The following is a 141,601-nucleotide window of genomic DNA, read 5'->3' as shown; positions in this document are numbered from 1 at the left end:
GGCTGTCATGGCGGCCTGAGATGTCAAGATGGCCGCCCCACGTGTTGTTGTGGCCAGCGACGGAGATGTTCGGCGTGTCGCTGGCCCCGCTGCGGTGACAGCCGCATATGAGGGGGACTCTCCGGATGTTCCTGCTGGTCGGGATGTTCCTGCCGATGGTGTAGTTGTTGCAGGTGCTGTGCTGGTGGACGTCGTGGCCGCGGAGCGTGACGTGGGTGGCCGCGAGGAAGTGAGGCTTCGCGACGATGGTCCAGCCGACGCCGACGCAGATGGGGCCGATGCAGAGGCCCGGGTCCGCACACCTGAAACTCCACCAACATTTGTTATTGTTCTTTGTGCTCCGCGTACTGTGCGACACGCAGCTTCCGTCCGGGGGACGTGCTCCTTCTCAAAATGTTCTTTAACGCGTCGGTAGGGGACCGCGCCTGTCCCCCTATAGTCGCATATGGAGCACACATACGCTATTGTGTCCCCCGGATGAAATTTACGAATGTGACGCGATAAATGCTGCGTGTCGCAGAAGTCGCCCCTCGACCTGACATTTCGGTCTGTACTCCCCCAGCATCGCGGACAACACACCCGCTCCGCCAGGGGGTACGTCAAAACAACTTCGCGCGGGCTCTGCGCCATAACAATAACTTAATAATAAATAAATATAACAATTAATAAAATTACGACGCGCGGCAAGCACGGAACCCCGCGCGCGGAACGCGGAGGCGGCACGTGGCGGGATAACCTACACACGTGTGTATGCAGGCACCCCGCGGCGGCGGATCGCGATGCGGCGCCCCGCCGTCACAACAACAGGTGCAACGATGCACCGCCGCACCGCGATGCACCACACGCACGCACCACACCCGCGCACCGCACACTCACCGCACTGCCGCACGTCACTCTCGGCGCAGAGCCCCAGGTCGAGGGAGCCCTAACCAAAAACTCGCGGAGCACACGCGTCGCGGCACTTCACTTTTTCGCACGCGAACACGAGAACACAAGTCGCTTCCCGGTGAACGGAAAATCGCGGACACTCACTCGCGGATTTAAAATAAACAATAAATAAAACTGCTTCTCTGAGCTAAGTCGTAATACTTTAAAAATATGACTAGAAGCCCACGCGCGAGAGAGAGGTTAGGTGCACGTGGGCACCCCAGGGATCCAGCGTACCGCGCTGATCTTCGGAAACCTGGTGCAAGCAGGTTATCCGCCACGGGGTTGATACCTAATAACCTGATGGGGTTGTGCTTTACCAGATTATTAGGCCGTTCCTGACGGTACTGCAATGCCAGGCCGACCCGCGGCAGAGTCGGAGCAAGCTCCGGTCACCCGCCAGGTTCCAAAAATCAGTTTAATATTCTGAATCCCCTATGGGGATTGTATCAGATATTAAGCTGATAAGAACAGATACATTGCCGTTTATTTTGAATTAATGTTCCCCGGGGGGACAGCACCCCCCCGGGGTGCGAATACAATAAAAAGCGGCAATTAGCCGCGCGCTATATAATTAAAACTATGGGCGGGAGACAATGGCCCCTCCCGCCAGTGGGCACTACAACTAACGCTCTGGGGGAGCACTAGCCTCCCCCAGGTCGAAGAAATAAAAATGTGATAATAGATTGCCCCGGCTGACTGACCGGGGCAATGTACATCAATATCACAGCATTTCGCCCCCGGGCCAATCACAGATAAGCGGTCAGAGATAAAAGGACCCGGGGGCGCGCACGCGGCAAAAGTATAATTAAAATTAATAATGTAAAACGCGGCACACACATACTCGACTAAAAAATAATATTAGGTACGCGGCATTCACACTCGAGACAGACAGGCCCACACAACATGCAATAAAATAAATAAACATAACAGGGTAAATGATAAAAATAGAGCAGGGTAGAGACCCTGCCCCCTCGCCGCCGCGAGCAAATAAATAAATAAAAGTGGGCAAGACAACGCACTTAATAAATTACGCGACATGTACACCCGGAACGCAAAATACAATAAATAAATAATAGACGAGGACGCTGGAAGTGCCGCACCTACGCATTGGTGGGCCAACGCCGGCGAATCGCGCGGGGGGGTGTCGCGAGCACCCCCTCAGCCGAGGGGCGGGAGGGAGCGGCGTACTGGCGCACGCCAGACACGTGCTCCACGTAAATGTCCCTAGACCAGCGAATGGTATCCGAGACCATGAGGCGGCGCATCATCGAGGCGTAGGCGTTGCCAATCCTCAGCACCCTCAGTACCGCCTCATTCCTCGGGTCCCAAGAGCCAAGGGCACCGACGACGAAGGCCGTCACTACGACGCGATATCCCCGCCGCTGGAGCTCCTCAGCCAAGGGCGAGTACTTGGCAACTTTCCTCGCCCTAGCCTCATCGAAGGACACCCAGCGGTTTTCGAAGGGGATCGTCACGTCGCAGATGACGACACACTTGGAGCGCTCGTGCCAGACCACAAGATCGGGCCGTAGCTCCCCAAGTTCGCCCTCCATGCCCTCAACCCGCCGGTTTACCCGCTTCTCCCCAGGCATACGGCAAGCCTTCCAGAGGCGGTGCAAGACGGTGTCATGTCTCAGCTGGATGGCAGCGGAATGCACCCCGCAGTGCCCTAAGACATGGGGAAGGGTCTCAGCTGCTGCCCCGCAACGCCGACACCTTCTGTCCGCCTCCCCCCAACGGCGTGCACCGTTGAGAGGGAGGACGTCCAATCTGGCGCGATGGATGAAGCGCCAGTCGGCGAAGCGAGTGAAGCTGCCGCCGCGGACATAGTGATTGCTCACACCCGCCCGCGACGACACCTCGAACACCTTCCCCTGATCGGGTTTACGCAACAGCGTACCCGCGTAGAATGCCGCCACCGCTGAGCGCAGACGAGTGACCACCTGGTTACGGGCTCCAGGTGGCACCTTTACCGCGTCGCCTCCGGGACGTCGGCACCCGACAATGAGCTCCTCGGTCGCCTCACACCATACCCACCGAAGGGACAACCTCTCGGACTGCCTCCGCGCAGCATTCCGAGCCGTCGACCACAGGGAGCGCTCCCCTCCCTCGCGTAACCTCCCCTCCTGCGAACCAGAAAGGAAGGCCGCGATGTCCTCGTTGGTCGGAGGACCGCCAATCCGTCTGGCCACAACTCCCCGCAGAGACGCCCACGCGAGCGCCCTGACCGTCGCGTCGCCAGCCGTAAGCATACGGAAGACGTGCGCGACGGACAGGACGTCCGCGAGGTCAGCTAGCGGAAGTAGCCCACAACCCCCTCGTTTCGGGGGGAGGTAGACCACTTCCGCGCTGGCTCTCTGCGGGAGGTTGAGCCAGGCCTTGGCCTTGCGGCGGATCTCCAAGTCCGCCGCCTTCAGGGGACGCTTCTCCACTGTGGCCCCCCGCAGCAGAAAGTCCATACGCGGCAGGATGTTGGTTGCCACTACCTCCAGCTTCTGCCACGGAGCAAGGAGGGATCGGTCAACCGCGCGAAGATCCTCAAGGAGGCCCCCGATAGTAGCGAATGGCGTTTGGTCGACCGAGCAACCCGTCGGGATACCGAGATGGTGATACGGCTCACCGGACGCAAGGGGATGGACGGGCTCTCCCTGGATTTCGAAGGTCGTCGGTAGGACCCTGCTGCCTGCTCCTGCACCGATGTGCAGGGTGGCACATTTAGCAGGGTTGAACCGCAACCCCACCGACGATGCTCCGTCCTCTGCAGCAGCCAGAAGCCGCTGCATTCCCTCGGGCGTATCGGCAACGAGTGCAATGTCGTCCGCATACGCTAAAACGCTAAAGCGCGAGCCCAATAGATCGAACCCCGCATCGACATCGGTAATCGCACGTAATACCGAGTCGATAGCGAGGTCAAATACTATCGGGCTCAGCGGACAACCTTGCCGAACCCCCGAGCGAACAGGGATGGGGTCGGTGAACCCGTCGGCCGCGCGCACCCGCGTGGTGCATCCCTCATACATGGACTGCCATGTACGAACGATGCCCCCCGGCACCCCGGAGCGAACGAGAGCGCGGCGGATCACCGCGTGCGGGACCGAACCAAACGCGTTGGAAAGGTCCAGCCACGCGACGACCGCCTGCCGCCTAGTCCTCCGCGCATCAGTCAGGATCTCCTGCAGGACAAAGTTGTGCTCAAAGCACCCCTCGTCCCGCAGGAATCCCTTCTGTGCCGGACTAAGCTTATTATTATTGACCGCCCAGTCGGTCAGACGATCGGCAACGAGCGCCGCGAAAAGTTTGGGGGCAGTGTCCCCCAGCGCGAGAGGGCGCCAGTTCTCTAACATGTCCCGGTCGCCTTTCTTATACACCAATACGGTGTTGGAGGTCTTCCAAGACGCTGGGACTGCCTCGAGCCGATAACACGCGTTAAACAACGCGGTGAGGAGCCGCACTCCCGGATCCGCTCCACGGAGGTCACGGTAAGTGATACCGTCGGGACCCGGCGCAGAGTTAGTCATACGCCGGAGCCGACGGTCCACCTCTAACTCCGTGAAGGGATCCAGGAGCGCGGACTCCCCCTCATCGGCCAAGGGGTCAGCACGCTCCACCTCCGCGCCCAGGCCGTCCAGGTGTTCCCCGCCGCGGTACAGCCCTTCGAAGTACGCCTGAACCCGCTGTCTCGGTACTTGGCACGATTCAGCGGGCCCCTGCAGCACTTCTCGGACTGCCTTGCGACGGTTCGCCCTGTACAGAGCCTGTATGCGCGTAGCTTCGCGCACCCAGCCCCCGCGCCCTTCTCCCTGCTGCTGGGGACCGGCCGGTGCCGGTCCCCTCCTGGCGCCGTCTCTCGCCGGCACTCCCCCCTCACCCCGACGCGCCCGCGCCTCACGCGACCGATCCGGACGGTCGCGGGCGCCGGGTGCACCCCCGCCAACCGCTCTCGCTGCATCCTCCCCGAAGAAGGTGGCGACAGCAGCCGCCACCTCCTCCAGGTCCGCAATCGAGGCGACGGCCTCCACCCGCCCGACCAGCGCGTCACGGGCAGCCACACGTTGCCGCCTGTGCTGTCTTGCGACAGCCGCAGGGGTCGGTTGGCCACCGGACGGCAAGCCGGGCGGGGGGTTAGCACGCCGCGGGTTTCGGTGGTGCCCCCCGCCCCCGCTCCTAGAGACCGGCGGTGCCTCGCCGCTCGCTCCGGAGCCGCCGGCTACGGGAACGCCCCGCCGACGGCCCATCACCCCAGGGACACTTACTTGGGCACTCGGATGTCCCGCGATGCCTTCTTCAGCACGCTCTCCCGGTGCCCTCTCCACGCTGGTCCCCGGCTGTGGGATGCCCGCAGCAACCCCCCGAACAGAGCGGACCATTGTCCGCTGAAGAACGACCGCGCAAGGTCGTATGTTGTGCGTCGTTGTTATATTCGCCGGCGTTTGTGGCGGATGACCGGGCGTCCGCCTCAGCCCCACCGGCGTCGGATCGTCGCTCCCGCTGGAGTCGCCGCTCCACCTCCTCCTCGCTCTTCGCCCCACGTGCCTCCTCCACGGCCCACCCGAGTCCCCCTCGTCCTCCGATGGTGATGAGGGGGGCGCCGCTCCTGGTAGCCGCCGCTCCTCCTGCCCGGGTGTTGTGGGTGTTGAGGGAAGGCGCATCCCGCCGACCACCTCCAACGGTGACCCCTCCAAGATGGTCGGGAGGGGGGAGGGTCGTGATGGTGTGACCCTCCCCGCGGTGTACCCCGTGGCCATCACGGGGGACCCGCATGTCGATGTGGTCACCGTCTGGGTGGTCAGCGTGGCGGATCCCGACGCTGCAGGCAAAGCTGGAGGTGTAATGACCCCCGCGCACACGCCGCAGATGGAAGGCGGCGTGGTGGGGGTCATTCGGGGGGGCGGGGTCCCACGTTGCGGGGTGGGCGTCCTCGCTCCACCCCTCGCCCCCCCGGATGCCTGCAGCGTCAGCGCGGCACTGAGATTGCGTACCGCGGTGCCGGCTGGGGATGTCATCACCGGCTGGGCCCCCCTGGTGTTCCTCCCTGAAGAAGGGGGCCCCCGCGGTACGCCCCTGGCCGATGGTCGGGCCAGGGGGCCCGTCCGTGGCGCGCACTTCTCGACCGGCACGCTGGACGCCCGAGATCTACTCCGTGTAGTTGGACCCCCACAGGATGTCGTCGGGGGGGTCCTCTCGGGCGTCCTCCTCCAAGCGCCCCCCATGCCGCCGAAGGATGGTGAATCGGCGGCAGGGGACCTCCTGGGGGGCGCGCGTGCCGGTCTGGATGCGCCGCTCTTCACGAGAGGCGCGCTCGTGGAACGCCGCAAATTCCTGTTAAATGAGGGCCCCGCCTGGCTGGTGGTGGACGGCGGGGCCCCTGCGGCACTCCCTGTAGATGATTTGCCCCCGCTGGATGGTCTGCGGGGGCTTTTGCGCGCCTCTCTTGCCGCTTGTCCGGACGGGCATCTCCTATTGGCCGCGCCATCTTGCCCTGTGGATCCGCCATAAGACTGTGGATGCGCCTTACCTGTAGTTGCGGCGGCCGACGTCCTCCTCGTGGCGGCGCCCGAAATGGCGGCTGTCATGGCGGCCGATGATCCCAAGATGGCCGCCCCGCGTGTTGTTGTTGTGGCCAGCGACGGAGATGTTCTTCTTGTCGCTGGCCCCGCTGCAGTGACAGCCGCGTATGAGGGGGACTCTCCTGCTGCTCCCGGTGTTGTGCGAGCTCCTGGGGATGATGTGGATGTTGCAGGTGGTGATGTTCGTGACGTCGTGGCCGTGGAGCGTGACGTGGGTGGCCGCGAGGAAGTGAGGCTTCGCGACGATGGTCCAGCCGACGCCGACGCAGATGGGGCCGATGCAGAGGCCCGGGTCCGCACACCTGAAACTCCACCAACATTTGTTATTGTTCTTTGTGCTCCGCGTACTGTGCGACACGCAGCTTCCGTCCGGGGGACGTGCTCCTTCTCAAAATGTTCTTTAACGCGTCGGTAGGGGACCGCGCCTGTCCCCCTATAGTCGCATATGGAGCACACATACGCTATTGTGTCCCCCGGATGAAATTTACGAATGTGACGCGATAAATGCTGCGTGTCGCAGAAGTCGCCCCTCGACCTGACATTTCGGTCTGTACTCCCCCAGCATCGCGGACAACACACCCGCTCCGCCAGGGGGTACGTCAAAACAACTTCGCGCGGGCTCTGCGCCATAACAATAACTTAATAATAAATAAATATAACAATTAATAAAATTACGACGCGCGGCAAGCACGGAACCCCGCGCGCGGAACGCGGAGGCGGCACGTGGCGGGATAACCTACACACGTGTGTATGCAGGCACCCCGCGGCGGCGGATCGCGATGCGGCGCCCCGCCGTCACAACAACAGGTGCAACGATGCACCGCCGCACCGCGATGCACCACACGCACGCACCACACCCGCGCACCGCACACTCACCGCACTGCCGCACGTCACTCTCGGCGCAGAGCCCCAGGTCGAGGGAGCCCTAACCAAAAACTCGCGGAGCACACGCGTCGCGGCACTTCACTTTTTCGCACGCGAACACGAGAACACAAGTCGCTTCCCGGTGAACGGAAAATCGCGGACACTCACTCGCGGATTTAAAATAAACAATAAATAAAACTGCTTCTCTGAGCTAAGTCGTAATACTTTAAAAATATGACTAGAAGCCCACGCGCGAGAGAGAGGTTAGGTGCACGTGGGCACCCCAGGGATCCAGCGTACCGCGCTGATCTTCGGAAACCTGGTGCAAGCAGGTTATCCGCCACGGGGTTGATACCTAATAACCTGATGGGGTTGTGCTTTACCAGATTATTAGGCCGTTCCTGACGGTACTGCAATGCCAGGCCGACCCGCGGCAGAGTCGGAGCAAGCTCCGGTCACCCGCCAGGTTCCAAAAATCAGTTTAATATTCTGAATCCCCTATGGGGATTGTATCAGATATTAAGCTGATAAGAACAGATAAATTGCCGTTTATTTTCACAATTAATGTTCCCCGGGGGGACAGCACCCCCCCGGGGTGCGAAATACAATAAAAAGCGGCAATTAGCCGCGCGCAATATAATTAAGACTATGGGCGGGAGACAATAGCCCCTCCCGCCAGTGGGCACTAAAACTATCGCTCTGGGGGGGCACTAGCCTCCCCCAGGTCGGAGAAATAAAAATGTTGATAATAGATTGCCCCGGCTGACAGACCGGGGCAATGTACATCAGAATCACAGCATTTCGCCCCCGGGCCAATCACAGATAAGCGGTCAGAAATAAAAGGACCCGGGGGCGCGCACGCGGCAAAAATATAAATAAAATTAATTATGTAAAACGCGACGCATTCATACTCGACTAAAATACAATAATAGGTACGCGGCATTCATACTCGGAACAGACAGGCCCACACAACATGCAATAAAATATAAAAACAAAACAGAGTAAAATAATAAAATTAGAGCAGGGCAGAACCCTGCTCCCTCGCCGCTGCGAGCAAATAGATAAATAAGAGTGGGCAAGACAACGCACTTAATAAATTACGCGGCACATATACTCGGAACGCAAAATAATAAATAGGACGAAGACGTTGGAAGTGCCGCACCTACGGATTGGTGGGCCAACGCCGGCGAATCGCGCGGGGGGGTGTCGCGAGCACCCCCTCAACCGAGGGGCGGGAGGGAGCGGCGTACTGGCGCACGCCAGACACGTGCTCCACGTAGATGTCCCTAGACCAGCGAATGGTATCCGAGACCATGAGGCGGCGCATCATCGAGGCGTAGGCGTTGCCAATCCTCAGCACCCTCAGTACCGCCTCATTCCTCGGATCCCACGAGCCAAGGGCACCGACGACGAAGGCCGTCACTACGACGCGATATCCCCGCCGCTGGAGCTCCTCAGCCAAGGGCGAGTACTTGGCAACTTTCCTCGCCCTAGCCTCATCGAAGGACACCCAGCGGTTTTCGAAGGGGATCGTCACGTCGCAGATGACGACACACTTGGAGCGCTCGTGCCAGACCACAAGATCGGGCCGTAGCTCCCCAAGTTCGCCCTCCATGCCCTCAACCCGCCGGTTTACCCGCTTCTCCCCAGGCATACGGCAAGCCTTCCAGAGGCGGTGCAAGACGGTGTCATGTCTCAGCTGGATGGCGGCGGAATGCACCCCGCAGTGCCCTAAGACATGGGGAAGGGTCTCAGCTGCTGCCCCGCAACGCCGACACCTTCTGTCCGCCTCCCCCCAACGGCGTGCACCGTTGAGAGGGAGGACGTCCAATCTGGCGCGATGGATGAAGCGCCAGTCGGCGAAGCGAGTGAAGCTGCCGCCGCGGACATAGTGATTGCTCACACCCGCCCGCGACGACACCTCGAACACCTTCCCCTGATCGGGTTTACGCAACAGCGTACCCGCGTAGAATGCCGCCACCGCTGAGCGCAGACGAGTGACCACCTGGTTACGGGCTCCAGGTGGCACCTTTACCGCGTCGCCTCCGGGACGTCGGCACCCGACAATGAGCTCCTCGGTCGCCTCACACCATTCCCACCGAAGGGACAACCTCTCGGACTGCCTCCGCGCAGCATTCCGAGCCGTCGACCACAGGGAGCGCTCCCCTCCCTCGCGTAACCTCCCCTCCTGCGAACCAGAAAGGAAGGCCGCGATGTCCTCGTTGGTCGGAGGACCGCCAATCCGTCTGGCCACAACTCCCCGCAGAGACGCCCACGCGAGCGCCCTGACCGTCGCGTCGCCAGCCGTAAGCATACGGAAGACGTGCGCGACGGACAGGACGTCCGCGAGGTCAGCTAGCGGAAGTAGCCCACAACCCCCTCGTTTCGGGGGGAGGTAGACCACTTCCGCGCTGGCTCTCTGCGGGAGGTTGAGCCAGGCCTTGGCCTTGCGGCGGATCTCCAAGTCCGCCGCCTTCAGGGGACGCTTCTCCACTGTGGCCCCCCGCAGCAGAAAGTCCATACGCGGCAGGATGTTGGTTGCCACTACCTCCAGTTTCTGCCACGGAGCAAGGAGGGATCGGTCAACCGCGCGAAGATCCTCAAGGAGGCCCCCGATAGTAGCGAATGGCGTTTGGTCGACCGAGCAACCCGTCGGGATACCGAGATGGTGATACGGCTCACCGGACGCAAGGGGATGGACGGGCTCTCCCTGGATTTCGAAGGTCGTCGGTAGGACCCTGCTGCCTGCTCCTGCACCGATGTGCAGGGTGGCACATTTAGCAGGGTTGAACCGCAACCCCACCGACGATGCTCCGTCCTCTGCAGCAGCCAGAAGCCGCTGCATTCCCTCGGGCGTATCGGCAACGAGTGCAATGTCGTCCGCATACGCTAAAACGCTAAAGCGCGAGCCCAATAGATCGAACCCCGCATCGACATCGGTAATCGCACGTAATACCGAGTCGATAGCGAGGTCAAATACTATCGGGCTCAGCGGACAACCTTGCCGAACCCCCGAGCGAACAGGGATGGGGTCGGTGAACCCGTCGGCCGCGCGCACCCGCGTGGTGCATCCCTCATACATGGACTGCCATGTACGAACGATGCCCCCCGGCACCCCGGAGCGAACGAGAGCGCGGCGGATCACCGCGTGCGGGACCGAACCAAACGCGTTGGAAAGGTCCAGCCACGCGACGACCGCCTGCCGCCTAGTCCTCCGCGCATCAGTCAGGATCTCCTGCAGGACAAAGTTGTGCTCAAAGCACCCCTCGTCCCGCAGGAATCCCTTCTGTGCCGGACTAAGCTTATTATTATTGACCGCCCAGTCGGTCAGACGATCGGCAACGAGCGCCGCGAAAAGTTTGGGGGCAGTGTCCCCCAGCGCGAGAGGGCGCCAGTTCTCTAACATGTCCCGGTCGCCTTTCTTATACACCAATACGGTGTTGGAGGTCTTCCAAGACGCTGGGACTGCCTCGAGCCGATAACACGCGTTAAACAACGCGGTGAGGAGCCGCACTCCCGGATCCGCTCCACGGAGGTCACGGTAAGTGATACCGTCGGGACCCGGCGCAGAGTTCGTCATACGCCGGAGCCGACGGTCCACCTCCAACTCCGTGAAGGGATCCAGGAGCGCGGACTCCCCCTCATCGGCCAAGGGGTCAGCACGCTCCACCTCCGCGCCCAGGCCGTCCAGGTGTTCGCCGCCGCGGTACAGCCCTTCAAAGTATGCCTGGATCCGCTGTCTCGGCACTTGGCACGATTCAGCGGGCCCCTGCAGCACTTCTCGGACTGCCTTGCGACGGTTCGCCCTGTACAGTGCCTGGATGCGCGTAGCTTCGCGCACCCAGCCCCCGCGCCCTTCTCCCTGCTGCTGGGGACCGGCCGGTGCCGGCCCCCTCCTGACGCCGTCTCGCGCCGGCACTCCCCCCTCACCCCGACGCGCCCGCGCCTCACGCGACCGATCCGGACGGTCGCGGGCGCCGGGTGCACCCCCGCCAACCGCTCTCGCTGCATCCTCCCCGAAGAAGGCGGCGACAGCAGCCGCCACCTCCTCCAGGTCCGCAATCGAGGCGACGGCCTCCACCCGCCCGACCAGCGCGTCACGGGCAGCCACACGTTGCCGCCTGTGCTGTCTTGCGACAGCCGCAGGGGCCGGTTGGCCACCGGACGGCAAGCCAGGCGGGGGGTTAGCACGCCGCGGGTTTCGGCGGTGCCCCCCGCCCCCGCTCCTAGAGACCGGCGGTGCCTCGCCGCTCGCTCCGGAGCCGCCGGCCACGGGAACGCCCCGCCGACGGCCCATCACCCCAGGGACACTTACTTGGGCACTCGGATGTCCCGCGATGCCTTCTTCAGCACGCTCTCCCGGTGCCCTCTCCACGCTAGTCCCCGGCTGTGGGATGCCCGCAGCAACCCCTCGAACGGAGCGGACCATCGTCCGCTGAAGAACGACCGCGCAAGGTCGTATGTTGTGCGATGATGTTGAATTCGCCGGCGTTTGTGGCGGATGACCGGGCGTCCGCCTCAGCCCCACCGGCGTCGGATCGTCGCTCCCGCTGGAGTCGCCGCTCCACCTCCTCCTCGCTCTTCGCCCCACGTGCCTCCTCCACGGCCCACCTGAGTCCCCCTCGTCCTCCGATGGTGATGAGGGGGGCGCCGCTCCTTGATGCCGCCGCTCCTCCTGCCCTGGTGTTGAGGGTGTTAAAGGAAGGCGCATCCCGCCGACCACCTCCAACGGTGACCCCTCCAAGATGGTAGGGAGGGGGGAGGGTCTCGATGGGGTGACCCTCCCCGCGGTGTACCCCGTGGCCATCACGGGGGACCCGCACGTTGACGTGGTCACCGTCTGGGTGGTCAGCGTGGCGGATCCCGACGCCGCAGGCACAAACGGTGGTGTAATGACCCCCGCGCACACGCCGCAGATGGAAGGCGGCGTGGTGGGGGTCATTCGGGGGGGCGGGGTCCCTCGTTGCGGGGTGGGCGTCCTCGCCGCACCCCTCGCCCCCCCGGATGCCTGCAGCGTCAGCGCGGCACTAAGATTTCGTACCGCGGTGCCGGCTGGGGATGTCATCGCCGGCTGGGCCCCTCTGGTGTTCCTCCCTGAAGAAGGGGGCCCCCGCGGTACGCCCCTGGCCGATGGTCGGGCCAGGGGGCCCGTCCGTGGCGCGCACTTCTCGGCCGGCACGCTTGACGCCCGAGATCTACTCCTTGTGGTTGGACCCCCACAGGATGTCGTCGGGGGGGTCCTCTCGGGCGTCCTCCTCCATGCGCCCCCCATGCCGCCGAAGGATGGTGAATCGGCGGCAGGGGACCTCCTGGGGGGCGCGCGTGCCGGTCTGGATGCGCCGCTCTTCACGAGAGGCGCGCTCGTGGAACGCCGCAAATTCCTATTAAATTGGGGCCCCGCCTGGCTGGTGGTTGACGGCGGGGCCCCTGCGGCACTCCCTGTAGATGATTTGCCCCCGCTGGATGGTCTGCGGGGGCTTTTGCGCGCCTCTCTTGCCGCTTGTCCGGACGGGCATCTCCTATTGGCCGCGCCATCTTGGGCTGTGGATCCGCCATTATCCTGTGGATGCGCCTTACCTTTAGTTGCGGCGGCCGACGTCCTCCTCGTGGCGGCGCCCAATATGGCGGCTGTCATGGCGGCCTGTGATGTCAAGATGGCCGCCCCACGTGTTGATGTTGTGGCCAGCGACGGAGATGTTCTTCGTGTCGCTGGCCCCGCTGCGGTGACAGCCGCATATGAGGGGGACTCTCCTGCTGCTCCGGGTGTTGTGTGAGCCTCCGTGGATGATGTTGTTGCAGGTGGTGTTGTTCCTCTTGACGTCGTGGCCGCGGAGCGTGACGTGGGTGGCCGCGAGGAAGTGTGGCTTCGCGACGATGCTCCAGCCGACGCCGATGCAGATGGGGCCGATGCAGAGGCCCGGGTCCGCACACCTGAAACTCCACCAACATTTGTTATTGTTCTTTGTGCTCCGCGTACTGTGCGACACGCAGCTTCCGTCCGGGGGACGTGCTCCTTCTCAAAATGTTCTTTAACGCGTCGGTAGGGGACCGCGCCTGTCCCCCTATAGTCGCATATGGAGCACACATACGCTATTGTGTCCCCCGGATGAAATTTACGAATGTGACGCGATAAATGCTGCGTGTCGCAGAAGTCGCCCCTCGACCTGACATTTCGGTCTGTACTCCCCCAGCATCGCGGACAACACACCCGCTCCGCCAGGGGGTACGTCAAAACAACTTCGCGCGGGCTCTGCGCCATAACAATAACTTAATAATAAATAAATATAACAATTAATAAAATTACGACGCGCGGCAAGCACGGAACCCCGCGCGCGGAACGCGGAGGCGGCACGTGGCGGGATAACCTACACACGTGTGTATGCAGGCACCCCGCGGCGGCGGATCGCGATGCGGCGCCCCGCCGTCACAACAACAGGTGCAACGATGCACCGCCGCACCGCGATGCACCACACGCACGCACCACACCCGCGCACCGCACACTCACCGCACTGCCGCACGTCACTCTCGGCGCAGAGCCCCAGGTCGAGGGAGCCCTAACCAAAAACTCGCGGAGCACACGCGTCGCGGCACTTCACTTTTTCGCACGCGAACACGAGAACACAAGTCGCTTCCCGGTGAACGGAAAATCGCGGACACTCACTCGCGGATTTAAAATAAACAATAAATAAAACTGCTTCTCTGAGCTAAGTCGTAATACTTTAAAAATATGACTAGAAGCCCACGCGCGAGAGAGAGGTTAGGTGCACGTGGGCACCCCAGGGATCCAGCGTACCGCGCTGATCTTCGGAAACCTGGTGCAAGCAGGTTATCCGCCACGGGGTTGATACCTAATAACCTGATGGGGTTGTGCTTTACCAGATTATTAGGCCGTTCCTGACGGTACTGCAATGCCAGGCCGACCCGCGGCAGAGTCGGAGCAAGCTCCGGTCACCCGCCAGGTTCCAAAAATCAGTTTAATATTCTGAATCCCCTATGGGGATTGTATCAGATATTAAGCTGATAAGAACAGATACATTGCCGTTTATTTTGAATTAATGTTCCCCGGGGGGACAGCACCCCCCCGGGGTGCGAATACAATAAAAAGCGGCAATTAGCCGCGCGCTATATAATTAAAACTATGGGCGGGAGACAATGGCCCCTCCCGCCAGTGGGCACTACAACTAACGCTCTGGGGGAGCACTAGCCTCCCCCAGGTCGAAGAAATAAAAATGTGATAATAGATTGCCCCGGCTGACTGACCGGGGCAATGTACATCAATATCACAGCATTTCGCCCCCGGGCCAATCACAGATAAGCGGTCAGAGATAAAAGGACCCGGGGGCGCGCACGCGGCAAAAGTATAATTAAAATTAATAATGTAAAACGCGGCACACACATACTCGACTAAAAAATAATATTAGGTACGCGGCATTCACACTCGAGACAGACAGGCCCACACAACATGCAATAAAATAAATAAACATAACAGGGTAAATGATAAAAATAGAGCAGGGTAGAGACCCTGCCCCCTCGCCGCCGCGAGCAAATAAATAAATAAAAGTGGGCAAGACAACGCACTTAATAAATTACGCGACATGTACACCCGGAACGCAAAATACAATAAATAAATAATAGACGAGGACGCTGGAAGTGCCGCACCTACGCATTGGTGGGCCAACGCCGGCGAATCGCGCGGGGGGGTGTCGCGAGCACCCCCTCAGCCGAGGGGCGGGAGGGAGCGGCGTACTGGCGCACGCCAGACACGTGCTCCACGTAAATGTCCCTAGACCAGCGAATGGTATCCGAGACCATGAGGCGGCGCATCATCGAGGCGTAGGCGTTGCCAATCCTAAGCACTCTCAACACCGCCTCATTCCTCGGATCCCACGAGCCAAGGGCACCGACGACGAAGGCCGTCACTACGACGCGATATCCCCGCCGCTGGAGCTCCTCAGCCAAGGGCGAGTATTTGGCGACTTTCCTCGCCCTAGCCTCATCGAAAGACACCCAGCGGTTTTCGAAGGGGATCGTCACGTCGCAGATGACGACACACTTGGAGCGCTCGTGCCAGACCACAAGATCGGGCCGTAGCTCCCCAAGTTCGCCCTCCATGCCCTCAACCCGCCGGTTTACCCGCTTCTCCCCAGGCATACGGCAAGCCTTCCAGAGGCGGTGCAAGACGGTGTCATGTCTCAGCTGGATGGCAGCGGAATGCACCCCGCAGTGCCCTAAGACATGGGGAAGGGTCTCGGCTGCTGCCCCGCAACGCCGACACCTTCGGTCTGCCTCCCCCCAACGGCGTGCACCGTTGAGAGGGAGGACATCCAACTTGGCACGGTGGATAAAGCGCCAGTCGGCGAAGCGAGTGAAGCTGCCGCCGCGGACATAGTGATTGCTCACGCCCGCCCGCGACGACACCTCAAACACCTTCCCCTGATCGGGTTTACGCAACAGCGTACCCGCGTAAAATGCCGCCACCGCTGAGCGCAGACGAGTGACCACCTGGTTACGGGCTCCAGGTGGCACCTTTACCGCGTCGCCTCCGGGACGTCGGCACCCGACAATGAGCTCCTCGGTCGCCTCACACCATTCCCACCGAAGGGACAACCTCTCGGACTGCCTCCGCGCGGCATTCCGAGCCGTCGACCACAGGGAGCGCTCCCCCCCCTCGCGCAACCTCCCCTCCTGCGAACCGGAGAGGAAGGCCGCGATGTCCTCGTTGTTCGGAGGACCGCCAATCCGCCTGGCCACAACTCCCCGCAGAGACGCCCACGCGAGCGTCCTGACCGTCGCGTCGCCAGCCGTAAGCATACGGAAGACGTGCGCGACGGACAGGACGTCCGCGAGGTCAGCTAGCGGAAGTAGCCCACAACCCCCGCGTTTCGGGGGGAGGTAGACCACTTCCGCGCTGGCTCTCTGCGGGAGGTTGAGCCAGGCCTTGGCTTTGCGGCGGATCTCCAAGTCCGCCGCCTTCAGGGGACGCTTCTCCACTGTGGCCCCCCGCAGCAGAAAGTCCATCCGTGGCAGGATGTTCGTTGCCACGACCTCCAGTTTCTGCCACGGAGCAAGGAGGGATCGGTCAACCGCGCGAAGATCCTCAAGGAGGCCCCCGATAGTCGCGAATGGAGTTTGGTCGACCGAGCAACCCGTCGGGATACCGAGATGGTGATACGGCTCACCGGACGCAAGGGGATGGACGGGCTCTCCCTGGATTTCGAAGGTCGTCGGTAGGACCCTGCTGCCTGCTCCTGCACCGATGTGCAGGGTGGCACATTTAGCAGGGTTGAACCGCAACCCCACCGACGATGCTCCGTCCTCTGCAGCAGCCAGAAGCCGCTGCATTCCCTCGGGCGTATCGGCAACGAGTGCAATGTCGTCCGCATACGCCAAAACGCTAAAGCGCGAGCCCAATAGATCGAACCCCGCATCGACATCGGTAATTGCACGCAGTACCGAGTCGATAGCGAGGTCAAATACTATGGGGCTCAGCGGACAACCTTGCCGAACCCCCGAACGAACAGGGATGGGGTCGGTGAACCCGTCGGCCGCGCGCACCCGCGTGGTGCATCCCTCATACATGGACTGCCATGTACGAACGATGCCCCCCGGCACCCCGGAGCGAACGAGAGCGCGGCGGATCACCGCGTGCGGGACCGAACCAAACGCGTTGGAGAGGTCCAGCCACGCGACGACCGCCTGCCGCCTAGTCCTCCGCGCATCAGTTAGGATCTCCTGCAGGACAAAATTATGCTCAAAGCAACCTTCGTCCCGCAGGAATCCCTTCTGTGCCGGACTAAGCTTGTTATTGTTGACCGCCCAGTCGGTCAGACGATCGGCAACGAGCGCCGCGAAAAGTTTGGGGGCAGTGTCGCCCAGCGCGAGAGGGCGCCAGTTTTCCAACATGTCCCGGTCGCCTTTCTTATACACCAGTACGGTGTTGGAGGTCTTCCAGGACGCTGGGACTGCCTCGAGCCGATAACACGCGTTAAACAACGCGGTGAGGAGCCGCACTCCCGGATCCGCTCCACGGAGGTCACGGTAGGTGATACCGTCGGGACCCGGCGCAGAGTTGGTCATGCGCCGGAGCCGACGGTCCACCTCCAACTCCGTGAAGGGATCCAGGAGCGCGGACTCCCCCTCATCGGCCAAGGGGTCAGCGCGCTCCATCTCCGCGCCCAGGTTGTCCAGGAGTTCGCCGCCGCGGTACAGCCCTTCGAAGTACGCCTGAACCCGCTGTCTCGGCACTTGGCACGATTCAGCGGGCCCCTGCAGCACTTCTCGGACTGCCTTGCGACGGTTCGCCCTGTACAGTGCCTGAATGCGCGTAGCTTCGCGCACCCAGCCCCCGCGACCTTCTCCCTGCTGCTGGGGACCGGCCGGTGCCGGCCCCCTCCTGACGCCGTCTCGCGCCGGCACTCCCCCCTCACCCCGACGCGCCCGCGCCTCACGCGACCGATCCGGACGGTCGCGGGCGCCGGGTGCACCCCCGCCAACCGCTCTCGCTGCATCCTCCCCGAAGAAGGTGGCGACAGCAGCCGCCACCTCCTCCAGGTCCGCAATCGAGGCGACGGCCTCCACCCGCCCGACCAGCGCGTCACGAGCAGCCACACGTTGCCGCCTGTGCTGTCTTGCGACAGCCGCAGGGGCCGGTTGGCCACCGGACGGCAAGCCGGGCGGGGGGTTAGCACGCCGCGGGTTTCGGCGGTGCCCCCCGCCCCCGCTCCTAGAGACCGGCGGTGCCACACCGCTCGCTCCGGAGCCGCCGGCTACGGGAACGCCCCGCCGACGGCCCATCACCCCAGGGACACTTACTTGGGCACTCGGATGTCCCGCGATGCCTTCTTCAGCACGCTCTCCCGGTGCCCTCTCCACGCTGGTCCCCGGCTGTGGGACGCCCGCAGCAACCCCTCGAACGGAGCGGACCATTGTCCGCTGAAGCACGACCGAACATGGTCGTATGTTTTGCGGCGTTGTAGAATTCGCCGGCGTTTGCGGCGGATGACCGGGCGTCCGCCTCAGCCCCACCGGCGTCGGATCGTCGCTCCCGCTGGAGTCGCCGCTCCACCTCCTCCTCGCTCTTCGCCCCACGTGCCTCCTCCACGGCCCACCTGAGTCCCCCTCGTCCTCCGATGGTGATGAGGGGGGCGCCGCTCCTGGTTGCCGCCGCTCCTCCTGCCCTGGTGTTGAGGGTGTTGAAGGAAGGCGCATCCCGCCGACCACCTCCAACGGTGACCCCTCCAAGATGGTCGGGAGGGGGGAGGGTCTCGATGGGGTGACCCTCCCCGCGGTGTACCCCGTGGCCATCACGGGGGACCCGCATGTCGATGTGGTCACCGTCTGGGTGGTCAGCGTGGCGGATCCGGACGCTGCAGGCAAAAGCGGTGGTGTGATGACCCCCGCACACACGCCGCAGATGGAAGGCGGCGTGTTGGGGGTCATTCGGGGGGGCGGGGTCCCTCGTTGCGGGGTGGGCGTCCTCGCCCCACCCCTCGCCCCCCCGGATGCCTGCAGCGTCAGCGCGGCACTGAGATTACGTACCGCGGTGCCAGCTGGGGATGTCATCGCTGGCTGGGCCCCCCTGGTGTTCCTTCCTGAAGAAGGGGGCCCCCGTGGTACGCCCCTGGCCGATGGTCGGGCCAGGGGGCCCGTCTGTGGCGCGCGCTTCTCGGCCGGCACGCTTGACGCCCGAGATCTACTCCGTGTAGTTGGACCCCCACAGGATGTCGTCGGGGGGGTCCTCTCGGGCGTCCTCCTCCATGCGCCCCCCATGCCGCCGAAGGATGGAGATTCGGCGGCAGGGGACCTCCTGGGGGGCGCGCGTGCCGGTCTGGATGCGCCGCTCTTCACGAGAGGCGCGCTCGTGGAACGCCGCAAATTCCTATTAAATTGGGGCCCCGCCTGGCTGGTGGATGACGGCGGGGCCCCTGCGGCACTCCTCGTTGCAGTTTTGCCCCCGCTGGATGGTCTGCGGGGGCTTTTGCGCGCCTCTCTGGCCGCTTGTCCCGACGGGCATCTCCTATTGGCCGCGCCATCTTGCCCTGTGGATCCGCCATTATCCTGTGGATGCGCCTTACCTCTAGTTGCGGCGGCCGACGTCCTCCTCGTGGCGGCGCCCGAAATGGCGGCTGTCATGGCGGCCGATGATCCCAAGATGGCCGCCCCGCGTGTTGTTGTTGTGGCCAGCGACGGGGATGATCTTCTTGTCGCTGGCCCCGCTGCGGTGACAGCCGCGTAGGAGGGGGACTCTCCTGCTGCTCCTGGTGTTGTGCGAGCTCCTGGGGATGATGTGGATGTTGCAGGTGGTGATGTTCGTGACGTCGTGGCCGCGGAGTGTGACGTAGGTGGCCGCGAGGAAGTGTGGCTTCGCGACGAAGCTCCAGCCGACGCCGATGCAGATGGGGCCGATGCAGAGGCCCGGGTCCGCACACCTGAAAGCCCACCATTATTAGATAATGTTCTCTGTGCTCCGCGTACTGTGCGACACGCAGCTTCCGTCCGGGGGACGTGCTCCTTCTCAAAATGTTCTTTGACGCGTCTGTACGGGACCGCGCCTGTCCCCCTATAATTACAAATGGAGCACACGTATGCTATAGTGTCCCCCGGGTGGAATTTACGGATATGTCTAGATAAATGCTGCGTGTCGCAGAAATCGCCCCTCGACCTGACATTTCTGTCCGTACTCCCCCAGCATCGCGGACAACACACCCGCTCCGCCAGGGGGTACGACAGGACGACTTCGAGCGGGCTCTGCGCCATAATAATAATAAATAAATAAATAAATAAACAAATAATAAAATAAAGACGCGCGGCAAGCGCGGAACCCCGCGCGCGGAACGCGGAGGCGGCACGTGGCGGGATAACCTATGCAGGCACCCCGCGGCGGCGGATCGCGATGCGGCGCCCCGCCGTCACAACAACAGGTGCAACGATGCACCGCCGCACCGCGATGCACCACACGCACGCACCACACCCGCGCACCGCACACTCACCGCACTGCCGCACGTCACTCTCGGCGCAGAGCCCCAGGTCGAGGGAGCCCTAACCAACAAACTCGCGGAGCACACGCGTCGCGGCACTTCACTTATACGCGCGGAAAACACGATATCACAAGTCGCTTCTCGGCAAAACGAAAATCGCGGACACACACTCGCGGATTAAAATATACAATAAATAATGCTTCTCTGAGCTAAGTCAAATACTTAATTAAGGCTAGAAGCCCACGCGCGAGAGAGAGGTTAGGTGCACGTGGGCACCCCAGGGATCCAGCGTATCGCACCGATCTTCGGAAACCTGGTGCAAGCAGGTTATCTGCCACGGGGTTTATACCTAATAACCTGATGGGGTTGTGCTTTACCAGATTATTAGGCCGTTCCTGACGGTACTGCAATGCCAGGCCGACCCGCGGCAGAGTCGGAGCAAGCTCCGGTCACCCGCCAGGTTCCAAAAATCAGTTTAATATTCTGAATCCCCTATGGGGATTGTATCAGATATTAAGCTGATAAGAACAGATAAATTGCCGTTTATTTTCAATAAATGTTCCCCGGGGGGACAGCACCCCCCCGGGGTGCGAATACAATTAAAAGCGGCAATTAGCCGCGCGCAAATAACTTAAAATATGGGCGGGAGACAATAGCCCCTCCCGCCAGTGGGCACTATAGCTAAGTACGCTGGGGGGGGCACTAGCCTCCCCCAGGTCGACGGAATAAAATCGGTGATAAATATATTGCCCCGGCTGACTGACCGGGGCAATGTATATCAACATCACAGCATTTCGCCCCCGGGCCAATCACAGATAAGAGGTCAAAGATAAAAAGGACCCGGGGGCGCGCACGCGGCAAAATTATAATTAAAAATAACTATGTAAGACGCGATTCATTCATACTCGACTAAAAAACAATATTAGGTACGCGGCATTCACACTCGAAACAGACAGGCCCACACAACATGCAATAAAATATAAAAAAAAAAAAAAAAAAAAAAAAAAAAAAAAAAATACAACAGGGTTAAATAATAATGGAGCAGGGCAAGGACCCTGCCCCCTCGCCGCCGCGAGCAAATAAATAAATATAAGTGGGCAAGACAACGCACTTAATAAATTACGCGACACACATGCTCGGAACGCAAAATAAATAAGACGAGGACGTTGGAAGTGCCGCACCTACGCATTGGTGGGCCAACGCCGGCGAATCGCGCGGGGGGGTGTCGCGAGCACCCCCTCAGCCGAGGGGCGGGAGGGAGCGGCGTACTGGCGCACGCCAGACACGTGCTCCACGTAGATGTCCCTAGACCAGCGAATGGTGTCCGAGACCATGAGGCGGCGCATCATCGAGGCGTAGGCGTTGCCAATCCTCAGCACCCTCAGTACCGCCTCATTCCTCGGGTCCCACGAGCCAAGGGCACCGACGACGAAGGCCGTCACTACGACGCGATATCCCCGCCGCTGGAGCTCCTCAGCCAAGGGCGAGTATTTGGCGACTTTCCTCGCCCTAGCCTCATCGAAGGACACCCAGCGGTTTTCAAAGGGGATCGTCACGTCACAGATGACGACACACTTGGAGCGCTCGTGCCAGACCACAAGATCGGGCCGTAGCTACCCAAGTTCGCCCTCCATGCCCTCCACCCGCCGGTTTACCCGCTTCTCCCCAGGCATACGGCAAGCCTTCCAGAGGCGGTGCAAGACGGTGTCATGTCTCAGCTGGATGGCGGCGGAATGCACCCCGCAGTGCCCTAAAACGTGGGGAAGGGTCTCGGCTGCTGCCCCGCAACGCCGACACCTTCTGTCCGCCTCCCCCCAACGGCGTGCACCGTTGAGCGGGAGGACGTCCAATTTGGCGCGGTGTATAAAACGCCAGTCGGCGAAGCGAGTGAAGCTGCCGCCGCGGACATAGTGATTGCTCACACCCGCCCGCGACGACACCTCGAACACCTTCCCCTGATCGGGTTTACGCAACAGCGTACCCGCGTAAAATGCCGCCACCGCTGAGCGCAGACGAGTGACCACCTGGTTACGGGCTCCAGGTGGCACCTTTACCGCGTCGCCTCCGGGACGTCGGCACCCGACAATGAGCTCCCCGGTCGCCTCACACCATTCCCACCGAAGGGACAACCTCTCAGACTGCCTCCGCGCGGCATTCCGAGCCGTCGACCACAGGGAGCGCTCCCCTCCCTCGCGTAACCTCCCCTCCTGCGAACCAGAAAGGAAGGCCGCGATGTCCTCGTTGGTCGGAGGACCGCCAATCCGTCTGGCCACAACTCCCCGCAGAGACGCCCACGCGAGCGTCCTGACCGTCGCGTCGCCAGCCGTAAGCATACGGAAGACGTGCGCGACGGACAGGACGTCCGCGAGGTCAGCTAGCGGAAGTAGCCCACAACCCCCTCGTTTCGGGGGGAGGTAGACCACTTCCGCGCTGGCTCTCTGCGGGAGGTTGAGCCAGGCCTTGGCCTTGCGGCGGATCTCCAAGTCCGCCGCCTTCAGGGGACGCTTCTCCACTGTGGCCCCCCGCAGCAGAAAGTCCATACGCGGCAGGATGTTGGCTGCCACTACCTCCAGTTTCTGCCACGGAGCAAGGAGGGATCGGTCAACCGCGCGAAGATCCTCGAGGAGGCCCCCGATTGTGGCAAATGGCGTTTGGTCGACCGAGCAACCCGCCGGGATACCGAGATGGTGATACGGCTCACCGGACGCAAGGGGATGGACGGGCTCTCCCTGGATTTCGAAGGTCGTCGGTAGGACCCTGCTGCCTGCTCCTGCACCGATGTGCAGGGTGGCGCATTTAGCCGGGTTGAACCGCAACCCCACCGACGATGCTCCGTCCTCTGCAGCAGCCAGAAGCCGCTGCATTCCCTCGGGCGTATCGGCAACGAGTGCAATGTCGTCCGCATACGCTAAAACGCTAAAGCGCGAGCCCAATAGATCGAACCCCGCATCGACATCGGTAATTGCACGCAGTACCGAGTCGATAGCGAGGTCAAATACTATGGGGCTCAGCGGACAACCTTGCCGAACCCCCGAACGAACAGGGATGGGGTCGGTGAACCCGTCGGCCGCGCGCACCCGCGTGGTGCATCCCTCATACATGGACTGCCATGTACGAACGATGCCCCCCGGCACCCCGGAGCGAACGAGAGCGCGGCGGATCACCGCGTGCGGGACCGAACCAAACGCGTTGGAAAGGTCCAGCCACGCGACGACCGCCTGCCGCCTAGTCCTCCGCGCATCAGTTAGGATCTCCTGCAGGACAAAGTTGTGCTCAAAGCACCCCTCGCCCCGCAGGAATCCCTTCTGTGCCGGACTAAGCTTGTTGTTGTTGACCGCCCAGTCGGTCAAACGATCGGCAACGAGCGCCGCGAAAAGTTTGGGGGCAGTGTCCCCCAGCGCGAGAGGGCGCCAGTTCTCTAACATGTCCCGGTCGCCTTTTTTGTACACCAATACGGTGTTGGAGGTCTTCCAGGACGCTGGGACTGCCTCGAGCCGATAACACGCGTTAAATAACGCGGTGAGGAGCCGCACTCCCGGATCCGCTCCACGAAGGTCACGGTAAGTGACACCGTCGGGACCCGGCGCAGAGTTCGTCATACGCCGGAGCCGACGGTCCACCTCCAACTCCGTGAAGGGATCCAGGAGCGCGGACTCCCCCTCATCGGCCAAGGGGTCAGCACGCTCCACCTCCGCGCCCAGGCCGTCCAGGTGTTCCCCGCCGCGGTACAGCCCTTCGAAGTACGCCTGAACCCGCTGTCTCGGCACTTGGCACGATTCAGCGGGCCCCTGCAGCACTTCTCGGACCGCCTTGCGACGGTTCGCCCTGTACAGAGCCTGTATGCGCGTAGCTTCGCGCACCCAGCCCCCGCGCCCTTCTCCCTGCTGCTGGGGACCGGCCGGTGCCGGCCCCCTCCTAACGCCGTCTCGCGCCGGCACTCCCCCCTCACCCCGACGCGCCCGCGCCTCACGCGACCGATCCGGACGGTCGCGGGCGCCGGGTGCACCCCCGCCAACCGCTCTCGCTGCATCCTCCCCGAAGAAGGTGGCGACAGCAGCCGCCACCTCCTCCAGGTCCGCAATCGAGGCGACGGCCTCCACCCGCCCGACCAGCGCGTCACGAGCAGCCACACGTTGCCGCCTGTGCTGTCTTGCGACAGCCGCAGGGGCCGGTTGGCCACCGGACGGCAAGCCGGGCGGGGGGTTAGCACGTCGCGGGTTTCGGGGGTGCCCCCCGCCCCCGCTCCTAGAGACCGGCGGTGCCTCGCCGCTCGCTCCGGGGCCGCCGGCTACGGGAACGCCCCGCCGACGGCCCATCACCCCAAGGACACCAACCTGGGCACTCGGATGTCCCGCGATGCTTTCTTCGGCACGCTCTCCCGGTGCCCTCTCCACGCTTGTCCCCGGCTGTGGGACGCCCGCAGTAACCCCTCGAACGGAGCGGACCATCGTCCGCTGCAAGACGACCGAGCAAGGTCGCGTGTTATGCGACGTTGTGGTATTCGCCGGCGTTTGTGGCGGATGACCGGGCGTCCGCCTCAGCCCCACCGGCGTCGGATCGTCGCTCCCGCTGGAGTCGCCGCTCCACCTCCTCCTCGCTCTTCTTCCCACGTGCCTCCTCCACGGCCCACCCGAGTCCCCCTCGTCCTCCGATGGTGTTGAGGGGGGCGCCGCTCCTGGTTGCCGCCGCTCCTCCTGCCCTGGTGTTGAGGGTGTTGAAGGAAGGCGCATCCCGCCGACCACCTCCAACGGTGACCCCTCCAAGATGGTCGGGAGGGGGGAGGGTCTCGATGGTGTGACCCTCCCCGCGGTGTACCCCGTGGCCATCACAGGGGACCCGCATGTCGATGTGGTCACCGTCTGGGTGGTCAGCGTGGCGGATCCGGACGCCGCAGGCAAAGCTGGAGGTGTAATGACCCCCGCGCACACGCCGCAGATGGAAGGCGGCGTGGTGGGGGTCATTCGGGGGGGCGGGGTCCCTCGTTGCGGGGTGGGCGTCCTCGCCCCACCCCTCGCCCCCCCGGATGCCTGCAGCGTCAGCGCGGCACTGAGATTGCGTACCGCGGTGCCGGCTGGGGATGTCATCACCGGCTGGGCCCCCCTGGTGTTCCTCCCTGAAGAAGGGGGCCCCCGCGGTACACCCCTGGCCGATGGTCGGGCCAGGGGGCCCGTCTGTAAAGCGCGCTTCTCGACCGGCACGCTTGACGCCCGAGATCTACTCCGTGTAGTTGGACCCCCACAGGATGTCGTCGGGGGGGTCCTCTCGGGCGTCCTCCTCCATGCGCCCCCCATGCCGCCGAAGGATGGAGATTCGGCGGCAGGGGACCTCCTGGGGGGCGCGCGTGCCGGTCTGGATGCGCCGCTCTTCACGAGAGGCGCGCTCGTGGAACGCCGCAAATTCCTATTAAATTGGGGCCCCGCCTGGCTGGTGGTTGACGGCGGGGCCCCTGCGGCACTCCTCGTCGTTGATTTGCCCCCGCTGGATGGTCTGCGGGGGCTTTTGCGCGCCTCTCTTGCCGCTTGTCCGGACGGGCATCTCCTATTGGCCGCGCCATCTTGTCCTGTGGATCCGCCATTATCCTGTGGATGCGCCTTACCTCTAGTTGCGGCGGCCGACGTCCTCCTCATGGCGGCGCCCAATATGGCGGCTGTCATGGCGGCCGATGATCCCAAGATGGCCGCCCCGCGTGTTGTTGTTGTGGCCAGCGACGGGGATGATCTTCGTGTCGCTGGCCCCGCTGCGGTGACAGCCGCGTAGGAGGGGGACTCTCCTGCTGCTCCGGATGATGTTCGAGCTCCTGTGGATGTTGTTGTTGCAGGTGGTGCGTGTGCTGTTGACGTCGTGGCCGCGGAGTGCGACGTGGGTGGCCGCGAGGAAGTGAGGCTTCGCGACGATGCTCCAGCCGACGCCGATGCAGATGGGGCCGATGCAGAGGCCCGGGTCCGCACACCTGAAAGCCCACCATTATTAGATAATGTTCTCTGTGCTCCGCGTACTGTGCGACACGCAGCTTCCGTCCGGGGGACGTGCTCCTTCTCAAAATGTTCTTTAACCCTTCTATAGGGGACCGCGCCTGTCCCCCTATAATTGCATATGGAGCACACATATGCAATTGTGTCCCCCGGGTGAAACTTTCTAATATGGCGCGATAGATGCTGCGTGTCGCAAAAGTCGCCCCTCGACCTGACATTTCTGTCAGTACTCCCCCAGCATCGCGGACAACATACCCGCTCCGCCAGGGGGTACGTCAGCACTACTTCAAGCGGGCTCTGCGCCATAACAACAATTAATAAATAAATATATAAACAATAAATAGAATAACGACGCGCGGCAAGCACGGAACCCCGCGCGCGGAACGCGGAGGCGGCACGTGGCGGGATAACCTACACACGTGTGTATGCAGGCACCCCGCGGCGGCGGATCGCGATGCGGCGCCCCGCCGTCACAACAAGGTGCAACGATGCACCGCCGCACCGCGATGCACCGCACGCACGCACCACACCCGCGCACCGCACACTCACCGCACTGCCGCACGTCACTCTCGGCGCAGAGCCCCAGGTCGAGGGAGCCCTAACCACAAAACTCGCGGAGCACACGCGTCGCGGCACTTCACTTATACGCGCGCACGAACACGATATCACAAAGTCGCTTCCCGGTGAACGAAAAATCGCGGACACTCACTCGCGGATTAAATAAAACAATAAATAAAACACTTCTCCGAGCTAAGTCAAATACTTGAGAGGCTAAAAGCCTACGCGCGAAGGAGAGGTTAGGTGCGCGTAGGCACCCCAGGGATCCAGCGTATCGCACCGATCTTCGGAAAACCTGGTGCAAGCGGATTATCTGCCACGGGGTTGATACCCAATAATCTGACGGGGTTGTGCTTTTATCAGATTATTAGGCCGTTCCTGACGATACTGCAATGCCAGGCCGACCCGCGGCAGAGTCGGAGCAAGCTCCGGTCACCCGCCAGGTTCCAAAAATCAGTTTAATATTCTGAATCCCCTATGGGGATTGTATCAGATATTAAGCTGATAAGAACAGATACTTTGCCGTTTATTCTCACAATTAATGTTCCCCGGGGGGACAGCACCCCCCCGGGGTGCGAATACAATAAAAAGCGGCAATTAGCCGCGCGCTATATAATTAAAACTATGGGCGGGAGACAATGGCCCCTCCCGCCAGTGGGCACTACAACTAACGCTCTGGGGGAGCACTAGCCTCCCCCAGGTCGAAGAAATAAAAATGTGATAATAGATTGCCCCGGCTGACTGACCGGGGCAATGTACATCAATATCACAGCATTTCGCCCCCGGGCCAATCACAGATAAGCGGTCAGAGATAAAAGGACCCGGGGGCGCGCACGCGGCAAAAGTATAATTAAAATTAATAATGTAAAACGCGGCACACACATACTCGACTAAAAAATAATATTAGGTACGCGGCATTCACACTCGAGACAGACAGGCCCACACAACATGCAATAAAATAAATAAACATAACAGGGTAAATGATAAAAATAGAGCAGGGTAGAGACCCTGCCCCCTCGCCGCCGCGAGCAAATAAATAAATAAAAGTGGGCAAGACAACGCACTTAATAAATTACGCGACATGTACACCCGGAACGCAGAATACAATAAATAAATAATAGACGAGGACGCTGGAAGTGCCGCACCTACGCATTGGTGGGCCAACGCCGGCGAATCGCGCGGGGGGGTGTCGCGAGCACCCCCTCAGCCGAGGGGCGGGAGGGAGCGGCGTACTGGCGCACGCCAGACACGTGCTCCACGTAAATGTCCCTAGACCAGCGAATGGTATCCGAGACCATGAGGCGGCGCATCATCGAGGCGTAGGCGTTGCCAATCCTCAGCACCCTCAGTACCGCCTCATTCCTCGGGTCCCAAGAGCCAAGGGCACCGACGACGAAGGCCGTCACTACGACGCGATATCCCCGCCGCTGGAGCTCCTCAGCCAAGGGCGAGTACTTGGCAACTTTCCTCGCCCTAGCCTCATCGAAGGACACCCAGCGGTTTTCGAAGGGGATCGTCACGTCGCAGATGACGACACACTTGGAGCGCTCGTGCCAGACCACAAGATCGGGCCGTAGCTCCCCAAGTTCGCCCTCCATGCCCTCAACCCGCCGGTTTACCCGCTTCTCCCCAGGCATACGGCAAGCCTTCCAGAGGCGGTGCAAGACGGTGTCATGTCTCAGCTGGATGGCAGCGGAATGCACCCCGCAGTGCCCTAAGACATGGGGAAGGGTCTCGGCTGCTGCCCCGCAACGCCGACACCTTCTGTCCGCCTCCCCCCAACGGCGTGCACCGTTGAGAGGGAGGACGTCCAATCTGGCGCGATGGATGAAACGCCAGTCGGCGAAGCGAGTGAAGCTGCCGCCGCGGACATAGTGATTGCTCACACCCGCCCGCGACGACACCTCGAACACCTTCCCCTGATCGGGTTTACGCAACAGCGTACCCGCGTAAAATGCCGCCACCGCTGAGCGCAGACGAGTGACCACCTGGTTACGGGCTCCAGGTGGCACCTTTACCGCGTCACCTCCGGGACGTCGGCACCCGACAATGAGACTCTCGGTCGCCTCACACCATTCCCACCGAAGGGACAACCTCTCGGACTGCCTCCGCGCAGCATTCCGAGCCGTCGACCACAGGGAGCGCTCCCCTCCCTCGCGTAACCTCCCCTCCTGCGAACCAGAAAGGAAGGCCGCGATGTCCTCGTTGGTCGGAGGACCGCCAATCCGTCTGGCCACAACTCCCCGCAGAGACGCCCACGCGAGCGTCCTGACCGTCGCGTCGCCAGCCGTAAGCATACGGAAGACGTGCGCGACGGACAGGACGTCCGCGAGGTCAGCTAGCGGAAGTAGCCCACAACCCCCTCGTTTCGGGGGGAGGTAGACCACTTCCGCGCTGGCTCTCTGCGGGAGGTTAAGCCAGGCCTTGGCTTTGCGGCGGATCTCTAGGTCCGCCGCCTTCAGGGGACGCTTCTCCACTGTGGCCCCCCGCAGCAGAAAGTCCATACGCGGCAAGATGTTGGTAGCCACTACCTCCAGTTTCTGCCACGGAGCAAGGAGGGATCGGTCAACCGCGCGAAGATCCTCAAGGAGGCCCCCGATCGCGGCGAATGGCGTTTGGTCGACCGAGCAACCCGTCGGGATACCGAGATGGTGATACGGCTCACCGGACGCAAGGGGATGGACGGGCTCTCCCTGGATTTCGAAGGTCGTCGGTAGGACCCTGCTGCCTGCTCCTGCACCGATGTGCAGGGTGGCACATTTAGCAGGGTTGAACCGCAACCCCACCGACGATGCTCCGTCCTCTGCAGCAGCCAGAAGCCGCTGCATTCCCTCGGGCGTATCGGCAACGAGTGCAATGTCGTCCGCATACGCTAAAACGCTAAAGCGCGAGCCCAATAGATCGAACCCCGCATCGACATCGGTAATCGCACGTAATACCGAGTCGATAGCGAGGTCAAATACTATCGGGCTCAGCGGACAACCTTGCCGAACCCCCGAGCGAACAGGGATGGGGTCGGTGAACCCGTCGGCCGCGCGCACCCGCGTGGTGCATCCCTCATACATGGACTGCCATGTACGAACGATGCCCCCCGGCACCCCGGAGCGAACGAGAGCGCGGCGGATCACCGCGTGCGGGACCGAACCAAACGCGTTGGAAAGGTCCAGCCACGCGACGACCGCCTGCCGCCTAGTCCTCCGCGCATCAGTCAGGATCTCCTGCAGGACAAAATTGTGCTCAAAGCACCCCTCGTCCCGCAGGAATCCCTTCTGAGCCGGACTAAGCTTGTTATTAGTGACCGCCCAGTCGGTCAGACGATCAGCAACAAGCGCCGCGAAAAGTTTGGGGGCAGTGTCCCCCAGCGCGAGAGGGCGCCAGTTTTCTAACATGTCCCGGTCACCCTTCTTATACACCAATACGGTGTTGGAGGTCTTCCAGGACGCTGGGACTGCCTCGAGCCGATAACACGCGTTAAACAACGCGGTGAGGAGCCGCACTCCCGGATCCGCTCCACGAAGGTCGCGGTAAGTGATACCGTCGGGACCCGGCGCAGAGTTAGTCATACGCCGGAGCCGACGGTCCACCTCCAACTCCGTGAAGGGATCCAGGAGCGCGGACTCCCCCTCATCGGCCAAGGGGTCAGCACGCTCCACCTCCGCGCCCAGGCCGTCCAGGTGTTCCCCGCCGCGGTACAGCCCTTCGAAGTACGCCTGGATCCGCTGTCTCGGCACTTGGCACGATTCAGCGGGCCCCTGCAGCACTTCTCGGACCGCCTTGCGACGGTTCGCCCTGTACAGAGCCTGTATGCGCGTAGCTTCGCGCACCCAGCCCCCGCGCCCTTCTCCCTGCTGCTGGGGACCGGCCGGTGCCGGCCCCCTCCTAACGCCGTCTCGCGCCGGCACTCCCCCCTCACCCCGACGCGCCCGCGCCTCACGCGACCGATCCGGACGGTCGCGGGCGCCGGGTGCACCCCCGCCAACCGCTCTCGCTGCATCCTCCCCGAAGAAGGTGGCGACAGCAGCCGCCACCTCCTCCAGGTCCGCAATCGAGGCGACGGCCACCACCCGCCCGACCAGCGCGTCACGAGCAGCCACACGTTGCCGCCTGTGCTGTCTTGCGACAGCCGCAGGGGCCGGCCGGCCACCGGACGGCAAGCCGGGCGGGGGGCTAGCACGTCGCGGGTTTCGGGGGTGCCCCCCGCCCCCGCTCCTAGAGACCGGCGGTGCCTCGCCGCTCGCTCCGGAGCCGCCGGCTACGGGAACGCCCCGCCGACGGCCCATCACCCCAAGGACATTTACCTGGGCACTCGGATGTCCCGCGATGCCTTCTTCAGCACGCTCTCCCGGTGCCCTCTCCACGCTGGTCCCCGGCTGCGGGATGCCCGCAGCAACCCCTCGAACCGAGCGGACCATCGTCCGCTGCAAGACGACCGAACACGGTCGTAAGTTAGGCGTCGTTGTTGAATTCGCCGGCGTTTGTGGCGGATGACCGGGCGTCCGCCTCAGCCCCACCGGCGTCGGACCATCGCTCCCGCTGGAGTCGCCGCTCCACCTCCTCCTCGCTCTTCTTCCCACGCACCTCCTCCACGGCCCACCTGAGTCCCCCTCGTCCTCCGATGGTGATGAGGGGGGCGCCGCTCCTTGATGCCGCCGCTCCTCCTGCCCTGGTGTTGAGGGGGTTGAAGGAAGGCGCATCCCGCCGACCACCTCCAACGGTGACCCCTCCAAGATGGTCGGGAGGGGGGAGGGTCTCGATGGGGTGACCCTCCCCGCGGTGTACCCCGTGGCCATCACGGGGGACCCGCATGTAGATGTGGTCACCGTCTGAGTGGTCAGCGTGGCGGATCCGGACGCTGCAGGCACAAACGGTGGTGTGATGACCCCCGCGCACACGCCGCAGATGGGAGGCGGCGTGGTGGGGGTCATTCGGGGGGGCGGGGTCCCTCGTTGCGGGGTGGGCGTCCTCGCCCCACCCCTCGCCCCCCCGGATGCCTGCAGCGTCAGCGCGGCACTGAGATTGCGTACCGCGGTGCCGGCTGGGGATGTCATCGCCGGCTGGGCCCCTCTGGTGTTCCTCCCTGAAGAAGGGGGCCCCCGCGGTACGCCCCTGGCCGATGGTCGGGCCAGGGGGCCCGTCTGTAAAGCGCGCTTCTCGGCCGGCACGCTTGACGCCCGAGATCGGCTCCTGGTCGTAGGACCCCCACAGGATGTCGTCGGGGGGGTCCTCTCGGGCGTCCTCCTCCATGCGCCCCCCATGCCGCCGAAGGATGGAGATTCGGCGGCAGGGGACCTCCTGGGGGGCGCGCGTGCCGGTCTGGATGCGCCGCTCTTCACGAGAGGCGCGCTCGTGGAACGCCGCAAATTCCTGTTATATATGGGCCCCGCCTGGCTGGTGGATGACGGCGGGGCCCCTGCGGCACTCCTCGTCGTTGATTTGCCCCCGCTGGATGGTCTGCGGGGGCTTTTGCGCGCCTCTCTTGCCGCTTGTCCGGACGGGCATCTCCTATTGGCCGCGCCATCTTGCCCTGTGGATCCGCCATAAGACTGTGGATGCGCCTTACCTCTAGTTGCGGCGGCCGACGTCCTCCTCGTGGCGGCGCCCAATATGGCGGCTGTCATGGCGGCCGATCCCAAGATGGCCGCTCCACGTGTTGTTGTGGCCAGCGACGGAGATGTTCGACGTGTCGCTGGCCCCGCTGCAGTGACAGCCGCGTAGGAGGGGGACTCTCCTGCTGCTCCAGATTTTCGGGATGCTGTTGTTGTTGCTGTTGCAGGTGGTGTTGATCGTGTGGTGGACGTCGTGGCCGCGGAGCGTGACGTGGGTGGCCGCGAGGAAGTGAGGTTTCGCGACGATGCTCCAGCCGACGCCGACGCAGATGGGGCCGATGCAGAGGCCCGGGTCCGCACACCTGAAACTCCACCAACATTTGTTATTGTCCTTTGTGCTCCGCGTACTGTGCGACACGCAGCTTCCGTCCGGGGGACGTGCTCCTTCTCGAAATGTTCTTTTACTCTCCTGTAGGGGACCGCGCCTGTCCCCCTATAATTGCATATGGAGCACACATATGCGATAGTGTCCCCCGGGTGGAATTTCCGGATGTGGCGCGACAAATGCTGCGTGTCGCAGAAATCGCCCCTCGACCTGACATTACGGTCTGTGCTCCCCCAGCATCGCGGGCAACACACCCGCTCCGCCAGGGGATAAGTCAATACGACTTCGATTGGGCTCTGCGCCATAACAAATGATAAATAAATAAATAAATAATAAATAAATAATAAAATTAAGACGCGCGGCAAGCGCGGAACCCCGCGCGCGGAACGCGGAGGCGGCACGCGGCGGGATAACCTACACACGTGTGTATGCAGGCACCCCGCGGCGGCGGATCGCGATGCGGCGCCCCGCCGTCACAACAACAGGTGCAACGATGCACCGCCGCACCGCGATGCACCACACGCACGCACCACACCCGCGCACCGCACACTCACCGCACTGCCGCACGTCACTCTCGGCGCAGAGCCCCAGGTCGAGGGAGCCCTAACCAACAAAACTTCGCGGAGCACACGCGTCGCGGCACTTCACTTATACGCGCGGAAAACACGATATCACAAGTCGCTTCTCGGCAAAACGAAAATCGCGGACACACACTCGCGGATTAAAATATACAATAAATAATACTCTTCTCTGAGCTAAGTCTAGTAAGGCTAGAAGCCCACGCGCGAGAGAGAGGTTAGGTGCACGTGGGCACCCCGAGGATCCAGTCTACCGCGCCGATTTCTGGAAACCTGGTGCAAGCAGGTTATCCGCCACGGGGTTGATACCTAATAACCTGATGGGGTTGTGCTTTACCAGATTATTAGGCCGTTCCTGACGGTACTGCAATGCCAGGCCGACCCGCGGCAGAGTCGGAGCAAGCTCCGGTCACCCGCCAGGTTCCAAAAATCAGTTTAATATTCTGAATCCCCTATGGGGATTGTATCAGATATTAAGCTGATAAGAACAGATAAATTGCCGTTTATTTCACAATTAATGTTCCCCGGGAGGACAGCACCCTCCCGGGGTGCGAATACAATTAAAAGCGGCAATTAGCCGCGCGCAAAAATAATTAAAACTATGGGCGGGAGACATTGGCCCCTCCCGCCAGTGGGCACTACAACTAACGCACTGGGGGAGCGCTAGTCTCCCCCAGGTCGAAGAAAATAAAAGTGGTGATAATAAATTGCCCCGGCTGACAGACCGGGGCAATGTATATCAAGATCACAGCTGTTCGCCCCCGGGCCGATCACAGATAAAAAGGTCAGAGATAAAAGGACCCGGGGGCGCGCACGCGGCAAAAAATAAATAAAATTAAATATGTAAAAACGCGGCACACACATACTCGACTAAAATACAATAATAGGTACGCGGCATTCACACTCGGAACAGACAGGCCCACACAACATGCAATAAAATATAAAAGCAAAACAGGGTAAAATAATAAATGGAGCAGGGCAAGACCCTGCTCCCTCGCCGCTGCGAGTAAATAAATAAAAACAAGTGGGCAAGACGACGCACTTAATAAATTACGCGACACACACACTCGAGACGCAGAATAAATAAATAAGACGAGGACGTTGGAAGTGCCGCACCTACGCATTGGTGGGCCAACGCCGGCGAATCGCGCGGGGGGGTGTCGCGAGCACCCCCTCAGCCGAGGGGCGGGAGGGAGCGGCGTACTGGCGCACGCCAGACACGTGCTCCACGTAAATGTCCCTAGACCAGCGAATGGTATCCGAGACCATGAGGCGGCGCATCATCGAGGCGTAGGCGTTGCCAATCCTCAGCACCCTCAGTACCGCCTCATTCCTCGGATCCCACGAGCCAAGGGCACCGACGACGAAGGCCGTCACTACGACGCGATATCCCCGCCGCTGGAGCTCCTCAGCCAAGGGCGAGTATTTGGCGACTTTCCTCGCCCTAGCCTCATCGAAGGACACCCAGCGGTTCTCGAAGGGGATCGTCACGTCGCAGATGACGACACACTTGGAGCGCTCGTGCCAGACCACAAGATCGGGCCGTAGCTCCCCAAGTTCGCCCTCCATGCCCTCAACCCGCCGGTTTACCCGCTTCTCCCCAGGCATACGGCAAGCCTTCCAGAGGCGGTGCAATACGGCGTCGTGCCTCAGCTGAATGGCGGCGGAGTGTACCCCACAATGACCTAAAACATGGGGAAGGGTCTCGGCTGCTGCCCCGCAACGCCGACACCTTCGGTCTGCCTCCCCCCAACGGCGTGCACCGTTGAGAGGGAGGACATCCAATTTGGCGCGATGGATAAAGCGCCAGTCGGCGAAGCGAGTGAAGCTGCCGCCGCGGACATAGTGATTACTCACGCCCGCCCGCGACGACACCTCGAACACCTTCCCCTGGTCCGGCTTACGCAACAGCGTACCCGAATAGAAAGCCGCCACCGCTGAGCGCAGACGAGTAACCACCTGGTTGCGAGCACCAGGTGGCACCTTTACCGCGTCGCCTCCGGGACGTCGGCACCCGACAATGAGCCCCTCGGTCGCCTCACACCATTCCCACCGAAGGGACAACCTCTCAGACTGCCTCCGCGCAGCATTCCGAGCCGACGACCACAGGGAGCGCTCCCCTCCCTCGCGCAACCTCCCCTCCTGCGAACCGGAGAGGAAGGCCGCGATGTCCTCGCTGGTCGGAGGACCGCCAATCCGCCTGGCCACAACTCCCCGCAGAGACGCCCACGCGAGCGTCCTGACCGTCGCGTCGCCAGCCGTAAGCATACGGAAGACGTGCGCGACGGACAGGACGTCCGCGAGGTCAGCTAGCGGAAGTAGCCCACAACCCCCGCGTTTCGGGGGGAGGTAGACCACTTCCGCGCTGGCTCTCTGCGGGAGGTTGAGCCAGGCCTTGGCTTTGCGGCGGATCTCCAAGTCCGCCGCCTTCAGGGGACGCTTCTCCACTGTGGCCCCCCGCAGCAGAAAGTCCATCCGTGGCAGGATGTTCGTTGCCACGACCTCCAGTTTCTGCCACGGGGCAAGGAGGGATCGGTCAACCGCGCGAAGATCCTCAAGGAGGCCCCCGATAGTCGCGAATGGCGTTTGGTCGACCGAGCAACCCGTCGGGATACCGAGATGGTGATACGGCTCACCGGACGCAAGGGGATGGACGGGCTCTCCCTGGATTTCGAAGGTCGTCGGTAGGACCCTGCCGCCTGCTCCTGCACCGATGTGCAGGGTGGCACATTTAGCAGGGTTGAACCGCAACCCCACCGACGATGCTCCGTCCTCTGCAGCAGCCAGGAGCCGCTGCATTCCCTCGGGCGTATCGGCAACGAGTGCAATGTCGTCCGCATACGCTAAAACGCTAAAGCGCGAGCCCAATAGATCGAACCCCGCATCGACGTCGGTAATTGCACGCAGTACCGAGTCGATAGCGAGGTCAAATACTATCGGGCTCAGCGGACAACCTTGCCGAACCCCCGAGCGAACAGGGATGGGGTCGGTGAACCCGCCGGCCGCGCGCACCCGCGTGGTGCATCCCTCATACATGGACTGCCATGTACGAACGATGCCCCCCGGCACCCCGGAGCGAACGAGAGCGCGGCGGATCACCGCGTGCGGGACCGAACCAAACGCGTTGGAAAGGTCCAGCCACGCGACGACCGCCTGCCGCCTAGTCCTCCGCGCATCAGTCAGGATCTCCTGCAGGACAAAGTTGTGCTCAAAGCACCCCTCGTCCCGCAGGAATCCCTTCTGTGCCGGACTAAGCTTATTATTATTGACCGCCCAGTCGGTCAGACGATCGGCAACGAGCGCCGCGAAAAGTTTGGGGGCAGTGTCCCCCAGCGCGAGAGGGCGCCAGTTCTCTAACATGTCCCGGTCGCCTTTCTTATACACCAATACGGTGTTGGAGGTCTTCCAAGACGCTGGGACTGCCTCGAGCCGATAACACGCGTTAAACAACGCGGTGAGGAGCCGCACTCCCGGATCCGCTCCACGGAGGTCACGGTAAGCGATACCGTCGGGACCCGGCGCAGAGTTCGTCATACGCCGGAGCCGACGGTCCACCTCCAACTCCGTGAAGGGATCCAGGAGCGCGGACTCCCCCTCATCGGCCAAGGGGTCAGCACGCTCCACCTCCGCGCCCAGGCCGTCCAGGTGTTCGCCGCCGCGGTACAGCCCTTCAAAGTATGCCTGGATCCGCTGTCTCGGCACTTGGCACGATTCAGCGGGCCCCTGCAGCACTTCTCGGACTGCCTTGCGACGGTTCGCCCTGTACAGAGCCTGTATGCGCGTAGCTTCGCGCACCCAGCCCCCGCGTCCTTCTCCCTGCCGCTGGGGACCGGCCGGTGCCGGCCCCCTCCTGACGCCGTCTCGCGCCGGCACTCCCCCCTCACCCCGACGCGCCCGCGCCTCACGCGACCGATCCGGACGGTCGCGGGCGCCGGGTGCACCCCCGCCAACCGCTCTCGCTGCATCCTCCCCGAAGAAGGTGGCGACAGCAGCCGCCACCTCCTCCAGGTCCGCAATCGAGGCGACGGCCTCCACCCGCCCGACCAGCGCGTCACGGGCAGCCACACGTTGCCGCCTGTGCTGTCTTGCGACAGCCGCAGGGGCCGGTTGGCCACCGGACGGCAAGCCGGGCGGGGGGTTAGCACGCCGCGGGTTTCGGTGGTGCCCCCCGCCCCCGCTCCTAGAGACCGGCGGTGCCTCGCCGCACGCTCCGGGGCCGCCGGTTGCGGGAACGCCCCGCCGACGGCCCATCACCCCAGGGACACTTACTTGGGCACTCGGATGTCCCGCGATGCCTTCTTCAGCACGCTCTCCCGGTGCCCTCTCCACGCTTGTCCCCGGCTGTGGGATGCCCGCAGCAACCCCTCGAACCGAGCGGACCATCGTCCGCTGCAGGACGACCGAACACGGTCGTGTGTTATGCGACGTTGTAGTATTCGCCGGCGTTTGTGGCGGATGACCGGGCGTCCGCCTCGGCCCCACCGGCGTCGGATCGTCGCTCCCGCTGGAGTCGCCGCTCCACCTCCTCCTCGCTCTTCTTCCCACGCACCTCCTCCACGGCCCACCTGAGTCCCCCTCGTCCTCCGATGGCGATGAGGGGGGCGCCGCTCCCTGTTGCCGCCGCTCCTCCTGCCCGGGTGTTGTGGGGGTTGAAGGAAGGCGCATCCCGCCGACCACCTCCAACGGTGACCCCTCCAAGATGGTCGGGAGGGGGGAGGGTCGTGATGGAGTGACCCTCCCCGCGGTGTACCCCGTGGCCATCACGGGGGACCCGCACGTTGACGTGGTCACCGTCTGGGTGGTCAGCGTGGCGGATCCGGACGCTGCAGGCAAAAGCGGTGGTGTAATGACCCCCGCGCACACGCCACAGATGGAAGGCGGCGTGTTGGGGGTCATTCGGGGGGGCGGGGTCCCTCGTTGCGGGGTGGGCGTCCTCGCCCCACCCCTCGCCCCCCCGGATGCCTGCAGCGTCAGCGCGGCACTAAGATTTCGTACCGCGGTGCCGGCTGGGGATGTCATCGCCGGCTGGGCCCCTCTGGTGTTCCTCCCTGAAGAAGGGGGCCCCCGCGGTACGCCCCTGGCCGATGGTCGGGCCAGGGGGCCCGTCCGTGGCGCGCACTTCTCGGCCGGCACGCTTGACGCCCGAGATCTACTCCTGGTGGTGGGACCCCCACAGGATGTCATCGGGGGGGTCCTCTCGGGCGTCCTCCTCCATGCGCCCCCCATGCCGCCGAAGGATGGAGATTCGGCGGCAGGGGACCTCCTGGGGGGCGCGCGTGCCGGTCTGGATGCGCCGCTCTTCACGAGAGGCGCGCTCGTGGAACGCCGCAAATTCCTATTAAATTGGGGCCCCGCCTGGCTGGTGGTTGACGGCGGGGCCCCTGCGGCACTCCCTGTAGATGATTTGCCCCCGCTGGATGGTCTGCGGGGGCTTTTGCGCGCCTCTCTTGCCGCTTGTCCGGACGGGCATCTCCTATTGGCCGCGCCATCTTGGGCTGTGGATCCGCCATTATCCTGTGGATGCGCCTTACCTTTAGTTGCGGCGGCCGACGTCCTCCTCGTGGCGGCGCCCAATATGGCGGCTGTCATGGCGGCCTGTGATGTCAAGATGGCCGCCCCACGTGTTGATGTTGTGGCCAGCGACGGAGATGTTCTTCGTGTCGCTGGCCCCGCTGCGGTGACAGCCGCATATGAGGGGGACTCTCCTGCTGCTCCGGGTGTTGTGTGAGCCTCCGTGGATGATGTTGTTGCAGGTGGTGTTGTTCCTCTTGACGTCGTGGCCGCGGAGCGTGACGTGGGTGGCCGCGAGGAAGTGTGGCTTCGCGACGATGCTCCAGCCGACGCCGATGCAGATGGGGCCGATGCAGAGGCCCGGGTCCGCACACCTGAAAGCCCACCATTATTAGATAGTGTCCTTTGTGCTCCGCGTACTGTGCGACACGCAGCCTCCGTCCGGGGGACGTGCTCCTTCTCAAAATGTTCTTTAACGCGTCGGTAGGGGACCGCGCCTGTCCCCCTATAATTGCATATGGAGCACACATATGCGATAGTGTCCCCCGGGTGGAATTTCCGGATGTGGCGCGACAAATGCTGCGTGTCGCAGAAATCGCCCCTCGACCTGACATTACGGTCTGTGCTCCCCCAGCATCGCGGGCAACACACCCGCTCCGCCAGGGGATAAGTCAATACGACTTCGATTGGGCTCTGCGCCATAACAAATGATAAATAAATAAATAAATAACAATTAATAAAATCTAGACGCGCGGCAAGCGCGGAACCCCGCGCGCGGAAAGCGGAGGCGGCACGTGGCGGGATAACCTACACACGTGTGTATGCAGGCACCCCGCGGCGGCGGATCGCGATGCGGCGCCCCGCCGTCACAACAACAGGTGCAACGATGCACCGCCGCACCGCGATGCACCACACGCACGCACCACACCCGCGCACCGCACACTCACCGCACTGCCGCACGTCACTCTCGGCGCAGAGCCCCAGGTCGAGGGAGCCCTAACCAAAAACTCGCGGAGCACACGCGTCGCGGCACTTCACTTATACGCGCGGAAAACACGATATCACAAGTCGCTTCTCGGCAAAACGAAAATCGCGGACACACACTCGCGGAATAAATACAATAAATAATACTCTTCTCTGAGCTAAGTCTAATAAGGCTAGAAGCCCACGCGCGAGAGAGAGGTTAGGTGCACGTGGGCACCCCGAGGATCCAGTCTACCGCGCCGATTTCCGGAAACCTGGTGCAAGCAGGTTATCCGCCACGGGGTTGATACCTAATAACCTGATGGGGTTGTGCTTTACCAGATTATTAGGCCGTTCCTGACGGTACTGCAATGCCAGGCCGACCCGCGGCAGAGTCGGAGCAAGCTCCGGTCACCCGCCAGGTTCCAAAAATCAGTTTAATATTCTGAATCCCCTATGGGGATTGTATCAGATATTAAGCTGATAAGAACAGATAAATTGCCGTTTATTTTCAATAAATGTTCCCCGGGGGGACAGCACCCCCCCGGGGTGCGAATACAATAAAATTCGGCAATTAGCCGCGCGCAAAGTACTTAAAATATGGGCGGGAGACATTGGCCCCTCCCGCCAGTGGGCACTAAAACTAACGCTCTGGGGGAGCACTAGCCTCCCCCAGGTCGGGAGAAATAAAAAGTTGATAATAGATTGCCCCGGCTGACAGACCGGGGCAATGTACATCAGATCACAGCAATCGCCCCCGGGTCAATCACAGATAAAAAGGTCAGAGATAAAAGGACCCGGGGGCGCGCACGCGGCGAAAATATAAATAAAATTAATTATGTAAACGCGACGCATTCATACTCGACTAAAATACAATAATAGGTACGCGGCATTCATACTCGGAACAGACAGGCCCACACAACATGCAATAAAATATAAAAACAGAACAGGGTATAATAATAAAATTAGAGCAGGGCAAAACCCTGCTCCCTCGCCGCTGCGAGCAAATAAATAGAAACAAGTGGGCAAGACAACGCACTTAATAAATTACGCGACACACACACTCGGAACGCAGAACAAATGAACAACAACGAGGACGTTGGAAGTGCCGCACCTACGCATTGGTGGGCCAACGCCGGCGAATCGCGCGGGGGGGTGTCGCGAGCACCCCCTCAGCCGAGGGGCGGGAGGGAGCGGCATACTGGCGCACGCCAGACACATGCTCCACGTAGATGTCCCTAGACCAGCGAATGGTATCCGAGACCATGAGGCGGCGCATCATCGAGGCGTAGGCGTTGCCAATCCTCAGCACCCTCAGTACCGCCTCATTCCTCGGATCCCACGAGCCAAGGGCACCGACGACGAAGGCCGTCACCACGACGCGATATCCCCGCCGCTGGAGCTCCTCAGCCAAGGGCGAGTATTTGGCGACTTTCCTCGCCCTAGCCTCATCGAAGGACACCCAGCGGTTTTCAAAGGGGATCGTCACGTCGCAGATGACGACACACTTGGAGCGCTCGTGCCAGACCACAAGATCGGGCCGTAGCTCCCCAAGTTCGCCCTCCATGCCCTCCACCCGCCGGTTTACCCGCTTCTCCCCAGGCATACGGCAAGCCTTCCAGAGGCGGTGCAAGACGGTGTCATGTCTCAGCTGGATGGCGGCGGAATGCACCCCGCAGTGCCCTAAAACGTGGGGAAGGGTCTCGGCTGCTGCCCCGCAACGCCGACACCTTCTGTCCGCCTCCCCCCAACGGCGTGCACCGTTGAGCGGGAGGACGTCCAATTTGGCGCGGTGTATAAAACGCCAGTCGGCGAAGCGAGTGAAGCTGCCGCCGCGGACATAGTGATTGCTCACACCCGCCCGCGACGACACCTCGAACACCTTCCCCTGATCGGGTTTACGCAACAGCGTACCCGCGTAGAATGCCGCCACCGCTGAGCGCAGACGAGTGACCACCTGGTTACGGGCTCCAGGTGGCACCTTTACCGCGTCGCCTCCGGGACGTCGGCACCCGACAATGAGCTCCTCGGTCGCCTCACACCATTCCCACCGAAGGGACAACCTCTCAGACTGCCTCCGCGCGGCATTCCGAGCCGTCGACCACAGGGAGCGCTCCCCTCCCTCGCGTAACCTCCCCTCCTGCGAACCAGAAAGGAAGGCCGCGACGTCCTCGTTGGTCGGAGGACCGCCAATCCGCCTGGCCACAACTCCCCGCAGAGACGCCCACGCGAGCGTCCTGACCGTCGCGTCGCCAGCCGTAAGCATACGGAAGACGTGCGCGACGGACAGGACGTCCGCGAGGTCAGCTAGCGGAAGTAGCCCACAACCCCCACGTTTCGGGGGGAGGTAGACCACCTCCGCGCTGGCTCTCTGCGGGAGGTTAAGCCAGGCCTTGGCTTTGCGGCGGATCTCTAAGTCCGCCGCCTTCAGGGGACGCTTCTCCACTGTGGCCCCCCGCAGCAGAAAGTCCATACGCGGCAAGATGTTAGTAGCCACTACCTCCAGTTTCTGCCACGGAGCAAGGAGGGATCGGTCAACCGCGCGAAGATCCTCAAGGAGGCCCCCGATCGTGGCGAATGGCGTTTGGTCGACCGAGCAACCCGTCGGGATACCGAGATGGTGATACGGCTCACCGGACGCAAGGGGATGGACGGGCTCTCCCTGGATTTCGAAGGTCGTCGGTAGGACCCTGCTGCCTGCTCCTGCACCGATGTGCAGGGTGGCACATTTAGCAGGGTTGAACCGCAACCCCACCGACGATGCTCCGTCCTCTGCAGCAGCCAGAAGCCGCTGCATTCCCTCGGGCGTATCGGCAACGAGTGCAATGTCGTCCGCATACGCCAAAACGCTAAAGCGCGAGCCCAATAGATCGAACCCCGCATCGACATCGGTAATTGCACGCAGTACCGAGTCGATAGCGAGGTCAAATACTATGGGGCTCAGCGGACAACCTTGCCGAACCCCCGAACGAACAGGGATGGGGCCGGTGAACCCGTCGGCCGCGCGCACCCGCGTGGTGCATCCCTCATACATGGATTGCCATGTACGAACGATGCCCCCCGGCACCCCGGAGCGAACGAGAGCGCGGCGGATCACCGCGTGCGGGACCGAACCAAACGCGTTGGAAAGGTCCAGCCACGCGACGACCGCCTGCCGCCTAGTCCTCCGCGCATCAGTCAGGATCTCCTGCAGGACAAAGTTGTGCTCAAAGCACCCCTCGTCCCGCAGGAATCCCTTCTGAGCCGGACTTAGCTTGTTGTTGCTGACCGCCCAGTCGGTCAGACGATCGGCAACGAGCGCCGCGAAAAGTTTGGGGGCAGTGTCCCCCAGCGCGAGAGGGCGCCAGTTTTCCAACATATCCCGGTCGCCTTTCTTATACACCAATACGGTGTTGGAGGTCTTCCAGGACGCTGGGACTGCCTCGAGCCGATAACACGCATTAAATAATGCGGTGAGGAGCCGCACTCCCGGATCCGCTCCACGAAGGTCACGGTAAGTGATACCGTCGGGACCCGGCGCAGAGTTGGTCATGCGCCGGAGCCGACGGTCCACCTCCAACTCCGTGAAGGGATCCAGGAGCGCGGACTCCCCCTCATCGGCCAAGGGGTCAGCGCGCTCCACCTCCGCGCCCAGATTGTCCAGGAGTTCGCCGCCGCGGTACAGCCCTTCGAAGTACGCCTGAACCCGCTGTCTCGGCACTTGGCACGATTCAGCGGGCCCCTGCAGCACTTCTCGGACCGCCTTGCGACGGTTCGCCCTGTACAAAGCCTGAATGCGCGTAGCTTCGCGCACCCAGCCCCCGCGTCCCTCTCCCTGCTGCTGGGGACCGGCCGGTGCCGGCCCCCTCCTGACGCCGTCTCTCGCCGGCACTCCCCCCTCACCCCGACGCGCCCGCGCCTCACGCGACCGATCCGGACGGTCGCGGGCGCCGGGTGCACCCCCGCCAACCGCTCTCGCTGCATCCTCCCCGAAGAAGGTGGCGACAGCAGCCGCCACCTCCTCCAGGTCCGCAATCGAGGCGACGGCCTCCACCCGCCCGACCAGCGCGTCACGAGCAGCCACACGTTGCCGCCTGTGCTGTCTTGCGACAGCCGCAGGGGCCGGTTGGCCACCGGACGGCAAGCCAGGCGGGGGGTTAGCACGTCGCGGGTTTCGGTGGTGCCCCCCGCCCCCGCTCCTAGAGACCGGCGGTGCCTCACCGCCCGCTCCGGAGCCGCCGGCTACGGGGACGCCCCGCCGACGGCCCATCACCCCAGGGACACTTACTTGGGCACTCGGATGTCCCGCGATGCTGTCTTCAGCACGCTCTCCCGGTGCCCTCTCCACGCTTGTCCCCGGCTGTGGGATGCCCGCAGCAACCCCTCGAACAGTGCGGACCATTGTCCGCTGGAGCACGACCGAGCAAGGTCGCGTGTTATGCGACGTTGTTGTATTCGCCGGCGTTTGTGGCGGATGACCGGGCGTCCGCCTCAGCCCCACCGGCGTCGGACCATCGCTCCCGCTGGAGTCGCCGCTCCACCTCCTCCTCGCTCTTCGCCCCACGTGCCTCCTCCACGGCCCACCTGAGTCCCCCTCGTCCTCCGATGGTGATGAGGGGGGCGCCGCTCCTTGATGCCGCCGCTCCTCCTGCCCTGGTGTTGAGGGGGTTGAGGGAAGGCGCATCCCGCCGACCACCTCCAGCGGTGACCCCTCCAGGATGGTAGGGAGGGGGGAGGGTCTCGATGGGGTGACCCTCCCCGCGGTGTACCCCGTGGCCATCACGGGGGACCCGCAAGTTGACGTGGTCACCGTCTGGGTGGTCAGCGTGGCGGATCCGGACGCCGCAGGCACAAATGGTGGTGTAATGACCCCCGCGCACACGCCGCAGATGGAAGGCGGCGTGGTGGGGGTCATTCGGGGGGGCGGGGTCCCTCGTTGCGGGGTGGGCGTCCTCGCCCCACCCCTCGCCCCCCCGGATGCCTGCAGCGTCAGCGCGGCACTGAGATTGCGTACCGCGGTGCCGGCTGGGGATGTCATCACCGGCTGGGCCCCCCTGGTGTTCCTCCCTGAAGAAGGGGGCCCCCGCGGTACGCCCCTGGCCGATGGTCGGGCCAGGGGGCCCGTCCGTGGCGCGCACTTCTCGACCGGCACGCTGGACGCCCGAGATCTGCTCCTTGTGGTTGGACCCCCACAGGATGTCGTCGGGGGGGTCCTCTCGGGCGTCCTCCTCCATGCGCCCCCCATGCCGCCGAAGGATGGTGATTCGGCGGCAGGGGACCTCCTGGGGGGCGCGCGTGCCGGCCTGGATGCGCCGCTCTTCACGAGAGGCGCGCTCGTGGAACGCCGCAAATTCCTATTAAATGGGGGCCCCGCCTGGCTGGTGGTTGACGGCGGGGCCCCTGCGGCACTCCCTGTAGATGATTTGCCCCCGCTGGATGGTCTGCGGGGGCTTTTGCGCGCCTCTCTTGCCGCTTGTCCGGACGGGCATCTCCTATTGGCCGCGCCATCTTGGGCTGTGGATCCGCCATTATCCTGTGGATGCGCCTTACCTTTAGTTGCGGCGGCCGACGTCCTCCTAGTGGCGGCACCCAATATGGCGGCTGTCATGGCGGCCTGGGATGTCAAAATGGCCGCCCCACGTGTAGTTGTTGTGGCCAGCGACGAAGATGATGTGCGTGTCGCTGGCCCCGCTGCGGTGACAGCCGCGTAGGAGGGGGACTCTCCTGCTGCTCCGGATGATGTTCGAGCTCCTGTGGATGTTGTTGTTGCAGGTGGTGCGTGTGCTGTTGACGTCGTGGCCGCGGAGTGCGACGTGGGTGGCCGCGAGGAAGTGAGGCTTCGCGACGATGCTCCAGCCGACGCCGATGCAGATGGGGCCGATGCAGAGGCCCGGGTCCGCACACCTGAAACACCACCAATATTATTCAGAGTTCTTTGTGCTCCGCGTACTGTGCGACACGCAGCTTCTGTCCGGGGGACGTGCTCCTTCTCAAAATGTTCTTTAACGCGTCGGTAGGGGACCGCGCCTGTCCCCCTATAGTCGCATATGGAGCACACATACGCTATTGTGTCCCCCGGATGAAATTTACGAATGTGACGCGATAAATGCTGCGTGTCGCAAAAGTCGCCCCTCGACCTGACGTTTCGGTCGGTGCTGCCCCAGCATCGCGGGCAACATACCCGCTCCGCCAAGGGGTACGTCAGCACCACCTCGAGCGGGCTCTGCGCCATACCAATAATAAATGAATAAATAAATATAAACAATAAATAAAATTACGACGCGCGGCAAGCGCGGAACCCCGCGCGCGGGACGCGGAGGCGGCACGTGGCGGGATAACCTACACACGTGTGTATGCAGGCACCCCGCGGCGGCGGATCGCGATGCGGCGCCCCGCCGTCACAACAACAGGTGCAACGATGCACCGCCGCACCGCGATGCACCACACGCACGCACCACACCCGCGCACCGCACACTCACCGCACTGCCGCACGTCACTCTCGGCGCAGAGCCCCAGGTCGAGGGAGCCCTAACCAACAAAACTCGCGGAGCACACGCGTCGCGGCACTTCACTTTTTCGCACGCGAACACGAAATCACAACTCGCTTCCCGGCAGAACGAAAATCGCGGACACACACTCGCGGATTAAAATATACAATAAATAATACTCTTCTCTGAGCTAAGTCTAATAAGGCTAGAAGCCCACGCGCGAAGGAGAGGTTAGGTGCGCGTGGGCACCCCGAGGATCCAGTCTACCGCGCTGATTTCCGGAAACCTGGTGCAAGCAGGTTATCTGCCACGGGGTTGATACCTAATAACCTGATGGGGTTGTGCTTTACCAGATTATTAGGCCGTTCCTGACGGTACTGCAATGCCAGGCCGACCCGCGGCAGAGTCGGAGCAAGCTCCGGTCACCCGCCAGGTTCCAAAAATCAGTTTAATATTCTGAATCCCCTATGGGGATTGTATCAGATATTAAGCTGATAAGAACAGATAAATTGCCGTTTATTTTCAATAAATGTTCCCCGGGGGGACAGCACCCCCCCGGGGTGCGAATACAATAAAATTCGGCAATTAGCCGCGCGCAAAGTACTTAAAATATGGGCGGGAGACATTGGCCCCTCCCGCCAGTGGGCACTAAAACTAACGCTCTGGGGGAGCACTAGCCTCCCCCAGGTCGGGAGAAATAAAAAGTTGATAATAGATTGCCCCGGCTGACAGACCGGGGCAATGTACATCAGATCACAGCAATCGCCCCCGGGTCAATCACAGATAAAAAGGTCAGAGATAAAAGGACCCGGGGGCGCGCACGCGGCGAAAATATAAATAAAATTAATTATGTAAACGCGACGCATTCATACTCGACTAAAATACAATAATAGGTACGCGGCATTCATACTCGGAACAGACAGGCCCACACAACATGCAATAAAATATAAAAACAGAACAGGGTATAATAATAAAATTAGAGCAGGGCAAAACCCTGCTCCCTCGCCGCTGCGAGCAAATAAATAGAAACAAGTGGGCAAGACAACGCACTTAATAAATTACGCGACACACACACTCGGAACGCAGAACAAATGAACAACAACGAGGACGTTGGAAGTGCCGCACCTACGCATTGGTGGGCCAACGCCGGCGAATCGCGCGGGGGGGTGTCGCGAGCACCCCCTCAGCCGAGGGGCGGGAGGGAGCGGCATACTGGCGCACGCCAGACACATGCTCCACGTAGATGTCCCTAGACCAGCGAATGGTATCCGAGACCATGAGGCGGCGCATCATCGAGGCGTAGGCGTTGCCAATCCTCAGCACCCTCAGTACCGCCTCATTCCTCGGATCCCACGAGCCAAGGGCACCGACGACGAAGGCCGTCACCACGACGCGATATCCCCGCCGCTGGAGCTCCTCAGCCAAGGGCGAGTATTTGGCGACTTTCCTCGCCCTAGCCTCATCGAAGGACACCCAGCGGTTTTCAAAGGGGATCGTCACGTCGCAGATGACGACACACTTGGAGCGCTCGTGCCAGACCACAAGATCGGGCCGTAGCTCCCCAAGTTCGCCCTCCATGCCCTCCACCCGCCGGTTTACCCGCTTCTCCCCAGGCATACGGCAAGCCTTCCAGAGGCGGTGCAAGACGGTGTCATGTCTCAGCTGGATGGCGGCGGAATGCACCCCGCAGTGCCCTAAAACGTGGGGAAGGGTCTCGGCTGCTGCCCCGCAACGCCGACACCTTCTGTCCGCCTCCCCCCAACGGCGTGCACCGTTGAGCGGGAGGACGTCCAATTTGGCGCGGTGTATAAAACGCCAGTCGGCGAAGCGAGTGAAGCTGCCGCCGCGGACATAGTGATTGCTCACACCCGCCCGCGACGACACCTCGAACACCTTCCCCTGATCGGGTTTACGCAACAGCGTACCCGCGTAGAATGCCGCCACCGCTGAGCGCAGACGAGTGACCACCTGGTTACGGGCTCCAGGTGGCACCTTTACCGCGTCGCCTCCGGGACGTCGGCACCCGACAATGAGCTCCTCGGTCGCCTCACACCATTCCCACCGAAGGGACAACCTCTCAGACTGCCTCCGCGCGGCATTCCGAGCCGTCGACCACAGGGAGCGCTCCCCTCCCTCGCGTAACCTCCCCTCCTGCGAACCAGAAAGGAAGGCCGCGACGTCCTCGTTGGTCGGAGGACCGCCAATCCGCCTGGCCACAACTCCCCGCAGAGACGCCCACGCGAGCGTCCTGACCGTCGCGTCGCCAGCCGTAAGCATACGGAAGACGTGCGCGACGGACAGGACGTCCGCGAGGTCAGCTAGCGGAAGTAGCCCACAACCCCCACGTTTCGGGGGGAGGTAGACCACCTCCGCGCTGGCTCTCTGCGGGAGGTTAAGCCAGGCCTTGGCTTTGCGGCGGATCTCTAAGTCCGCCGCCTTCAGGGGACGCTTCTCCACTGTGGCCCCCCGCAGCAGAAAGTCCATACGCGGCAAGATGTTAGTAGCCACTACCTCCAGTTTCTGCCACGGAGCAAGGAGGGATCGGTCAACCGCGCGAAGATCCTCAAGGAGGCCCCCGATCGTGGCGAATGGCGTTTGGTCGACCGAGCAACCCGTCGGGATACCGAGATGGTGATACGGCTCACCGGACGCAAGGGGATGGACGGGCTCTCCCTGGATTTCGAAGGTCGTCGGTAGGACCCTGCTGCCTGCTCCTGCACCGATGTGCAGGGTGGCACATTTAGCAGGGTTGAACCGCAACCCCACCGACGATGCTCCGTCCTCTGCAGCAGCCAGAAGCCGCTGCATTCCCTCGGGCGTATCGGCAACGAGTGCAATGTCGTCCGCATACGCCAAAACGCTAAAGCGCGAGCCCAATAGATCGAACCCCGCATCGACATCGGTAATTGCACGCAGTACCGAGTCGATAGCGAGGTCAAATACTATGGGGCTCAGCGGACAACCTTGCCGAACCCCCGAACGAACAGGGATGGGGCCGGTGAACCCGTCGGCCGCGCGCACCCGCGTGGTGCATCCCTCATACATGGATTGCCATGTACGAACGATGCCCCCCGGCACCCCGGAGCGAACGAGAGCGCGGCGGATCACCGCGTGCGGGACCGAACCAAACGCGTTGGAAAGGTCCAGCCACGCGACGACCGCCTGCCGCCTAGTCCTCCGCGCATCAGTCAGGATCTCCTGCAGGACAAAGTTGTGCTCAAAGCACCCCTCGTCCCGCAGGAATCCCTTCTGAGCCGGACTTAGCTTGTTGTTGCTGACCGCCCAGTCGGTCAGACGATCGGCAACGAGCGCCGCGAAAAGTTTGGGGGCAGTGTCCCCCAGCGCGAGAGGGCGCCAGTTTTCCAACATATCCCGGTCGCCTTTCTTATACACCAATACGGTGTTGGAGGTCTTCCAGGACGCTGGGACTGCCTCGAGCCGATAACACGCATTAAATAATGCGGTGAGGAGCCGCACTCCCGGATCCGCTCCACGAAGGTCACGGTAAGTGATACCGTCGGGACCCGGCGCAGAGTTGGTCATGCGCCGGAGCCGACGGTCCACCTCCAACTCCGTGAAGGGATCCAGGAGCGCGGACTCCCCCTCATCGGCCAAGGGGTCAGCGCGCTCCACCTCCGCGCCCAGATTGTCCAGGAGTTCGCCGCCGCGGTACAGCCCTTCGAAGTACGCCTGAACCCGCTGTCTCGGCACTTGGCACGATTCAGCGGGCCCCTGCAGCACTTCTCGGACCGCCTTGCGACGGTTCGCCCTGTACAAAGCCTGAATGCGCGTAGCTTCGCGCACCCAGCCCCCGCGTCCCTCTCCCTGCTGCTGGGGACCGGCCGGTGCCGGCCCCCTCCTGACGCCGTCTCTCGCCGGCACTCCCCCCTCACCCCGACGCGCCCGCGCCTCACGCGACCGATCCGGACGGTCGCGGGCGCCGGGTGCACCCCCGCCAACCGCTCTCGCTGCATCCTCCCCGAAGAAGGTGGCGACAGCAGCCGCCACCTCCTCCAGGTCCGCAATCGAGGCGACGGCCTCCACCCGCCCGACCAGCGCGTCACGAGCAGCCACACGTTGCCGCCTGTGCTGTCTTGCGACAGCCGCAGGGGCCGGTTGGCCACCGGACGGCAAGCCAGGCGGGGGGTTAGCACGTCGCGGGTTTCGGTGGTGCCCCCCGCCCCCGCTCCTAGAGACCGGCGGTGCCTCACCGCCCGCTCCGGAGCCGCCGGCTACGGGGACGCCCCGCCGACGGCCCATCACCCCAGGGACACTTACTTGGGCACTCGGATGTCCCGCGATGCTGTCTTCAGCACGCTCTCCCGGTGCCCTCTCCACGCTTGTCCCCGGCTGTGGGATGCCCGCAGCAACCCCTCGAACAGTGCGGACCATTGTCCGCTGGAGCACGACCGAGCAAGGTCGCGTGTTATGCGACGTTGTTGTATTCGCCGGCGTTTGTGGCGGATGACCGGGCGTCCGCCTCAGCCCCACCGGCGTCGGACCATCGCTCCCGCTGGAGTCGCCGCTCCACCTCCTCCTCGCTCTTCGCCCCACGTGCCTCCTCCACGGCCCACCTGAGTCCCCCTCGTCCTCCGATGGTGATGAGGGGGGCGCCGCTCCTTGATGCCGCCGCTCCTCCTGCCCTGGTGTTGAGGGGGTTGAGGGAAGGCGCATCCCGCCGACCACCTCCAGCGGTGACCCCTCCAGGATGGTAGGGAGGGGGGAGGGTCTCGATGGGGTGACCCTCCCCGCGGTGTACCCCGTGGCCATCACGGGGGACCCGCAAGTTGACGTGGTCACCGTCTGGGTGGTCAGCGTGGCGGATCCGGACGCCGCAGGCACAAATGGTGGTGTAATGACCCCCGCGCACACGCCGCAGATGGAAGGCGGCGTGGTGGGGGTCATTCGGGGGGGCGGGGTCCCTCGTTGCGGGGTGGGCGTCCTCGCCCCACCCCTCGCCCCCCCGGATGCCTGCAGCGTCAGCGCGGCACTGAGATTGCGTACCGCGGTGCCGGCTGGGGATGTCATCACCGGCTGGGCCCCCCTGGTGTTCCTCCCTGAAGAAGGGGGCCCCCGCGGTACGCCCCTGGCCGATGGTCGGGCCAGGGGGCCCGTCCGTGGCGCGCACTTCTCGACCGGCACGCTGGACGCCCGAGATCTGCTCCTTGTGGTTGGACCCCCACAGGATGTCGTCGGGGGGGTCCTCTCGGGCGTCCTCCTCCATGCGCCCCCCATGCCGCCGAAGGATGGTGATTCGGCGGCAGGGGACCTCCTGGGGGGCGCGCGTGCCGGCCTGGATGCGCCGCTCTTCACGAGAGGCGCGCTCGTGGAACGCCGCAAATTCCTATTAAATGGGGGCCCCGCCTGGCTGGTGGTTGACGGCGGGGCCCCTGCGGCACTCCCTGTAGATGATTTGCCCCCGCTGGATGGTCTGCGGGGGCTTTTGCGCGCCTCTCTTGCCGCTTGTCCGGACGGGCATCTCCTATTGGCCGCGCCATCTTGGGCTGTGGATCCGCCATTATCCTGTGGATGCGCCTTACCTTTAGTTGCGGCGGCCGACGTCCTCCTAGTGGCGGCACCCAATATGGCGGCTGTCATGGCGGCCTGGGATGTCAAAATGGCCGCCCCACGTGTAGTTGTTGTGGCCAGCGACGAAGATGATGTGCGTGTCGCTGGCCCCGCTGCGGTGACAGCCGCGTAGGAGGGGGACTCTCCTGCTGCTCCGGATGATGTTCGAGCTCCTGTGGATGTTGTTGTTGCAGGTGGTGCGTGTGCTGTTGACGTCGTGGCCGCGGAGTGCGACGTGGGTGGCCGCGAGGAAGTGAGGCTTCGCGACGATGCTCCAGCCGACGCCGATGCAGATGGGGCCGATGCAGAGGCCCGGGTCCGCACACCTGAAACACCACCAATATTATTCAGAGTTCTTTGTGCTCCGCGTACTGTGCGACACGCAGCTTCTGTCCGGGGGACGTGCTCCTTCTCAAAATGTTCTTTAACGCGTCGGTAGGGGACCGCGCCTGTCCCCCTATAGTCGCATATGGAGCACACATACGCTATTGTGTCCCCCGGATGAAATTTACGAATGTGACGCGATAAATGCTGCGTGTCGCAAAAGTCGCCCCTCGACCTGACGTTTCGGTCGGTGCTGCCCCAGCATCGCGGGCAACATACCCGCTCCGCCAAGGGGTACGTCAGCACCACCTCGAGCGGGCTCTGCGCCATACCAATAATAAATGAATAAATAAATATAAACAATAAATAAAATTACGACGCGCGGCAAGCGCGGAACCCCGCGCGCGGGACGCGGAGGCGGCACGTGGCGGGATAACCTACACACGTGTGTATGCAGGCACCCCGCGGCGGCGGATCGCGATGCGGCGCCCCGCCGTCACAACAACAGGTGCAACGATGCACCGCCGCACCGCGATGCACCACACGCACGCACCACACCCGCGCACCGCACACTCACCGCACTGCCGCACGTCACTCTCGGCGCAGAGCCCCAGGTCGAGGGAGCCCTAACCAACAAAACTCGCGGAGCACACGCGTCGCGGCACTTCACTTTTTCGCACGCGAACACGAAATCACAACTCGCTTCCCGGCAGAACGAAAATCGCGGACACACACTCGCGGATTAAAATATACAATAAATAATACTCTTCTCTGAGCTAAGTCTAATAAGGCTAGAAGCCCACGCGCGAAGGAGAGGTTAGGTGCGCGTGGGCACCCCGAGGATCCAGTCTACCGCGCTGATTTCCGGAAACCTGGTGCAAGCAGGTTATCTGCCACGGGGTTGATACCTAATAACCTAATGGGGTTGTGCTTTACCAGATTATTAGGCCGTTCCTGACGGTACTGCAATGCCAGGCCGACCCGCGGCAGAGTCGGAGCAAGCTCCGGTCACCCGCCAGGTTCCAAAAATCAGTTTAATATTCTGAATCCCCTATGGGGATTGTATCAGATATTAAGCTGATAAGAACAGATAAATTGCCGTTTATTTTGAATTAATGTTCCCCGGGGGGACAGCACCCCCCCGGGGTGCGAATACAATAAAAAGTCGGCAATTAGCCGCGCGCAATATACTTAAAATATGGGCGGGAGACAATAGCCCCTCCCGCCAGTGGGCACTAAAACTAACGCGCTGGGGGAGCACTAGCCTCCCCCAGGTCGACGATATAAAAAGGTGATAAATAGATTGCCCCGGCTGACTGACCGGGGCAATGTATATCTAAATCACAGCAACCGCCCCCGGGCCAATCACAGATAAGAGGTCGGAGATAAAAGGACCCGGGGGCGCGCACGCGGCAAAAGAATAATAAATAAAATTAAATGTAAAACGCGACACACACATTCTCGGCTAAAATACAATATTAGATACGCGGCATTCATACTCGGAACAGACAGGCCCACACAACATGCAATAAAATATATAAAAATATAAAAACGGGTTAAAATAAAATTAGAGCAGGGCAAAACCCTGCTCCCTCGCCGCTGCGAGTAGATAAATAAATAAAAGTGGGCAAGACAACGCACTTAATAAATTACGCGACATGTACACCCGAGACGCAAAAAACAATAAATAAATAGGACGAAGACGCATGAAGTGCCGCACCTACGCATTGGTGGGCCAACGCCGGCGAATCGCGCGGGGGGGTGTCGCGAGCACCCCCTCAGCCGAGGGGCGGGAGGGAGCGGCGTACTGGCGCACGCCAGACACGTGCTCCACGTAAATGTCCCTAGACCAGCGAATGGTATCCGAGACCATGAGGCGGCGCATCATCGAGGCGTAGGCGTTGCCAATCCTCAGCACCCTCAGTACCGCCTCATTCCTCGGATCCCACGAGCCAAGGGCACCGACGACGAAGGCCGTCACTACGACGCGATATCCCCGCCGCTGGAGCTCCTCAGCCAAGGGCGAGTATTTGGCGACTTTCCTCGCCCTAGCCTCATCGAAGGACACCCAGCGGTTCTCGAAGGGGATCGTCACGTCGCAGATGACGACACACTTGGAGCGCTCGTGCCAGACCACAAGATCGGGCCGTAGCTCCCCAAGTTCGCCCTCCATGCCCTCAACCCGCCGGTTTACCCGCTTCTCCCCAGGCATACGGCAAGCCTTCCAGAGGCGGTGCAATACGGCGTCGTGCCTCAGCTGAATGGCGGCGGAGTGTACCCCACAATGACCTAAAACATGGGGAAGGGTCTCGGCTGCTGCCCCGCAACGCCGACACCTTCGGTCTGCCTCCCCCCAACGGCGTGCACCGTTGAGAGGGAGGACATCCAATTTGGCGCGATGGATAAAGCGCCAGTCGGCGAAGCGAGTGAAGCTGCCGCCGCGGACATAGTGATTACTCACGCCCGCCCGCGACGACACCTCGAACACCTTCCCCTGGTCCGGCTTACGCAACAGCGTACCCGAATAGAAAGCCGCCACCGCTGAGCGCAGACGAGTAACCACCTGGTTGCGAGCACCAGGTGGCACCTTTACCGCGTCGCCTCCGGGACGTCGGCACCCGACAATGAGCCCCTCGGTCGCCTCACACCATTCCCACCGAAGGGACAACCTCTCAGACTGCCTCCGCGCAGCATTCCGAGCCGACGACCACAGGGAGCGCTCCCCTCCCTCGCGCAACCTCCCCTCCTGCGAACCGGAGAGGAAGGCCGCGATGTCCTCGCTGGTCGGAGGACCGCCAATCCGCCTGGCCACAACTCCCCGCAGAGACGCCCACGCGAGCGTCCTGACCGTCGCGTCGCCAGCCGTAAGCATACGGAAGACGTGCGCGACGGACAGGACGTCCGCGAGGTCAGCTAGCGGAAGTAGCCCACAACCCCCGCGTTTCGGGGGGAGGTAGACCACTTCCGCGCTGGCTCTCTGCGGGAGGTTGAGCCAGGCCTTGGCTTTGCGGCGGATCTCCAAGTCCGCCGCCTTCAGGGGACGCTTCTCCACTGTGGCCCCCCGCAGCAGAAAGTCCATCCGTGGCAGGATGTTCGTTGCCACGACCTCCAGTTTCTGCCACGGGGCAAGGAGGGATCGGTCAACCGCGCGAAGATCCTCAAGGAGGCCCCCGATAGTCGCGAATGGCGTTTGGTCGACCGAGCAACCCGTCGGGATACCGAGATGGTGATACGGCTCACCGGACGCAAGGGGATGGACGGGCTCTCCCTGGATTTCGAAGGTCGTCGGTAGGACCCTGCCGCCTGCTCCTGCACCGATGTGCAGGGTGGCACATTTAGCAGGGTTGAACCGCAACCCCACCGACGATGCTCCGTCCTCTGCAGCAGCCAGGAGCCGCTGCATTCCCTCGGGCGTATCGGCAACGAGTGCAATGTCGTCCGCATACGCTAAAACGCTAAAGCGCGAGCCCAATAGATCGAACCCCGCATCGACGTCGGTAATTGCACGCAGTACCGAGTCGATAGCGAGGTCAAATACTATCGGGCTCAGCGGACAACCTTGCCGAACCCCCGAGCGAACAGGGATGGGGTCGGTGAACCCGCCGGCCGCGCGCACCCGCGTGGTGCATCCCTCATACATGGACTGCCATGTACGAACGATGCCCCCCGGCACCCCGGAGCGAACGAGAGCTCGGCGGATCACCGCGTGCGGGACCGAACCAAACGCGTTGGAAAGGTCCAGCCACGCGACGACCGCCTGCCGCCTAGTCCTCCGCGCATCAGTCAGGATCTCCTGCAGGACAAAGTTGTGCTCAAAGCACCCCTCGTCCCGCAGGAATCCCTTCTGTGCCGGACTAAGCTTGTTGTTGGTGACCGCCCAGTCGGTCAGACGATCGGCAACGAGCGCCGCGAAAAGTTTGGGGGCAGTGTCCCCCAGCGCGAGAGGGCGCCAGTTTTCCAACATATCCCGGTCGCCTTTCTTATACACCAATACGGTGTTGGAGGTCTTCCAGGACGCTGGGACTGCCTCGAGCCGATAACACGCATTAAATAATGCGGTGAGGAGCCGCACTCCCGGATCCGCTCCACGAAGGTCACGGTAAGTGATACCGTCGGGACCCGGCGCAGAGTTGGTCATGCGCCGGAGCCGACGGTCCACCTCCAACTCCGTGAAGGGATCCAGGAGCGCGGACTCCCCCTCATCGGCCAAGGGGTCAGCGCGCTCCACCTCCGCGCCCAGATTGTCCAGGAGTTCGCCGCCGCGGTACAGCCCTTCGAAGTACGCCTGAACCCGCTGTCTCGGCACTTGGCACGATTCAGCGGGCCCCTGCAGCACTTCTCGGACCGCCTTGCGACGGTTCGCCCTGTACAAAGCCTGAATGCGCGTAGCTTCGCGCACCCAGCCCCCGCGTCCTTCTCCCTGCTGCTGGGGACCGGCCGGTGCCGGCCCCCTCCTGACGTCGTCTCTCGCCGGCACTCCCCCCTCACCCCGACGCGCCCGCGCCTCACGCGACCGATCCGGACGGTCGCGGGCGCCGGGTGCACCCCCGCCAACCGCTCTCGCTGCATCCTCCCCGAAGAAGGTGGCGACAGCAGCCGCCACCTCCTCCAGGTCCGCAATCGAGGCGACGGCCTCCACCCGCCCGACCAGCGCGTCACGAGCAGCCACACGTTGCCGCCTGTGCTGTCTTGCGACAGCCGCAGGGGCCGGTTGGCCACCGGACGGCAAGCCGGGCGGGGGGTTAGCACGTCGCGGGTTTCGGTGGTGCCCCCCGCCCCCGCTCCTAGAGACCGGCGGTGCCTCACCGCCCGCTCCGGAGCCGCCGGCTACGGGAACGCCCCGCCGACGGCCCATCACCCCAGGGACACTTACTTGGGCACTCGGATGTCCCGCGATGCTGTCTTCAGCACGCTCTCCCGGTGCCCTCTCCACGCTTGTCCCCGGCTGTGGGATGCCCGCAGCAACCCCTCGAACAGTGCGGACCATTGTCCGCTGGAGCACGACCGAGCAAGGTCGCGTGTTATGCGACGTTGTTGTATTCGCCGGCGTTTGTGGCGGATGACCGGGCGTCCGCCCCAGCCCCACCGGCGTCGGACCATCGCTCCCGCTGGAGTCGCCGCTCCACCTCCTCCTCGCTCCTCGCCCCACGTGCCTCCTCCACGGCCCACCTGAGTCCCCCTCGTCCTCTGATGGTGATGAGGGGGGCGCCGCTCCTTGATGCCGCCGCTCCTCCTGCCCTGGTGTTGAGGGGGTTGAGGGAAGGCGCATCCCGCCGACCACCTCCAGCGGTGACCCCTCCAGGATGGTAGGGAGGGGGGAGGGTCTCGATGGGGTGACCCTCCCCGCGGTGTACCCCGTGGCCATCACGGGGGACCCGCAAGTTGACGTGGTCACCGTCTGGGTGGTCAGCGTGGCGGATCCGGACGCCGCAGGCACAAATGGTGGTGTAATGACCCCCGCGCACACGCCGCAGATGGAAGGCGGCGTGGTGGGGGTCATTCGGGGGGGCGGGGTCCCTCGTTGCGGGGTGGGCGTCCTCGCCCCACCCCTCGCCCCCCCGGATGCCTGCAGCGTCAGCGCGGCACTGAGATTGCGTACCGCGGTGCCGGCTGGGGATGTCATCACCGGCTGGGCCCCCCTGGTGTTCCTCCCTGAAGAAGGGGGCCCCCGCGGTACGCCCCTGGCCGATGGTCGGGCCAGGGGGCCCGTCCGTGGCGCGCACTTCTCGACCGGCACGCTGGACGCCCGAGATCTGCTCCTTGTGGTTGGACCCCCACAGGATGTCGTCGGGGGGGTCCTCTCGGGCGTCCTCCTCCATGCGCCCCCCATGCCGCCGAAGGATGGAGATTCGGCGGCAGGGGACCTCCTGGGGGGCGCGCGTGCCGGTCTGGATGCGCCGCTCTTCACGAGAGGCGCGCTCGTGGAACGCCGCATATTCCTATTAAATGAGGGCCCCGCCTGGCTGGTGGATGATGGCGGGGCCCCTGCAGCACTCCTCGTTGCTGTTTTGCCCCCGCTGGATGGTCTGCGGGGGCTTTTGCGCGCCTCTCTGGCCGCTTGTCCCGACGGGCATCTCCTATTGGCCGCGCCATCTTGCCCTGTGGATCCGCCATAAGACTGTGGATGCGCCTTACCTTTAGTTGCGGCGGCCGACGTCCTCCTAGTGGCGGCACCCAATATGGCGGCTGTCATGGCGGCCTGTGATGTTAAGATGGCCGCCCCGCGTGTTGTTGTTGTGGCCAGCGACGGGGATGATCTTCGTGTCGCTGGCCCCGCTGCGGTGACAGCCGCGTAGGAGGGGGACTCTCCTGCTGCTCCGGATGGTCGGGATGCTCTCGTGGATGATGTAGTTGTTGCAGGTGGTGTCGATGTGGATGTCGTGGCCGCGGAGTGCGACGTGGGTGGCCGCGAGGAAGTGAGGCCTCGCGACGATGCTCCAGCCGACGCCGATGCAGATGGGGCCGATGCAGAGGCCCGGGTCCGCACACCTGAAAGCCCACCAACATTAGAAATAGTTCTCTGTGCTCCGCGTACTGTGCGACACGCAGCTTCCGTCCGGGGGACGTGCTCCTTCTCAAAATGTTCTTTGACGCGTCTGTACGGGACCGCGCCTGTCCCCCTATAATTACAAATTGAGCACACGTATGCGATAGTGTCCCCCGGGTGGAATTTACGAATATGTCTAGATAAATGCTGCGTGTCGCAGAAATCGCCCCTCGACCTGACGTTTCGGTCGGTGCTGCCCCAGCATCGCGGGCAACATACCCGCTCCGCCAGGGGGTATGTCAGCACCACCTCGAGCGGGCTCTGCGCCATAACAAATATGAATAAATAAATAAATAAACAATAAATAAAATCTAGACGCGCGGCAAGCACGGAACCCCGCGCGCGGGACGCGGAGGCGGCACGTGGCGGGATAACCTACACACGTGTGTATGCAGGCACCCCGCGGCGGCGGATCGCGATGCGGCGCCCCGCCGTCACAACAACAGGTGCAACGATGCACCGCCGCACCGCGATGCACCACACGCACGCACCACACCCGCGCACCGCACACCCACCGCACTGCCGCACGTCACTCTCGGCGCAGAGCCCCAGGTCGAGGGAGCCCTAACCAACAAAACTCGCGGAGCACACGCGTCGCGGCACTTCACTTTTTCGCACGCGAACACGAAATCACAACTCGCTTCCCGGCAGAACGAAAATCGCGGACACACACTCGCGGATTAAAATATACAATAAATAATACTCTTCTCTGAGCTAAGTCTAATAAGGCTAGAAGCCCACGCGCGAAGGAGAGGTTAGGTGCGCGTGGGCACCCCGAGGATCCAGTCTACCGCGCTGATTTCCGGAAACCTGGTGCAAGCAGGTTATCTGCCACGGGGTTGATACCTAATAACCTGATGGGGTTGTGCTTTACCAGATTATTAGGCCGTTCCTGACGGTACTGCAATGCCAGGCCGACCCGCGGCAGAGTCGGAGCAAGCTCCGGTCACCCGCCAGGTTCCAAAAATCAGTTTAATATTCTGAATCCCCTATGGGGATTGTATCAGATATTAAGCTGATAAGAACAGATAAATTGCCGTTTATTTTCAGTTAATGTTCCCCGGGGGGACAGCACCCCCCCGGGGTGCGAATACAATAAGAATCGGCAATTAGCCGCGCGCTATATCCTTAAAAATATGGGCGGGAGACAATAGCCCCTCCCGCCAGTGGGCACTAAAACTAACACGCTGGGGGAGCACTAGTCTCCCCCAGGTCGACGGAATAAAACAGTGATAAATAGATTGCCCCGGCTGACTGACCGGGGCAATGTATATCAATATCACAGCATTCGCCCCCGGGCCAATCACAGATAAGAGGTCGGAGATAAAAGGACCCGGGGGCGCGCACGCGGCAAAAAAATAAATAAAATTAAATATGTAAAGACGCGGCACACACATACTCGACTAAAATACAATATTGGATCGCGACATTCACACACGGAACAGACAGGCCCACACAACATGCAATAAAATATATAAAAACAAAACAGGGTTAAAAAAAATAAATAAATAAATAGAGCAGGGTGAGACCCTGCCCCCTCGCCGCTGCGAGCCAATAAATAGATATAAGTGGGCAAGACAACGCACTTAATAAATTACGCGGCATGTACACTCGGAACGCAGATACAATAAATAAATAAAGACGAGGACGTTGGAAGTGCCGCACCTACGCATTGGTGGGCCAACGCCGGCGAATCGCGCGGGGGGGTGTCGCGAGCACCCCCTCAGCCGAGGGGCGGGAGGGAGCGGCGTACTGGCGCACGCCAGACACGTGCTCCACGTAAATGTCCCTAGACCAGCGAATGGTATCCGAGACCATGAGGCGGCGCATCATCGAGGCGTAGGCGTTGCCAATCCTAAGCACTCTCAACACCGCCTCATTCCTCGGATCCCACGAGCCAAGGGCACCGACGACGAAGGCCGTCACTACGACGCGATATCCCCGCCGCTGGAGCTCCTCAGCCAAGGGCGAGTATTTGGCGACTTTCCTCGCCCTAGCCTCATCGAAAGACACCCAGCGGTTTTCGAAGGGGATCGTCACGTCGCAGATGACGACACACTTGGAGCGCTCGTGCCAGACCACAAGATCGGGCCGTAGCTCCCCAAGTTCGCCCTCCATGCCCTCAACCCGCCGGTTTACCCGCTTCTCCCCAGGCATACGGCAAGCCTTCCAGAGGCGGTGCAAGACGGTGTCATGTCTCAGCTGGATGGCAGCGGAATGCACCCCGCAGTGCCCTAAGACATGGGGAAGGGTCTCGGCTGCTGCCCCGCAACGCCGACACCTTCGGTCTGCCTCCCCCCAACGGCGTGCACCGTTGAGAGGGAGGACATCCAACTTGGCACGGTGGATAAAGCGCCAGTCGGCGAAGCGAGTGAAGCTGCCGCCGCGGACATAGTGATTGCTCACGCCCGCCCGCGACGACACCTCAAACACCTTCCCCTGATCGGGTTTACGCAACAGCGTACCCGCGTAAAATGCCGCCACCGCTGAGCGCAGACGAGTGACCACCTGGTTACGGGCTCCAGGTGGCACCTTTACCGCGTCGCCTCCGGGACGTCGGCACCCGACAATGAGCTCCTCGGTCGCCTCACACCATTCCCACCGAAGGGACAACCTCTCGGACTGCCTCCGCGCGGCATTCCGAGCCGTCGACCACAGGGAGCGCTCCCCCCCCTCGCGCAACCTCCCCTCCTGCGAACCGGAGAGGAAGGCCGCGATGTCCTCGTTGTTCGGAGGACCGCCAATCCGCCTGGCCACAACTCCCCGCAGAGACGCCCACGCGAGCGTCCTGACCGTCGCGTCGCCAGCCGTAAGCATACGGAAGACGTGCGCGACGGACAGGACGTCCGCGAGGTCAGCTAGCGGAAGTAGCCCACAACCCCCTCGTTTCGGGGGGAGGTAGACCACTTCCGCGCTGGCTCTCTGCGGGAGGTTGAGCCAGGCCTTGGCTTTACGGCGGATCTCTAGGTCCGCCGCCTTCAGGGGACGCTTCTCCACTGTGGCCCCCCGCAGCAGAAAGTCCATACGCGGCAGGATGTTAGTTGCCACTACCTCCAGTTTCTGCCACGGAGCAAGGAGGGATCGGTCAACCGCGCGAAGATCCTCAAGGAGGCCCCCAATTGTGGCGAATGGCGTTTGGTCGACCGAGCAACCCGTCGGGATACCGAGATGGTGATACGGCTCACCGGACTCAAGGGGATGGACGGGCTCTCCCTGGATTTCGAAGGTCGTCGGTAGGACCCTGCTGCCTGCTCCTGCACCGATGTGCAGGGTGGCACATTTAGCAGGGTTGAACCGCAACCCCACCGACGATGCTCCGTCCTCTGCAGCAGCCAGAAGCCGCTGCATTCCCTCGGGCGTATCGGCAACGAGTGCAATGTCGTCCGCATACGCTAAAACGCTAAAGCGCGAGCCCAATAGATCGAACCCCGCATCGACATCGGTAATTGCACGCAGTACCGAGTCGATAGCGAGGTCAAATACTATGGGGCTCAGCGGACAACCTTGCCGAACCCCCGAACGAACAGGGATGGGGTCGGTGAACCCGTCGGCCGCGCGCACCCGCGTGGTGCATCCCTCATACATGGACTGCCATGTACGAACGATGCCCCCCGGCACCCCGGAGCGAACGAGAGCTCGGCGGATCACCGCGTGCGGGACCGAACCAAACGCGTTGGAAAGGTCCAGCCACGCGACGACCGCCTGCCGCCTAGTCCTCCGCGCATCAGTCAGGATCTCCTGCAGGACAAAGTTGTGCTCAAAGCACCCCTCGTCCCGCAGGAATCCCTTCTGTGCCGGACTAAGCTTGTTGTTGGTGACCGCCCAGTCGGTCAGACGATCGGCAACGAGCGCCGCGAAAAGTTTGGGGGCAGTGTCCCCCAGCGCGAGAGGGCGCCAGTTTTCCAACATATCCCGGTCGCCTTTCTTATACACCAATACGGTGTTGGAGGTCTTCCAGGACGCTGGGACTGCCTCGAGCCGATAACACGCATTAAATAATGCGGTGAGGAGCCGCACTCCCGGATCCGCTCCACGAAGGTCACGGTAAGTGATACCGTCGGGACCCGGCGCAGAGTTGGTCATGCGCCGGAGCCGACGGTCCACCTCCAACTCCGTGAAGGGATCCAGGAGCGCGGACTCCCCCTCATCGGCCAAGGGGTCAGCGCGCTCCACCTCCGCGCCCAGATTGTCCAGGAGTTCGCCGCCGCGGTACAGCCCTTCGAAGTACGCCTGAACCCGCTGTCTCGGCACTTGGCACGATTCAGCGGGCCCCTGCAGCACTTCTCGGACCGCCTTGCGACGGTTCGCCCTGTACAAAGCCTGAATGCGCGTAGCTTCGCGCACCCAGCCCCCGCGTCCTTCTCCCTGCTGCTGGGGACCGGCCGGTGCCGGCCCCCTCCTGACGCCGTCTCTCGCCGGCACTCCCCCCTCACCCCGACGCGCCCGCGCCTCACGCGACCGATCCGGACGGTCGCGGGCGCCGGGTGCACCCCCGCCAACCGCTCTCGCTGCATCCTCCCCGAAGAAGGTGGCGACAGCAGCCGCCACCTCCTCCAGGTCCGCAATCGAGGCGACGGCCTCCACCCGCCCGACCAGCGCGTCACGAGCAGCCACACGTTGCCGCCTGTGCTGTCTTGCGACAGCCGCAGGGGCCGGTTGGCCACCGGACGGCAAGCCGGGCGGGGGGTTAGCACGTCGCGGGTTTCGGTGGTGCCCCCCGCCCCCGCTCCTAGAGACCGGCGGTGCCTCACCGCCCGCTCCGGAGCCGCCGGCTACGGGAACGCCCCGCCGACGGCCCATCACCCCAGGGACACTTACTTGGGCACTCGGATGTCCCGCGATGCTGTCTTCAGCACGCTCTCCCGGTGCCCTCTCCACGCTTGTCCCCGGCTGTGGGATGCCCGCAGCAACCCCTCGAACAGTGCGGACCATTGTCCGCTGGAGCACGACCGAGCAAGGTCGCGTGTTATGCGACGTTGTTGTATTCGCCGGCGTTTGTGGCGGATGACCGGGCGTCCGCCTCAGCCCCACCGGCGTCGGACCATCGCTCCCGCTGGAGTCGCCGCTCCACCTCCTCCTCGCTCTTCGCCCCACGTGCCTCCTCCACGGCCCACCTGAGTCCCCCTCGTCCTCTGATGGTGATGAGGGGGGCGCCGCTCCTTGATGCCGCCGCTCCTCCTGCCCTGGTGTTGAGGGTGTTGAAGGAAGGCGCATCCCGCCGACCACCTCCAACGGTGACCCCTCCAAGATGGTCGGGAGGGGGGAGGGTCTCGATGGGGTGACCCTCCCCGCGGTGTACCCCGTGGCCATCACGGGGGACCCGCACGTTGATGTGGTCACCGTCTGGGTGGTCAACGTGGCGGATCCGGACGCCGCAGGCAAAGCTGGAGGTGTAATGACCCCCGCGCACACGCCGCAGATGGAAGGCGGCGTGGTGGGGGTCATTCGGGGGGGCGGGGTCCCTCGTTGCGGGGTGGGCGTCCTCGCCCCACCCCTCGCCCCCCCGGATGCCTGCAGCGTCAGCGCGGCACTAAGATTTCGTACCGCGGTGCCGGCTGGGGATGTCATCGCCGGCTGGGCCCCTCTGGTGTTCCTCCCTGAAGAAGGGGGCCCCCGCGGTACGCCCCTGGCCGATGGTCGGGCCAGGGGGCCCGTCCGTGGCGCGCACTTCTCGGCCGGCACGCTTGACGCCCGAGATCTGCTTCTAGTCGTAGGACCCCCACAGGATGTCGTGGGGGGGGTCCTCTCGGGCGTCCTCCTCCATGCGCCCCCCATGCCGCCGAAGGATGGAGATTCGGCGGCAGGGGACCTCCTGGGGGGCGCGCGTGCCGGTCTGGATGCGCCGCTCTTCACGAGAGGCGCGCTCGTGGAACGCCGCAAATTCCTATTAAATTGGGGCCCCGCCTGGCTGGTGGTTGACGGCGGGGCCCCTGCGGCACTCCTCGTTGCTGTTTTGCCCCCGCTGGATGGTCTGCGGGGGCTTTTGCGCGCCTCTCTGGCCGCTTGTCCCGACGGGCATCTCCTATTGGCCGCGCCATCTTGCCCTGTGGATCCGCCATAAGACTGTGGATGCGCCTTACCTTTAGTTGCGGCGGCCGACGTCCTCCTAGTGGCGGCACCCAATATGGCGGCTGTCATGGCGGCCTGGGATGTCAAGATGGCCGCCCCACGTGTTGTTATTGTGGCCAGCGACGAAGATGATGTGCGTGTCGCTGGCCCCGCTGCGGTGACAGCCGCGTATGAGGGGGACTCTCCTGCTGCTCCAGATGTTCGGGATGCTGTTGTTGTTGCTGTTGCAGGTGGTGTTAATCGTGTGGTGGACGTCGTGGCCGCGGAGTGCAACGTGGGTGGCCGCGAGGAAGCGAGGCCTCGCGACGATGCTCCAGCCGACGCCGACGCAGATGGGGCCGCTGCAGAGGCCCGGGTCCGCACACCTGAAACACCACCAGAATTAGTTAACGTTCTTTGTGCTCCGCGTACTGTGCGACACGCAGCTTCCGTCCGGGGGACGTGTTCTTTCTCGAAATGTTCTTTGACGCGTCTGTACGGGACCGCGCCTGTCCCCCTAAAGTTACATATAGAACACACGTATGCTATAGTGTCCCCCGGGTGGAATTTTCTAATGTGTCGTGATAAATGCTGCGTGTCGCAGAAATCGCCCCTCGACCTGACATTTCTGTCAGTACTCCCCCAGCATCGCGGACAACACACCCGCTCCGCCAGGGGGTACGACAGGACGACTTCGAGCGGGCTCTGCGCCATAATAATAATAAATAAATAAATAAATAAACAAATAATAAAATAAAGACGCGCGGCAAGCACGGAACCCCGCGCGCGGAACGCGGAGGCGGCACGTGGCGGGATAACCTATGCAGGCACCCCGCGGCGGCGGATCGCGATGCGGCGCCCCGCCGCTACAACAACAGGTGCAACGATGCACCGCCGCACCGCGATGCACCACACGCACGCACCACACCCGCGCACCGCACACTCACCGCACTGCCGCACGTCACTCTCGGCGCAGAGCCCCAGGTCGAGGGAGCCCTAACCAAAAACTCGCGGAGCACACGCGTCGCGGCACTTCACTTTTCGCGCGGAAGACACAAAATCACAAGTCGCTTCCCGGTGAACGAAAAATCGCGGACACTCACTCGCGGATATAAATAAACAATAAATAAATACTTCTCTGAGCTAAGTCTGGCCAACTAATGGATATAATGCCCACGCGCGAGAGAGAGGTTAGGTGCACGTGGGCACCCCAGGGATCCAGCGTACCGCGCCGATTTTCGGAAACCTGGTGCAAGCAGGTTATCTGCCACGGGATTGATACCTAATAACCTGATGGGGTTGTGCTTTACCAGATTATTAGGCCGTTCCTGACGATACTGCAATGCCAGGCCGACCCGCGGCAGAGTCGGAGCAAGCTCCGGTCACCCGCCAGGTTCCAAAAATCAGTTTAATATTCTGAATCCCCTATGGGGATTGTATCAGATATTAAGCTGATAAGAACAGATAAATTGCCGTTTATTTTCAGTTAATGTTCCCCGGGGGGACAGCACCCCCCCGGGGTGCGAATACAATAAGAATCGGCAATTAGCCGCGCGCTATATCCTTAAAAATATGGGCGGGAGACAATAGCCCCTCCCGCCAGTGGGCACTAAAACTAACACGCTGGGGGAGCACTAGTCTCCCCCAGGTCGACGGAATAAAACAGTGATAAATAGATTGCCCCGGCTGACTGACCGGGGCAATGTATATCAATATCACAGCATTCGCCCCCGGGCCAATCACAGATAAGAGGTCGGAGATAAAAGGACCCGGGGGCGCGCACGCGGCAAAAAAATAAATAAAATTAAATATGTAAAGACGCGGCACACACATACTCGACTAAAATACAATATTGGATCGCGACATTCACACACGGAACAGACAGGCCCACACAACATGCAATAAAATATATAAAAACAAAACAGGGTTAAAAAAAATAAATAAATAAATAGAGCAGGGTGAGACCCTGCCCCCTCGCCGCTGCGAGCCAATAAATAGATATAAGTGGGCAAGACAACGCACTTAATAAATTACGCGGCATGTACACTCGGAACGCAGATACAATAAATAAATAAAGACGAGGACGTTGGAAGTGCCGCACCTACGCATTGGTGGGCCAACGCCGGCGAATCGCGCGGGGGGGTGTCGCGAGCACCCCCTCAGCCGAGGGGCGGGAGGGAGCGGCGTACTGGCGCACGCCAGACACGTGCTCCACGTAAATGTCCCTAGACCAGCGAATGGTATCCGAGACCATGAGGCGGCGCATCATCGAGGCGTAGGCGTTGCCAATCCTAAGCACTCTCAACACCGCCTCATTCCTCGGATCCCACGAGCCAAGGGCACCGACGACGAAGGCCGTCACTACGACGCGATATCCCCGCCGCTGGAGCTCCTCAGCCAAGGGCGAGTATTTGGCGACTTTCCTCGCCCTAGCCTCATCGAAAGACACCCAGCGGTTTTCGAAGGGGATCGTCACGTCGCAGATGACGACACACTTGGAGCGCTCGTGCCAGACCACAAGATCGGGCCGTAGCTCCCCAAGTTCGCCCTCCATGCCCTCAACCCGCCGGTTTACCCGCTTCTCCCCAGGCATACGGCAAGCCTTCCAGAGGCGGTGCAAGACGGTGTCATGTCTCAGCTGGATGGCAGCGGAATGCACCCCGCAGTGCCCTAAGACATGGGGAAGGGTCTCGGCTGCTGCCCCGCAACGCCGACACCTTCGGTCTGCCTCCCCCCAACGGCGTGCACCGTTGAGAGGGAGGACATCCAACTTGGCACGGTGGATAAAGCGCCAGTCGGCGAAGCGAGTGAAGCTGCCGCCGCGGACATAGTGATTGCTCACGCCCGCCCGCGACGACACCTCAAACACCTTCCCCTGATCGGGTTTACGCAACAGCGTACCCGCGTAAAATGCCGCCACCGCTGAGCGCAGACGAGTGACCACCTGGTTACGGGCTCCAGGTGGCACCTTTACCGCGTCGCCTCCGGGACGTCGGCACCCGACAATGAGCTCCTCGGTCGCCTCACACCATTCCCACCGAAGGGACAACCTCTCGGACTGCCTCCGCGCGGCATTCCGAGCCGTCGACCACAGGGAGCGCTCCCCCCCCTCGCGCAACCTCCCCTCCTGCGAACCGGAGAGGAAGGCCGCGATGTCCTCGTTGTTCGGAGGACCGCCAATCCGCCTGGCCACAACTCCCCGCAGAGACGCCCACGCGAGCGTCCTGACCGTCGCGTCGCCAGCCGTAAGCATACGGAAGACGTGCGCGACGGACAGGACGTCCGCGAGGTCAGCTAGCGGAAGTAGCCCACAACCCCCTCGTTTCGGGGGGAGGTAGACCACTTCCGCGCTGGCTCTCTGCGGGAGGTTGAGCCAGGCCTTGGCTTTACGGCGGATCTCTAGGTCCGCCGCCTTCAGGGGACGCTTCTCCACTGTGGCCCCCCGCAGCAGAAAGTCCATACGCGGCAGGATGTTAGTTGCCACTACCTCCAGTTTCTGCCACGGAGCAAGGAGGGATCGGTCAACCGCGCGAAGATCCTCAAGGAGGCCCCCAATTGTGGCGAATGGCGTTTGGTCGACCGAGCAACCCGTCGGGATACCGAGATGGTGATACGGCTCACCGGACTCAAGGGGATGGACGGGCTCTCCCTGGATTTCGAAGGTCGTCGGTAGGACCCTGCTGCCTGCTCCTGCACCGATGTGCAGGGTGGCACATTTAGCAGGGTTGAACCGCAACCCCACCGACGATGCTCCGTCCTCTGCAGCAGCCAGAAGCCGCTGCATTCCCTCGGGCGTATCGGCAACGAGTGCAATGTCGTCCGCATACGCTAAAACGCTAAAGCGCGAGCCCAATAGATCGAACCCCGCATCGACATCGGTAATTGCACGCAGTACCGAGTCGATAGCGAGGTCAAATACTATGGGGCTCAGCGGACAACCTTGCCGAACCCCCGAACGAACAGGGATGGGGTCGGTGAACCCGTCGGCCGCGCGCACCCGCGTGGTGCATCCCTCATACATGGACTGCCATGTACGAACGATGCCCCCCGGCACCCCGGAGCGAACGAGAGCTCGGCGGATCACCGCGTGCGGGACCGAACCAAACGCGTTGGAAAGGTCCAGCCACGCGACGACCGCCTGCCGCCTAGTCCTCCGCGCATCAGTCAGGATCTCCTGCAGGACAAAGTTGTGCTCAAAGCACCCCTCGTCCCGCAGGAATCCCTTCTGTGCCGGACTAAGCTTGTTGTTGGTGACCGCCCAGTCGGTCAGACGATCGGCAACGAGCGCCGCGAAAAGTTTGGGGGCAGTGTCCCCCAGCGCGAGAGGGCGCCAGTTTTCCAACATATCCCGGTCGCCTTTCTTATACACCAATACGGTGTTGGAGGTCTTCCAGGACGCTGGGACTGCCTCGAGCCGATAACACGCATTAAATAATGCGGTGAGGAGCCGCACTCCCGGATCCGCTCCACGAAGGTCACGGTAAGTGATACCGTCGGGACCCGGCGCAGAGTTGGTCATGCGCCGGAGCCGACGGTCCACCTCCAACTCCGTGAAGGGATCCAGGAGCGCGGACTCCCCCTCATCGGCCAAGGGGTCAGCGCGCTCCACCTCCGCGCCCAGATTGTCCAGGAGTTCGCCGCCGCGGTACAGCCCTTCGAAGTACGCCTGAACCCGCTGTCTCGGCACTTGGCACGATTCAGCGGGCCCCTGCAGCACTTCTCGGACCGCCTTGCGACGGTTCGCCCTGTACAAAGCCTGAATGCGCGTAGCTTCGCGCACCCAGCCCCCGCGTCCTTCTCCCTGCTGCTGGGGACCGGCCGGTGCCGGCCCCCTCCTGACGCCGTCTCTCGCCGGCACTCCCCCCTCACCCCGACGCGCCCGCGCCTCACGCGACCGATCCGGACGGTCGCGGGCGCCGGGTGCACCCCCGCCAACCGCTCTCGCTGCATCCTCCCCGAAGAAGGTGGCGACAGCAGCCGCCACCTCCTCCAGGTCCGCAATCGAGGCGACGGCCTCCACCCGCCCGACCAGCGCGTCACGAGCAGCCACACGTTGCCGCCTGTGCTGTCTTGCGACAGCCGCAGGGGCCGGTTGGCCACCGGACGGCAAGCCGGGCGGGGGGTTAGCACGTCGCGGGTTTCGGTGGTGCCCCCCGCCCCCGCTCCTAGAGACCGGCGGTGCCTCACCGCCCGCTCCGGAGCCGCCGGCTACGGGAACGCCCCGCCGACGGCCCATCACCCCAGGGACACTTACTTGGGCACTCGGATGTCCCGCGATGCTGTCTTCAGCACGCTCTCCCGGTGCCCTCTCCACGCTTGTCCCCGGCTGTGGGATGCCCGCAGCAACCCCTCGAACAGTGCGGACCATTGTCCGCTGGAGCACGACCGAGCAAGGTCGCGTGTTATGCGACGTTGTTGTATTCGCCGGCGTTTGTGGCGGATGACCGGGCGTCCGCCTCAGCCCCACCGGCGTCGGACCATCGCTCCCGCTGGAGTCGCCGCTCCACCTCCTCCTCGCTCTTCGCCCCACGTGCCTCCTCCACGGCCCACCTGAGTCCCCCTCGTCCTCTGATGGTGATGAGGGGGGCGCCGCTCCTTGATGCCGCCGCTCCTCCTGCCCTGGTGTTGAGGGTGTTGAAGGAAGGCGCATCCCGCCGACCACCTCCAACGGTGACCCCTCCAAGATGGTCGGGAGGGGGGAGGGTCTCGATGGGGTGACCCTCCCCGCGGTGTACCCCGTGGCCATCACGGGGGACCCGCACGTTGATGTGGTCACCGTCTGGGTGGTCAACGTGGCGGATCCGGACGCCGCAGGCAAAGCTGGAGGTGTAATGACCCCCGCGCACACGCCGCAGATGGAAGGCGGCGTGGTGGGGGTCATTCGGGGGGGCGGGGTCCCTCGTTGCGGGGTGGGCGTCCTCGCCCCACCCCTCGCCCCCCCGGATGCCTGCAGCGTCAGCGCGGCACTAAGATTTCGTACCGCGGTGCCGGCTGGGGATGTCATCGCCGGCTGGGCCCCTCTGGTGTTCCTCCCTGAAGAAGGGGGCCCCCGCGGTACGCCCCTGGCCGATGGTCGGGCCAGGGGGCCCGTCCGTGGCGCGCACTTCTCGGCCGGCACGCTTGACGCCCGAGATCTGCTTCTAGTCGTAGGACCCCCACAGGATGTCGTGGGGGGGGTCCTCTCGGGCGTCCTCCTCCATGCGCCCCCCATGCCGCCGAAGGATGGAGATTCGGCGGCAGGGGACCTCCTGGGGGGCGCGCGTGCCGGTCTGGATGCGCCGCTCTTCACGAGAGGCGCGCTCGTGGAACGCCGCAAATTCCTATTAAATTGGGGCCCCGCCTGGCTGGTGGTTGACGGCGGGGCCCCTGCGGCACTCCTCGTTGCTGTTTTGCCCCCGCTGGATGGTCTGCGGGGGCTTTTGCGCGCCTCTCTGGCCGCTTGTCCCGACGGGCATCTCCTATTGGCCGCGCCATCTTGCCCTGTGGATCCGCCATAAGACTGTGGATGCGCCTTACCTTTAGTTGCGGCGGCCGACGTCCTCCTAGTGGCGGCACCCAATATGGCGGCTGTCATGGCGGCCTGGGATGTCAAGATGGCCGCCCCACGTGTTGTTATTGTGGCCAGCGACGAAGATGATGTGCGTGTCGCTGGCCCCGCTGCGGTGACAGCCGCGTATGAGGGGGACTCTCCTGCTGCTCCAGATGTTCGGGATGCTGTTGTTGTTGCTGTTGCAGGTGGTGTTAATCGTGTGGTGGACGTCGTGGCCGCGGAGTGCAACGTGGGTGGCCGCGAGGAAGCGAGGCCTCGCGACGATGCTCCAGCCGACGCCGACGCAGATGGGGCCGCTGCAGAGGCCCGGGTCCGCACACCTGAAACACCACCAGAATTAGTTAACGTTCTTTGTGCTCCGCGTACTGTGCGACACGCAGCTTCCGTCCGGGGGACGTGTTCTTTCTCGAAATGTTCTTTGACGCGTCTGTACGGGACCGCGCCTGTCCCCCTAAAGTTACATATAGAACACACGTATGCTATAGTGTCCCCCGGGTGGAATTTTCTAATGTGTCGTGATAAATGCTGCGTGTCGCAGAAATCGCCCCTCGACCTGACATTTCTGTCAGTACTCCCCCAGCATCGCGGACAACACACCCGCTCCGCCAGGGGGTACGACAGGACGACTTCGAGCGGGCTCTGCGCCATAATAATAATAAATAAATAAATAAATAAACAAATAATAAAATAAAGACGCGCGGCAAGCACGGAACCCCGCGCGCGGAACGCGGAGGCGGCACGTGGCGGGATAACCTATGCAGGCACCCCGCGGCGGCGGATCGCGATGCGGCGCCCCGCCGCTACAACAACAGGTGCAACGATGCACCGCCGCACCGCGATGCACCACACGCACGCACCACACCCGCGCACCGCACACTCACCGCACTGCCGCACGTCACTCTCGGCGCAGAGCCCCAGGTCGAGGGAGCCCTAACCAAAAACTCGCGGAGCACACGCGTCGCGGCACTTCACTTTTTCGCACGCGAACACGAAATCACAACTCGCTTCCCGGCAGAACGAAAATCGCGGACACACACTCGCGGATTAAAATATACAATAAATAATACTCTTCTCTGAGCTAAGTCTAATAAGGCTAGAAGCCCACGCGCGAAGGAGAGGTTAGGTGCGCGTGGGCACCCCGAGGATCCAGTCTACCGCGCTGATTTCCGGAAACCTGGTGCAAGCAGGTTATCTGCCACGGGGTTGATACCTAATAACCTGATGGGGTTGTGCTTTACCAGATTATTAGGCCGTTCCTGACGGTACTGCAATGCCAGGCCGACCCGCGGCAGAGTCGGAGCAAGCTCCGGTCACCCGCCAGGTTCCAAAAATCAGTTTAATATTCTGAATCCCCTATGGGGATTGTATCAGATATTAAGCTGATAAGAACAGATAAATTGCCGTTTATTTTCAATAAATGTTCCCCGGGGGGACAGCACCCCCCCGGGGTGCGAATACAATTAAAAGCGGCAATTAGCCGCGCGCAAATAACTTAAAATATGGGCGGGAGACAATAGCCCCTCCCGCCAGTGGGCACTATAGCTAAGTACGCTGGGGGGGGCACTAGCCTCCCCCAGGTCGACGGAATAAAATCGGTGATAAATATATTGCCCCGGCTGACTGACCGGGGCAATGTATATCAACATCACAGCATTTCGCCCCCGGGCCAATCACAGATAAGAGGTCAAAGATAAAAAGGACCCGGGGGCGCGCACGCGGCAAAATTATAATTAAAAATAACTATGTAAGACGCGATTCATTCATACTCGACTAAAAAAACAATATTAGGTACGCGGCATTCACACTCGAAACAGACAGGCCCACACAACATGCAATAAAATATAAAAAAAAAAAAAATACAACAGGGTTAAATAATAATGGAGCAGGGCAAGGACCCTGCCCCCTCGCCGCCGCGAGCAAATAAATAAATATAAGTGGGCAAGACAACGCACTTAATAAATTACGCGACACACATGCTCGGAACGCAAAATAATAAATAAGACGAGGACGTTGGAAGTGCCGCACCTACGCATTGGTGGGCCAACGCCGGCGAATCGCGCGGGGGGGTGTCGCGAGCACCCCCTCAGCCGAGGGGCGGGAGGGAGCGGCGTACTGGCGCACGCCAGACACGTGCTCCACGTAGATGTCCCTAGACCAGCGAATGGTGTCCGAGACCATGAGGCGGCGCATCATCGAGGCGTAGGCGTTGCCAATCCTCAGCACCCTCAGTACCGCCTCATTCCTCGGGTCCCACGAGCCAAGGGCACCGACGACGAAGGCCGTCACTACGACGCGATATCCCCGCCGCTGGAGCTCCTCAGCCAAGGGCGAGTATTTGGCGACTTTCCTCGCCCTAGCCTCATCGAAGGACACCCAGCGGTTTTCAAAGGGGATCGTCACGTCACAGATGACGACACACTTGGAGCGCTCGTGCCAGACCACAAGATCGGGCCGTAGCTCCCCAAGTTCGCCCTCCATGCCCTCCACCCGCCGGTTTACCCGCTTCTCCCCAGGCATACGGCAAGCCTTCCAGAGGCGGTGCAAGACGGTGTCATGTCTCAGCTGGATGGCGGCGGAATGCACCCCGCAGTGCCCTAAAACGTGGGGAAGGGTCTCGGCTGCTGCCCCGCAACGCCGACACCTTCTGTCCGCCTCCCCCCAACGGCGTGCACCGTTGAGCGGGAGGACGTCCAATTTGGCGCGGTGTATAAAACGCCAGTCGGCGAAGCGAGTGAAGCTGCCGCCGCGGACATAGTGATTGCTCACACCCGCCCGCGACGACACCTCGAACACCTTCCCCTGATCGGGTTTACGCAACAGCGTACCCGCGTAAAATGCCGCCACCGCTGAGCGCAGACGAGTGACCACCTGGTTACGGGCTCCAGGTGGCACCTTTACCGCGTCGCCTCCGGGACGTCGGCACCCGACAATGAGCCCCTCGGTCGCCTCACACCATTCCCACCGAAGGGACAACCTCTCAGACTGCCTCCGCGCAGCATTCCGAGCCGTCGACCACAGGGAGCGCTCCCCTCCCTCGCGTAACCTCCCCTCCTGCGAACCAGAAAGGAAGGCCGCGATGTCCTCGTTGGTCGGAGGACCGCCAATCCGCCTGGCCACAACTCCCCGCAGAGACGCCCACGCGAGCGTCCTGACCGTCGCGTCGCCAGCCGTAAGCATACGGAAGACGTGCGCGACGGACAGGACGTCCGCGAGGTCAGCTAGCGGAAGTAGCCCACAACCCCCTCGTTTCGGGGGGAGGTAGACCACTTCCGCGCTGGCTCTCTGCGGGAGGTTGAGCCAGGCCTTGGCTTTACGGCGGATCTCTAGGTCCGCCGCCTTCAGGGGACGCTTCTCCACTGTGGCCCCCCGCAGCAGAAAGTCCATACGCGGCAGGATGTTGGTTGCCACTACCTCCAATTTCTGCCACGGGGCAAGGAGGGATCGGTCAACCGCGCGAAGATCCTCAAGGAGGCCCCCGATTGTGGCGAATGGCGTTTGGTCGACCGAGCAACCCGTCGGGATACCGAGATGGTGATACGGCTCACCGGACGCAAGGGGATGGACGGGCTCTCCCTGGATTTCGAAGGTCGTCGGTAGGACCCTGCTGCCTGCTCCTGCACCGATGTGCAGGGTGGCACATTTAGCAGGGTTGAACCGCAACCCCACCGACGATGCTCCGTCCTCTGCAGCAGCCAGAAGCCGCTGCATTCCCTCGGGCGTATCGGCAACGAGTGCAATGTCGTCCGCATACGCTAAAACGCTAAAGCGCGAGCCCAATAGATCGAACCCCGCATCGACATCGGTAATTGCACGCAGTACCGAGTCGATAGCGAGGTCAAATACTATGGGGCTCAGCGGACAACCTTGCCGAACCCCCGAACGAACAGGGATGGGGTCGGTGAACCCGTCGGCCGCGCGCACCCGCGTGGTGCATCCCTCATACATGGACTGCCATGTACGAACGATGCCCCCCGGCACCCCGGAGCGAACGAGAGCGCGGCGGATCACCGCGTGCGGGACCGAACCAAACGCGTTGGAAAGGTCCAGCCACGCGACGACCGCCTGCCGCCTAGTCCTCCGCGCATCAGTCAGGATCTCCTGCAGGACAAAGTTGTGCTCAAAGCACCCCTCGTCCCGCAGGAATCCCTTCTGTGCCGGACTAAGCTTGTTGTTGGTGACCGCCCAGTCGGTCAGACGATCGGCAACGAGCGCCGCGAAAAGTTTGGGGGCAGTGTCCCCCAGCGCGAGAGGGCGCCAGTTCTCCAACATATCCCGATCGCCTTTTTTGTACACCAATACGGTGTTGGAGGTCTTCCAAGACGCTGGGACTGCCTCGAGCCGATAACACGCGTTAAACAACGCGGTGAGGAGCCGCACTCCCGGATCCGCTCCACGGAGGTCACGGTAAGTGATACCGTCGGGACCCGGCGCAGAGTTAGTCATACGCCGGAGCCGACGGTCCACCTCTAACTCCGTGAAGGGATCCAGGAGCGCGGACTCCCCCTCATCGGCCAAGGGGTCAGCACGCTCCACCTCCGCGCCCAGGCCGTCCAGGTGTTCCCCGCCGCGGTACAGCCCTTCGAAGTACGCCTGAACCCGCTGTCTCGGTACTTGGCACGATTCAGCGGGCCCCTGCAGCACTTCTCGGACCGCCTTGCGACGGTTCGCCCTGTACAGAGCCTGTATGCGCGTAGCTTCGCGCACCCAGCCCCCGCGCCCTTCTCCCTGCTGCTGGGGACCGGCCGGTGCCGGCCCCCTCCTGACGCCGTCTCGCGCCGGCACTCCCCCCTCACCCCGACGCGCCCGCGCCTCACGCGACCGATCCGGACGGTCGCGGGCGCCGGGTGCACCCCCGCCAACCGCTCTCGCTGCATCCTCCCCGAAGAAGGTGGCGACAGCAGCCGCCACCTCCTCCAGGTCCGCAATCGAGGCGACGGCCTCCACCCGCCCGACCAGCGCGTCACGAGCAGCCACACGTTGCCGCCTGTGCTGTCTTGCGACAGCCGCAGGGGCCGGTTGGCCACCGGACGGCAAGCCGGGCGGGGGGTTAGCACGTCGCGGGTTTCGGGGGTGCCCCCCGCCCCCGCTCCTAGAGACCGGCGGTGCCTCGCCGCTCGCTCCGGAGCCGCCGGCTACGGGAACGCCCCGCCGACGGCCCATCACCCCAAGGACATTTACCTGGGCACTCGGATGTCCCGCGATGCCTTCTTCAGCACGCTCTCCCGGTGCCCTCTCCACGCTGGTCCCCGGCTGTGGGATGCCCGCAGCAACCCCTCGAACCGAGCGGACCATCGTCCGCTGCAAAACGACCGAACACGGTCGTAAGTTAGGCGTCGTTGTTGAATTCGCCGGCGTTTGTGGCGGATGACCGGGCGTCCGCCTCAGCCCCACCGGCGTCGGACCATCGCTCCCGCTGGAGTCGCCGCTCCACCTCCCCCTCGCTCTTCGCCCCACGTGCCTCCTCCACGGCCCACCTGAGTCCCCCTCGTCCTCCGATGGTGATGAGGGGGGCGCCGCTCCTTGATGCCGCCGCTCCTCCTGCCCGGGTGTTGTGGGGGTTGAAGGAAGGCGCATCCCGCCGACCACCTCCAACGGTGACCCCTCCAAGATGGTCGGGAGGGGGGAGGGTCTCGATGGGGTGACCCTCCCCGCGGTGTACCCCGTGGCCATCACGGGGGACCCGCACGTTGACGTGGTCACCGTCTGGGTGGTCAGCGTGGCGGATCCGGACGCTGCAGGCAAAAGCGGTGGTGTAATGACCCCCGCGCACACGCCGCAGATGGAAGGCGGCGTGGTGGGGGTCATTCGGGGGGGCGGGGTCCCTCGTTGCGGGGTGGGCGTCCTCGCCCCACCCCTCGCCCCCCCGGATGCCTGCAGCGTCAGCGCGGCACTGAGATTCCGTACCGCGGTGCCAGCTGGGGATGTCATCGCTGGCTGGGCCCCCCTGGTGTTCCTCCCTGAAGAAGGGGGCCCCCGCGGTACGCCCCTGGCCGATGGTCGGGCCAGGGGGCCCGTCCGTGGCGCGCACTTCTCGACCGGCACGCTGGACGCCCGAGATCTACTCCTGGTGGTGGGACCCCCGCAGGATGTCGTGGGGGGGGTCCTCTCGGGCGTCCTCCTCCATGCGCCCCCCATGCCGCCGAAGGATGGTGATTCGGCGGCAGGGGACCTCCTGGGGGGCGCGCGTGCCGGCCTGGATGCGCCGCTCTTCACGAGAGGCGCGCTCGTGGAACGCCGCAAATTCCTATTAAATTGGGGCCCCGCCTGGCTGGTGGATGATGGCGGGGCCCCTGCGGCACTCCCTGCAGTTGATTTGCCCCCGCTGGATGGTCTGCGGGGGCTTTTGCGCGCCTCTCTTGCCGCTTGTCCGGACGGGCATCTCCTATTGGCCGCGCCATCTTGCCCTGTGGATCCGCCATAAGACTGTGGATGCGCCTTACCTTTAGTTGCGGCGGCCGACGTCCTCCTAGTGGCGGCACCCAATATGGCGGCTGTCATGGCGGCCTGAGATGTCAAGATGGCCGCCCCACGTGTTGTTGTGGCCAGCGACGGAGATGTTCGGCGTGTCGCTGGCCCCGCTGCGGTGACAGCCGCATATGAGGGGGACTCTCCGGATGTTCCTGCTGGTCGGGATGTTCCTGCCGATGGTGTAGTTGTTGCAGGTGCTGTGCTGGTGGACGTCGTGGCCGCGGAGCGTGACGTGGGTGGCCGCGAGGAAGTGTGGCTTCGCGACGATGGTCCAGCCGACGCCGACGCAGATGGGGCCGATGCAGAGGCCCGGGTCCGCACACCTGAAAGCCCACCATTATTAGATAATGTTCTCTGTGCTCCGCGTACTGTGCGACACGCAGCTTCCGTCCGGGGGACGTGCTCCTTCTCAAAGTGTTCTTTTACTCTTCGGTAGGGGACCGCGCCTGTCCCCCTATAGTTGCATATTGAGCACACATATGCGATAGTGTCCCCCGGGTGGAATTTTCTTATATGGCGCGACAAATGCTGCGTGTCGCAGAAATCGCCCCTCGACCTGACGTTTCGGTCGGTGCTGCCCCAGCATCGCGGGCAACATACCCGCTCCGCCAGGGGGTATGTCAGCACCACCTCGAGCGGGCTCTGCGCCATAACAAATATGAATAAATAAATAAATAAACAATAAATAAAATCTAGACGCGCGGCAAGCACGGAACCCCGCGCGCGGGACGCGGAGGCGGCACGTGGCGGGATAACCTACACACGTGTGTATGCAGGCACCCCGCGGCGGCGGATCGCGATGCGGCGCCCCGCCGTCACAACAACAGGTGCAACGATGCACCGCCGCACCGCGATGCACCACACGCACGCACCACACCCGCGCACCGCACACTCACCGCACTGCCGCACGTCACTCTCGGCGCAGAGCCCCAGGTCGAGGGAGCCCTAACCAACAAAACTCGCGGAGCACACGCGTCGCGGCACTTCACTTTTTCGCACGCGAACACGAAATCACAACTCGCTTCCCGGCAGAACGAAAATCGCGGACACACACTCGCGGATTAAAATATACAATAAATAATACTCTTCTCTGAGCTAAGTCTAATAAGGCTAGAAGCCCACGCGCGAAGGAGAGGTTAGGTGCGCGTGGGCACCCCGAGGATCCAGTCTACCGCGCTGATTTCCGGAAACCTGGTGCAAGCAGGTTATCTGCCACGGGGTTGATACCTAATAACCTGATGGGGTTGTGCTTTACCAGATTATTAGGCCGTTCCTGACGGTACTGCAATGCCAGGCCGACCCGCGGCAGAGTCGGAGCAAGCTCCGGTCACCCGCCAGGTTCCAAAAATCAGTTTAATATTCTGAATCCCCTATGGGGATTGTATCAGATATTAAGCTGATAAGAACAGATAAATTGCCGTTTATTTTTCAGTTAATGTTCCCCGGGGGGACAGCACCCCCCCGGGGTGCGAATACAATAAAAAGCGGCAATTAGCCGCGCGCTATAAAAATTAAAATTATGGGCGGGGGACATTGGCCCCCCCCGCCAGTGGGCATTACAACTAACGCTCTGGGGGAGCACTAGCCTCCCCCAGGTCGGAAGAAAATAAAAATGTGATAATAAATTGCCCCGGCTGACTGACCGGGGCAATGTATATCCATATCACAGCAATCGCCCCCGGGCCAATCACAGATAAGAGGTCGGAGATAAAAAGACCCGGGGGCGCGCACGCGGCAAAGAATAAATAAAATTAAGTATGTAAAACGCGGCACACACATACTCGACTAAAAAACAATATTAGGTACGCGGCATTCACACTCGGAACAGACAGGCCCACACAACATGCAATAAAATAAATAAACACAACAGGGTTAAAAAATAAATAGAGCAGGGTGAGACCCTGCTCCCTCGCCGCTGCGAGCAAATAGATAAATACAAGTGGGCAAGACAACGCACTTAATAAATTACGCGACACACATGCTCGGAACGCAAAAAATAAATAAATACGAGGACGCCTGAAGTGCCGCACCTACGCATTGGTGGGCCAACGCCGGCGAATCGCGCGGGGGGGTGTCGCGAGCACCCCCTCAGCCGAGGGGCGGGAGGGAGCGGCGTACTGGCGCACGCCAGACACGTGCTCCACGTAAATGTCCCTAGACCAGCGAATGGTATCCGAGACCATGAGGCGGCGCATCATCGAGGCGTAGGCGTTGCCAATCCTAAGCACTCTCAGTACCGCCTCATTCCTCGGATCCCACGAGCCAAGGGCACCGACGACGAAGGCCGTCACTACGACGCGATATCCCCGCCGCTGGAGCTCCTCAGCCAAGGGCGAGTATTTGGCGACTTTCCTCGCCCTAGCCTCATCGAAGGACACCCAGCGGTTTTCGAAGGGGATCGTCACGTCGCAGATGACGACACACTTGGAGCGCTCGTGCCAGACCACAAGATCGGGCCGTAGCTCCCCAAGTTCGCCCTCCATGCCCTCAACCCGCCGGTTTACCCGCTTCTCCCCAGGCATACGGCAAGCCTTCCAGAGGCGGTGCAAGACGGTGTCATGTCTCAGCTGAATGGCAGCGGAATGCACCCCGCAGTGCCCTAAGACATGGGGAAGGGTCTCGGCTGCTGCCCCGCAACGCCGACACCTTCTGTCCGCCTCCCCCCAACGGCGTGCACCGTTGAGAGGGAGGACGTCCAATCTGGCGCGATGGATGAAGCGCCAGTCGGCGAAGCGAGTGAAGCTGCCGCCGCGGACATAGTGATTGCTCACACCCGCCCGCGACGACACCTCGAACACCTTCCCCTGATCGGGTTTACGCAACAGCGTACCCGCGTAAAAAGCCGCCACCGCTGAGCGCAGACGAGTGACCACCTGGCTACGGGCACCAGGTGGCACCTTTACCGCGTCGCCTCCGGGACGTCGGCACCCGACAATGAGCCCCTCGGTCGCCTCACACCATTCCCACCGAAGGGACAACCTCTCAGACTGCCTCCGCGCGGCATTCCGAGCCGTCGACCACAGGGAGCGCTCCCCTCCCTCGCGCAACCTCCCCTCCTGCGAACCGGAGAGGAAGGCCGCGATGTCCTCGTTGTTCGGAGGACCGCCAATCCGCCTGGCCACAACTCCCCGCAGAGACGCCCACGCGAGCGTCCTGACCGTCGCGTCGCCAGCCGTAAGCATACGGAAGACGTGCGCGACGGACAGGACGTCCGCGAGGTCAGCTAGCGGAAGTAGCCCACAACCCCCGCGTTTCGGGGGGAGGTAGACCACCTCCGCGCTGGCTCTCTGCGGGAGGTTGAGCCAGGCCTTGGCTTTGCGGCGGATCTCCAAGTCCGCCGCCTTCAGGGGACGCTTCTCCACTGTGGCCCCCCGCAGCAGAAAGTCCATCCGTGGCAGGATGTTCGTTGCCACGACCTCCAGTTTCTGCCACGGGGCAAGGAGGGATCGGTCAACCGCGCGAAGATCCTCAAGGAGGCCCCCGATAGTCGCGAATGGCGTTTGGTCGACCGAGCAACCCGTCGGGATACCGAGATGGTGATACGGCTCACCGGACGCAAGGGGATGGACGGGCTCTCCCTGGATTTCGAAGGTCGTCGGTAGGACCCTGCTGCCTGCTCCTGCACCGATGTGCAGGGTGGCACATTTAGCAGGGTTGAACCGCAACCCCACCGACGATGCTCCGTCCTCTGCAGCAGCCAGAAGCCGCTGCATTCCCTCGGGCGTATCGGCAACGAGTGCAATGTCGTCCGCATACGCTAAAACGCTAAAGCGCGAGCCCAATAGATCGAACCCCGCATCGACATCGGTAATTGCACGCAGTACCGAGTCGATAGCGAGGTTAAATACTATGGGGCTCAGCGGACAACCTTGCCGAACCCCCGAACGAACAGGGATGGGGTCGGTGAACCCGTCGGCCGCGCGCACCCGCGTGGTGCATCCCTCATACATGGACTGCCATGTACGAACGATGCCCCCCGGCACCCCGGAGCGAACGAGAGCTCGGCGGATCACCGCGTGCGGGACCGAACCAAACGCGTTGGAAAGGTCCAGCCACGCGACGACCGCCTGCCGCCTAGTCCTCCGCGCATCAGTCAGGATCTCCTGCAGGACAAAGTTGTGCTCAAAGCACCCCTCGTCCCGCAGGAATCCCTTCTGTGCCGGACTAAGCTTGTTGTTGGTGACCGCCCAGTCGGTCAGACGATCGGCAACGAGCGCCGCGAAAAGTTTGGGGGCAGTGTCCCCCAGCGCGAGAGGGCGCCAGTTTTCCAACATATCCCGGTCGCCTTTCTTATACACCAATACGGTGTTGGAGGTCTTCCAGGACGCTGGGACTGCCTCGAGCCGATAACACGCATTAAATAATGCGGTGAGGAGCCGCACTCCCGGATCCGCTCCACGAAGGTCACGGTAAGTGATACCGTCGGGACCCGGCGCAGAGTTGGTCATGCGCCGGAGCCGACGGTCCACCTCCAACTCCGTGAAGGGATCCAGGAGCGCGGACTCCCCCTCATCGGCCAAGGGGTCAGCGCGCTCCACCTCCGCGCCCAGATTGTCCAGGAGTTCGCCGCCGCGGTACAGCCCTTCGAAGTACGCCTGAACCCGCTGTCTCGGCACTTGGCACGATTCAGCGGGCCCCTGCAGCACTTCTCGGACCGCCTTGCGACGGTTCGCCCTGTACAAAGCCTGAATGCGCGTAGCTTCGCGCACCCAGCCCCCGCGTCCTTCTCCCTGCTGCTGGGGACCGGCCGGTGCCGGCCCCCTCCTGACGCCGTCTCTCGCCGGCACTCCCCCCTCACCCCGACGCGCCCGCGCCTCACGCGACCGATCCGGACGGTCGCGGGCGCCGGGTGCACCCCCGCCAACCGCTCTCGCTGCATCCTCCCCGAAGAAGGTGGCGACAGCAGCCGCCACCTCCTCCAGGTCCGCAATCGAGGCGACGGCCTCCACCCGCCCGACCAGCGCGTCACGAGCAGCCACACGTTGCCGCCTGTGCTGTCTTGCGACAGCCGCAGGGGCCGGTTGGCCACCGGACGGCAAGCCGGGCGGGGGGTTAGCACGTCGCGGGTTTCGGTGGTGCCCCCCGCCCCCGCTCCTAGAGACCGGCGGTGCCTCACCGCCCGCTCCGGAGCCGCCGGCTACGGGAACGCCCCGCCGACGGCCCATCACCCCAGGGACACTTACTTGGGCACTCGGATGTCCCGCGATGCTGTCTTCAGCACGCTCTCCCGGTGCCCTCTCCACGCTTGTCCCCGGCTGTGGGATGCCCGCAGCAACCCCTCGAACAGTGCGGACCATTGTCCGCTGGAGCACGACCGAGCAAGGTCGCGTGTTATGCGACGTTGTTGTATTCGCCGGCGTTTGTGGCGGATGACCGGGCGTCCGCCTCAGCCCCACCGGCGTCGGACCATCGCTCCCGCTGGAGTCGCCGCTCCACCTCCTCCTCGCTCTTCGCCCCACGTGCCTCCTCCACGGCCCACCTGAGTCCCCCTCGTCCTCCGATGGTGATGAGGGGGGCGCCGCTCCTTGATGCCGCCGCTCCTCCTGCCCTGGTGTTGAGGGGGTTGAGGGAAGGCGCATCCCGCCGACCACCTCCAGCGGTGACCCCTCCAGGATGGTAGGGAGGGGGGAGGGTCTCGATGGGGTGACCCTCCCCGCGGTGTACCCCGTGGCCATCACGGGGGACCCGCAAGTTGACGTGGTCACCGTCTGGGTGGTCAGCGTGGCGGATCCGGACGCCGCAGGCACAAATGGTGGTGTAATGACCCCCGCGCACACGCCGCAGATGGAAGGCGGCGTGGTGGGGGTCATTCGGGGGGGCGGGGTCCCTCGTTGCGGGGTGGGCGTCCTCGCCCCACCCCTCGCCCCCCCGGATGCCTGCAGCGTCAGCGCGGCACTGAGATTGCGTACCGCGGTGCCGGCTGGGGATGTCATCACCGGCTGGGCCCCCCTGGTGTTCCTCCCTGAAGAAGGGGGCCCCCGCGGTACGCCCCTGGCCGATGGTCGGGCCAGGGGGCCCGTCCGTGGCGCGCACTTCTCGGCCGGCACGCTTGACGCCCGAGATCGGCTCCTGGTCGTAGGACCCCCACAGGATGTCGTCGGGGGGGTCCTCTCGGGCGTCCTCCTCCATGCGCCCCCCATGCCGCCGAAGGATGGTGATTCGGCGGCAGGGGACCTCCTGGGGGGCGCGCGTGCCGGCCTGGATGCGCCGCTCTTCACGAGAGGCGCGCTCGTGGAACGCCGCAAATTCCTATTAAATGGGGGCCCCGCCTGGCTGGTGGTTGACGGCGGGGCCCCTGCGGCACTCCCTGTAGATGATTTGCCCCCGCTGGATGGTCTGCGGGGGCTTTTGCGCGCCTCTCTTGCCGCTTGTCCGGACGGGCATCTCCTATTGGCCGCGCCATCTTGGGCTGTGGATCCGCCATTATCCTGTGGATGCGCCTTACCTTTAGTTGCGGCGGCCGACGTCCTCCTAGTGGCGGCACCCAATATGGCGGCTGTCATGGCGGCCTGGGATGTCAAAATGGCCGCCCCACGTGTAGTTGTTGTGGCCAGCGACGAAGATGATGTGCGTGTCGCTGGCCCCGCTGCGGTGACAGCCGCGTATGAGGGGGACTCTCCTGCTGCTCCGGGTGTTGTGCGAGCTCCTGATGATGACGTTGTTGCAGGTGGTGTTGTTCTTGTAGACGTCGTGGCCGCGGAGTGCGACGTGGGTGGCCGCGAGGAGGTATGGCTTCGCGACGATGGTCCAGCCGACGCCGACGCAGATGGGGCCGACGCAGAGGCCCGGGTCCGCACACCTGAAACACCACCAATATTATTTAAAGTTCTCTGTGCTCCGCGTACTGTGCGACACGCAGCTTCCGTCCGGGGGACGTGCTCCTTCTCAAAATGTTCTTTTACACGTCTATAGGGGACCGCGCCTGTCCCCCTAAAATTGCATATTGAGCACACATACGCGATAGTGTCCCCCGGGTGGAATTTTCTTATGTGGCGCGATAAATGCTGCGTGTCACAAAAGTCGCCCCTCGACCTGACATTTCTGTCCGTACTCCCCCAGCATCGCGGACAACACACCCGCTCCGCCAGGGGGTACGACAGAACCACTTCGAGCGGGCTCTGCGCCATAACAATAAATGATAATAAAATAAATAATAACAATAAATAGAATTAAGACGCGCGGCAAGCGCGGAACCCCGCGCGCGGAACGCGGAGGCGGCACGTGGCGGGATAACCTATGCAGGCACCCCGCGGCGGCGGATCGCGATGCGGCGCCCCGCCGTCACAACAACAGGTGCAACGATGCACCGCCGCACCGCGATGCACCACACGCACTCACCACACCCGCGCACCGCACACTCACCGCACTGCCGCACGTCACTCTCGGCGCAGAGCCCCAGGTCGAGGGAGCCCTAACCAAAGACTCGCGGAGCACACGCGTCGCGGCACCTCACTTTTACGCGCGCACGAACACGATATCACTTCCCGGCAAACGATTATCGCGGACACACACTCGCGGGTATAAAAATACTCAATAAATAAAATGCTTCTCTGAGCTAAGTCGCAATACTTTAAAATATGACTAGAAGCCCACGCGCGAGAGAGAGGTTAGGTGCACGTGGGCACCCCAGGGATCCAGCGTACCGCGCTGATCTTCGGAAACCTGGTGCAAGCAGGTTATCTGCCACGGGGTTGATACCTAATAACCTGATGGGGTTGTGCTTTACCAGATTATTAGGCCGTTCCTGACGGTACTGCAATGCCAGGCCGACCCGCGGCAGAGTCGGAGCAAGCTCCGGTCACCCGCCAGGTTCCAAAAATCAGTTTAATATTCTGAATCCCCTATGGGGATTGTATCAGATATTAAGCTGATAAGAACAGATAAATTGCCGTTTATTTTTCAGTTAATGTTCCCCGGGGGGACAGCACCCCCCCGGGGTGCGAATACAATAAAAAGCGGCAATTAGCCGCGCGCTATAAAAATTAAAATTATGGGCGGGGGACATTGGCCCCCCCCGCCAGTGGGCATTACAACTAACGCTCTGGGGGAGCACTAGCCTCCCCCAGGTCGGAAGAAAATAAAAATGTGATAATAAATTGCCCCGGCTGACTGACCGGGGCAATGTATATCCATATCACAGCAATCGCCCCCGGGCCAATCACAGATAAGAGGTCGGAGATAAAAAGACCCGGGGGCGCGCACGCGGCAAAGAATAAATAAAATTAAGTATGTAAAACGCGGCACACACATACTCGACTAAAAAACAATATTAGGTACGCGGCATTCACACTCGGAACAGACAGGCCCACACAACATGCAATAAAATAAATAAACACAACAGGGTTAAAAAATAAATAGAGCAGGGTGAGACCCTGCTCCCTCGCCGCTGCGAGCAAATAGATAAATACAAGTGGGCAAGACAACGCACTTAATAAATTACGCGACACACATGCTCGGAACGCAAAAAATAAATAAATACGAGGACGCCTGAAGTGCCGCACCTACGCATTGGTGGGCCAACGCCGGCGAATCGCGCGGGGGGGTGTCGCGAGCACCCCCTCAGCCGAGGGGCGGGAGGGAGCGGCGTACTGGCGCACGCCAGACACGTGCTCCACGTAAATGTCCCTAGACCAGCGAATGGTATCCGAGACCATGAGGCGGCGCATCATCGAGGCGTAGGCGTTGCCAATCCTAAGCACTCTCAGTACCGCCTCATTCCTCGGATCCCACGAGCCAAGGGCACCGACGACGAAGGCCGTCACTACGACGCGATATCCCCGCCGCTGGAGCTCCTCAGCCAAGGGCGAGTATTTGGCGACTTTCCTCGCCCTAGCCTCATCGAAGGACACCCAGCGGTTTTCGAAGGGGATCGTCACGTCGCAGATGACGACACACTTGGAGCGCTCGTGCCAGACCACAAGATCGGGCCGTAGCTCCCCAAGTTCGCCCTCCATGCCCTCAACCCGCCGGTTTACCCGCTTCTCCCCAGGCATACGGCAAGCCTTCCAGAGGCGGTGCAAGACGGTGTCATGTCTCAGCTGAATGGCAGCGGAATGCACCCCGCAGTGCCCTAAGACATGGGGAAGGGTCTCGGCTGCTGCCCCGCAACGCCGACACCTTCTGTCCGCCTCCCCCCAACGGCGTGCACCGTTGAGAGGGAGGACGTCCAATCTGGCGCGATGGATGAAGCGCCAGTCGGCGAAGCGAGTGAAGCTGCCGCCGCGGACATAGTGATTGCTCACACCCGCCCGCGACGACACCTCGAACACCTTCCCCTGATCGGGTTTACGCAACAGCGTACCCGCGTAAAAAGCCGCCACCGCTGAGCGCAGACGAGTGACCACCTGGCTACGGGCACCAGGTGGCACCTTTACCGCGTCGCCTCCGGGACGTCGGCACCCGACAATGAGCCCCTCGGTCGCCTCACACCATTCCCACCGAAGGGACAACCTCTCAGACTGCCTCCGCGCGGCATTCCGAGCCGTCGACCACAGGGAGCGCTCCCCTCCCTCGCGCAACCTCCCCTCCTGCGAACCGGAGAGGAAGGCCGCGATGTCCTCGTTGTTCGGAGGACCGCCAATCCGCCTGGCCACAACTCCCCGCAGAGACGCCCACGCGAGCGTCCTGACCGTCGCGTCGCCAGCCGTAAGCATACGGAAGACGTGCGCGACGGACAGGACGTCCGCGAGGTCAGCTAGCGGAAGTAGCCCACAACCCCCGCGTTTCGGGGGGAGGTAGACCACCTCCGCGCTGGCTCTCTGCGGGAGGTTGAGCCAGGCCTTGGCTTTGCGGCGGATCTCCAAGTCCGCCGCCTTCAGGGGACGCTTCTCCACTGTGGCCCCCCGCAGCAGAAAGTCCATCCGTGGCAGGATGTTCGTTGCCACGACCTCCAGTTTCTGCCACGGGGCAAGGAGGGATCGGTCAACCGCGCGAAGATCCTCAAGGAGGCCCCCGATAGTCGCGAATGGCGTTTGGTCGACCGAGCAACCCGTCGGGATACCGAGATGGTGATACGGCTCACCGGACGCAAGGGGATGGACGGGCTCTCCCTGGATTTCGAAGGTCGTCGGTAGGACCCTGCTGCCTGCTCCTGCACCGATGTGCAGGGTGGCACATTTAGCAGGGTTGAACCGCAACCCCACCGACGATGCTCCGTCCTCTGCAGCAGCCAGAAGCCGCTGCATTCCCTCGGGCGTATCGGCAACGAGTGCAATGTCGTCCGCATACGCTAAAACGCTAAAGCGCGAGCCCAATAGATCGAACCCCGCATCGACATCGGTAATTGCACGCAGTACCGAGTCGATAGCGAGGTTAAATACTATGGGGCTCAGCGGACAACCTTGCCGAACCCCCGAACGAACAGGGATGGGGTCGGTGAACCCGTCGGCCGCGCGCACCCGCGTGGTGCATCCCTCATACATGGACTGCCATGTACGAACGATGCCCCCCGGCACCCCGGAGCGAACGAGAGCTCGGCGGATCACCGCGTGCGGGACCGAACCAAACGCGTTGGAAAGGTCCAGCCACGCGACGACCGCCTGCCGCCTAGTCCTCCGCGCATCAGTCAGGATCTCCTGCAGGACAAAGTTGTGCTCAAAGCACCCCTCGTCCCGCAGGAATCCCTTCTGTGCCGGACTAAGCTTGTTGTTGGTGACCGCCCAGTCGGTCAGACGATCGGCAACGAGCGCCGCGAAAAGTTTGGGGGCAGTGTCCCCCAGCGCGAGAGGGCGCCAGTTTTCCAACATATCCCGGTCGCCTTTCTTATACACCAATACGGTGTTGGAGGTCTTCCAGGACGCTGGGACTGCCTCGAGCCGATAACACGCATTAAATAATGCGGTGAGGAGCCGCACTCCCGGATCCGCTCCACGAAGGTCACGGTAAGTGATACCGTCGGGACCCGGCGCAGAGTTGGTCATGCGCCGGAGCCGACGGTCCACCTCCAACTCCGTGAAGGGATCCAGGAGCGCGGACTCCCCCTCATCGGCCAAGGGGTCAGCGCGCTCCACCTCCGCGCCCAGATTGTCCAGGAGTTCGCCGCCGCGGTACAGCCCTTCGAAGTACGCCTGAACCCGCTGTCTCGGCACTTGGCACGATTCAGCGGGCCCCTGCAGCACTTCTCGGACCGCCTTGCGACGGTTCGCCCTGTACAAAGCCTGAATGCGCGTAGCTTCGCGCACCCAGCCCCCGCGTCCTTCTCCCTGCTGCTGGGGACCGGCCGGTGCCGGCCCCCTCCTGACGCCGTCTCTCGCCGGCACTCCCCCCTCACCCCGACGCGCCCGCGCCTCACGCGACCGATCCGGACGGTCGCGGGCGCCGGGTGCACCCCCGCCAACCGCTCTCGCTGCATCCTCCCCGAAGAAGGTGGCGACAGCAGCCGCCACCTCCTCCAGGTCCGCAATCGAGGCGACGGCCTCCACCCGCCCGACCAGCGCGTCACGAGCAGCCACACGTTGCCGCCTGTGCTGTCTTGCGACAGCCGCAGGGGCCGGTTGGCCACCGGACGGCAAGCCGGGCGGGGGGTTAGCACGTCGCGGGTTTCGGTGGTGCCCCCCGCCCCCGCTCCTAGAGACCGGCGGTGCCTCACCGCCCGCTCCGGAGCCGCCGGCTACGGGAGCGCCCCGCCGACGGCCCATCACCCCAGGGACACTTACTTGGGCACTCGGATGTCCCGCGATGCTGTCTTCAGCACGCTCTCCCGGTGCCCTCTCCACGCTTGTCCCCGGCTGTGGGATGCCCGCAGCAACCCCTCGAACAGTGCGGACCATTGTCCGCTGGAGCACGACCGAGCAAGGTCGCGTGTTATGCGACGTTGTTGTATTCGCCGGCGTTTGTGGCGGATGACCGGGCGTCCGCCTCAGCCCCACCGGCGTCGGACCATCGCTCCCGCTGGAGTCGCCGCTCCACCTCCTCCTCGCTCTTCGCCCCACGTGCCTCCTCCACGGCCCACCTGAGTCCCCCTCGTCCTCCGATGGTGATGAGGGGGGCGCCGCTCCTTGATGCCGCCGCTCCTCCTGCCCTGGTGTTGAGGGGGTTGAGGGAAGGCGCATCCCGCCGACCACCTCCAGCGGTGACCCCTCCAGGATGGTAGGGAGGGGGGAGGGTCTCGATGGGGTGACCCTCCCCGCGGTGTACCCCGTGGCCATCACGGGGGACCCGCAAGTTGACGTGGTCACCGTCTGGGTGGTCAGCGTGGCGGATCCGGACGCCGCAGGCACAAATGGTGGTGTAATGACCCCCGCGCACACGCCGCAGATGGAAGGCGGCGTGGTGGGGGTCATTCGGGGGGGCGGGGTCCCTCGTTGCGGGGTGGGCGTCCTCGCCCCACCCCTCGCCCCCCCGGATGCCTGCAGCGTCAGCGCGGCACTGAGATTGCGTACCGCGGTGCCGGCTGGGGATGTCATCACCGGCTGGGCCCCCCTGGTGTTCCTCCCTGAAGAAGGGGGCCCCCGCGGTACGCCCCTGGCCGATGGTCGGGCCAGGGGGCCCGTCCGTGGCGCGCACTTCTCGGCCGGCACGCTTGACGCCCGAGATCGGCTCCTGGTCGTAGGACCCCCACAGGATGTCGTCGGGGGGGTCCTCTCGGGCGTCCTCCTCCATGCGCCCCCCATGCCGCCGAAGGATGGTGATTCGGCGGCAGGGGACCTCCTGGGGGGCGCGCGTGCCGGCCTGGATGCGCCGCTCTTCACGAGAGGCGCGCTCGTGGAACGCCGCAAATTCCTATTAAATGGGGGCCCCGCCTGGCTGGTGGTTGACGGCGGGGCCCCTGCGGCACTCCCTGTAGATGATTTGCCCCCGCTGGATGGTCTGCGGGGGCTTTTGCGCGCCTCTCTTGCCGCTTGTCCGGACGGGCATCTCCTATTGGCCGCGCCATCTTGGGCTGTGGATCCGCCATTATCCTGTGGATGCGCCTTACCTTTAGTTGCGGCGGCCGACGTCCTCCTAGTGGCGGCACCCAATATGGCGGCTGTCATGGCGGCCTGGGATGTCAAAATGGCCGCCCCACGTGTAGTTGTTGTGGCCAGCGACGAAGATGATGTGCGTGTCGCTGGCCCCGCTGCGGTGACAGCCGCGTATGAGGGGGACTCTCCTGCTGCTCCGGGTGTTGTGCGAGCTCCTGATGATGACGTTGTTGCAGGTGGTGTTGTTCTTGTAGACGTCGTGGCCGCGGAGTGCGACGTGGGTGGCCGCGAGGAGGTATGGCTTCGCGACGATGGTCCAGCCGACGCCGACGCAGATGGGGCCGACGCAGAGGCCCGGGTCCGCACACCTGAAACACCACCAATATTATTTAAAGTTCTCTGTGCTCCGCGTACTGTGCGACACGCAGCTTCCGTCCGGGGGACGTGCTCCTTCTCAAAATGTTCTTTTACACGTCTATAGGGGACCGCGCCTGTCCCCCTAAAATTGCATATTGAGCACACATACGCGATAGTGTCCCCCGGGTGGAATTTTCTTATGTGGCGCGATAAATGCTGCGTGTCACAAAAGTCGCCCCTCGACCTGACATTTCTGTCCGTACTCCCCCAGCATCGCGGACAACACACCCGCTCCGCCAGGGGGTACGACAGAACCACTTCGAGCGGGCTCTGCGCCATAACAATAAATGATAATAAAATAAATAATAACAATAAATAGAATTAAGACGCGCGGCAAGCGCGGAACCCCGCGCGCGGAACGCGGAGGCGGCACGTGGCGGGATAACCTATGCAGGCACCCCGCGGCGGCGGATCGCGATGCGGCGCCCCGCCGTCACAACAACAGGTGCAACGATGCACCGCCGCACCGCGATGCACCACACGCACTCACCACACCCGCGCACCGCACACTCACCGCACTGCCGCACGTCACTCTCGGCGCAGAGCCCCAGGTCGAGGGAGCCCTAACCAAAGACTCGCGGAGCACACGCGTCGCGGCACCTCACTTTTACGCGCGCACGAACACGATATCACTTCCCGGCAAACGATTATCGCGGACACACACTCGCGGGTATAAAAATACTCAATAAATAAAATGCTTCTCTGAGCTAAGTCGCAATACTTTAAAATATGACTAGAAGCCCACGCGCGAGAGAGAGGTTAGGTGCACGTGGGCACCCCAGGGATCCAGCGTACCGCGCTGATCTTCGGAAACCTGGTGCAAGCAGGTTATCTGCCACGGGGTTGATACCTAATAACCTGATGGGGTTGTGCTTTACCAGATTATTAGGCCGTTCCTGACGGTACTGCAATGCCAGGCCGACCCGCGGCAGAGTCGGAGCAAGCTCCGGTCACCCGCCAGGTTCCAAAAATCAGTTTAATATTCTGAATCCCCTATGGGGATTGTATCAGATATTAAGCTGATAAGAACAGATAAATTGCCGTTTATTTTGAATTAATGTTCCCCGGGGGGACAGCACCCCCCCGGGGTGCGAATACAATAAAAAGTCGGCAATTAGCCGCGCGCAATATACTTAAAATATGGGCGGGAGACAATAGCCCCTCCCGCCAGTGGGCACTAAAACTAACGCGCTGGGGGAGCACTAGCCTCCCCCAGGTCGACGATATAAAAAGGTGATAAATAGATTGCCCCGGCTGACTGACCGGGGCAATGTATATCTAAATCACAGCAACCGCCCCCGGGCCAATCACAGATAAGAGGTCGGAGATAAAAGGACCCGGGGGCGCGCACGCGGCAAAAGAATAATAAATAAAATTAAATGTAAAACGCGACACACACATTCTCGGCTAAAATACAATATTAGATACGCGGCATTCATACTCGGAACAGACAGGCCCACACAACATGCAATAAAATATATAAAAATATAAAAACGGGTTAAAATAAAATTAGAGCAGGGCAAAACCCTGCTCCCTCGCCGCTGCGAGTAGATAAATAAATAAAAGTGGGCAAGACAACGCACTTAATAAATTACGCGACATGTACACCCGAGACGCAAAAAACAATAAATAAATAGGACGAAGACGCGTGAAGTGCCGCACCTACGCATTGGTGGGCCAACGCCGGCGAATCGCGCGGGGGGGTGTCGCGAGCACCCCCTCAGCCGAGGGGCGGGAGGGAGCGGCGTACTGGCGCACGCCAGACACGTGCTCCACGTAAATGTCCCTAGACCAGCGAATGGTATCCGAGACCATGAGGCGGCGCATCATCGAGGCGTAGGCGTTGCCAATCCTCAGCACCCTCAGTACCGCCTCATTCCTCGGATCCCACGAGCCAAGGGCACCGACGACGAAGGCCGTCACTACGACGCGATATCCCCGCCGCTGGAGCTCCTCAGCCAAGGGCGAGTATTTGGCGACTTTCCTCGCCCTAGCCTCATCGAAGGACACCCAGCGGTTCTCGAAGGGGATCGTCACGTCGCAGATGACGACACACTTGGAGCGCTCGTGCCAGACCACAAGATCGGGCCGTAGCTCCCCGAGTTCGCCCTCCATGCCCTCAACCCGCCGGTTTACCCGCTTCTCCCCAGGCATACGGCAAGCCTTCCAGAGGCGGTGCAATACGGCGTCGTGCCTCAGCTGAATGGCGGCGGAGTGTACCCCACAATGACCTAAAACATGGGGAAGGGTCTCGGCTGCTGCCCCGCAACGCCGACACCTTCGGTCTGCCTCCCCCCAACGGCGTGCACCGTTGAGAGGGAGGACATCCAATTTGGCGCGATGGATAAAGCGCCAGTCGGCGAAGCGAGTGAAGCTGCCGCCGCGGACATAGTGATTACTCACGCCCGCCCGCGACGACACCTCGAACACCTTCCCCTGGTCCGGCTTACGCAACAGCGTACCCGAATAGAAAGCCGCCACCGCTGAGCGCAGACGAGTAACCACCTGGTTGCGAGCACCAGGTGGCACCTTTACCGCGTCGCCTCCGGGACGTCGGCACCCGACAATGAGCCCCTCGGTCGCCTCACACCATTCCCACCGAAGGGACAACCTCTCAGACTGCCTCCGCGCAGCATTCCGAGCCGACGACCACAGGGAGCGCTCCCCTCCCTCGCGCAACCTCCCCTCCTGCGAACCGGAGAGGAAGGCCGCGATGTCCTCGCTGGTCGGAGGACCGCCAATCCGCCTGGCCACAACTCCCCGCAGAGACGCCCACGCGAGCGTCCTGACCGTCGCGTCGCCAGCCGTAAGCATACGGAAGACGTGCGCGACGGACAGGACGTCCGCGAGGTCAGCTAGCGGAAGTAGCCCACAACCCCCGCGTTTCGGGGGGAGGTAGACCACTTCCGCGCTGGCTCTCTGCGGGAGGTTGAGCCAGGCCTTGGCTTTGCGGCGGATCTCCAAGTCCGCCGCCTTCAGGGGACGCTTCTCCACTGTGGCCCCCCGCAGCAGAAAGTCCATCCGTGGCAGGATGTTCGTTGCCACGACCTCCAGTTTCTGCCACGGGGCAAGGAGGGATCGGTCAACCGCGCGAAGATCCTCAAGGAGGCCCCCGATAGTCGCGAATGGCGTTTGGTCGACCGAGCAACCCGTCGGGATACCGAGATGGTGATACGGCTCACCGGACGCAAGGGGATGGACGGGCTCTCCCTGGATTTCGAAGGTCGTCGGTAGGACCCTGCCGCCTGCTCCTGCACCGATGTGCAGGGTGGCACATTTAGCAGGGTTGAACCGCAACCCCACCGACGATGCTCCGTCCTCTGCAGCAGCCAGGAGCCGCTGCATTCCCTCGGGCGTATCGGCAACGAGTGCAATGTCGTCCGCATACGCTAAAACGCTAAAGCGCGAGCCCAATAGATCGAACCCCGCATCGACGTCGGTAATTGCACGCAGTACCGAGTCGATAGCGAGGTCAAATACTATCGGGCTCAGCGGACAACCTTGCCGAACCCCCGAGCGAACAGGGATGGGGTCGGTGAACCCGCCGGCCGCGCGCACCCGCGTGGTGCATCCCTCATACATGGACTGCCATGTACGAACGATGCCCCCCGGCACCCCGGAGCGAACGAGAGCGCGGCGGATCACCGCGTGCGGGACCGAACCAAACGCGTTGGAAAGGTCCAGCCACGCGACGACCGCCTGCCGCCTAGTCCTCCGCGCATCAGTTAGGATCTCCTGCAGGACAAAGTTGTGCTCAAAGCACCCCTCGTCCCGCAGGAATCCCTTCTGTGCCGGACTAAGCTTGTTGTTGTTGACCGCCCAGTCGGTCAAACGATCGGCAACGAGCGCCGCGAAAAGTTTGGGGGCAGTGTCCCCCAGCGCGAGAGGGCGCCAGTTCTCTAACATGTCCCGGTCGCCTTTTTTGTACACCAATACGGTGTTGGAGGTCTTCCAGGACGCTGGGACTGCCTCGAGCCGATAACACGCGTTAAATAACGCGGTGAGGAGCCGCACTCCCGGATCCGCTCCACGAAGGTCACGGTAAGTGACACCGTCGGGACCCGGCGCAGAGTTCGTCATACGCCGGAGCCGACGGTCCACCTCCAACTCCGTGAAGGGATCCAGGAGCGCGGACTCCCCCTCATCGGCCAAGGGGTCAGCACGCTCCACCTCCGCGCCCAGGCCGTCCAGGTGTTCCCCGCCGCGGTACAGCCCTTCGAAGTACGCCTGAACCCGCTGTCTCGGCACTTGGCACGATTCAGCGGGCCCCTGCAGCACTTCTCGGACCGCCTTGCGACGGTTCGCCCTGTACAGGGCCTGTATGCGCGTAGCTTCGCGCACCCAGCCCCCGCGCCCTTCTCCCTGCTGCTGGGGACCGGCCGGTGCCGGCCCCCTCCTAACGCCGTCTCGCGCCGGCACTCCCCCCTCACCCCGACGCGCCCGCGCCTCACGCGACCGATCCGGACGGTCGCGGGCGCCGGGTGCACCCCCGCCAACCGCTCTCGCTGCATCCTCCCCGAAGAAGGTGGCGACAGCAGCCGCCACCTCCTCCAGGTCCGCAATCGAGGCGACGGCCTCCACCCGCCAGACCAGCGCGTCACGAGCAGCCACACGTTGCCGCCTGTGCTGTCTTGCGACAGCCGCAGGGGCCGGTTGGCCACCGGACGGCAAGCCGGGCGGGGGGTTAGCACGCCGCGGGTTTCGGTGGTGCCCCCCGCCCCCGCTCCTAGGGACCGGCGGTGCCTCACCGCTCGCTCCGGGGCCGCCGATTGCGGGAACGCCCCGCCGACGGCCCATCACCCCAAGGACACCAACCTGGGCACTCGGATGTCCCGCGATGCTTTCTTCAGCACGCTCTCCCGGTGCCCCCTCCACGCTGGTCCCCGGCTGTGGGATGCCCGCAGCAACCCCTCGAACGGAGCGGACCATCGTCCGCTGCAAGACGACCGAACACGGTCGTAGGTTAGGCGTCGTTGTTACATTCGCCGGCGTTTGTGGCGGATGACCGGGCGTCCGCCTCAGCCCCACCGGCGTCGGACCATCGCTCCCGCTGGAGTCGCCGCTCCACCTCCTCCTCGCTCTTCTTCCCACGCACCTCCTCCACGGCCCACCCGAGTCCCCCTCGTCCTCCGATGGTGATGAGGGGGGCGCCGCTCCTTGATGCCGCCGCTCCTCCCGCCCCGGTGTTGAGGGGGTTGAAGGAAGGCGCATCCCGCCGACCACCTCCAACGGTGACCCCTCCAGGATGGTAGGGAGGGGGGAGGGTCTCGATGGAGTGACCCTCCCCGCGGTGTACCCCGTGGCCATCACGGGGGACCCGCAAGTCGATGTGGTCACCGTCTGGGTGGTCAGCGTGGCGGATCCCGACGCCGCAGGCACAAATGGTGGTGTAATGACCCCCGCGCACACGCCGCAGATGGAAGGCGGCGTGGTGGGGGTCATTCGGGGGGGCGGGGTCCCTCGTTGCGGGGTGGGCGTCCTCGCCCCACCCCTCGCCCCCCCGGATGCCTGCAGCGTCAGCGCGGCACTGAGATTCCGTACCGCGGTGCCGGCTGGGGATGTCATCGCCGGCTGGGCCCCTCTGGTGTTCCTCCCTGAGGAAGGGGGCCCCCGCGGTACGCCCCTGGCCGATGGTCGGGCCAGGGGGCCCGTCTGTAAAGCGCGCTTCTCGACCGGCACGCTTGACGCCCGAGATCTGCTCCTTGTTGTAGGACCCCCACAGGATGTCGTCGGGGGGGTCCTCTCGGGCGTCCTCCTCCATGCGCCCCCCATGCCGCCGAAGGATGGAGATTCGGCGGCAGGGGACCTCCTGGGGGGCGCGCGTGCCGGCCTGGATGCGCCGCTCTTCACGAGAGGCGCGCTCGTGGAACGCCGCAAATTCCTATTAAACGAGGGCCCCGCCTGGCTGGTGGTGGACGGCGGGGCCCCTGCGGCACTCCCTGTAGATGATTTGCCCCCGCTGGATGGTCTGCGGGGGCTTTTGCGCGCCTCTCTTGCCGCTTGTCCGGACGGGCATCTCCTATTGGCCGCGCCATCTTGTCCTGTGGATCCGCCATAAGACTGTGGATGCGCCTTACCTTTAGTTGCGGCGGCCGACGTCCTCCTAGTGGCGGCACCCAATATGGCGGCTGTCATGGCGGCCTGAGATGTCAAAATGGCCGCCCCACGTGTTGATGTTGTGGCCAGCGACGGAGATGTTCTTCGTGTCGCTGGCCCCGCTGCGGTGACAGCCGCGTAGGAGGGGGACTCTCCTGCTGCTCCTGGTGACCGGGATGTTCCTGCGGATGCTGTTGTTGTTGCAGGTGGTGTTACTCGTGACGTCGTGGCCGCGGAGTGCGACGTGGGTGGCCGCGAGGAGGCGAGGCTTCGCGACGATGGTCCAGCCGACGCCGATGCAGATGGGGCCGATGCAGAGGCCCGGGTCCGCACACCTGAAACACCACCAATATTATTCAGAGTTCTCTGTGCTCCGCGTACTGTGCGACACGCAGCTTCCGTCCGGGGGACGTGCTCCTTCTCAAAATGTTCTTTAACACGACGATAGGGGACCGCGCCTGTCCCCCTAAAGTTACATATTGAGCACACGTACGCTATTGTGTCCCCCGGATGGAATTTACGAATATGACGCGACAAATGCTGCGTGTCGCAGAAATCGCCCCTCGACCTGACGTTTCTGTCTGTGCTCCCCCAGCATCGCGGGCAACACACCCGCTCCGCCAGGGGATAAGTCAATACGACTTCGAGCGGGCTCTGCGCCATAACAATAAATTAATAATAAATAAAACAAAAACAATTAATAAAATTACGACGCGCGGCAAGCACGGAACCCCGCGCGCGGAACGCGGAGGCGGCACGTGGCGGGATAACCTACACACGTGTGTATGCAGGCACCCCGCGGCGGCGGATCGCGATGCGGCGCCCCGCCGTCACAACAACAGGTGCAACGATGCACCGCCGCACCGCGATGCACCACACGCACGCACCACACCCGCGCACCGCACACTCACCGCACTGCCGCACGTCACTCTCGGCGCAGAGCCCCAGGTCGAGGGAGCCCTGACCACAAAACTTCGCGGAGCACACGCGTCGCGGCACTTCACTTATACGCGCGCGGACACGAAAACACAAGTCGCTTCCCGGCAAAACGAATATCGCGGACACTCACTCGCGGAATATATAAATATACAATAAATAAAACTCTTCTCTGAGCTAAGTCTAACACTCTAAAGCCCACGCGCGAGAGAGAGGTTAGGTGCGCGTAGGCACCCCAGGGATCCAGCGTATCGCACCGATCTTCGGAAAACCTGGTGCAAGCAGGTTATCTGCCACGGGGTTGATACCTAATAACCTGATGGGGTTGTGCTTTACCAGATTATTAGGCCGTTCCTGACGGTACTGCAATGCCAGGCCGACCCGCGGCAGAGTCGGAGCAAGCTCCGGTCACCCGCCAGGTTCCAAAAATCAGTTTAATATTCTGAATCCCCTATGGGGATTGTATCAGATATTAAGCTGATAAGAACAGATAAATTGCCGTTTATTTTGAATTAATGTTCCCCGGGGGGACAGCACCCCCCCGGGGTGCGAATACAATAAAAAGTCGGCAATTAGCCGCGCGCAATATACTTAAAATATGGGCGGGAGACAATAGCCCCTCCCGCCAGTGGGCACTAAAACTAACGCGCTGGGGGAGCACTAGCCTCCCCCAGGTCGACGATATAAAAAGGTGATAAATAGATTGCCCCGGCTGACTGACCGGGGCAATGTATATCTAAATCACAGCAACCGCCCCCGGGCCAATCACAGATAAGAGGTCGGAGATAAAAGGACCCGGGGGCGCGCACGCGGCAAAAGAATAATAAATAAAATTAAATGTAAAACGCGACACACACATTCTCGGCTAAAATACAATATTAGATACGCGGCATTCATACTCGGAACAGACAGGCCCACACAACATGCAATAAAATATATAAAAATATAAAAACGGGTTAAAATAAAATTAGAGCAGGGCAAAACCCTGCTCCCTCGCCGCTGCGAGTAGATAAATAAATAAAAGTGGGCAAGACAACGCACTTAATAAATTACGCGACATGTACACCCGAGACGCAAAAAACAATAAATAAATAGGACGAAGACGCGTGAAGTGCCGCACCTACGCATTGGTGGGCCAACGCCGGCGAATCGCGCGGGGGGGTGTCGCGAGCACCCCCTCAGCCGAGGGGCGGGAGGGAGCGGCGTACTGGCGCACGCCAGACACGTGCTCCACGTAAATGTCCCTAGACCAGCGAATGGTATCCGAGACCATGAGGCGGCGCATCATCGAGGCGTAGGCGTTGCCAATCCTCAGCACCCTCAGTACCGCCTCATTCCTCGGATCCCACGAGCCAAGGGCACCGACGACGAAGGCCGTCACTACGACGCGATATCCCCGCCGCTGGAGCTCCTCAGCCAAGGGCGAGTATTTGGCGACTTTCCTCGCCCTAGCCTCATCGAAGGACACCCAGCGGTTCTCGAAGGGGATCGTCACGTCGCAGATGACGACACACTTGGAGCGCTCGTGCCAGACCACAAGATCGGGCCGTAGCTCCCCGAGTTCGCCCTCCATGCCCTCAACCCGCCGGTTTACCCGCTTCTCCCCAGGCATACGGCAAGCCTTCCAGAGGCGGTGCAATACGGCGTCGTGCCTCAGCTGAATGGCGGCGGAGTGTACCCCACAATGACCTAAAACATGGGGAAGGGTCTCGGCTGCTGCCCCGCAACGCCGACACCTTCGGTCTGCCTCCCCCCAGCGGCGTGCACCGTTGAGAGGGAGGACATCCAATTTGGCGCGATGGATAAAGCGCCAGTCGGCGAAGCGAGTGAAGCTGCCGCCGCGGACATAGTGATTACTCACGCCCGCCCGCGACGACACCTCGAACACCTTCCCCTGGTCCGGCTTACGCAACAGCGTACCCGAATAGAAAGCCGCCACCGCTGAGCGCAGACGAGTAACCACCTGGTTGCGAGCACCAGGTGGCACCTTTACCGCGTCGCCTCCGGGACGTCGGCACCCGACAATGAGCCCCTCGGTCGCCTCACACCATTCCCACCGAAGGGACAACCTCTCAGACTGCCTCCGCGCAGCATTCCGAGCCGACGACCACAGGGAGCGCTCCCCTCCCTCGCGCAACCTCCCCTCCTGCGAACCGGAGAGGAAGGCCGCGATGTCCTCGCTGGTCGGAGGACCGCCAATCCGCCTGGCCACAACTCCCCGCAGAGACGCCCACGCGAGCGTCCTGACCGTCGCGTCGCCAGCCGTAAGCATACGGAAGACGTGCGCGACGGACAGGACGTCCGCGAGGTCAGCTAGCGGAAGTAGCCCACAACCCCCGCGTTTCGGGGGGAGGTAGACCACTTCCGCGCTGGCTCTCTGCGGGAGGTTGAGCCAGGCCTTGGCTTTGCGGCGGATCTCCAAGTCCGCCGCCTTCAGGGGACGCTTCTCCACTGTGGCCCCCCGCAGCAGAAAGTCCATCCGTGGCAGGATGTTCGTTGCCACGACCTCCAGTTTCTGCCACGGGGCAAGGAGGGATCGGTCAACCGCGCGAAGATCCTCAAGGAGGCCCCCGATAGTCGCGAATGGCGTTTGGTCGACCGAGCAACCCGTCGGGATACCGAGATGGTGATACGGCTCACCGGACGCAAGGGGATGGACGGGCTCTCCCTGGATTTCGAAGGTCGTCGGTAGGACCCTGCCGCCTGCTCCTGCACCGATGTGCAGGGTGGCACATTTAGCAGGGTTGAACCGCAACCCCACCGACGATGCTCCGTCCTCTGCAGCAGCCAGGAGCCGCTGCATTCCCTCGGGCGTATCGGCAACGAGTGCAATGTCGTCCGCATACGCTAAAACGCTAAAGCGCGAGCCCAATAGATCGAACCCCGCATCGACGTCGGTAATTGCACGCAGTACCGAGTCGATAGCGAGGTCAAATACTATCGGGCTCAGCGGACAACCTTGCCGAACCCCCGAGCGAACAGGGATGGGGTCGGTGAACCCGCCGGCCGCGCGCACCCGCGTGGTGCATCCCTCATACATGGACTGCCATGTACGAACGATGCCCCCCGGCACCCCGGAGCGAACGAGAGCGCGGCGGATCACCGCGTGCGGGACCGAACCAAACGCGTTGGAAAGGTCCAGCCACGCGACGACCGCCTGCCGCCTAGTCCTCCGCGCATCAGTTAGGATCTCCTGCAGGACAAAGTTGTGCTCAAAGCACCCCTCGTCCCGCAGGAATCCCTTCTGTGCCGGACTAAGCTTGTTGTTGTTGACCGCCCAGTCGGTCAAACGATCGGCAACGAGCGCCGCGAAAAGTTTGGGGGCAGTGTCCCCCAGCGCGAGAGGGCGCCAGTTCTCTAACATGTCCCGGTCGCCTTTTTTGTACACCAATACGGTGTTGGAGGTCTTCCAGGACGCTGGGACTGCCTCGAGCCGATAACACGCGTTAAATAACGCGGTGAGGAGCCGCACTCCCGGATCCGCTCCACGAAGGTCACGGTAAGTGACACCGTCGGGACCCGGCGCAGAGTTCGTCATACGCCGGAGCCGACGGTCCACCTCCAACTCCGTGAAGGGATCCAGGAGCGCGGACTCCCCCTCATCGGCCAAGGGGTCAGCACGCTCCACCTCCGCGCCCAGGCCGTCCAGGTGTTCCCCGCCGCGGTACAGCCCTTCGAAGTACGCCTGAACCCGCTGTCTCGGCACTTGGCACGATTCAGCGGGCCCCTGCAGCACTTCTCGGACCGCCTTGCGACGGTTCGCCCTGTACAGGGCCTGTATGCGCGTAGCTTCGCGCACCCAGCCCCCGCGCCCTTCTCCCTGCTGCTGGGGACCGGCCGGTGCCGGCCCCCTCCTAACGCCGTCTCGCGCCGGCACTCCCCCCTCACCCCGACGCGCCCGCGCCTCACGCGACCGATCCGGACGGTCGCGGGCGCCGGGTGCACCCCCGCCAACCGCTCTCGCTGCATCCTCCCCGAAGAAGGTGGCGACAGCAGCCGCCACCTCCTCCAGGTCCGCAATCGAGGCGACGGCCTCCACCCGCCAGACCAGCGCGTCACGAGCAGCCACACGTTGCCGCCTGTGCTGTCTTGCGACAGCCGCAGGGGCCGGTTGGCCACCGGACGGCAAGCCGGGCGGGGGGTTAGCACGCCGCGGGTTTCGGTGGTGCCCCCCGCCCCCGCTCCTAGGGACCGGCGGTGCCTCACCGCTCGCTCCGGGGCCGCCGATTGCGGGAACGCCCCGCCGACGGCCCATCACCCCAAGGACACCAACCTGGGCACTCGGATGTCCCGCGATGCTTTCTTCAGCACGCTCTCCCGGTGCCCCCTCCACGCTGGTCCCCGGCTGTGGGATGCCCGCAGCAACCCCTCGAACGGAGCGGACCATCGTCCGCTGCAAGACGACCGAACACGGTCGTAGGTTAGGCGTCGTTGTTACATTCGCCGGCGTTTGTGGCGGATGACCGGGCGTCCGCCTCAGCCCCACCGGCGTCGGACCATCGCTCCCGCTGGAGTCGCCGCTCCACCTCCTCCTCGCTCTTCTTCCCACGCACCTCCTCCACGGCCCACCCGAGTCCCCCTCGTCCTCCGATGGTGATGAGGGGGGCGCCGCTCCTTGATGCCGCCGCTCCTCCCGCCCCGGTGTTGAGGGGGTTGAAGGAAGGCGCATCCCGCCGACCACCTCCAACGGTGACCCCTCCAGGATGGTAGGGAGGGGGGAGGGTCTCGATGGAGTGACCCTCCCCGCGGTGTACCCCGTGGCCATCACGGGGGACCCGCAAGTCGATGTGGTCACCGTCTGGGTGGTCAGCGTGGCGGATCCCGACGCCGCAGGCACAAATGGTGGTGTAATGACCCCCGCGCACACGCCGCAGATGGAAGGCGGCGTGGTGGGGGTCATTCGGGGGGGCGGGGTCCCTCGTTGCGGGGTGGGCGTCCTCGCCCCACCCCTCGCCCCCCCGGATGCCTGCAGCGTCAGCGCGGCACTGAGATTCCGTACCGCGGTGCCGGCTGGGGATGTCATCGCCGGCTGGGCCCCTCTGGTGTTCCTCCCTGAGGAAGGGGGCCCCCGCGGTACGCCCCTGGCCGATGGTCGGGCCAGGGGGCCCGTCTGTAAAGCGCGCTTCTCGACCGGCACGCTTGACGCCCGAGATCTGCTCCTTGTTGTAGGACCCCCACAGGATGTCGTCGGGGGGGTCCTCTCGGGCGTCCTCCTCCATGCGCCCCCCATGCCGCCGAAGGATGGAGATTCGGCGGCAGGGGACCTCCTGGGGGGCGCGCGTGCCGGCCTGGATGCGCCGCTCTTCACGAGAGGCGCGCTCGTGGAACGCCGCAAATTCCTATTAAACGAGGGCCCCGCCTGGCTGGTGGTGGACGGCGGGGCCCCTGCGGCACTCCCTGTAGATGATTTGCCCCCGCTGGATGGTCTGCGGGGGCTTTTGCGCGCCTCTCTTGCCGCTTGTCCGGACGGGCATCTCCTATTGGCCGCGCCATCTTGTCCTGTGGATCCGCCATAAGACTGTGGATGCGCCTTACCTTTAGTTGCGGCGGCCGACGTCCTCCTAGTGGCGGCACCCAATATGGCGGCTGTCATGGCGGCCTGAGATGTCAAAATGGCCGCCCCACGTGTTGATGTTGTGGCCAGCGACGGAGATGTTCTTCGTGTCGCTGGCCCCGCTGCGGTGACAGCCGCGTAGGAGGGGGACTCTCCTGCTGCTCCTGGTGACCGGGATGTTCCTGCGGATGCTGTTGTTGTTGCAGGTGGTGTTACTCGTGACGTCGTGGCCGCGGAGTGCGACGTGGGTGGCCGCGAGGAGGCGAGGCTTCGCGACGATGGTCCAGCCGACGCCGATGCAGATGGGGCCGATGCAGAGGCCCGGGTCCGCACACCTGAAACACCACCAATATTATTCAGAGTTCTCTGTGCTCCGCGTACTGTGCGACACGCAGCTTCCGTCCGGGGGACGTGCTCCTTCTCAAAATGTTCTTTAACACGACGATAGGGGACCGCGCCTGTCCCCCTAAAGTTACATATTGAGCACACGTACGCTATTGTGTCCCCCGGATGGAATTTACGAATATGACGCGACAAATGCTGCGTGTCGCAGAAATCGCCCCTCGACCTGACGTTTCTGTCTGTGCTCCCCCAGCATCGCGGGCAACACACCCGCTCCGCCAGGGGATAAGTCAATACGACTTCGAGCGGGCTCTGCGCCATAACAATAAATTAATAATAAATAAAACAAAAACAATTAATAAAATTACGACGCGCGGCAAGCACGGAACCCCGCGCGCGGAACGCGGAGGCGGCACGTGGCGGGATAACCTACACACGTGTGTATGCAGGCACCCCGCGGCGGCGGATCGCGATGCGGCGCCCCGCCGTCACAACAACAGGTGCAACGATGCACCGCCGCACCGCGATGCACCACACGCACGCACCACACCCGCGCACCGCACACTCACCGCACTGCCGCACGTCACTCTCGGCGCAGAGCCCCAGGTCGAGGGAGCCCTGACCACAAAACTTCGCGGAGCACACGCGTCGCGGCACTTCACTTATACGCGCGCGGACACGAAAACACAAGTCGCTTCCCGGCAAAACGAATATCGCGGACACTCACTCGCGGAATATATAAATATACAATAAATAAAACTCTTCTCTGAGCTAAGTCTAACACTCTAAAGCCCACGCGCGAGAGAGAGGTTAGGTGCGCGTAGGCACCCCAGGGATCCAGCGTATCGCACCGATCTTCGGAAAACCTGGTGCAAGCAGGTTATCTGCCACGGGGTTGATACCTAATAACCTGATGGGGTTGTGCTTTACCAGATTATTAGGCCGTTCCTGACGGTACTGCAATGCCAGGCCGACCCGCGGCAGAGTCGGAGCAAGCTCCGGTCACCCGCCAGGTTCCAAAAATCAGTTTAATATTCTGAATCCCCTATGGGGATTGTATCAGATATTAAGCTGATAAGAACAGATAAATTGCCGTTTATTTTGAATTAATGTTCCCCGGGGGGACAGCACCCCCCCGGGGTGCGAATACAATAAAAAGTCGGCAATTAGCCGCGCGCAATATACTTAAAATATGGGCGGGAGACAATAGCCCCTCCCGCCAGTGGGCACTAAAACTAACGCGCTGGGGGAGCACTAGCCTCCCCCAGGTCGACGATATAAAAAGGTGATAAATAGATTGCCCCGGCTGACTGACCGGGGCAATGTATATCTAAATCACAGCAACCGCCCCCGGGCCAATCACAGATAAGAGGTCGGAGATAAAAGGACCCGGGGGCGCGCACGCGGCAAAAGAATAATAAATAAAATTAAATGTAAAACGCGACACACACATTCTCGGCTAAAATACAATATTAGATACGCGGCATTCATACTCGGAACAGACAGGCCCACACAACATGCAATAAAATATATAAAAATATAAAAACGGGTTAAAATAAAATTAGAGCAGGGCAAAACCCTGCTCCCTCGCCGCTGCGAGTAGATAAATAAATAAAAGTGGGCAAGACAACGCACTTAATAAATTACGCGACATGTACACCCGAGACGCAAAAAACAATAAATAAATAGGACGAAGACGCGTGAAGTGCCGCACCTACGCATTGGTGGGCCAACGCCGGCGAATCGCGCGGGGGGGTGTCGCGAGCACCCCCTCAGCCGAGGGGCGGGAGGGAGCGGCGTACTGGCGCACGCCAGACACGTGCTCCACGTAAATGTCCCTAGACCAGCGAATGGTATCCGAGACCATGAGGCGGCGCATCATCGAGGCGTAGGCGTTGCCAATCCTCAGCACCCTCAGTACCGCCTCATTCCTCGGATCCCACGAGCCAAGGGCACCGACGACGAAGGCCGTCACTACGACGCGATATCCCCGCCGCTGGAGCTCCTCAGCCAAGGGCGAGTATTTGGCGACTTTCCTCGCCCTAGCCTCATCGAAGGACACCCAGCGGTTCTCGAAGGGGATCGTCACGTCGCAGATGACGACACACTTGGAGCGCTCGTGCCAGACCACAAGATCGGGCCGTAGCTCCCCGAGTTCGCCCTCCATGCCCTCAACCCGCCGGTTTACCCGCTTCTCCCCAGGCATACGGCAAGCCTTCCAGAGGCGGTGCAATACGGCGTCGTGCCTCAGCTGAATGGCGGCGGAGTGTACCCCACAATGACCTAAAACATGGGGAAGGGTCTCGGCTGCTGCCCCGCAACGCCGACACCTTCGGTCTGCCTCCCCCCAGCGGCGTGCACCGTTGAGAGGGAGGACATCCAATTTGGCGCGATGGATAAAGCGCCAGTCGGCGAAGCGAGTGAAGCTGCCGCCGCGGACATAGTGATTACTCACGCCCGCCCGCGACGACACCTCGAACACCTTCCCCTGGTCCGGCTTACGCAACAGCGTACCCGAATAGAAAGCCGCCACCGCTGAGCGCAGACGAGTAACCACCTGGTTGCGAGCACCAGGTGGCACCTTTACCGCGTCGCCTCCGGGACGTCGGCACCCGACAATGAGCCCCTCGGTCGCCTCACACCATTCCCACCGAAGGGACAACCTCTCAGACTGCCTCCGCGCAGCATTCCGAGCCGACGACCACAGGGAGCGCTCCCCTCCCTCGCGCAACCTCCCCTCCTGCGAACCGGAGAGGAAGGCCGCGATGTCCTCGCTGGTCGGAGGACCGCCAATCCGCCTGGCCACAACTCCCCGCAGAGACGCCCACGCGAGCGTCCTGACCGTCGCGTCGCCAGCCGTAAGCATACGGAAGACGTGCGCGACGGACAGGACGTCCGCGAGGTCAGCTAGCGGAAGTAGCCCACAACCCCCGCGTTTCGGGGGGAGGTAGACCACTTCCGCGCTGGCTCTCTGCGGGAGGTTGAGCCAGGCCTTGGCTTTGCGGCGGATCTCCAAGTCCGCCGCCTTCAGGGGACGCTTCTCCACTGTGGCCCCCCGCAGCAGAAAGTCCATCCGTGGCAGGATGTTCGTTGCCACGACCTCCAGTTTCTGCCACGGGGCAAGGAGGGATCGGTCAACCGCGCGAAGATCCTCAAGGAGGCCCCCGATAGTCGCGAATGGCGTTTGGTCGACCGAGCAACCCGTCGGGATACCGAGATGGTGATACGGCTCACCGGACGCAAGGGGATGGACGGGCTCTCCCTGGATTTCGAAGGTCGTCGGTAGGACCCTGCCGCCTGCTCCTGCACCGATGTGCAGGGTGGCACATTTAGCAGGGTTGAACCGCAACCCCACCGACGATGCTCCGTCCTCTGCAGCAGCCAGGAGCCGCTGCATTCCCTCGGGCGTATCGGCAACGAGTGCAATGTCGTCCGCATACGCTAAAACGCTAAAGCGCGAGCCCAATAGATCGAACCCCGCATCGACGTCGGTAATTGCACGCAGTACCGAGTCGATAGCGAGGTCAAATACTATCGGGCTCAGCGGACAACCTTGCCGAACCCCCGAGCGAACAGGGATGGGGTCGGTGAACCCGCCGGCCGCGCGCACCCGCGTGGTGCATCCCTCATACATGGACTGCCATGTACGAACGATGCCCCCCGGCACCCCGGAGCGAACGAGAGCGCGGCGGATCACCGCGTGCGGGACCGAACCAAACGCGTTGGAAAGGTCCAGCCACGCGACGACCGCCTGCCGCCTAGTCCTCCGCGCATCAGTTAGGATCTCCTGCAGGACAAAGTTGTGCTCAAAGCACCCCTCGTCCCGCAGGAATCCCTTCTGTGCCGGACTAAGCTTGTTGTTGTTGACCGCCCAGTCGGTCAAACGATCGGCAACGAGCGCCGCGAAAAGTTTGGGGGCAGTGTCCCCCAGCGCGAGAGGGCGCCAGTTCTCTAACATGTCCCGGTCGCCTTTTTTGTACACCAATACGGTGTTGGAGGTCTTCCAGGACGCTGGGACTGCCTCGAGCCGATAACACGCGTTAAATAACGCGGTGAGGAGCCGCACTCCCGGATCCGCTCCACGAAGGTCACGGTAAGTGACACCGTCGGGACCCGGCGCAGAGTTCGTCATACGCCGGAGCCGACGGTCCACCTCCAACTCCGTGAAGGGATCCAGGAGCGCGGACTCCCCCTCATCGGCCAAGGGGTCAGCACGCTCCACCTCCGCGCCCAGGCCGTCCAGGTGTTCCCCGCCGCGGTACAGCCCTTCGAAGTACGCCTGGACCCGCTGTCTCGGCACTTGGCACGATTCAGCGGGCCCCTGCAGCACTTCTCGGACCGCCTTGCGACGGTTCGCCCTGTACAGGGCCTGTATGCGCGTAGCTTCGCGCACCCAGCCCCCGCGCCCTTCTCCCTGCTGCTGGGGACCGGCCGGTGCCGGCCCCCTCCTAACGCCGTCTCGCGCCGGCACTCCCCCCTCACCCCGACGCGCCCGCGCCTCACGCGACCGATCCGGACGGTCGCGGGCGCCGGGTGCACCCCCGCCAACCGCTCTCGCTGCATCCTCCCCGAAGAAGGTGGCGACAGCAGCCGCCACCTCCTCCAGGTCCGCAATCGAGGCGACGGCCTCCACCCGCCAGACCAGCGCGTCACGAGCAGCCACACGTTGCCGCCTGTGCTGTCTTGCGACAGCCGCAGGGGCCGGTTGGCCACCGGACGGCAAGCCGGGCGGGGGGTTAGCACGCCGCGGGTTTCGGTGGTGCCCCCCGCCCCCGCTCCTAGGGACCGGCGGTGCCTCACCGCTCGCTCCGGGGCCGCCGATTGCGGGAACGCCCCGCCGACGGCCCATCACCCCAAGGACACCAACCTGGGCACTCGGATGTCCCGCGATGCTTTCTTCAGCACGCTCTCCCGGTGCCCCCTCCACGCTGGTCCCCGGCTGTGGGATGCCCGCAGCAACCCCTCGAACGGAGCGGACCATCGTCCGCTGCAAGACGACCGAACACGGTCGTAGGTTAGGCGTCGTTGTTACATTCGCCGGCGTTTGTGGCGGATGACCGGGCGTCCGCCTCAGCCCCACCGGCGTCGGACCATCGCTCCCGCTGGAGTCGCCGCTCCACCTCCTCCTCGCTCTTCTTCCCACGCACCTCCTCCACGGCCCACCCGAGTCCCCCTCGTCCTCCGATGGTGATGAGGGGGGCGCCGCTCCTTGATGCCGCCGCTCCTCCCGCCCCGGTGTTGAGGGGGTTGAAGGAAGGCGCATCCCGCCGACCACCTCCAACGGTGACCCCTCCAGGATGGTAGGGAGGGGGGAGGGTCTCGATGGAGTGACCCTCCCCGCGGTGTACCCCGTGGCCATCACGGGGGACCCGCAAGTCGATGTGGTCACCGTCTGGGTGGTCAGCGTGGCGGATCCCGACGCCGCAGGCACAAATGGTGGTGTAATGACCCCCGCGCACACGCCGCAGATGGAAGGCGGCGTGGTGGGGGTCATTCGGGGGGGCGGGGTCCCTCGTTGCGGGGTGGGCGTCCTCGCCCCACCCCTCGCCCCCCCGGATGCCTGCAGCGTCAGCGCGGCACTGAGATTCCGTACCGCGGTGCCGGCTGGGGATGTCATCGCCGGCTGGGCCCCTCTGGTGTTCCTCCCTGAGGAAGGGGGCCCCCGCGGTACGCCCCTGGCCGATGGTCGGGCCAGGGGGCCCGTCTGTAAAGCGCGCTTCTCGACCGGCACGCTTGACGCCCGAGATCTGCTCCTTGTTGTAGGACCCCCACAGGATGTCGTCGGGGGGGTCCTCTCGGGCGTCCTCCTCCATGCGCCCCCCATGCCGCCGAAGGATGGAGATTCGGCGGCAGGGGACCTCCTGGGGGGCGCGCGTGCCGGCCTGGATGCGCCGCTCTTCACGAGAGGCGCGCTCGTGGAACGCCGCAAATTCCTATTAAACGAGGGCCCCGCCTGGCTGGTGGTGGACGGCGGGGCCCCTGCGGCACTCCCTGTAGATGATTTGCCCCCGCTGGATGGTCTGCGGGGGCTTTTGCGCGCCTCTCTTGCCGCTTGTCCGGACGGGCATCTCCTATTGGCCGCGCCATCTTGTCCTGTGGATCCGCCATAAGACTGTGGATGCGCCTTACCTTTAGTTGCGGCGGCCGACGTCCTCCTAGTGGCGGCACCCAATATGGCGGCTGTCATGGCGGCCTGAGATGTCAAAATGGCCGCCCCACGTGTTGATGTTGTGGCCAGCGACGGAGATGTTCTTCGTGTCGCTGGCCCCGCTGCGGTGACAGCCGCGTAGGAGGGGGACTCTCCTGCTGCTCCTGGTGACCGGGATGTTCCTGCGGATGCTGTTGTTGTTGCAGGTGGTGTTACTCGTGACGTCGTGGCCGCGGAGTGCGACGTGGGTGGCCGCGAGGAAGTGAGGCTTCGCGACGATGCTCCAGCCGACGCCGATGCAGATGGGGCCGATGCAGAGGCCCGGGTCCGCACACCTGAAACACCACCAATATTATTCAGAGTTCTTTGTGCTCCGCGTACTGTGCGACACGCAGCTTCCGTCCGGGGGACGTGCTCCTTCTCAAAATGTTCTTTCACTCTTCTGTAGGGGACCGCGCCTGTCCCCCTATAATTACATATGGAGCACACATATGCAATAGTGTCCCCCGGGTGGAATTTTCTTATGTGACGCGATAAATGCTGCGTGTCACAGAAGTCGCCCCTCGACCTGACGTTTCGGTCGGTGCTGCCCCAGCATCGCGGGCAACATACCCGCTCCGCCAAGGGGTACGTCAGCACCACCTCGAGCGGGCTCTGCGCCATAACAATAATAAATGAATAAATAAATAAATAAAATCTAGACGCGCGGCAAGCACGGAACCCCGCGCGCGGAACGCGGAGGCGGCACGTGGCGGGATAACCTACACACGTGTGTATGCAGGCACCCCGCGGCGGCGGATCGCGATGCGGCGCCCCGCCGTCACAACAACAGGTGCAACGATGCACCGCCGCACCGCGATGCACCACACGCACTCACCACACCCGCGCACCGCACACTCACCGCACTGCCGCACGTCACTCTCGGCGCAGAGCCCCAGGTCGAGGGAGCCCTAACCAAAGACTCGCGGAGCACACGCGTCGCGGCACCTCACTTTTACGCGCGCACGAACACGATATCACTTCCCGGCAAACGATTATCGCGGACACACACTCGCGGGTATAAAAATACTCAATAAATAAAATGCTTCTCTGAGCTAAGTCGCAATACTTTAAAATATGACTAGAAGCCCACGCGCGAGAGAGAGGTTAGGTGCACGTGGGCACCCCAGGGATCCAGCGTACCGCGCCGATTTTCGGAAACCTGGTGCAAGCAGGTTATCTGCCACGGGATTGATACCTAATAACCTGATGGGGTTGTGCTTTACCAGATTATTAGGCCGTTCCTGACGATACTGCAATGCCAGGCCGACCCGCGGCAGAGTCGGAGCAAGCTCCGGTCACCCGCCAGGTTCCAAAAATCAGTTTAATATTCTGAATCCCCTATGGGGATTGTATCAGATATTAAGCTGATAAGAACAGATAAATTGCCGTTTATTTTCACAATTAATGTTCCCCGGGGGGACAGCACCCCCCCGGGGTGCGAATACAATAAAAAGCGGCAATTAGCCGCGCGCTATATAAAAAATTAAAATTATGGGCGGGGGACATTGGCCCCCCCCGCCAGTGGGCACTACAACTAACGCTCTGGGGGAGCACTAATCTCCCCCAGGTCGACGGAATAAAAAGGTGATAATAAATTGCCCCGGCTGGCTGACCGGGGCAATGTACATCAAATCACAGCATTAGCCCCCGGGCCAATCACAGATAGGTCAGAGATAAAAGGACCCGGGGGCGCGCACGCGGCAAAGAGTAAATAAAATTAAATATGTAAAAAACGCGGCACACACATACTCGAATAAAATACAATATTGGGACGCGACATTCGCACTCGGAACAGATAGGCCCACACAACATGCAATAAAATAAAATAAACAAAACAGGGTTAAATAATAAAATAGAGCAGGGTAAAAAACCCTGCTCCCTCGCCGCTGCGAGCAAATAAATAAATACAAGTGGGCGAGACGACGCACTTAATAATTTACGCGACACACACACTCGGAACGGAAAAAATAAATAAGTACGAGGACGCATGAAGTGCCGCACCTACGCATTGGTGGGCCAACGCCGGCGAATCGCGCGGGGGGGTGTCGCGAGCACCCCCTCAGCCGAGGGGCGGGAGGGAGCGGCGTACTGGCGCACGCCAGACACGTGCTCCACGTAGATGTCCCTAGACCAGCGAATGGTATCCGAGACCATGAGGCGGCGCATCATCGAGGCGTAGGCGTTGCCAATCCTCAGCACTCTCAACACCGCCTCATTCCTCGGATCCCACGAGCCAAGGGCACCGACGACGAAGGCCGTCACTACGACGCGATATCCCCGCCGCTGGAGCTCCTCAGCCAAGGGCGAGTATTTGGCGACTTTCCTCGCCCTAGCCTCATCGAAGGACACCCAGCGGTTCTCGAAGGGGATCGTCACGTCGCAGATGACGACACACTTGGAGCGCTCGTGCCAGACCACAAGATCGGGCCGTAGCTCCCCGAGTTCGCCCTCCATGCCCTCAACCCGCCGGTTTACCCGCTTCTCCCCAGGCATACGGCAAGCCTTCCAGAGGCGGTGCAATACGGCGTCGTGCCTCAGCTGAATGGCGGCGGAGTGTACCCCACAATGACCTAAAACATGGGGAAGGGTCTCGGCTGCTGCCCCGCAACGCCGACACCTTCGGTCTGCCTCCCCCCAGCGGCGTGCACCGTTGAGAGGGAGGACATCCAATTTGGCGCGATGGATAAAGCGCCAGTCGGCGAAGCGAGTGAAGCTGCCGCCGCGGACATAGTGATTACTCACGCCCGCCCGCGACGACACCTCGAACACCTTCCCCTGGTCCGGCTTACGCAACAGCGTACCCGAATAGAAAGCCGCCACCGCTGAGCGCAGACGAGTAACCACCTGGTTGCGAGCACCAGGTGGCACCTTTACCGCGTCGCCTCCGGGACGTCGGCACCCGACAATGAGCCCCTCGGTCGCCTCACACCATTCCCACCGAAGGGACAACCTCTCAGACTGCCTCCGCGCAGCATTCCGAGCCGACGACCACAGGGAGCGCTCCCCTCCCTCGCGCAACCTCCCCTCCTGCGAACCGGAGAGGAAGGCCGCGATGTCCTCGCTGGTCGGAGGACCGCCAATCCGCCTGGCCACAACTCCCCGCAGAGACGCCCACGCGAGCGTCCTGACCGTCGCGTCGCCAGCCGTAAGCATACGGAAGACGTGCGCGACGGACAGGACGTCCGCGAGGTCAGCTAGCGGAAGTAGCCCACAACCCCCGCGTTTCGGGGGGAGGTAGACCACTTCCGCGCTGGCTCTCTGCGGGAGGTTGAGCCAGGCCTTGGCTTTGCGGCGGATCTCCAAGTCCGCCGCCTTCAGGGGACGCTTCTCCACTGTGGCCCCCCGCAGCAGAAAGTCCATCCGTGGCAGGATGTTCGTTGCCACGACCTCCAGTTTCTGCCACGGGGCAAGGAGGGATCGGTCAACCGCGCGAAGATCCTCAAGGAGGCCCCCGATAGTCGCGAATGGCGTTTGGTCGACCGAGCAACCCGTCGGGATACCGAGATGGTGATACGGCTCACCGGACGCAAGGGGATGGACGGGCTCTCCCTGGATTTCGAAGGTCGTCGGTAGGACCCTGCCGCCTGCTCCTGCACCGATGTGCAGGGTGGCACATTTAGCAGGGTTGAACCGCAACCCCACCGACGATGCTCCGTCCTCTGCAGCAGCCAGGAGCCGCTGCATTCCCTCGGGCGTATCGGCAACGAGTGCAATGTCGTCCGCATACGCTAAAACGCTAAAGCGCGAGCCCAATAGATCGAACCCCGCATCGACGTCGGTAATTGCACGCAGTACCGAGTCGATAGCGAGGTCAAATACTATCGGGCTCAGCGGACAACCTTGCCGAACCCCCGAGCGAACAGGGATGGGGTCGGTGAACCCGCCGGCCGCGCGCACCCGCGTGGTGCATCCCTCATACATGGACTGCCATGTACGAACGATGCCCCCCGGCACCCCGGAGCGAACGAGAGCGCGGCGGATCACCGCGTGCGGGACCGAACCAAACGCGTTGGAAAGGTCCAGCCACGCGACGACCGCCTGCCGCCTAGTCCTCCGCGCATCAGTTAGGATCTCCTGCAGGACAAAGTTGTGCTCAAAGCACCCCTCGTCCCGCAGGAATCCCTTCTGTGCCGGACTAAGCTTGTTGTTGTTGACCGCCCAGTCGGTCAAACGATCGGCAACGAGCGCCGCGAAAAGTTTGGGGGCAGTGTCCCCCAGCGCGAGAGGGCGCCAGTTCTCTAACATGTCCCGGTCGCCTTTTTTGTACACCAATACGGTGTTGGAGGTCTTCCAGGACGCTGGGACTGCCTCGAGCCGATAACACGCGTTAAATAACGCGGTGAGGAGCCGCACTCCCGGATCCGCTCCACGAAGGTCACGGTAAGTGACACCGTCGGGACCCGGCGCAGAGTTCGTCATACGCCGGAGCCGACGGTCCACCTCCAACTCCGTGAAGGGATCCAGGAGCGCGGACTCCCCCTCATCGGCCAAGGGGTCAGCACGCTCCACCTCCGCGCCCAGGCCGTCCAGGTGTTCCCCGCCGCGGTACAGCCCTTCGAAGTACGCCTGGACCCGCTGTCTCGGCACTTGGCACGATTCAGCGGGCCCCTGCAGCACTTCTCGGACCGCCTTGCGACGGTTCGCCCTGTACAGGGCCTGTATGCGCGTAGCTTCGCGCACCCAGCCCCCGCGCCCTTCTCCCTGCTGCTGGGGACCGGCCGGTGCCGGCCCCCTCCTAACGCCGTCTCGCGCCGGCACTCCCCCCTCACCCCGACGCGCCCGCGCCTCACGCGACCGATCCGGACGGTCGCGGGCGCCGGGTGCACCCCCGCCAACCGCTCTCGCTGCATCCTCCCCGAAGAAGGTGGCGACAGCAGCCGCCACCTCCTCCAGGTCCGCAATCGAGGCGACGGCCTCCACCCGCCAGACCAGCGCGTCACGAGCAGCCACACGTTGCCGCCTGTGCTGTCTTGCGACAGCCGCAGGGGCCGGTTGGCCACCGGACGGCAAGCCGGGCGGGGGGTTAGCACGCCGCGGGTTTCGGTGGTGCCCCCCGCCCCCGCTCCTAGGGACCGGCGGTGCCTCACCGCTCGCTCCGGGGCCGCCGATTGCGGGAACGCCCCGCCGACGGCCCATCACCCCAAGGACACCAACCTGGGCACTCGGATGTCCCGCGATGCTTTCTTCAGCACGCTCTCCCGGTGCCCCCTCCACGCTGGTCCCCGGCTGTGGGATGCCCGCAGCAACCCCTCGAACGGAGCGGACCATCGTCCGCTGCAAGACGACCGAACACGGTCGTAGGTTAGGCGTCGTTGTTACATTCGCCGGCGTTTGTGGCGGATGACCGGGCGTCCGCCTCAGCCCCACCGGCGTCGGACCATCGCTCCCGCTGGAGTCGCCGCTCCACCTCCTCCTCGCTCTTCTTCCCACGCACCTCCTCCACGGCCCACCCGAGTCCCCCTCGTCCTCCGATGGTGATGAGGGGGGCGCCGCTCCTTGATGCCGCCGCTCCTCCCGCCCCGGTGTTGAGGGGGTTGAAGGAAGGCGCATCCCGCCGACCACCTCCAACGGTGACCCCTCCAGGATGGTAGGGAGGGGGGAGGGTCTCGATGGAGTGACCCTCCCCGCGGTGTACCCCGTGGCCATCACGGGGGACCCGCAAGTCGATGTGGTCACCGTCTGGGTGGTCAGCGTGGCGGATCCCGACGCCGCAGGCACAAATGGTGGTGTAATGACCCCCGCGCACACGCCGCAGATGGAAGGCGGCGTGGTGGGGGTCATTCGGGGGGGCGGGGTCCCTCGTTGCGGGGTGGGCGTCCTCGCCCCACCCCTCGCCCCCCCGGATGCCTGCAGCGTCAGCGCGGCACTGAGATTCCGTACCGCGGTGCCGGCTGGGGATGTCATCGCCGGCTGGGCCCCTCTGGTGTTCCTCCCTGAGGAAGGGGGCCCCCGCGGTACGCCCCTGGCCGATGGTCGGGCCAGGGGGCCCGTCTGTAAAGCGCGCTTCTCGACCGGCACGCTTGACGCCCGAGATCTGCTCCTTGTTGTAGGACCCCCACAGGATGTCGTCGGGGGGGTCCTCTCGGGCGTCCTCCTCCATGCGCCCCCCATGCCGCCGAAGGATGGAGATTCGGCGGCAGGGGACCTCCTGGGGGGCGCGCGTGCCGGCCTGGATGCGCCGCTCTTCACGAGAGGCGCGCTCGTGGAACGCCGCAAATTCCTATTAAACGAGGGCCCCGCCTGGCTGGTGGTGGACGGCGGGGCCCCTGCGGCACTCCCTGTAGATGATTTGCCCCCGCTGGATGGTCTGCGGGGGCTTTTGCGCGCCTCTCTTGCCGCTTGTCCGGACGGGCATCTCCTATTGGCCGCGCCATCTTGTCCTGTGGATCCGCCATAAGACTGTGGATGCGCCTTACCTTTAGTTGCGGCGGCCGACGTCCTCCTAGTGGCGGCACCCAATATGGCGGCTGTCATGGCGGCCTGAGATGTCAAAATGGCCGCCCCACGTGTTGATGTTGTGGCCAGCGACGGAGATGTTCTTCGTGTCGCTGGCCCCGCTGCGGTGACAGCCGCGTAGGAGGGGGACTCTCCTGCTGCTCCTGGTGACCGGGATGTTCCTGCGGATGCTGTTGTTGTTGCAGGTGGTGTTACTCGTGACGTCGTGGCCGCGGAGTGCGACGTGGGTGGCCGCGAGGAGGCGAGGCTTCGCGACGATGGTCCAGCCGACGCCGATGCAGATGGGGCCGATGCAGAGGCCCGGGTCCGCACACCTGAAACACCACCAATATTATTCAGAGTTCTCTGTGCTCCGCGTACTGTGCGACACGCAGCTTCCGTCCGGGGGACGTGCTCCTTCTCAAAATGTTCTTTAACACGACGATAGGGGACCGCGCCTGTCCCCCTAAAGTTACATATTGAGCACACGTACGCTATTGTGTCCCCCGGATGGAATTTACGAATATGACGCGACAAATGCTGCGTGTCGCAGAAATCGCCCCTCGACCTGACGTTTCTGTCTGTGCTCCCCCAGCATCGCGGGCAACACACCCGCTCCGCCAGGGGATAAGTCAATACGACTTCGAGCGGGCTCTGCGCCATAACAATAAATTAATAATAAATAAAACAAAAACAATTAATAAAATTACGACGCGCGGCAAGCACGGAACCCCGCGCGCGGAACGCGGAGGCGGCACGTGGCGGGATAACCTACACACGTGTGTATGCAGGCACCCCGCGGCGGCGGATCGCGATGCGGCGCCCCGCCGTCACAACAACAGGTGCAACGATGCACCGCCGCACCGCGATGCACCACACGCACGCACCACACCCGCGCACCGCACACTCACCGCACTGCCGCACGTCACTCTCGGCGCAGAGCCCCAGGTCGAGGGAGCCCTGACCACAAAACTTCGCGGAGCACACGCGTCGCGGCACTTCACTTATACGCGCGCGGACACGAAAACACAAGTCGCTTCCCGGCAAAACGAATATCGCGGACACTCACTCGCGGAATATATAAATATACAATAAATAAAACTCTTCTCTGAGCTAAGTCTAACACTCTAAAGCCCACGCGCGAGAGAGAGGTTAGGTGCGCGTAGGCACCCCAGGGATCCAGCGTATCGCACCGATCTTCGGAAAACCTGGTGCAAGCAGGTTATCTGCCACGGGGTTGATACCTAATAACCTGATGGGGTTGTGCTTTACCAGATTATTAGGCCGTTCCTGACGGTACTGCAATGCCAGGCCGACCCGCGGCAGAGTCGGAGCAAGCTCCGGTCACCCGCCAGGTTCCAAAAATCAGTTTAATATTCTGAATCCCCTATGGGGATTGTATCAGATATTAAGCTGATAAGAACAGATAAATTGCCGTTTATTTTGAATTAATGTTCCCCGGGGGGACAGCACCCCCCCGGGGTGCGAATACAATAAAAAGTCGGCAATTAGCCGCGCGCAATATACTTAAAATATGGGCGGGAGACAATAGCCCCTCCCGCCAGTGGGCACTAAAACTAACGCGCTGGGGGAGCACTAGCCTCCCCCAGGTCGACGATATAAAAAGGTGATAAATAGATTGCCCCGGCTGACTGACCGGGGCAATGTATATCTAAATCACAGCAACCGCCCCCGGGCCAATCACAGATAAGAGGTCGGAGATAAAAGGACCCGGGGGCGCGCACGCGGCAAAAGAATAATAAATAAAATTAAATGTAAAACGCGACACACACATTCTCGGCTAAAATACAATATTAGATACGCGGCATTCATACTCGGAACAGACAGGCCCACACAACATGCAATAAAATATATAAAAATATAAAAACGGGTTAAAATAAAATTAGAGCAGGGCAAAACCCTGCTCCCTCGCCGCTGCGAGTAGATAAATAAATAAAAGTGGGCAAGACAACGCACTTAATAAATTACGCGACATGTACACCCGAGACGCAAAAAACAATAAATAAATAGGACGAAGACGCGTGAAGTGCCGCACCTACGCATTGGTGGGCCAACGCCGGCGAATCGCGCGGGGGGGTGTCGCGAGCACCCCCTCAGCCGAGGGGCGGGAGGGAGCGGCGTACTGGCGCACGCCAGACACGTGCTCCACGTAAATGTCCCTAGACCAGCGAATGGTATCCGAGACCATGAGGCGGCGCATCATCGAGGCGTAGGCGTTGCCAATCCTCAGCACCCTCAGTACCGCCTCATTCCTCGGATCCCACGAGCCAAGGGCACCGACGACGAAGGCCGTCACTACGACGCGATATCCCCGCCGCTGGAGCTCCTCAGCCAAGGGCGAGTATTTGGCGACTTTCCTCGCCCTAGCCTCATCGAAGGACACCCAGCGGTTCTCGAAGGGGATCGTCACGTCGCAGATGACGACACACTTGGAGCGCTCGTGCCAGACCACAAGATCGGGCCGTAGCTCCCCGAGTTCGCCCTCCATGCCCTCAACCCGCCGGTTTACCCGCTTCTCCCCAGGCATACGGCAAGCCTTCCAGAGGCGGTGCAATACGGCGTCGTGCCTCAGCTGAATGGCGGCGGAGTGTACCCCACAATGACCTAAAACATGGGGAAGGGTCTCGGCTGCTGCCCCGCAACGCCGACACCTTCGGTCTGCCTCCCCCCAGCGGCGTGCACCGTTGAGAGGGAGGACATCCAATTTGGCGCGATGGATAAAGCGCCAGTCGGCGAAGCGAGTGAAGCTGCCGCCGCGGACATAGTGATTACTCACGCCCGCCCGCGACGACACCTCGAACACCTTCCCCTGGTCCGGCTTACGCAACAGCGTACCCGAATAGAAAGCCGCCACCGCTGAGCGCAGACGAGTAACCACCTGGTTGCGAGCACCAGGTGGCACCTTTACCGCGTCGCCTCCGGGACGTCGGCACCCGACAATGAGCCCCTCGGTCGCCTCACACCATTCCCACCGAAGGGACAACCTCTCAGACTGCCTCCGCGCAGCATTCCGAGCCGACGACCACAGGGAGCGCTCCCCTCCCTCGCGCAACCTCCCCTCCTGCGAACCGGAGAGGAAGGCCGCGATGTCCTCGCTGGTCGGAGGACCGCCAATCCGCCTGGCCACAACTCCCCGCAGAGACGCCCACGCGAGCGTCCTGACCGTCGCGTCGCCAGCCGTAAGCATACGGAAGACGTGCGCGACGGACAGGACGTCCGCGAGGTCAGCTAGCGGAAGTAGCCCACAACCCCCGCGTTTCGGGGGGAGGTAGACCACTTCCGCGCTGGCTCTCTGCGGGAGGTTGAGCCAGGCCTTGGCTTTGCGGCGGATCTCCAAGTCCGCCGCCTTCAGGGGACGCTTCTCCACTGTGGCCCCCCGCAGCAGAAAGTCCATCCGTGGCAGGATGTTCGTTGCCACGACCTCCAGTTTCTGCCACGGGGCAAGGAGGGATCGGTCAACCGCGCGAAGATCCTCAAGGAGGCCCCCGATAGTCGCGAATGGCGTTTGGTCGACCGAGCAACCCGTCGGGATACCGAGATGGTGATACGGCTCACCGGACGCAAGGGGATGGACGGGCTCTCCCTGGATTTCGAAGGTCGTCGGTAGGACCCTGCCGCCTGCTCCTGCACCGATGTGCAGGGTGGCACATTTAGCAGGGTTGAACCGCAACCCCACCGACGATGCTCCGTCCTCTGCAGCAGCCAGGAGCCGCTGCATTCCCTCGGGCGTATCGGCAACGAGTGCAATGTCGTCCGCATACGCTAAAACGCTAAAGCGCGAGCCCAATAGATCGAACCCCGCATCGACGTCGGTAATTGCACGCAGTACCGAGTCGATAGCGAGGTCAAATACTATCGGGCTCAGCGGACAACCTTGCCGAACCCCCGAGCGAACAGGGATGGGGTCGGTGAACCCGCCGGCCGCGCGCACCCGCGTGGTGCATCCCTCATACATGGACTGCCATGTACGAACGATGCCCCCCGGCACCCCGGAGCGAACGAGAGCGCGGCGGATCACCGCGTGCGGGACCGAACCAAACGCGTTGGAAAGGTCCAGCCACGCGACGACCGCCTGCCGCCTAGTCCTCCGCGCATCAGTTAGGATCTCCTGCAGGACAAAGTTGTGCTCAAAGCACCCCTCGTCCCGCAGGAATCCCTTCTGTGCCGGACTAAGCTTGTTGTTGTTGACCGCCCAGTCGGTCAAACGATCGGCAACGAGCGCCGCGAAAAGTTTGGGGGCAGTGTCCCCCAGCGCGAGAGGGCGCCAGTTCTCTAACATGTCCCGGTCGCCTTTTTTGTACACCAATACGGTGTTGGAGGTCTTCCAGGACGCTGGGACTGCCTCGAGCCGATAACACGCGTTAAATAACGCGGTGAGGAGCCGCACTCCCGGATCCGCTCCACGAAGGTCACGGTAAGTGACACCGTCGGGACCCGGCGCAGAGTTCGTCATACGCCGGAGCCGACGGTCCACCTCCAACTCCGTGAAGGGATCCAGGAGCGCGGACTCCCCCTCATCGGCCAAGGGGTCAGCACGCTCCACCTCCGCGCCCAGGCCGTCCAGGTGTTCCCCGCCGCGGTACAGCCCTTCGAAGTACGCCTGGACCCGCTGTCTCGGCACTTGGCACGATTCAGCGGGCCCCTGCAGCACTTCTCGGACCGCCTTGCGACGGTTCGCCCTGTACAGGGCCTGTATGCGCGTAGCTTCGCGCACCCAGCCCCCGCGCCCTTCTCCCTGCTGCTGGGGACCGGCCGGTGCCGGCCCCCTCCTAACGCCGTCTCGCGCCGGCACTCCCCCCTCACCCCGACGCGCCCGCGCCTCACGCGACCGATCCGGACGGTCGCGGGCGCCGGGTGCACCCCCGCCAACCGCTCTCGCTGCATCCTCCCCGAAGAAGGTGGCGACAGCAGCCGCCACCTCCTCCAGGTCCGCAATCGAGGCGACGGCCTCCACCCGCCAGACCAGCGCGTCACGAGCAGCCACACGTTGCCGCCTGTGCTGTCTTGCGACAGCCGCAGGGGCCGGTTGGCCACCGGACGGCAAGCCGGGCGGGGGGTTAGCACGCCGCGGGTTTCGGTGGTGCCCCCCGCCCCCGCTCCTAGGGACCGGCGGTGCCTCACCGCTCGCTCCGGGGCCGCCGATTGCGGGAACGCCCCGCCGACGGCCCATCACCCCAAGGACACCAACCTGGGCACTCGGATGTCCCGCGATGCTTTCTTCAGCACGCTCTCCCGGTGCCCCCTCCACGCTGGTCCCCGGCTGTGGGATGCCCGCAGCAACCCCTCGAACGGAGCGGACCATCGTCCGCTGCAAGACGACCGAACACGGTCGTAGGTTAGGCGTCGTTGTTACATTCGCCGGCGTTTGTGGCGGATGACCGGGCGTCCGCCTCAGCCCCACCGGCGTCGGACCATCGCTCCCGCTGGAGTCGCCGCTCCACCTCCTCCTCGCTCTTCTTCCCACGCACCTCCTCCACGGCCCACCCGAGTCCCCCTCGTCCTCCGATGGTGATGAGGGGGGCGCCGCTCCTTGATGCCGCCGCTCCTCCCGCCCCGGTGTTGAGGGGGTTGAAGGAAGGCGCATCCCGCCGACCACCTCCAACGGTGACCCCTCCAGGATGGTAGGGAGGGGGGAGGGTCTCGATGGAGTGACCCTCCCCGCGGTGTACCCCGTGGCCATCACGGGGGACCCGCAAGTCGATGTGGTCACCGTCTGGGTGGTCAGCGTGGCGGATCCCGACGCCGCAGGCACAAATGGTGGTGTAATGACCCCCGCGCACACGCCGCAGATGGAAGGCGGCGTGGTGGGGGTCATTCGGGGGGGCGGGGTCCCTCGTTGCGGGGTGGGCGTCCTCGCCCCACCCCTCGCCCCCCCGGATGCCTGCAGCGTCAGCGCGGCACTGAGATTCCGTACCGCGGTGCCGGCTGGGGATGTCATCGCCGGCTGGGCCCCTCTGGTGTTCCTCCCTGAGGAAGGGGGCCCCCGCGGTACGCCCCTGGCCGATGGTCGGGCCAGGGGGCCCGTCTGTAAAGCGCGCTTCTCGACCGGCACGCTTGACGCCCGAGATCTGCTCCTTGTTGTAGGACCCCCACAGGATGTCGTCGGGGGGGTCCTCTCGGGCGTCCTCCTCCATGCGCCCCCCATGCCGCCGAAGGATGGAGATTCGGCGGCAGGGGACCTCCTGGGGGGCGCGCGTGCCGGCCTGGATGCGCCGCTCTTCACGAGAGGCGCGCTCGTGGAACGCCGCAAATTCCTATTAAACGAGGGCCCCGCCTGGCTGGTGGTGGACGGCGGGGCCCCTGCGGCACTCCCTGTAGATGATTTGCCCCCGCTGGATGGTCTGCGGGGGCTTTTGCGCGCCTCTCTTGCCGCTTGTCCGGACGGGCATCTCCTATTGGCCGCGCCATCTTGTCCTGTGGATCCGCCATAAGACTGTGGATGCGCCTTACCTTTAGTTGCGGCGGCCGACGTCCTCCTAGTGGCGGCACCCAATATGGCGGCTGTCATGGCGGCCTGAGATGTCAAAATGGCCGCCCCACGTGTTGATGTTGTGGCCAGCGACGGAGATGTTCTTCGTGTCGCTGGCCCCGCTGCGGTGACAGCCGCGTAGGAGGGGGACTCTCCTGCTGCTCCTGGTGACCGGGATGTTCCTGCGGATGCTGTTGTTGTTGCAGGTGGTGTTACTCGTGACGTCGTGGCCGCGGAGTGCGACGTGGGTGGCCGCGAGGAAGTGAGGCTTCGCGACGATGCTCCAGCCGACGCCGATGCAGATGGGGCCGATGCAGAGGCCCGGGTCCGCACACCTGAAACACCACCAATATTATTCAGAGTTCTTTGTGCTCCGCGTACTGTGCGACACGCAGCTTCCGTCCGGGGGACGTGCTCCTTCTCAAAATGTTCTTTCACTCTTCTGTAGGGGACCGCGCCTGTCCCCCTATAATTACATATGGAGCACACATATGCAATAGTGTCCCCCGGGTGGAATTTTCTTATGTGACGCGATAAATGCTGCGTGTCACAGAAGTCGCCCCTCGACCTGACGTTTCGGTCGGTGCTGCCCCAGCATCGCGGGCAACATACCCGCTCCGCCAAGGGGTACGTCAGCACCACCTCGAGCGGGCTCTGCGCCATAACAATAATAAATGAATAAATAAATAAATAAAATCTAGACGCGCGGCAAGCACGGAACCCCGCGCGCGGAACGCGGAGGCGGCACGTGGCGGGATAACCTACACACGTGTGTATGCAGGCACCCCGCGGCGGCGGATCGCGATGCGGCGCCCCGCCGTCACAACAACAGGTGCAACGATGCACCGCCGCACCGCGATGCACCACACGCACTCACCACACCCGCGCACCGCACACTCACCGCACTGCCGCACGTCACTCTCGGCGCAGAGCCCCAGGTCGAGGGAGCCCTAACCAAAGACTCGCGGAGCACACGCGTCGCGGCACCTCACTTTTACGCGCGCACGAACACGATATCACTTCCCGGCAAACGATTATCGCGGACACACACTCGCGGGTATAAAAATACTCAATAAATAAAATGCTTCTCTGAGCTAAGTCGCAATACTTTAAAATATGACTAGAAGCCCACGCGCGAGAGAGAGGTTAGGTGCACGTGGGCACCCCAGGGATCCAGCGTACCGCGCCGATTTTCGGAAACCTGGTGCAAGCAGGTTATCTGCCACGGGATTGATACCTAATAACCTGATGGGGTTGTGCTTTACCAGATTATTAGGCCGTTCCTGACGATACTGCAATGCCAGGCCGACCCGCGGCAGAGTCGGAGCAAGCTCCGGTCACCCGCCAGGTTCCAAAAATCAGTTTAATATTCTGAATCCCCTATGGGGATTGTATCAGATATTAAGCTGATAAGAACAGATAAATTGCCGTTTATTTTCACAATTAATGTTCCCCGGGGGGACAGCACCCCCCCGGGGTGCGAATACAATAAAAAGCGGCAATTAGCCGCGCGCTATATAAAAAATTAAAATTATGGGCGGGGGACATTGGCCCCCCCCGCCAGTGGGCACTACAACTAACGCTCTGGGGGAGCACTAATCTCCCCCAGGTCGACGGAATAAAAAGGTGATAATAAATTGCCCCGGCTGGCTGACCGGGGCAATGTACATCAAATCACAGCATTAGCCCCCGGGCCAATCACAGATAGGTCAGAGATAAAAGGACCCGGGGGCGCGCACGCGGCAAAGAGTAAATAAAATTAAATATGTAAAAAACGCGGCACACACATACTCGAATAAAATACAATATTGGGACGCGACATTCGCACTCGGAACAGATAGGCCCACACAACATGCAATAAAATAAAATAAACAAAACAGGGTTAAATAATAAAATAGAGCAGGGTAAAAAACCCTGCTCCCTCGCCGCTGCGAGCAAATAAATAAATACAAGTGGGCGAGACGACGCACTTAATAATTTACGCGACACACACACTCGGAACGGAAAAAATAAATAAGTACGAGGACGCATGAAGTGCCGCACCTACGCATTGGTGGGCCAACGCCGGCGAATCGCGCGGGGGGGTGTCGCGAGCACCCCCTCAGCCGAGGGGCGGGAGGGAGCGGCGTACTGGCGCACGCCAGACACGTGCTCCACGTAGATGTCCCTAGACCAGCGAATGGTATCCGAGACCATGAGGCGGCGCATCATCGAGGCGTAGGCGTTGCCAATCCTCAGCACTCTCAACACCGCCTCATTCCTCGGATCCCACGAGCCAAGGGCACCGACGACGAAGGCCGTCACTACGACGCGATATCCCCGCCGCTGGAGCTCCTCAGCCAAGGGCGAGTATTTGGCGACTTTCCTCGCCCTAGCCTCATCGAAGGACACCCAGCGGTTCTCGAAGGGGATCGTCACGTCGCAGATGACGACACACTTGGAGCGCTCGTGCCAGACCACAAGATCGGGCCGTAGCTCCCCGAGTTCGCCCTCCATGCCCTCAACCCGCCGGTTTACCCGCTTCTCCCCAGGCATACGGCAAGCCTTCCAGAGGCGGTGCAATACGGCGTCGTGCCTCAGCTGAATGGCGGCGGAGTGTACCCCACAATGACCTAAAACATGGGGAAGGGTCTCGGCTGCTGCCCCGCAACGCCGACACCTTCGGTCTGCCTCCCCCCAGCGGCGTGCACCGTTGAGAGGGAGGACATCCAATTTGGCGCGATGGATAAAGCGCCAGTCGGCGAAGCGAGTGAAGCTGCCGCCGCGGACATAGTGATTACTCACGCCCGCCCGCGACGACACCTCGAACACCTTCCCCTGGTCCGGCTTACGCAACAGCGTACCCGAATAGAAAGCCGCCACCGCTGAGCGCAGACGAGTAACCACCTGGTTGCGAGCACCAGGTGGCACCTTTACCGCGTCGCCTCCGGGACGTCGGCACCCGACAATGAGCCCCTCGGTCGCCTCACACCATTCCCACCGAAGGGACAACCTCTCAGACTGCCTCCGCGCAGCATTCCGAGCCGACGACCACAGGGAGCGCTCCCCTCCCTCGCGCAACCTCCCCTCCTGCGAACCGGAGAGGAAGGCCGCGATGTCCTCGCTGGTCGGAGGACCGCCAATCCGCCTGGCCACAACTCCCCGCAGAGACGCCCACGCGAGCGTCCTGACCGTCGCGTCGCCAGCCGTAAGCATACGGAAGACGTGCGCGACGGACAGGACGTCCGCGAGGTCAGCTAGCGGAAGTAGCCCACAACCCCCGCGTTTCGGGGGGAGGTAGACCACTTCCGCGCTGGCTCTCTGCGGGAGGTTGAGCCAGGCCTTGGCTTTGCGGCGGATCTCCAAGTCCGCCGCCTTCAGGGGACGCTTCTCCACTGTGGCCCCCCGCAGCAGAAAGTCCATCCGTGGCAGGATGTTCGTTGCCACGACCTCCAGTTTCTGCCACGGGGCAAGGAGGGATCGGTCAACCGCGCGAAGATCCTCAAGGAGGCCCCCGATAGTCGCGAATGGCGTTTGGTCGACCGAGCAACCCGTCGGGATACCGAGATGGTGATACGGCTCACCGGACGCAAGGGGATGGACGGGCTCTCCCTGGATTTCGAAGGTCGTCGGTAGGACCCTGCCGCCTGCTCCTGCACCGATGTGCAGGGTGGCACATTTAGCAGGGTTGAACCGCAACCCCACCGACGATGCTCCGTCCTCTGCAGCAGCCAGGAGCCGCTGCATTCCCTCGGGCGTATCGGCAACGAGTGCAATGTCGTCCGCATACGCTAAAACGCTAAAGCGCGAGCCCAATAGATCGAACCCCGCATCGACGTCGGTAATTGCACGCAGTACCGAGTCGATAGCGAGGTCAAATACTATCGGGCTCAGCGGACAACCTTGCCGAACCCCCGAGCGAACAGGGATGGGGTCGGTGAACCCGCCGGCCGCGCGCACCCGCGTGGTGCATCCCTCATACATGGACTGCCATGTACGAACGATGCCCCCCGGCACCCCGGAGCGAACGAGAGCGCGGCGGATCACCGCGTGCGGGACCGAACCAAACGCGTTGGAAAGGTCCAGCCACGCGACGACCGCCTGCCGCCTAGTCCTCCGCGCATCAGTTAGGATCTCCTGCAGGACAAAGTTGTGCTCAAAGCACCCCTCGTCCCGCAGGAATCCCTTCTGTGCCGGACTAAGCTTGTTGTTGTTGACCGCCCAGTCGGTCAAACGATCGGCAACGAGCGCCGCGAAAAGTTTGGGGGCAGTGTCCCCCAGCGCGAGAGGGCGCCAGTTCTCTAACATGTCCCGGTCGCCTTTTTTGTACACCAATACGGTGTTGGAGGTCTTCCAGGACGCTGGGACTGCCTCGAGCCGATAACACGCGTTAAATAACGCGGTGAGGAGCCGCACTCCCGGATCCGCTCCACGAAGGTCACGGTAAGTGACACCGTCGGGACCCGGCGCAGAGTTCGTCATACGCCGGAGCCGACGGTCCACCTCCAACTCCGTGAAGGGATCCAGGAGCGCGGACTCCCCCTCATCGGCCAAGGGGTCAGCACGCTCCACCTCCGCGCCCAGGCCGTCCAGGTGTTCCCCGCCGCGGTACAGCCCTTCGAAGTACGCCTGGACCCGCTGTCTCGGCACTTGGCACGATTCAGCGGGCCCCTGCAGCACTTCTCGGACCGCCTTGCGACGGTTCGCCCTGTACAGGGCCTGTATGCGCGTAGCTTCGCGCACCCAGCCCCCGCGCCCTTCTCCCTGCTGCTGGGGACCGGCCGGTGCCGGCCCCCTCCTAACGCCGTCTCGCGCCGGCACTCCCCCCTCACCCCGACGCGCCCGCGCCTCACGCGACCGATCCGGACGGTCGCGGGCGCCGGGTGCACCCCCGCCAACCGCTCTCGCTGCATCCTCCCCGAAGAAGGTGGCGACAGCAGCCGCCACCTCCTCCAGGTCCGCAATCGAGGCGACGGCCTCCACCCGCCAGACCAGCGCGTCACGAGCAGCCACACGTTGCCGCCTGTGCTGTCTTGCGACAGCCGCAGGGGCCGGTTGGCCACCGGACGGCAAGCCGGGCGGGGGGTTAGCACGCCGCGGGTTTCGGTGGTGCCCCCCGCCCCCGCTCCTAGGGACCGGCGGTGCCTCACCGCTCGCTCCGGGGCCGCCGATTGCGGGAACGCCCCGCCGACGGCCCATCACCCCAAGGACACCAACCTGGGCACTCGGATGTCCCGCGATGCTTTCTTCAGCACGCTCTCCCGGTGCCCCCTCCACGCTGGTCCCCGGCTGTGGGATGCCCGCAGCAACCCCTCGAACGGAGCGGACCATCGTCCGCTGCAAGACGACCGAACACGGTCGTAGGTTAGGCGTCGTTGTTACATTCGCCGGCGTTTGTGGCGGATGACCGGGCGTCCGCCTCAGCCCCACCGGCGTCGGACCATCGCTCCCGCTGGAGTCGCCGCTCCACCTCCTCCTCGCTCTTCTTCCCACGCACCTCCTCCACGGCCCACCCGAGTCCCCCTCGTCCTCCGATGGTGATGAGGGGGGCGCCGCTCCTTGATGCCGCCGCTCCTCCCGCCCCGGTGTTGAGGGGGTTGAAGGAAGGCGCATCCCGCCGACCACCTCCAACGGTGACCCCTCCAGGATGGTAGGGAGGGGGGAGGGTCTCGATGGAGTGACCCTCCCCGCGGTGTACCCCGTGGCCATCACGGGGGACCCGCAAGTCGATGTGGTCACCGTCTGGGTGGTCAGCGTGGCGGATCCCGACGCCGCAGGCACAAATGGTGGTGTAATGACCCCCGCGCACACGCCGCAGATGGAAGGCGGCGTGGTGGGGGTCATTCGGGGGGGCGGGGTCCCTCGTTGCGGGGTGGGCGTCCTCGCCCCACCCCTCGCCCCCCCGGATGCCTGCAGCGTCAGCGCGGCACTGAGATTCCGTACCGCGGTGCCGGCTGGGGATGTCATCGCCGGCTGGGCCCCTCTGGTGTTCCTCCCTGAGGAAGGGGGCCCCCGCGGTACGCCCCTGGCCGATGGTCGGGCCAGGGGGCCCGTCTGTAAAGCGCGCTTCTCGACCGGCACGCTTGACGCCCGAGATCTGCTCCTTGTTGTAGGACCCCCACAGGATGTCGTCGGGGGGGTCCTCTCGGGCGTCCTCCTCCATGCGCCCCCCATGCCGCCGAAGGATGGAGATTCGGCGGCAGGGGACCTCCTGGGGGGCGCGCGTGCCGGCCTGGATGCGCCGCTCTTCACGAGAGGCGCGCTCGTGGAACGCCGCAAATTCCTATTAAACGAGGGCCCCGCCTGGCTGGTGGTGGACGGCGGGGCCCCTGCGGCACTCCCTGTAGATGATTTGCCCCCGCTGGATGGTCTGCGGGGGCTTTTGCGCGCCTCTCTTGCCGCTTGTCCGGACGGGCATCTCCTATTGGCCGCGCCATCTTGTCCTGTGGATCCGCCATAAGACTGTGGATGCGCCTTACCTTTAGTTGCGGCGGCCGACGTCCTCCTAGTGGCGGCACCCAATATGGCGGCTGTCATGGCGGCCTGAGATGTCAAAATGGCCGCCCCACGTGTTGATGTTGTGGCCAGCGACGGAGATGTTCTTCGTGTCGCTGGCCCCGCTGCGGTGACAGCCGCGTAGGAGGGGGACTCTCCTGCTGCTCCTGGTGACCGGGATGTTCCTGCGGATGCTGTTGTTGTTGCAGGTGGTGTTACTCGTGACGTCGTGGCCGCGGAGTGCGACGTGGGTGGCCGCGAGGAAGTGAGGCTTCGCGACGATGCTCCAGCCGACGCCGATGCAGATGGGGCCGATGCAGAGGCCCGGGTCCGCACACCTGAAACACCACCAATATTATTCAGAGTTCTTTGTGCTCCGCGTACTGTGCGACACGCAGCTTCCGTCCGGGGGACGTGCTCCTTCTCAAAATGTTCTTTCACTCTTCTGTAGGGGACCGCGCCTGTCCCCCTATAATTACATATGGAGCACACATATGCAATAGTGTCCCCCGGGTGGAATTTTCTTATGTGACGCGATAAATGCTGCGTGTCACAGAAGTCGCCCCTCGACCTGACGTTTCGGTCGGTGCTGCCCCAGCATCGCGGGCAACATACCCGCTCCGCCAAGGGGTACGTCAGCACCACCTCGAGCGGGCTCTGCGCCATAACAATAATAAATGAATAAATAAATAAATAAAATCTAGACGCGCGGCAAGCACGGAACCCCGCGCGCGGAACGCGGAGGCGGCACGTGGCGGGATAACCTACACACGTGTGTATGCAGGCACCCCGCGGCGGCGGATCGCGATGCGGCGCCCCGCCGTCACAACAACAGGTGCAACGATGCACCGCCGCACCGCGATGCACCACACGCACTCACCACACCCGCGCACCGCACACTCACCGCACTGCCGCACGTCACTCTCGGCGCAGAGCCCCAGGTCGAGGGAGCCCTAACCAAAGACTCGCGGAGCACACGCGTCGCGGCACCTCACTTTTACGCGCGCACGAACACGATATCACTTCCCGGCAAACGATTATCGCGGACACACACTCGCGGGTATAAAAATACTCAATAAATAAAATGCTTCTCTGAGCTAAGTCGCAATACTTTAAAATATGACTAGAAGCCCACGCGCGAGAGAGAGGTTAGGTGCACGTGGGCACCCCAGGGATCCAGCGTACCGCGCCGATTTTCGGAAACCTGGTGCAAGCAGGTTATCTGCCACGGGATTGATACCTAATAACCTGATGGGGTTGTGCTTTACCAGATTATTAGGCCGTTCCTGACGATACTGCAATGCCAGGCCGACCCGCGGCAGAGTCGGAGCAAGCTCCGGTCACCCGCCAGGTTCCAAAAATCAGTTTAATATTCTGAATCCCCTATGGGGATTGTATCAGATATTAAGCTGATAAGAACAGATAAATTGCCGTTTATTTTCACAATTAATGTTCCCCGGGGGGACAGCACCCCCCCGGGGTGCGAATACAATAAAAAGCGGCAATTAGCCGCGCGCTATATAAAAAATTAAAATTATGGGCGGGGGACATTGGCCCCCCCCGCCAGTGGGCACTACAACTAACGCTCTGGGGGAGCACTAATCTCCCCCAGGTCGACGGAATAAAAAGGTGATAATAAATTGCCCCGGCTGGCTGACCGGGGCAATGTACATCAAATCACAGCATTAGCCCCCGGGCCAATCACAGATAAAGGTCAGAGATAAAAGGACCCGGGGGCGCGCACGCGGCAAAAAGTATAATTAAAAATAAATATGTAAAACGCGATGCATTCATACTCGGCTAAAATACAATAGTAGGTACGCGACATTCATACTCGGAACAAATAGGCCCACACAACATGCAATAAAATAAATAAATAAACATAACAGGTTAAATAATAAAATAGAGCAGGGCAAAAACCCTGCTCCCTCGCCGCTGCGAGCAAATAAATAAATACAAGTGGGCGAGACGACGCACTTAATAATTTACGCGACACACACACTCGGAACGGAAAAAATAAATAAGTACGAGGACGCATGGAGTGCCGCACCTACGCATTGGTGGGCCAACGCCGGCGAATCGCGCGGGGGGGTGTCGCGAGCACCCCCTCAGCCGAGGGGCGGGAGGGAGCGGCGTACTGGCGCACGCCAGACACGTGCTCCACGTAGATGTCCCTAGACCAGCGAATGGTATCCGAGACCATGAGGCGGCGCATCATCGAGGCGTAGGCGTTGCCAATCCTCAGCACCCTCAGAACCGCCTCATTCCTCGGATCCCACGAGCCAAGGGCACCGACGACGAAGGCCGTCACTACGACGCGATATCCCCGCCGCTGGAGCTCCTCAGCCAAGGGCGAGTATTTGGCGACTTTCCTCGCCCTAGCCTCATCGAAGGACACCCAGCGGTTTTCAAAGGGGATCGTCACGTCGCAGATGACGACACACTTGGAGCGCTCGTGCCAGACCACAAGATCGGGCCGTAGCTCCCCAAGTTCGCCCTCCATGCCCTCCACCCGCCGGTTTACCCGCTTCTCCCCAGGCATACGGCAAGCCTTCCAGAGGCGGTGCAAGACGGTGTCATGTCTCAGCTGAATGGCAGCGGAATGCACCCCGCAGTGCCCTAAGACATGGGGAAGGGTCTCGGCTGCTGCCCCGCAACGCCGACACCTTCTGTCCGCCTCCCCCCAACGGCGTGCACCGTTGAGAGGGAGGACGTCCAATCTGGCGCGATGGATAAAACGCCAGTCGGCGAAGCGAGTGAAGCTGCCGCCGCGGACATAGTGATTGCTCACACCCGCCCGCGACGACACCTCAAACACCTTCCCCTGATCGGGTTTACGCAACAGCGTACCCGCGTAAAAAGCCGCCACCGCTGAGCGCAGACGAGTGACCACCTGGTTACGGGCTCCAGGTGGCACCTTTACCGCGTCGCCTCCGGGACGTCGGCACCCGACAATGAGCTCCTCGGTCGCCTCACACCATTCCCACCGAAGGGACAACCTCTCAGACTGCCTCCGCGCGGCATTCCGAGCCGTCGACCACAGGGAGCGCTCCCCTCCCTCGCGCAACCTCCCCTCCTGCGAACCGGAGAGGAAGGCCGCGATGTCCTCGTTGGTCGGAGGACCGCCAATCCGCCTGGCCACAACTCCCCGCAGAGACGCCCACGCGAGCGTCCTGACCGTCGCGTCGCCAGCCGTAAGCATACGGAAGACGTGCGCGACGGACAGGACGTCCGCGAGGTCAGCTAGCGGAAGTAGCCCACAACCCCCGCGTTTCGGGGGGAGGTAGACCACTTCCGCGCTGGCTCTCTGCGGGAGGTTGAGCCAGGCCTTGGCTTTGCGGCGGATCTCCAAGTCCGCCGCCTTCAGGGGACGCTTCTCCACTGTGGCCCCCCGCAGCAGAAAGTCCATCCGTGGCAGGATGTTCGTTGCCACGACCTCCAGTTTCTGCCACGGGGCAAGGAGGGATCGGTCAACCGCGCGAAGATCCTCAAGGAGGCCCCCGATAGTGGCGAATGGCGTTTGGTCGACCGAGCAACCCGTCGGGATACCGAGATGGTGATACGGCTCACCGGACGCAAGGGGATGGACGGGCTCTCCCTGGATTTCGAAGGTCGTCGGTAGGACCCTGCTGCCTGCTCCTGCACCGATGTGCAGGGTGGCACATTTAGCAGGGTTGAACCGCAACCCCACCGACGATGCTCCGTCCTCTGCAGCAGCCAGAAGCCGCTGCATTCCCTCGGGCGTATCGGCAACGAGTGCAATGTCGTCCGCATACGCTAAAACGCTAAAGCGCGAGCCCAATAGATCGAACCCCGCATCGACATCGGTAATTGCACGCAGTACCGAGTCGATGGCGAGGTCAAATACTATCGGGCTCAGCGGACAACCTTGCCGAACCCCCGAACGAACAGGGATGGGGTCGGTGAACCCGTCGGCCGCGCGCACCCGCGTGGTGCATCCCTCATACATGGATTGCCATGTACGAACGATGCCCCCCGGCACCCCGGAGCGAACGAGAGCGCGGCGGATCACCGCGTGCGGGACCGAACCAAACGCGTTGGAAAGGTCCAGCCACGCGACGACCGCCTGCCGCCTAGTCCTCCGCGCATAAGTCAGGATCTCCCGCAGGACAAAATTGTGCTCAAAGCACCCCTCGTCCCGCAGGAATCCCTTCTGAGCCGGACTTAGCTTGTTGTTGCTGACCGCCCAATCGGTCAGACGATCGGCAACGAGCGCCGCGAAAAGTTTGGGGGCAGTGTCCCCCAGCGCGAGAGGGCGCCAGTTTTCCAATATATCCCGGTCGCCTTTCTTATACACCAATACGGTGTTGGAGGTCTTCCAGGACGCTGGGACTGCCTCAAGCCGATAACACGCATTAAATAATGCGGTGAGGAGCCGCACTCCCGGATCCGCTCCACGAAGGTCACGGTAAGTGATACCGTCGGGACCCGGCGCAGAGTTCGTCATACGCCGGAGCCGACGGTCCACCTCCAACTCCGTGAAGGGATCCAGGAGCGCGGACTCCCCCTCATCGGCCAAGGGGTCAGCACGCTCCACCTCCGCGCCCAGGTTGCCCAGGAGTTCGCCGCCGCGGTACAGCCCTTCGAAGTACGCCTGAACCCGCTGTCTCGGCACTTGGCACGATTCAGCAGGCCCCCGCAGCACTTCTCGGACTGCCTTGCGACGGTTCGCCCTGTACAGTGCCTGAATGCGCGTAGCTTCGCGCACCCAGCCCCCGCGACCTTCTCCCTGCTGCTGGGGACCGGCCGGTGCCGGCCCCCTCCTGACGCCGTCTCGCGCCGGCACTCCCCCCTCACCCCGACGCGCCCGCGCCTCACGCGACCGATCCGGACGGTCGCGGGCGCCGGGTGCACCCCCGCCAACCGCTCTCGCTGCATCCTCCCCGAAGAAGGTGGCGACAGCAGCCGCCACCTCCTCCAGGTCCGCAATCGAGGCGACGGCCTCCGCCCGCCCGACCAGCGCGTCACGAGCAGCCACACGTTGCCGCCTGTGCTGTCTTGCGACAGCCGCAGGGGCCGGTTGGCCACCGGACGGCAAGCCGGGCGGGGGGTTAGCACGTCGCGGGTTTCGGGGGTGCCCCCCGCCCCCGCTCCTAGAGACCGGCGGTGCCTCGCCGCTCGCTCCGGAGCCGCCGGCTACGGGAACGCCCCGCCGACGGCCCATCACCCCAAGGACATTTACCTGGGCACTCGGATGTCCCGCGATGCCTTCTTCAGCACGCTCTCCCGGTGCCCTCTCCACGCTGGTCCCCGGCTGTGGGATGCCCGCAGCAACCCCTCGAACAGTGCGGACCATTGTCCGCTGCAAGACGACCGAACACGGTCGTAAGTTAGGCGTCGTTGTTGAATTCGCCGGCGTTTGTGGCGGATGACCGGGCGTCCGCCTCAGCCCCACCGGCGTCGGACCATCGCCCCCGCTGGAGTCGCCGCTCCACCTCCCCCTCGCTCTTCGCCCCACGTGCCTCCTCCACGGCCCACCTGAGTCCCCCTCGTCCTCCGATGGCGATGAGGGGGGCGCCGCTCCTTGGTGCCGCCGCTCCTCCTGCCCTGGTGTTGAGGGTGTTAAAGGAAGGCGCATCCCGCCGACCACCTCCAACGGTGACCCCTCCAAGATGGTAGGGAGGGGGGAGGGTCTCGATGGGGTGACCCTCCCCGCGGTGTACCCCGTGGCCATCACGGGGGACCCGCACGTTGACGTGGTCACCGTCTGGGTGGTCAGCGTGGCGGATCCCGACGCCGCAGGCACAAACGGCGGTGTAATGACCCCCGCGCACACGCCGCAGATGGAAGGCGGCGTGGTGGGGGTCATTCGGGGGGGCGGGGTCCCTCGTTGCGGGGTGGGCGTCCTCGCCGCACCCCTCGCCCCCCCGGATGCCTGCAGCGTCAGCGCGGCACTGAGATTACGTACCGCGGTGCCGGCTGGGGATGTCATCACCGGCTGGGCCCCCCTGGTGTTCCTCCCTGAAGAAGGGGGCCCCCGCGGTACGCCCCTGGCCGATGGTCGGGCCAGGGGGCCCGTCCGTGGCGCGCACTTCTCGGCCGGCACGCTTGACGCCCGAGATCGGCTCCTGGTCGTAGGACCCCCACAGGATGTCGTCGGGGGGGTCCTCTCGGGCGTCCTCCTCCATGCGCCCCCCATGCCGCCGAAGGATGGAGATTCGGCGGCAGGGGACCTCCTGGGGGGCGCGCGTGCCGGTCTGGATGCGCCGCTCTTCACGAGAGGCGCGCTCGTGGAACGCCGCAAATTCCGATTTAATTCGGGCCCCGCCTGGCTGGTGGTGGTCGGCGGGGCCCCTGCGGCACTCCTCGTCGTTGATTTGCCCCCGCTGGATGGTCTGCGGGGGCTTTTGCGCGCCTCTCTTGCCGCTTGTCCGGACGGGCATCTCCTATTGGCCGCGCCATCTTGTCCTATGGATCCGCCATTATCCTGTGGATGCGCCTTACCTTTAGTTGCGGCGGCCGACGTCCTCCTAGTGGCGGCACCCAATATGGCGGCTGTCATGGCGGCCTGTGATGTCAAGATGGCCGCCCCACGTGTTGTTATTGTGGCCAGCGACGAAGATGATGTGCGTGTCGCTGGCCCCGCTGCGGTGACAGCCGCGTATGAGGGGGACTCTCCTGCTGCTCCAGATGTTCGGGATGCTGTTGTTGTTGCTGTTGCAGGTGGTGTTAATCGTGTGGTGGACGTCGTGGCCGCGGAGTGCAACGTGGGTGGCCGCGAGGAAGCGAGGCCTCGCGACGATGCTCCAGCCGACGCCGACGCAGATGGGGCCGCTGCAGAGGCCCGGGTCCGCACACCTGAAACACCACCAGAATTAGTTAACGTTCTTTGTGCTCCGCGTACTGTGCGACACGCAGCTTCCGTCCGGGGGACGTGTTCTTTCTCGAAATGTTCTTTGACGCGTCTGTACGGGACCGCGCCTGTCCCCCTAAAGTTACATATAGAACACACGTATGCTATAGTGTCCCCCGGGTGGAATTTTCTAATGTGTCGTGATAAATGCTGCGTGTCGCAGAAATCGCCCCTCGACCTGACATTTCTGTCAGTACTCCCCCAGCATCGCGGACAACACACCCGCTCCGCCAGGGGGTACGACAGGACGACTTCGAGCGGGCTCTGCGCCATAATAATAATAAATAAATAAATAAATAAACAAATAATAAAATAAAGACGCGCGGCAAGCACGGAACCCCGCGCGCGGAACGCGGAGGCGGCACGTGGCGGGATAACCTATGCAGGCACCCCGCGGCGGCGGATCGCGATGCGGCGCCCCGCCGCTACAACAACAGGTGCAACGATGCACCGCCGCACCGCGATGCACCACACGCACGCACCACACCCGCGCACCGCACACTCACCGCACTGCCGCACGTCACTCTCGGCGCAGAGCCCCAGGTCGAGGGAGCCCTAACCAAAAACTCGCGGAGCACACGCGTCGCGGCACTTCACTTTTCGCGCGGAAGACACAAAATCACAAGTCGCTTCCCGGTGAACGAAAAATCGCGGACACTCACTCGCGGATATAAATAAACAATAAATAAATACTTCTCTGAGCTAAGTCTGGCCAACTAATGGATATAATGCCCACGCGCGAGAGAGAGGTTAGGTGCACGTGGGCACCCCAGGGATCCAGCGTACCGCGCCGATTTTCGGAAACCTGGTGCAAGCAGGTTATCTGCCACGGGATTGATACCTAATAACCTGATGGGGTTGTGCTTTACCAGATTATTAGGCCGTTCCTGACGATACTGCAATGCCAGGCCGACCCGCGGCAGAGTCGGAGCAAGCTCCGGTCACCCGCCAGGTTCCAAAAATCAGTTTAATATTCTGAATCCCCTATGGGGATTGTATCAGATATTAAGCTGATAAGAACAGATAAATTGCCGTTTATTTTCACAATTAATGTTCCCCGGGGGGACAGCACCCCCCCGGGGTGCGAATACAATAAAAAGCGGCAATTAGCCGCGCGCTATATAAAAAATTAAAATTATGGGCGGGGGACATTGGCCCCCCCCGCCAGTGGGCACTACAACTAACGCTCTGGGGGAGCACTAATCTCCCCCAGGTCGACGGAATAAAAAGGTGATAATAAATTGCCCCGGCTGGCTGACCGGGGCAATGTACATCAAATCACAGCATTAGCCCCCGGGCCAATCACAGATAAAGGTCAGAGATAAAAGGACCCGGGGGCGCGCACGCGGCAAAAAGTATAATTAAAAATAAATATGTAAAACGCGATGCATTCATACTCGGCTAAAATACAATAGTAGGTACGCGACATTCATACTCGGAACAAATAGGCCCACACAACATGCAATAAAATAAATAAATAAACATAACAGGTTAAATAATAAAATAGAGCAGGGCAAAAACCCTGCTCCCTCGCCGCTGCGAGCAAATAAATAAATACAAGTGGGCGAGACGACGCACTTAATAATTTACGCGACACACACACTCGGAACGGAAAAAATAAATAAGTACGAGGACGCATGGAGTGCCGCACCTACGCATTGGTGGGCCAACGCCGGCGAATCGCGCGGGGGGGTGTCGCGAGCACCCCCTCAGCCGAGGGGCGGGAGGGAGCGGCGTACTGGCGCACGCCAGACACGTGCTCCACGTAGATGTCCCTAGACCAGCGAATGGTATCCGAGACCATGAGGCGGCGCATCATCGAGGCGTAGGCGTTGCCAATCCTCAGCACCCTCAGAACCGCCTCATTCCTCGGATCCCACGAGCCAAGGGCACCGACGACGAAGGCCGTCACTACGACGCGATATCCCCGCCGCTGGAGCTCCTCAGCCAAGGGCGAGTATTTGGCGACTTTCCTCGCCCTAGCCTCATCGAAGGACACCCAGCGGTTTTCAAAGGGGATCGTCACGTCGCAGATGACGACACACTTGGAGCGCTCGTGCCAGACCACAAGATCGGGCCGTAGCTCCCCAAGTTCGCCCTCCATGCCCTCCACCCGCCGGTTTACCCGCTTCTCCCCAGGCATACGGCAAGCCTTCCAGAGGCGGTGCAAGACGGTGTCATGTCTCAGCTGAATGGCAGCGGAATGCACCCCGCAGTGCCCTAAGACATGGGGAAGGGTCTCGGCTGCTGCCCCGCAACGCCGACACCTTCTGTCCGCCTCCCCCCAACGGCGTGCACCGTTGAGAGGGAGGACGTCCAATCTGGCGCGATGGATAAAACGCCAGTCGGCGAAGCGAGTGAAGCTGCCGCCGCGGACATAGTGATTGCTCACACCCGCCCGCGACGACACCTCAAACACCTTCCCCTGATCGGGTTTACGCAACAGCGTACCCGCGTAAAAAGCCGCCACCGCTGAGCGCAGACGAGTGACCACCTGGTTACGGGCTCCAGGTGGCACCTTTACCGCGTCGCCTCCGGGACGTCGGCACCCGACAATGAGCTCCTCGGTCGCCTCACACCATTCCCACCGAAGGGACAACCTCTCAGACTGCCTCCGCGCGGCATTCCGAGCCGTCGACCACAGGGAGCGCTCCCCTCCCTCGCGCAACCTCCCCTCCTGCGAACCGGAGAGGAAGGCCGCGATGTCCTCGTTGGTCGGAGGACCGCCAATCCGCCTGGCCACAACTCCCCGCAGAGACGCCCACGCGAGCGTCCTGACCGTCGCGTCGCCAGCCGTAAGCATACGGAAGACGTGCGCGACGGACAGGACGTCCGCGAGGTCAGCTAGCGGAAGTAGCCCACAACCCCCGCGTTTCGGGGGGAGGTAGACCACTTCCGCGCTGGCTCTCTGCGGGAGGTTGAGCCAGGCCTTGGCTTTGCGGCGGATCTCCAAGTCCGCCGCCTTCAGGGGACGCTTCTCCACTGTGGCCCCCCGCAGCAGAAAGTCCATCCGTGGCAGGATGTTCGTTGCCACGACCTCCAGTTTCTGCCACGGGGCAAGGAGGGATCGGTCAACCGCGCGAAGATCCTCAAGGAGGCCCCCGATAGTGGCGAATGGCGTTTGGTCGACCGAGCAACCCGTCGGGATACCGAGATGGTGATACGGCTCACCGGACGCAAGGGGATGGACGGGCTCTCCCTGGATTTCGAAGGTCGTCGGTAGGACCCTGCTGCCTGCTCCTGCACCGATGTGCAGGGTGGCACATTTAGCAGGGTTGAACCGCAACCCCACCGACGATGCTCCGTCCTCTGCAGCAGCCAGAAGCCGCTGCATTCCCTCGGGCGTATCGGCAACGAGTGCAATGTCGTCCGCATACGCTAAAACGCTAAAGCGCGAGCCCAATAGATCGAACCCCGCATCGACATCGGTAATTGCACGCAGTACCGAGTCGATGGCGAGGTCAAATACTATCGGGCTCAGCGGACAACCTTGCCGAACCCCCGAACGAACAGGGATGGGGTCGGTGAACCCGTCGGCCGCGCGCACCCGCGTGGTGCATCCCTCATACATGGATTGCCATGTACGAACGATGCCCCCCGGCACCCCGGAGCGAACGAGAGCGCGGCGGATCACCGCGTGCGGGACCGAACCAAACGCGTTGGAAAGGTCCAGCCACGCGACGACCGCCTGCCGCCTAGTCCTCCGCGCATAAGTCAGGATCTCCCGCAGGACAAAATTGTGCTCAAAGCACCCCTCGTCCCGCAGGAATCCCTTCTGAGCCGGACTTAGCTTGTTGTTGCTGACCGCCCAATCGGTCAGACGATCGGCAACGAGCGCCGCGAAAAGTTTGGGGGCAGTGTCCCCCAGCGCGAGAGGGCGCCAGTTTTCCAATATATCCCGGTCGCCTTTCTTATACACCAATACGGTGTTGGAGGTCTTCCAGGACGCTGGGACTGCCTCAAGCCGATAACACGCATTAAATAATGCGGTGAGGAGCCGCACTCCCGGATCCGCTCCACGAAGGTCACGGTAAGTGATACCGTCGGGACCCGGCGCAGAGTTCGTCATACGCCGGAGCCGACGGTCCACCTCCAACTCCGTGAAGGGATCCAGGAGCGCGGACTCCCCCTCATCGGCCAAGGGGTCAGCACGCTCCACCTCCGCGCCCAGGTTGCCCAGGAGTTCGCCGCCGCGGTACAGCCCTTCGAAGTACGCCTGAACCCGCTGTCTCGGCACTTGGCACGATTCAGCAGGCCCCCGCAGCACTTCTCGGACTGCCTTGCGACGGTTCGCCCTGTACAGTGCCTGAATGCGCGTAGCTTCGCGCACCCAGCCCCCGCGACCTTCTCCCTGCTGCTGGGGACCGGCCGGTGCCGGCCCCCTCCTGACGCCGTCTCGCGCCGGCACTCCCCCCTCACCCCGACGCGCCCGCGCCTCACGCGACCGATCCGGACGGTCGCGGGCGCCGGGTGCACCCCCGCCAACCGCTCTCGCTGCATCCTCCCCGAAGAAGGTGGCGACAGCAGCCGCCACCTCCTCCAGGTCCGCAATCGAGGCGACGGCCTCCGCCCGCCCGACCATCGCGTCACGAGCAGCCACACGTTGCCGCCTGTGCTGTCTTGCGACAGCCGCAGGGGCCGGTTGGCCACCGGACGGCAAGCCGGGCGGGGGGTTAGCACGTCGCGGGTTTCGGGGGTGCCCCCCGCCCCCGCTCCTAGAGACCGGCGGTGCCTCGCCGCTCGCTCCGGAGCCGCCGGCTACGGGAACGCCCCGCCGACGGCCCATCACCCCAAGGACATTTACCTGGGCACTCGGATGTCCCGCGATGCCTTCTTCAGCACGCTCTCCCGGTGCCCTCTCCACGCTGGTCCCCGGCTGTGGGATGCCCGCAGCAACCCCTCGAACAGTGCGGACCATTGTCCGCTGCAAGACGACCGAACACGGTCGTAAGTTAGGCGTCGTTGTTGAATTCGCCGGCGTTTGTGGCGGATGACCGGGCGTCCGCCTCAGCCCCACCGGCGTCGGACCATCGCCCCCGCTGGAGTCGCCGCTCCACCTCCCCCTCGC

The 141,601-nt window shown here is 62.7% G+C and overlaps 22 pseudogenes; all 22 read right to left on the bottom strand.

Moving 5' to 3' along the window:
• Window positions 1-1,249: 1,249 nt before the first annotated feature.
• Window positions 1,250-1,428, bottom strand: LOC138940960 (U2 spliceosomal RNA; annotated as a pseudogene).
• Window positions 1,429-7,746: 6,318 nt separating this feature from the next.
• LOC138940940 (U2 spliceosomal RNA) lies at window positions 7,747-7,927 on the bottom strand (annotated as a pseudogene).
• Window positions 7,928-14,239: 6,312 nt separating this feature from the next.
• On the bottom strand, window positions 14,240-14,418 carry LOC138940948 (U2 spliceosomal RNA; annotated as a pseudogene).
• A 6,299-nt stretch (window positions 14,419-20,717) lies between these two features.
• LOC138940919 (U2 spliceosomal RNA) lies at window positions 20,718-20,898 on the bottom strand (annotated as a pseudogene).
• A 6,332-nt stretch (window positions 20,899-27,230) lies between these two features.
• Window positions 27,231-27,411, bottom strand: LOC138940937 (U2 spliceosomal RNA; annotated as a pseudogene).
• Window positions 27,412-33,716: 6,305 nt separating this feature from the next.
• Window positions 33,717-33,896, bottom strand: LOC138940926 (U2 spliceosomal RNA; annotated as a pseudogene).
• A 6,296-nt stretch (window positions 33,897-40,192) lies between these two features.
• Window positions 40,193-40,373, bottom strand: LOC138940918 (U2 spliceosomal RNA; annotated as a pseudogene).
• A 6,297-nt stretch (window positions 40,374-46,670) lies between these two features.
• LOC138940917 (U2 spliceosomal RNA) lies at window positions 46,671-46,851 on the bottom strand (annotated as a pseudogene).
• A 6,297-nt stretch (window positions 46,852-53,148) lies between these two features.
• On the bottom strand, window positions 53,149-53,327 carry LOC138940953 (U2 spliceosomal RNA; annotated as a pseudogene).
• A 6,306-nt stretch (window positions 53,328-59,633) lies between these two features.
• On the bottom strand, window positions 59,634-59,811 carry LOC138940959 (U2 spliceosomal RNA; annotated as a pseudogene).
• A 6,306-nt stretch (window positions 59,812-66,117) lies between these two features.
• LOC138940913 (U2 spliceosomal RNA) lies at window positions 66,118-66,295 on the bottom strand (annotated as a pseudogene).
• Window positions 66,296-72,595: 6,300 nt separating this feature from the next.
• On the bottom strand, window positions 72,596-72,776 carry LOC138940916 (U2 spliceosomal RNA; annotated as a pseudogene).
• Window positions 72,777-79,080: 6,304 nt separating this feature from the next.
• On the bottom strand, window positions 79,081-79,259 carry LOC138940965 (U2 spliceosomal RNA; annotated as a pseudogene).
• A 6,292-nt stretch (window positions 79,260-85,551) lies between these two features.
• Window positions 85,552-85,730, bottom strand: LOC138940964 (U2 spliceosomal RNA; annotated as a pseudogene).
• Window positions 85,731-92,022: 6,292 nt separating this feature from the next.
• LOC138940951 (U2 spliceosomal RNA) lies at window positions 92,023-92,201 on the bottom strand (annotated as a pseudogene).
• A 6,311-nt stretch (window positions 92,202-98,512) lies between these two features.
• LOC138940950 (U2 spliceosomal RNA) lies at window positions 98,513-98,691 on the bottom strand (annotated as a pseudogene).
• Window positions 98,692-105,002: 6,311 nt separating this feature from the next.
• On the bottom strand, window positions 105,003-105,181 carry LOC138940949 (U2 spliceosomal RNA; annotated as a pseudogene).
• Window positions 105,182-111,485: 6,304 nt separating this feature from the next.
• LOC138940944 (U2 spliceosomal RNA) lies at window positions 111,486-111,666 on the bottom strand (annotated as a pseudogene).
• A 6,303-nt stretch (window positions 111,667-117,969) lies between these two features.
• LOC138940947 (U2 spliceosomal RNA) lies at window positions 117,970-118,148 on the bottom strand (annotated as a pseudogene).
• A 6,304-nt stretch (window positions 118,149-124,452) lies between these two features.
• LOC138940943 (U2 spliceosomal RNA) lies at window positions 124,453-124,633 on the bottom strand (annotated as a pseudogene).
• A 6,296-nt stretch (window positions 124,634-130,929) lies between these two features.
• LOC138940942 (U2 spliceosomal RNA) lies at window positions 130,930-131,110 on the bottom strand (annotated as a pseudogene).
• A 6,294-nt stretch (window positions 131,111-137,404) lies between these two features.
• On the bottom strand, window positions 137,405-137,585 carry LOC138940941 (U2 spliceosomal RNA; annotated as a pseudogene).
• Between the last annotated feature and the right edge of the window lie 4,016 nt (window positions 137,586-141,601).

Source organism: Polyergus mexicanus, unplaced genomic scaffold (assembly GCF_030449975.1).
Source record: "Polyergus mexicanus isolate NDT 795.1 unplaced genomic scaffold, iyPolMexi1.0 SCAF_17, whole genome shotgun sequence".
Taxonomy (NCBI): Eukaryota; Metazoa; Arthropoda; class Insecta; order Hymenoptera; family Formicidae; genus Polyergus; species Polyergus mexicanus.
The sequence above is the reverse complement of the archived record's forward strand: the minus strand, read 5'-3'. Positions and strand labels throughout refer to the sequence as shown.